The following is a 144,179-nucleotide window of genomic DNA, read 5'->3' as shown; positions in this document are numbered from 1 at the left end:
GATAAAGTAAGTTGACTATGAGCTGTAAGTATCCACGGCCATGTAAAATGATTGTGCATAATGACGGCTGCTCTGGCACTGTTGGAAAGCATTGCTGATAGAACACAGATAGCTGATGGAGTTTCATTTCTCCCGTGGTTTATCAACAGGTCTAAGACCACTGGAGCAGGCTGAAGTATTGATATGCAAACAGATGACTCGGGTATGTATTTATGACTAGCAGTGGGAGTGGAATTCAAACTTCAATTTGAGTTTTCTGAAACAGAATCGTGCTTTGTGCGGCTTTATAAATGTGATAAAAAGAGTGCGCATGCATATTTGTGTCTGCGTTTCTCCAGAGTTTTAGTTTCATCTGGCCCCTGGAGTTGTGGAACTCGTATTGAGCGCTGAACCAGTGGCTCAATCATACTGAATAACAACAACTTAAAAGAAATACAATTCTAAGAACTTTACAATGTTCTGCTTACTCTGCATGTTATTGGCTTGTTTATTTCACATAGAGAGAACGATCTTGTGTGTTTGAAACAGGAACAGAGAGAACTCAAACCCTTATTATTTATCCTCACTTCAACCAACGTTTGCTTGTTGATGCTAAGCCCGACATCATTGCTGTGGCTTTTTTTTTGTTTGCACTTCCCAAGGACAACATGATCTCACAGAAATACACACAATGACCACAGCCTTCTAACAGCCTGTGTTGCCTTTAAAGGCATTTTTTCTACTTTGTTCAGATAATTTGCTTATGCCCTTTACAAAATGAAAAGATAGTTATTGTAATGTTGTTTTTTGTTCACGTCATGTCACTTCCGGTGTGTCACTTCCGGTTTTGGTAGTTCTAGTCAAACAAAAGAGAGCCGCATGCTCAGAGGAGTGATCGGCTCGCATCCACCTCGAGGCATCCTAGGAGCAATGCTGTAAGTTCATTTACTTGACATTGGACATAGTGGGCATTTTATATCAGTAAATATTTGGTTTGATGGGTCACTTAAATAGGTTTGTATTATATGTAAGTTTGGAACAATGCCAGTGGTTTCTAGGAATGTTTGCTGATTTACAAATGATCTATGTATGTTTGTATTTATAATCAGACTGAATATTTTGTATTGTTTGTATTTTCAGTTTTCACCACACAACATGTTAACGGAACAGAGTGACAGTAAAAGGGTGAAAATGACTACGACTCTGTCTTCATTGACTGTGGTTTAGCTTGGTGTTTAAATCAGAGTTTCGACACACTGAACGAGAACACTACACAGCCTATTACGTGGTAGTGGCACGAAATGTATTACAATTATGTGTTGTCATCACAGAAACAATTTAACGTTGGGTTTAGACAAAACACTGCTTAGGTTGAGGAAATACTTCATGGTTGGGCAAGAACGTGAACTTAGTAGATTTCAGCAACAAAACCACTTAGTTAGCTTTGGGAAAAATGTATGTAATTTCACATTAAGTCAACAACACTTTGGGAGCACTGCTCTCATAAACTGGTCTCGTGGTTGAAAGTCCTGTGTCTGTTTGATCCATCCACCTCTACGTTACTAGCTCTGGGCGTTGCATGTTCACGTTGATGTGGTTAATTGGTGTGTCCACCACGACCAAGGATCCTAACTGACTTCCCATTGGCATTGTTTCCATGGTGGCGGCACCACGTAGTGCTTTCTTAACTGGTCTCGGTCATTTCACGTTTCTCTGTGAGATCAGGTTGCCCAAAAATCAATTATCCTTTAAACAGCTGAGTGTATTTCTGTGGGGGAACTCTGTGTGTTAATTCAAGTGTATATTCTTTTCAGAAAGTGTTTGACTAAATCACTTTCATGTGAGGTGAATTCACTCGTGGCTAACGACAAAGAAATATCACAATACAAGAACCTAAAGGCTGGAAGGAAACAAATTAACCTTTCACTATTAAAGAAGTTCCATGGAGCATATTCAAGTGCTGCATGTGCTCTACATGTATGTAAATCTCACGTGTGCTTAAAAGAAAAAAGTGTTCAGATGAACTAAGAGTAAGACTTAAGGTAGAGTCTTCAGGTTGGCTGCCGAATGTTCAGAGGCAGAGGTGGAAGGAAGGGTTCTCAGTGGAAACAGTAGGTTAGTCCCTTTTTGCCACAGGCTTGCTTTCAGTTCAGACCAGTCTGTCAGAGTGTGGCCGGTAATGAGGGGCACACAGCGACACAGCTCACACTTACTCTGTACAGTCTTAAGGTTAAATGATATGACAGTCGATAACTAAGTCTTTTTTTTGCCTTAAAGGTCAGCTGAATATTTTATTGCCAACCAGGCCTGGCAGTGTATTGAAATGGTAATGTAAATACCACTACAGGACAGCTTCAGTGAGGGAGGTCCCCTGAAAGGTCAGCCAGTCGCCCCCACTGCTCCTTCATATTCATACACAGAAAGCAGCACACTCTCACACACACACACACTGGGACAAAAAACACACTCTCACTACATTCACTACTTTTTAGAAGCAGCACAAAGACTTACCCAGACTGCATAAGGGTACACACACAAACACATGCTTTTGTGTCCGCATATACACTGTTATTATTTTCTCCCCTTTTCATTTATATATCAATCCACGTTGAACCTCAATGCACTGGTTCATTTTGGAAGATCATTAGAGCACGAGACAATTTCCTGCCCAGATTCCAGCCATGGACATGAATTGAAAAATGAAAAAGACTCTGATTGGCTGCTGTGAAAGATGCAAGCTTAAGGGCAATGTCTGAGGTTGAGTCTGGTAAGACACATTTCTCTTTTAATGCAGGTGTAAGGGAGGAGGCAGAAAGCAATCCCCAAAAAATACAACACATTTCATCAAAGTGGGGAGGTTTGGCAGAGCAAGCGTAAGGTAATGCAAATATAGACTCAAATTATGTGGTGGTAGGCTTTTTTGTACCATTATGTTACCTGTAATTGGTGGAGCGGTTTGAGCTCAATTAAATCTAAAAGGTGGGAATGATGACAGGTTCTTAATGTCGAAGGAGCGAGTTACAGTAGTATGGTCACAAAAAACTGAAATGAAAAGTCTTCAATATACAATATACATTTTCTAAAGGTGCTAACCATTCTCACAATGGCTATTTATACTTGTCAATGAAATGTAAAGCACGTACAATTCATATAGGACGCATTCCATTTATCTATGGGAATTTAAGGACCCTGCTTTTGCCCATGCTGGCTCAAGGGTGTGGCTTGACACACACATGTAAAAGACTCCACATGTGCTTTTCCCGTTATGACAGCTCAACATATCCTCTGTTCAGAAGGTCTATTGTGCTGCAGGTGCTGGAGGCCTCCCCACTTAAATGGTAAATGGTCTGAACTTGCACAGCGCATTTCTACCCTTCCGACCACTCAAAGTGCTTTAACACATGTCATTCACCCGTTAACACCCATTCATACACTAATGACAGGGGCTAGTATGCAAGATGCCAACTTGCGGCAGCAATTTGGATACATGTGAGAGCGGAGATGGAGCTTTTATATTAGGGTGGTAGACTAGCAAATGTATTTTTTGGTTTTACATTAGAACCATGTTTTTTGATTAAAGCCTCCAATATCAGTTCACATCATCTAAAAAAAAAATCCTTAATTAGAATTTTTTTTTTAGTATGAGTGGTCAACTTTGATTGTTGTGTCCATGTTAAATCCTACTCGTGCTTTTATTTCTTTGGATCATGTTTGAATTACTGCAGTAGCGTCTGATTGTATAGATTCATGATGAGACGGCCTTGACAGAGAAATGCAATGGTCACAATATCCCCCACGGATATCAATATTCTTCCAATAAGTTTTCAGTGCCTTTCTTCATTCACTCGCTTATATCATATTTACACACATATTTTTATATTTCCCCATAAAGCATTACAGGTTTATGTAGTTTTCTCTATAGCTGTGCTCCATAGGCAACTCTGAGAGTGTGTGATATGTGGAACGTGGGTAAGTGGTAGACAGTCGTGGTCGTTTTGTCAATAGCCAGAGAATCATTAGTTTTACAGCCACATTTTAATCCTTTGAAAATAGAAGCCTCCGCTCCCTCTACACACACACACACACACACACACACACACACACACACACACACCACAGCGCTCTCCTTTCTCCATCCCTCTCTTCATCCCTCACCTCCCTCCATTTGATTTTGTCTGGGGTCAGCAAAGCTTCCTTTGCTCTCTTCCTCATGGATGCATTCCAGGCTGAGTCTCCACATATGCTAGGTGGTGGGGAAAGTTGCTGACGCCGGTGTAACAATGTGGAGCCCTGTAGAGCACATCTGTGATTTCAGCCCTCACTGAAACCCTGCAGCGCAGCAGAAATGAACCTACCCGTGTACACACTGGTGGAAGGCAAGAATAAGAAGTCAATTTGTCACAAATACCACCGAGGTTTATTTTACTTTTATTGTAGACTTTTTAAATATGCACTTATGTTAAGCTGCACCCATTTAAACTAGGTCTGCAAAATTGAAAGACCCCCCCCCCTCGCTTCTAACACATTCTTTTTTTAACAATCATTCTTTGTCATAATGAATCTCTGGTGTCATTAAGCAACATATTTCACCTTAAAAAGATAATTAACTGAATATTACAAGTGAAACCGTTAGCAATTGTTTCATGAACACAAAGCTACTCCCTGGAATGTCTTTCTGTCTCTTCTGCAGCCTTTGGTGTGTGGCGTCGTACACAAGCTCAGAAGTTAAACATTAGCACGTATTGTGCTGACATTAGGTCAAGCATCTCTCCTCATTGAAGAGGCTGTCGAAACCAACATTTTGCATGGCCAAAGTCAGGTGTCATCAGTTCAGACAGTTCAGATTATAACTTAAACTACTGCCGCAATGTTTTCAGTAAAGCCCTGCTTCTTCATTGTTTATCAAGCGTGGCATGTTTGTACTAAACCCACTTCATAGCTGTGTATGAACCCGTGGACCTGAAGCAATATTCTTACATTTCTCTCGTATTTTTTCAGACCAAGCGTCCGAAGTTGGAAGTGAGGATGTGTTGATTTCTACATATGCGTTCAGACTGCAGCCCCGTCTCCTAAATGACATTCTCATACTGCATTGTGAATTATGGTTCGAGGAAAGCATATATGTATATGCAAATTCAATTGTTTGTGATGTATCACAAATACGTTTATAAGAATAGCCGGCGAACGTCTGCGTACGCAGGAGGTCTAGATGGATAGATGGGTCGAACAAACACAGGACTTTCACCCAGGAGACCGTTGTTTGTGTCCCATGTGAAATCAATGTTCACTTATGTAAATTGAGGTCGGTAGTTTAATTAAAAGACGCCAGAAACATCAATAAACATTTGCCTAAACGTAAAGAAGTAGTTTAGTTGTGTTTTTATAATGTATTTTGTTTTAATTCACAACATTAACCAAGTCTTTAAAACTGCGACAGTAATCTGGGAGAAATGGGAACATATTTAGTAGAGGACAAGGTTGGCTCAATGATAATATTGCAAAAGCAAATCCTGGACATTAAACTATCTCAGAAAGCTGGTGTGTCTTAATACAACACTTAACATTACCCTGTTTTTCAGTCAGTGGCAGCTGATGATAACCCTACAGTTATTAGCTCTTATTTCAAACAAAGAGTGCCGGGAATATTTGTTTAAAACTGGATGGAACACTTCATTCTGTTTGCTATAAAGCCCTCATTGGCGCCTTGGTGGCTTTTTAAAATGATGTTGATTTTGAATTGAATATATTGTTCCATAAGTCTAATGCAACTCTGCCAATATTTCTACCTTTACAAAGATATTCGTAATCAGTTTTGATTTGACACTGTCATAAAGACATTAATTAAACTACATATTTATCATAGAGGTTGTAGTTTTCAGTGGTGTGGAACCTGACTGTATTGTATTGAGGTGTTTCTAACGTTTTGCCCACCACATTGACAAACATGAGGGAGGAAGAATATTAAAAACACAGTTCAATATAATGCACTCCAGTACAACAACAACAGCATTAACTAGCACCTCAAGAATTAACATTTAGTTCACCGCTCTGAAATGCTCACAGAAACTGATCTTTCTAAATGTAGAATTCACTTGTGGCAGATCTGGTGCTTTGAATTGCATTCAATTGTATCAATGCACCAATAGAAAAATAGCAATAATCGCTACTTTGAAGATTAGATTCCTTACATGACTCTTACTGCAGTTTTTAGCTCGTCACTAAGTTCGTCTGCCTACAGTTTGTTGCTTTGCAGTTAGTGTACATTGATTTATCTGTGCCTTTTTGCTAAAACAACAGCTGCGTGCTGGTTTTTTAGCAAAAAATACAAAACAATGTACAAAAAGAAGCTAAAATACGTCAAAGAGCTGTAAAGTTGAGTTATAGTGCTTTGTGAATTTGTCACTATGAGCAACATCTCTCATTTTACACATAGTCATCAGTAATAGTACAAAACATTGACGTTAGGAGTTCAGGAACAAGTAAAAGAATTTGCTAAATTACATTGACAAAGCACCGTGTCTCCGAATCAGCATGGAAGTAAAAACGGCACAAAACTTTCTTTCCAGCTGTTTCTACAAACAGCTGCTCCGCGGCCACACATATTGAGATCAATAAGACTAATAGGGATGGTCTGAAAACAAAGTGTGCGCCGCCCAGAGCTCCATGAACCTATTTATAACTGCTTTGTCCATCGGAAAAATGATCCCACAGCCAGGCTGAGACATCTCCCCAGGCCAGGATCCATATCCCTGTTAAGGCTGCCACCGCTACAGCCGAACACATGCCACGAGCAAGAAAATAAACCCTGACAGTGGCCTCTGTCGTGTCTTACACATTATTCAAACATGCGCTGTGGGCCTCATCAATCTTTTGAGACATGGAGAGGTTGTTTGTTAACTTGAAACTCCCAAAACGTGTTGACTTTGGGTACAAAGAACACGTGGTCGACTGAAGATGGTGATTTGGTTATTGTGGAGATAAATTCTAAATATCTAATCCAGGCAGGCTAAGTAAAGTAAACGAAAAAATAAATACATTTGAGAGGAAAAGCTGCATGCAAATGTTTCATTTATGCAAAAAAAAAATAAAAAGGTAATGTGGTTTTCAGGGAAGACGAAGCACTTAAATATTAGTAAATCCAATAGATAGTCTCATCCACTGTGGTCCCCACGAGAAACCAAATGCAGGAAACTGAATTACATACTGTAGGTTTTTGTCTTTATTTCCTTAATGTAGACCTTTAATGGAATTACTTCACTAAGAGCAGGATTTTCATTCATCATTTGAAATTCAGATGGGTGCATTGTGGAGGAACTTGCTGACAAAATTGAAATATTAAAGTGAAACACACGGCTGTTTCACCCCATTTAATTAGAGGCAGCAGAAAGAGAGAGAGCATGAAGACATGAAGACTGCTTACAGTGGAATAGTAATAACTGCTGCTTTTTTTTCTTCTAACAATGCCGTGAAAAAATTAAAACTAAATACTCGGCTTGATCTCTATTATGTCACTATCATTTATGTAAGGGCGAACAGAGCTATTGGATTTATAATGCATCAGGCTAATATACTAGCACAGTCTAATCATTAAAGCCAAGGCCAAAGCTTTGACATATTGATCATTCAAGGATAACTCACGGTTAATGTGTCTGTTTCTCTCCCAAGCATTCTCTGTATGTATACATCATGTGAATTTATTTCTCTAACCGGTGCAGAACTTGCTGAGGGACTGTAGTCATTTTGCCGGAATAACTGTTTTATAGGATTTATATATATATATATATATATATATATATATATATACACAGTGTATATATATATATATATATATATATACATATTATGTTTGGAAAAGGGAAAACACTTTCAAAAAAATTCATGGTGTCATGATCGGCCCTCCTCCGATGTTATTCCTTGCCTTGTGTTATTCATTCATGCTTAGCGTTTCCTGTTTTATTTTGAAAATCATCTCTTTATTTGTAGACAACTTCACTTCCTGGCTTTGTGTGCTTTCTCACCTGTGTGAGGGGCTGAACATGAAACCGCCCACTACTTACTACTGACGAAAGGTAGATGCAGTATTCAATACATGCAGTGAGACTTCATTTTAAACTTCACAGTATAACTAGTACATTAACGTCAGTTTTAAGAAACAGTAGATGTGGATATTTATAGTTAATAGGGATCTCTTGAACAAGTTCCACTAATGTTTTCAACGATTGCCTTAAATTTTCTCGACGTTCAGTTATTATGTATCATAGAGATTTAGCCTATTACATAATGCATGTTCATCACACCCCTACCGTTGCCGCTAATGGGTAAAGTAAACATCACGACACTAAAGTCCCACCGTAATGACTGAGCTGTTGCCTGTGGCCCTCTAATAACCGTTCATTTAGTAGTTATTAGTATAAAAAATGGAAAGTGGCTGACATGCTGGTTAAACAAGATGCACAATATGTTAGGGTAAATGGACTTGTACTTGTATACTGCCTTTTTAGTCCAACGACCACTCAAACTGCTTCAACTATACATGTCATCATTCACCAATAAACACCATAAACTGTTCATAAGAAGTGGACGCAGTCATCGTGACGACACCCATTGGTTTGTGGACTACCGTTTGGAAGCTTCATGTTTGGTGACTTCGCCGTCGCCATCTAGGTTACGGCCGTTGCCAACTTGTTTTTTTTGCAACCAATGAACGGAAGTGACCATATTCGGAATGCGGAGGAGTGACGTAGAGACGCCATATACGGCTCAGGTAGCATCAGCAACCTGTCAATCACAGTAGCCCCGCCCTAAAGCATACTCTGCTTCATGCTCTATTTGACTCAAAATGAACCATCATTGACTAAATGAACATCATGCTGTATTGAAGAAGACTTGAAACTAGAGATTGAGACCATAAACTCAATGTTTACAATGCAGTGGCGGGCCGTGCATTTTATACCTGGGCCTTCACTGCTGAAATACCACCTTATAACCACATGATGGGTTATTATTCGTTTCTTGGGCTGTAACTATATAACGTTACGTATTCGTATTAAACCGTTCGGTACGAGGCTTACAAACCGAACAATACGTTTGAATAATACTAGTGCATTTGGAAAATACAGAAGCTTAAATTGTAGGAAATATAATGTTTTCTGCGCTCACGAGGAGACAGTGGTCTGTGTGACCTCTGAACCGTAACAAAAACAGCTGGGGCTCCGCAAGTGTTCCGGGAGGCTAGGCTAACTAGCTTAACGGAAAAACAACAACAGCAACATGCATTCTGCTACACACTCCATTCAGATATTAGATGTAAAAAAACGAACCAGTTGACTTACCGAATGCTGATCACATCCTCCTTTCTTTGTTGACAAAGAGTTTAATCCCACAATTAAATCCCAACTCACAAATCCGTTTCTCTCCTCCTTCAGCCATTGAGTGTTAAAAAAACAAAGCTAGGTAAAAAAATAAATAATCTACACCAAGCAAAATGCAACAAATATCATAATTTCTTCCATATCTTTCAATTTGAACTCTTAGTACTCCAACTAAGCCTCTGCTGTAAATTTCGTTTCACAATAGTCACGTGCTCGCCCACTGACCAATCGCAGGACACGCTGTATCTCACTACAGAGCTGCTCCTGCAAACTGAGCTGCACGTAATGCTGAGGTGCTTATAGGCCAGCTAGCAGCTCTGGCACGTCAAAGAATACACCCAACATGTCAAACTAAAGATCTGATTGGTTGAAGACTATGACAATCAACAATATCGTGCCCATTCACTTAAACTGCAAAGGGATTCACTTGTGAGTCTGCAGGCCTGGGCCTCTCTTCTTACCTAGAGACACAGAGGTGAAATCTGATTAGATAAAAGCTCTACTTAAAACAAGCTGCACTGGAAGCAGAGCAACTGAGGAAGACAGTAGCTGTGCAATGAGAAAATAAGATAATGGGAAAAATATTTTTGATGAGTTAGCACCTCCAAATCTGAGGCCATGGTGCTCTGCCGGAAACCGGTGGATTGCTCCCTCCAGGTGGGGACGGAGTGCCTACCTCAAGCGAAGGAGTTCAAGTATCTCGGGGTCTTGGTCTTGTGAGGGTAAGATGGAGCGGGAGATCGACAGGCGGATCGGTGCGGCTGCAACAGTAAAGCAGGCGCTGCACCGGACTGTCTTGGTGAAGAGATAGCTGAGCCGGAAGGCAAAGCTCTCAATTTACTTTTTAAAGGCCAAAATGAGTTTCCTTCGTAGGGTGGCCGGGCTCAGCCTTAGAGATAGGGTAAGGAGCTCGGACATCAGGAGGGAACTTGGAGTAGAGCCGCTACTCCTTCATGTCGAATGGAGTCAGCTGAGGTGATTCGGGCATCTAATTAGGATGCCTCCTGGACGCCTCCCACTGGAGGTTTTCCGGGCACATCCAACTGGGAGGAGACCCCGGGGAAGACCCAGAACACGCTGGAGGGATTATATCTCCCAGCTGGCCTGGGAACGCCTCGGGATCCCCCAGTATGAGCTGGAACATGTTGCGGGCGAGAGGGAAGTCTGGGTCAGCCTGCTTGGCCTGCTGCCACCGCGACCCGACCCCGGATAAGCAGAGGAAAATGGATGGATGGATGGATGGAAAAATATTTTTATATATGATGATACATGTAGTGTATTTAAGAAAAATTATTAAATGATAAAATAGCTCTAACTTTGGCTCTAACTTTGGTTTAGGCCAGCAGAGAAGGCTTTGCTGACCCTGACGGACCGCCACTGTTACAATGTTTACTGAGGTAATAAATCAAGAGAGAAGTAGTCATTTTCTCATAGACTTCTATACAACCAGACTTCTTTTTGCAACCAGGAGTTGCCCCCTGATGGCCAGTAGAGAGAATGGAACTTTTAAGACATTTCCGCATTGGCTTCACTCGGCATAACCAGAGGCTGATTCACACCCATACATACACTGATGGCAGGGCTGTCATTCAAATTGCCACCTGCCCATCAGACTAATTGATATTCATACCACACATACACCGGAGGCACAGCCTACGGGAGCAATTTGCGGTTATGTTTGCCATAATAATTTAAATTCCGTTCTTGTTTCATCAACATAGTAAGGTTGCTATCAGGGTTGAGCTATTAGGTGGAGTGTTGGATTGAAGTAAAGGCAAATATGATTAACCCTTAACCCCTTTAAACATACTTTTGAGCTACTCCTCCTCCCCATTCTAATAATTTCCTTAGTCTAAATATATTACAAAGAGAAGAAAGTGGGAACGATGCATATCTCAGCTCACCGGTGGTAATGACCACTCCAGGTGCAAGCTCATCAGAGACATTGCTGCAAATGACCACTCTATGGCTATTCTAATAATAGTGCTTAACATAAAATCACATAAGGTCTCTGGAATGTACACGCATACGCACACATTCAGATTGGAAACTGATCTTTCTGTTCTGAAAAGTAGTGCGCATGGAGAGCAGCACACCGCAGAAGCACTTCACACACTCAGCCAATCAGCCGACGCTTACTTCAGTTCTGCTCTGCCGCCCGGCGCACCGATTCAGGGCACATCTCAGTCATCTAAGTAATCAGTTGGTACTTCCACCATCCACGCACTCCCAGAGCTGTGTTCAGAGTGAGTGGGCCATTTAGACGTAGAGGAACAATTAAAATGTAAACGTGACGCTAGACTCTTTGCTTTCTTGTGTGTCACTTACCCTTGTGCAGTGATCACAGTGATGAACGTCTACAGTTTTTCTTTTGTTTTTCCCAGCTTCGGGGCAAATCATGGGATCCATCGAATTTCTGCTCAAAAGCAATCAAGCTGCAATTAGCACAGCTTCAAGTCATCTTATTGGTGCCAGGGGAGTGTAACACATTTCACATTCACTTACTGTTCAACCCCCATTGACTTCATTTTGGACTTTATAAATGCACTTTATGAATGTAAAGTCATGAGAGGGAGCTTCTGTAAAAACAGAGACGCAAACATGTGTCAATGTTTGACTTCTAAATTCTGTGCAAACTTTAAGCAAGTATCCAAAAGCTCCAGCTAAAACACTTCCATCAACGAGCTCCATGTGAATGTTCTTCAAATAATATAATGAGAGTGTATTAGGATAAACGTAGAGACTTGCTACCTGTGATGCATTGCTACATGGCATTTAACTGTATATTCTGTTAGATGGCATTTACTAATTCAAGCTGTCCACACACAACATGTGGTGTTTTTGTTGGCCGCCTACATGTTTGTCTGTGTTTCATTTCTGTTGGTGGTGTGAAGGAATGTAACTGTGGTGTGCAGCAGTAAATTGATGCTGTGTCTGCAGTAAAGGATCAAGCAGGTCAACAACAGCGTTTATCTGGTGTTGCTTTTCATTTGGTTCTTTCTGCAACATTCACACAATCCCGAACTAAACAAATGATTGAACAGTTAAAGTTTTTCTTCTCTCGACCCTGGTTGATTTAGCGACGATGGTGGTTACCGATGGTAACGGCAAGCAGATTCTAATACAAAGGCTCCCAAATGAACGTATCCTCACACAACGGTTCGTATGATATCTGACAAAAAAAGTTACTCCTCATGTCAATTTCCGCTTGTTACATGCATACAGTGATTTTAAAATAAACTTCCATCATCACAGGAACAACTTCGTTAGGTTTAGGCAACAAAACTACTAGGTTTCGGATAATATTGTGTTTCGGGTTAAAAGAACCCGAAACACAACAGGGCTTTACTTAGGTTTTTATATTGACGTATTACAGTGCATACATTTTCCTAGATAAACTTACGAATGCTCTACAAGAACAACCTGCCCAAATGACAGGAGCATCAACTGCAACGGGGCAGTAAAGGGTTAAATATAGAAAATTGAAAGTGTGGTTTGACACCAAACACAAAAATACCTAAATGAATATGAATGTAAAGACATATGTGGAAGTTGAGCTTCAGATACAAACCAGGCTGTTCTCATACACTGTCTGTAGCTATACCAGCAAAAAGTAATACAAAATCAATTCCTAATCCATAAAATCGTGAAGTAAAAATTGTGACAATATCCCAGTGTTTACTGGTATACAACCTGAGTTCCATTATATTTCCATATAAATAAGCTGCTTCTTCTAAACTCTTTCAACCCGACTTCAGCGAACTTGGATAAACTTTCAGAAACCATCTACAAAAGTAGGTAATGTGTTTCACAAGAACCTAGATTGTCACCCCAAAGGTGTTGCGCTTCTACTTGAAGATCATCACACGCTACTATTACTCATAACAGTATGCCAAATTGGCATCTGTTGAGTGGGAGCCCCACTTCTAGGAGTTTAGAGGACCCTGTGTGCCTTTATAGCAGCCTTGAACTGTAAAGCAGAGAGCATGTTTTATTCAGATTTTAGGTGGAATCGGGTTCCCTCCACTTCCATCTGCAGCTGAGCGATAGCCAGGGATTGATGCACAATCAAGAGAGGAGGGTTTCAGTGTAGTGGAAATCATTTCTCTCTCTGTCCCGTTTTTTTTTTTTTTCTTCATCTCTGTTGCTCCCAAAAAACAGCAATGTTCATGTCGCTTTCACCTGCTTGTCTGCCCATATTTATTTCTCTTTCTCGCTCGCTCCACTGTACATTAGATCGCTCAGGCTGACTCTGGCTACTTGGGGAAGAAAAGGGTCTGTGAATGCATGCTGGTCATGTTGAAAGAAAAGGGAATCTCGAGTGTCTATTACCTGAGAGAGAGAAGGAGAGGGCGGGGGGGTGGGAAGGGTAAGAGAAGGGGGAGGTAAGAGGAGAAAAGGGAAAAAAAGGTTTTGAGCAAAGACGAGGGGAGGAGGGCCGTTGTCCCCAGGGATGTAATTAGGTCTAAGAAGGCTAATCATTGGACATAAAATACAACCTCTCTTCCTGTATTAACACATAACCTCTTCCCTTCACTGCCAGTGGGGATGGAGGACCCCGCAATCATTTATCCGGTGTCACATCACTTCCAAGGAGCCTCAGTGGACGGCTGGGACGAGGCGCTTCGAGGCTAAAAGCCATCTGCATCAAAAGCTTCAAAGAATCAAACGTATTTCCAAGGGAATGCGTAACTGAAGTTCTCGTTCTATACTGTTTGGGGGGGGTGGGGGGGACCTGTACATCTGGCAAATACGTAAGCCTCATATGTTCAGTCTTCCTGAATGAGTTTAATATCTCCGGTGCCCCCCTGCTGTCCTGTTGTGAGGTAGGTGGGAGCCATTTGCCAGCTCACTGGGGGGGCTTTGGATCTGCCTCCCAGTGGCCGTACTGGGAAGAAAGAAAATCTTGGGGTGAGAACATATTTGTAATGATTAAAACATGCAGCGCTTATAAAAGATTGAAACAATTTGAACTTTCAGTCTGTTTCATCAATTCGAGGTTGTTTGAGGAAATTAATTGATTTTAATGATTCATGGATCGGAGATGAGTCAATAATGTGACATGCTGCTGTTGACCTGAATACTGAATACAGTCAGGGTCAACATCGGAAGGAGAGTGTAAACCTTTATAAAAATTCAGCTCAACCAGCTTTCAGTGTTTCTTGACAGCAACATTTGGCCCACAATAACCTCAGCCCTACTCCCTTCTCCCCCTCGCTATCTCTCAGCTCTGTGTCTGTCTCATTCACTCCTTCTTCAAATACTCCCCTTCCTGGAGATCCCTTCCCCATATCTCACCTCCCGCCGACTCCGTGTCCCTCGGCCCCGTCGCCTTTCTCTTTCCTTCCTCGTAAAATACAATATTTATCTCGGTGTGTTTGAGTTCACTCATCCTTATCATTGGGTGTGCTCCCCACGGCTCCGAGGTGGATTAGTCCAGGACTCATTGACATTACATTGGTCATGAAATATGCATATCACGATCAAAGGTGATGGCACAGAGAGACGGCATCTCGACAAGAGCTCACAACCTGCACATTAATGTGCTTGAAACATGAGGGTCTGAGAGATAATATTGTGCAAAGCAGCAATGTTACAAATACATTTATTTTGAGTAGAAGGATGTTTGACTTGATATTTAGATTGTGGGTACTTTGGGAACAAAGTCCCAGAAAGCTGCTGAGACCCTCGGCTCCTTTAAATCAAGATTGAAGACTTTCCTGTTTGCTGCTGCCTTGAATTGAACCAGATTCAAGGATATTAATCAATTCCTGCATTTTACTATACTACTGTATTTTATTTCTTACACAGCTTTTTAGTGTTTTAATGACTGTTGAATGTTCTCAATTGTTTTTAAATCTCCTTTTCTTTTGCCTTATGTTTTGATGCTTTTAATGGTTTTATGTGAAGCACTTTGAATTACCTTGTTGTTGAAATGTGCTATACAAATAAACGTGCCTTGTCTTGCCTTGCCTATACAGGCTTCTCATAGCTAGACCTGAAAAGAATGCGCTGAAATTCATAGATATCACACAAAATGAAATTGTGTGTCATCTACGTAATTATGAACCAGACCAGAAAAGTCCACACTGGTCGGGTTGGAGATGCGGTGGGTCAAACCAAAACCGGACTTTCACCCGGGAGCTGTTGGTTCCCTGTGTCCAACGAGAAGTCAACGTTGATTTATTTGTCAGGTAACTTGCATACTTCAGTAACAGGACTCCCGAAGTTATTTTAGCCCAAACAACGATCTTTTCCAAACTATAACTAAGTTGTTTTGTTCCCTCAACATAACTTTGAAAAACAATGTGTGCATGTGACGAGCGGAAATTGACATGTGTTGCTAGACTTTCTCAGGAAAATTAGGAGCAACTTTTCGTAAGTTATCAAAAAGAACCATTGTATGAGGATACATTGAACTACAGCCATGTTACAATGCTCACCATGACAATGGTGACATTCTGATGTTTAGCAGGTACAACGTTCACCATCTGCACCACGTGGCATGCTAACATGTGTGCAGCTGAGGCTGATGGGAATGTCATAAGTTTTGCAGGTATGTGGTCATGTGTCAAAGTAACAATCAAACTAAAATTGGAACTGATGGTGGTGCGAGATGAAAATGATGAGTCATTAGAACTCAAATCCTCTGGGCACCGTGGATGTCTGCACTCATGTCATAGCAATCTCACCAATAGTTGTCGTGATATTTCAATATGACATACAACAAAACGTCCAGGGATCACTCAATTCATTCATCCTCTGTGCAGAATGATATTAATAATCACTCCGATAGCTGTCGAGATATTTCAGTCCAGACCAGCCGACAGATCAGCATTTCCAACCCTTGAGCCATGCTGCTAGCACCAACAATAGAACCAATATGCTACTTTGTTGTGTGCTTCAATCTTGATTATGGACACCTTGTTGGATGAACACGTCCATGTAGACAGTCTTTGGTGGTTTTTATTGTTCTTTTACTCTTCTTTGAATTCAGATAGTTGCCATGCAGAAAAGGTCTTTCTGACTGGCTTTGCTTTGATTTATTGAACTTTCTTGCTGTGGAAATGTTGCCCCACATAGCAAGCTGCACCCATCTGTCACATAAGTAAGTTAAACTGAAAGCAAAAGGCAGATCTAAATAGCTCCCCGGCAAAGATCATTACACAAACAGACACTCCTAACACAGTAGATCACAGTTTGAAGTGACTGAATGTGGGTCTCAGTCACTTTGGCCTGAAGTGGCTCCAAGAACATATATTTTATAACTTCAGATGCTATATAACATCAACATATTGCTTATACAGGACGTTAGGAGGCATCCAATACTTTATTTAAATACATTAGTTCTAGGAATGTTACGTGAGTCCAAACTATAACATAGCGTTACAATGAACCAGAGTCTAATGATTAGGTCTGTGTATCTACATGCTGACCAATACCTGAATGAATCTATCCTGATGACCTCTGAATCTAGAGGCTAGCTGAGGCAGGTGACTAATGAACCATTGCTGCCTCACTATGTACAGATCAGTTACTTATTGTGTGCGTTCCCTCCAGTACAGTGATGTGTCACATGATGTGATGATCATTGCTTCATGATTGCCTTCCCATTACTTACTCTTTTTGTTTCCCCTCATTCGTGCCCCGTATTTTTGATACGTGTCTCCAGACTTTACTCTCTGGAGTTACTTAACAACAAACAAACGTACTTATTTGAACCTAAACCACAATCTTTTCTGAAGCCTAGCCAAAGTTGTTCTGTTCCGTTTGTAAACCTAAAAGCTATGTAAACCCACTTTAGAATTTAAATTTGAAAAGTGACTGTGTGCATGCAACATGCGGAAACTGTAGAGTTTTGGGCCAGAAAAAAAAACCACATCAAGCTGCAATGAGCTAAAAAAAAGTGGGGGAAAGTAGAGTCAGATGATCAGTTTCCGCTTGTTCATCACAATGATGTCACAGCCGTGGCCCTGCTCCTGCTTATTTATTTGTGTCTTCTTTTGTTTCTCTCTTCACTGTTTCCAGCCCCTTCCAATCCCTTTCATGGACATGGAGGTGATGAGGAGCGAGGAGGCTTTTAGAGTAGCTGAAAGCGAGAAAACACAGAAGTCCTTTCTTATCCTTTACAGAGGTCTTTTAGGCACCAGTGAAATACATGCATGAGGCATGACACACAGCTGGAAGAATATCCAACTGTAACAGCAATGGAACTGTTCCCTCTCTATTCATAGGTTGTAGTTATTTAAGATGATGAAACTTTCACCACCACCCTGTTCGTGTAGCGTCTCGTAAGGTGCTGTTTTTACTGCATTCCTTCATAACATTTTCACCTTCATATGTTTTATATTGAACATGGGCTGGAAACCAATTCAACCTCTAAAACCGTGACATGATGTTTACAAGTGCAAACAGCTGCAGTCACATTGTTGTATAAATCACAAAATGATCTTGCACTCAGCGCTAATTATCTGTATTTCATGTTGTCATATAAATAGAAAGGACTGTAGAACTATATGTGGTGCTTCACACAGTAAACTATATAAAGGCTGTGATGTTTGTGTGTTAAATAAATTCATGACATCCGCACATTCTTGTCAAATTACGCCAAGTTGCGAATTGGATAAATCATAAATATAGAAGTCGTTACACTGTCATAAACACCGGACAGCTGATGCAGCTGAGCAACACATCATATCTAATTGACATTACTTTGTGACAACGGCTCAGAGGCGACGGTGTCTCATTTGTTGAACGCCTGGCGTTGCCTTGTCTGGATAAGGTCCTGTCTCTCCGTGTAGGTGTCCGTGTGGGGGCGTGGCCCTCCAGGCTCTCCTTGCTCCTCTGCTCGTCTGCAGTATATCTAAGAATATCCGGCTGGTCAACTGCTCCACACCAGATCATTATCTCACCTACTGTGGGAGCTACACTACGGCCACATTTAGTAAGTAGCAAGTGGTATATAGTTGTCCATTTGTAGAGTTCTGGACATTTTTCGAGCACTCAATTGGGTTCAAATGAAAAGCGCATGATAAAATCACAATCTAGTATATAACCTCAGGGTGTTTTCTCTGAAAAGTAACCAGCTGTAATAACTTCCAACAGAGTACTTCTTGTCGAACAAAGATTATCCAGACACAAACTCTGCTCTTGAGACTGGTTTCCGTAGTCCAGCAGGGCCAAGCTTCCTGGAAGCAGCTGTGAGGGGGACCAGCCGGCTCAGGAACTCATTCAGGCCCCAGCAGTCATTTGGCCGAAGTTGATGGCAACGTAGAAGTTATGGGGCAATTCTGCTGGCTGTGCTATCCACCAACAGAGTTGCTAATTAATGCTAATTGCAAGAGGGGGTGAATTATACACTCCATGGTGCATGATTAGGACCACCGTGTTAGTCACCACTGAATCAAAACCACAGCTCTGGTCCCCTCCGCTGAAATCAGATAAACAAAAACATATTGGTGTTATATCAGAGGTGTAATAAGGGGGATTTTCTTCTTACGCTCTTTACAAAATGACTATAATATTGCTCCAGGGGAAGGATAGAGTTGTAACTGAAAACCAATATTTAAACAAATACGTTGGATTTGTGCACAGATTTCTTGCTTTCCAGCCTTTACTCTTTTGGTTTGGAACAATAACTCCACACCCACAACAGTGCCACAGCAAACCTCTATTGGCACCCACCCGCCTACATTTCCACCTTTTTTTTAAAAGCTGAAGTTGCTGGGAAAAAGATTCAGCATGCCGATACGTTGTCTTTTTTTTACAATACGCTTCTGTTGGAATCTGGCTTGATTTCCCCTCTACAATATGAAAACGTGACATCATTGTCCTTTTAATTAAAAGTTGCTGTAGGTCAATCAGGGAATGTGAGAGAGGAAAAGTTCTAACTTTAGTTTAACTGGATGTCAAAGTTTGCTAAATTAGCTCTGGCCACATAGTCCTTCATGTCAACAAAACTTTGAAAGCTGCTAGCAGAATGAATTAGACCAGCAGCTGCAACCATATGGTGTTTACGTGGCTCGGCGGTTCAGTGACCAATGGTGAGTACACAAGATTGGTTGGACCATCACTGTGATGTTTTCCAGTATAGAATATTAATGGTCCCCAAAATGTATCCTGGAAAAAACTCTGAGACAGCCCCTGCCTTTAATCTTTGATGATTTTCATTATCCTTTGTTTAGTCAAGTCCATTTATTCCACTACATATAGCTGCACCTGATCACACTGTTTACTTTGATTTTCTTTTGTAGTGATGTTGTGGAACATTTCCCGCAGCAACCTCGCAGAAGATCAAAGTGGACTAAATTAGACATGCAAACACTGTTTGATGGAACTTAATTAAAAAGTTATAGTTAAGGTTATTTTGCCTGAATAAGTTCAATCATAATGAGGGAATAAATTCATATAATAAATAAATGTGTTTATCTGTGAATTCTCTCAGGATTTTGTTTTTGAGAGGAAAGGTAAGACAACTGTTTGTCGAAGAGAAATCGCACTGGGATTATTTTTTAATTCAGTTGTATGTATGTGTTTGTCGAGGCTATGAACTAGTTTTAACTAATACAAAGCCTTTTTGAACAGCGCTATGAATTAGATTACAGACATATCAATAATTATAATCATTTCTGAATTCTACAACATCAGAATGGGACATGTTATACATTTACCTCAAAGCAAAAGTAGGGCCCGAGACCCTCAGGGGCCCCAGAATGATTGTGTTGCACATGATCAGTGTCAAAAACGAATGGTGGCCCACTCACCTCCAATGGTATCTCGTCATGAAGATAGTTGGAATTTCATTTGCTGAGGCTTTGACATTTTCATCATTGAAATATAGTATATCATATATTACATTATGATTACTTTGTAGACATAGTATCTCGTGTAAGCAGACTTTGTTGATCAGTTTTACTACAACCATTCAGCTTCTTTATGTAGGGCTAAAAATACAATTTCACTCTCCGGATATGCACAATTAATGCACTCTGAACAGATACAAAGAATACCTGAATCTGTGCAGTGATATTTGCCCGCCACCACCTCCCAGTCAAGCTCCCCAGACCTGTCTTCTGATTGACACAATGTACCACAAGAGTTACAGTGCTTTTTTTCTCAAGAGTCACAACTCAAGTCAAATCGGAACAAACCAACATCATGAATATGTATCTCCAGGGCTCGAGTGCAAGGGGCCTCATGAGACATGAGTTTAAAAAATGTTTAAATAAATTATAATATCATATATTTGCACCACCCTGTCATAGACAATATTGGGCTAGGGTACTCAGAAGTTTCCCCTGCATAGCTTTGATGATCAGAGCAATACGTCCTGGCCAGAGGAAAGTAACTTGTCACGCATTTGGTTTGGACTTTTTAATGTAACAATGGATTTATTTTGAATAGTTCAATATAACATAGGTTTATATGTTAAAAGACAACCATGAAATGATATGCTTATTTACTGTATATGTTAATGATGACACCCCAAATAAATTTTAGTGGATCGTGCAGCCTGTAATTTATAAGAATGGCAAAGTACGCTAAACTTTACAATTCATACAATTCAACAGTCAGAGGCCTAAGTCAGTTATTAGTGCAATACAAAAAAACCAAAACAGTGGCATTGTGACGGTTGCATGATCGGCACCATGGATAGCTCTGCACATCAAACAAGCATGACTACTGCAAGCAGCTCAGGGGACGCATATCTCTCTCGCATATCTATTACTCGATGTGGGTAATAATACACTGAAGAAAACCCAATATGTTCAACCACCTGGAAGATAATTGAGGAAAAGTACAAACAAAAAAGGATTTGGCCTACTTACTTACACTTACCAGGAAGGAGTACATTTGAAGGAAATTCATTGGTCAGTTTTACACTGGTTCTTTGCTTGTGGTATTAGCTGGTTCAGAGCCTTCTTGGCTGATAACCCTGCTTTGTCCGAAATTATTGTTATTGTATTGTCTTATATTGATGAGATTCATATTCTGTTTACTGATTGGGAGGGCACTCCGCTTAATATTTGTCACTGTCCACTAACCGGGGCTGCTGAGTTAATGTTAATGTGGAAGGGAAGAGCCTCGAACAAGTCCGTAGCCCCAGGGGCCTGAAGAAATATTAAGGCGTGCTTGTACACACCTCGCTACAACAGTGATGTCTGCGATAGCTAACTTACTTACTTACCATTAACTTGGGTTCTTGCTTGTAGAGGGCGCATCTACTTTTGCAACCATTATTATTTCTGATATTCAGAATCAGAATCAGAACCGTTTATTGCCAAGGAAGTTTGCACCTGCAAGGAATTTGTCATGGTGGGTGGTGCGTAACATTTAACAATAAAAAATAAAAAATAACAATAAATAATAACAATAAGCAATCAACAATAATCAACACAGCAAGAAATAGAAATATATTCAAATTTACAAAAGAATATAAAAGAATATAAAATAAAGTGCACAACAAACAGATAACAGGACAGTAAAAAAGGGAAATGTAAGGGAAATGTTTAAAGTGTTGAGTGTGTTTGAATAAAGAAACATAGGGATGTGCAGGGGAGTGACCAGTAGGACATTTTCCTGGGGATGACAGAGTTAGTGGGGGTCCTGGGCTTTGTTAATGAGCCCGACTACGGATGGGAAGAAACAGTTCATGTGGCGTGAGGTCTTGGTCCTGATGGACCGCAGCCTCCTGCCAGATGGAAGGGGCATGCACAGTTTGTGTCCAGGGTGAGAGGGGTCGGCTACAATCCTTCTTGCTCGCTTCAGGGTCCTTGAAGTGAACAAGTCCTGGAGGGACGGCAGATTGCAGCCAATCACCCTCTCGGCAGAGCAAATGATGCGCTGCACCCTGCCCTTGTCCTTGGCTGTGGCTGCAGCGTACCAGACGGTGATGGAGATATTGTGCTTACATGGAGCGTATTACTAATTTAACTCTCGTGCCCGAGCGAGCCCCATTCGGGGTTCGTTCCGTTCCGAGGTTCGGTTCCGAATGTTGTAGAATGGACTTTTCATTAAAAAATATTATTAATGCTCCATACATGCTATATACCAAATTAACAAAGAAATTCTGAGCAACTTAATCATGTAAACCACTTTACACACTGCAAACACAATTATACACCATTATACTAACTAACTAAGAAGATTGTACACAATATCACGTATTTTTGGCCATTAGTCGGCGTGCTTCGCACACCGGAGAAGGCTACACACAAGACGCTAACGACCATTGCCTCTAACTGCTACAGAATTCAACCACGAATCCAGAGATATATTCATCATTTCGCTCCGTGAAACCTTTCCAGAGATACAAGCCAACAAGCACCACAACACCCAGCCACTCAGCATCAGAACAACCGTGAAAGTTCCTTACTTTGAGACGAATCATGAAGAATAGAGTCCGGTAATCCATTCCAAGCTAACCTGCTATGTTGCTATGCATGTCCTCTGTCCTTCTCCTCTGTTTCCTGGAGAAAGGGGGGTCAACCTAACATTTGGGACCCGGGGAAGGGGGGGAGAGCTTTGGGCGATTAGAATTTTACGCACGGGGTTGGAAGGCATTTCTTTGATTTTGACGGGCTAAAGGCTCTGTCAATCAAAACCAGGCTTCTATCCCCGCACTACTGAGACTCTGAGGCGTCTAAAATGGTTTCATTCTTGAAAATGGACCAATCATAGGCTGTCTGAGCTCCCAACACACACATGAAGACTGGAGCTCAGATGAGAATCATCCATGGTTTACAGCCTTAGAGAGGATTCTGGCTCTCAAAATGATGCCAAACTGCTGGATTTGGATGTTTGAACAATATTATTGATAAAACAAGTGAAATATATAGTTATATAGTATATAAAAGTACAATGGAACAGCTGGAACACCTGGTTCCAAAATGATGACCTCGCCTAAATTCTCTGTACTGAATACTCTCTAAATATATTTATTCTTTACTCTATCAAAGCCACATTTTTTTAGAGACTCCTGACCTGTTTTGCTATGATTTGGGAGAGTTTTTGGGCTAGACAGGGCCTCATAAAAAAAAATATTAACAATAAAATAGGTTTTTTTTCAGGCGAGCCTGACAATTTTCAATTTGAGCTGTGTGCCATCTTCATTTACTATTAACCAGTAACATATACCCAATATTTACCCATCTGAACAGATCTCACAAGTGTTTCTGTTCAAAAAAGTTGTAGTTCGAGATTTACACTCTCTTGAGTATGGGTATGCAATTTTCGAGCAGAGGCCTAAAAATAGGCCTAGGGTTCAAGAGGTTTTAATTGGTGTTTAATCAAATTTCCACTAAGTCATTGCCACACAGCAAACCTGGGGCCAGGCAGATTTACAGCACCTTAGAACTGGTTGGTTTCTCCAGCTTTAGGCAAAAATATACTTCATCTGTCATGTGTCGTCTGCTCTGTGCTTGATGGGCGCTTAAAGTGGTCTGGGTATATGGGCAATGAAGAGAGTAGTATGAACAGAGGGGCAGTAGGGGTCCGCAGCTCATTGCCCTATAGAGCTCCCTAAAGGAGTTAATCCAGCCATGGAGACAGTCGGGTATATATGGGGGAAAAACACACATGTAGTGCGACAATGCAAGCCATGAAATCCATATCTCAAAAAGAAAAAGTGGAAAGTTAATTTGTACAGTATGCACCAAAGTTTGTTTTGCAATTGAGGGCATCTCTGCCAGGCAACAGCAATTACAGTTTTGACGCCACGCGAGCTGGCGCCACAGGCCTGCCTTACAAAAGCTGACATATATCAGCGGGGAACAACAAGTGCAAGGTTGTCACCCGAGGGAGACTTCCATTACGTGACAAAAGTGAGAAGATAATTTGATTTACTGTTTAGTCGGGCGACCTCTGTCAGACTTGCAGCCATACACAGCAGTGGGGCACATGAAGATTGACTACAAATGAGCCTGCTGACCTGCCGGGGGTCGCACATTCCAGAAAAACAATTTGTGCTATCATTTAGCAGGAGATATCAGTTGGTAAAATGTGTTCCATGGCTGATTTTTTTCTTATTTATATATTTATTTTCTTGACTAATGGATCAGGTGCATGAAGATAGCAGCGTCCAGGTTTAACATCACTTCCATTCCCAGAGGGCAAAAGCATCTGGAACACCAGAACCACTCAGGCAAGTTTGTAAAAGGTATGTCGCAATGTGGATTTAGATGATAAGACTTCTGATATTTCAGATTTTTGACATCAAATGTATTTCAATTTTTTAATAGTATCCATATTGTTTTCATTACAGGAAAATGATTAAGTAGAGCAATTCCCCGTGTTTGTGTGCGTGTGTGCGTGTGTGCGTGTGTTTGTGTGCGTGTGTGCGTGTGTGTGTGTGTGTGTGTGTGTAGGTGTGTGAGTGTGTGTGTGCCAGCTCTATATATAGGTGTTATGTGCAAGTGGATTTGTGTCATTGTGTGCCTTTGACTTCAGTGAGGCACAGCCAGTAATTGATACGATCAAAAGCTTTTGTCATTAATGAAAAAACCTCACTATCAGATAAAACTGAACAGAAGTCTAATCTTTCAACAAGATTAACAAAGAGGAGACAATGTTCAAAAATAAATAATCAAAAAAGGAAATAAGAATTTCAAAAAAAAAAGGCATGAAATGGGAAATTGCATCATGTGTAATCTCCGTTGCTCAAAAAAAAGAACCAGAGTATTACTGTAACACAACACCACAATTTACATTGCAGAGTAATTCAAATAATGAAGGCCTTTCTCATGAAAAAACTGCTCCCGGAGATGGGAATAACAAATCAGGATTCATACACAATGGCCTCTATGTCTTCATTTTTTCCTTTGATAAAACAGATAATGGAAGACAACAGATTAGGTTTCATTAATCTAATCATATCTTAACGGTTAGAATCATATACACTGTCTTGGATGATGACAAACTATGTCACAGGCATATACACCACATTTACAGTGCTTGTTCCCTCTGATTCATTGTGACCATATTGGAGCGGATATGCTATGTTCCTGCAGTGTGACAAGGCCACTCCGTGTTCAATACATGCATGTTATTCCAACAGCACTGTTGGCTGTATCCTTTAATTGTCACAACTGCATAATGTCAAACTGATAAAGCGTGCTCTTGAGACAGGACTTTTTCTACACAAGCATCAACTTTTAGGGATGAAGACTTCAGACGTCAACATCAGAGACATTTTATTAAAGCGATGGAAAAGGTGGTGGGGAAACGATAAGCATTTGACTTTTTTTCCCATCCCTGTTTGTGTTTTCCTATCTTGCTGCTGTCTTGGGGTGCAGGTTCAGTCTCAAGCTATAATAATAGAATGTTGAGTCAAGTGGGTTAAAAGTAAAGTTTTGCTTGGCACAGCGGCAGTAAACATAGGGAATACGGCTTTTTATAGCAGTCAAGGAGCACAGGGCCGGCATATGTGACGAAGTGAAGAACAGTCTGGGACATATGTTCCTGTTTTATTTTGTCTTCATGACACTATTTGATGACGCATAACCCTGCCAGAAATATTTTTAGAGATTCAGCACAGCTTTCCTGTTGTTTTGGCCATGGATGGATTACTGAACATGCCTACCGGACACAAGCCCAGGGGCCCAAAGTGTTAGGGGCGCCCCTGGTCTTCATATGTCACTTAAAGAGACATGTACAAACCTGGAAGAGACTTAATATGACTACTAGGAAAGGACAAAACAACCAAAGACAAAAATGCCCCCCAAAATAGCCCAAAGCAGTTACAAAGCGACACACAGTGACCGCCGCTGCATAATCTTGGTGCAAAGTCAGATAAAAGGGTAAAAAGGGGTTGCATTTAGTGTTTTGGGCACAACATCAGCAAATTGGAGAAGCGAGCGGTTTTCTGCAGTGAAAATGTTACTTTTGAAGGCTTAACACCAACAAATATGGATTGAACCCAAATATGTCGATAGATAAAAACGTGTTGCGGATTTTGGAAACAATCTCATCTATGTCTTTTTCAATACATTTTGACTTTTGGACTTTGCAACGCTCTGGAGCTAATGTTTGGATCACAAGAGTCAGAAACAATCCTTTGCATCTTATTCAACAAATAGTATCATACTAGTGATGTTAGCGTAGCCTGATCTTTATCTGCAACTGTGATAAAAAAACACTGACTTTAATCAGAATGAATAGACATACAAAAAAAGCTACGCAGCATTCAAATGTTGACGGTAACACTTTGTAATAACTACACACTATGATGCATTAGATAAGTATGAGACAGTTATATGTCTGTTTGTTTTACATGAATGAATGGCTGAGAGGTTTGTATATTGTTTGCATCTTCTAATAAATATTGATATGTTCTTGATAACTTTGGGTTTTGTCTATTTGACTTTTGTGTTGAGAAGATAACTGAGACTTTTGTGGGTTTTGAGGCACTGCTGGCCTTTCAATGTCATTTATAAATGCTTTGTAAGGCAAAGATAGTCCTCACTTTAGATGAGGTCACACAAAATACTTTACTAACAACTAGTAACTACATGAATTCATCATGAATTGCAGTATTAATACGTGTTTATAAAGCACATATTAACATAGTCCCTAACCATTAGTGCATATCTAAATCCTTATATATATATATATATATATAAATGCATGAATAATGTACATCTAAATAAGTTCCTAATCATTTACTTACACTTTATAAATTATGTTATTAATCATCTACAACTCCTTAATAATTGGTTTCTAATATATATAATACTTCATTTACAAATGAGGAATCTATCATTTATAAAGTATGAAAACACAATCACGAAACACATAGACGAACTTATTAATCAAGAATAAAACATTTATAACTGTTGTGAATTGTAATCAGTGTTAATGTGAGAACATTGCTTTACAAATGATGAATTAAGTGTTTACTCCTAACTAGTGCTTCATAGTGTGTAGTTATTATAAAGTGTCACCATATTGACTTAGAATTTAACTTAAACAATTTTAAATATCCAGAACAGCCCTGGAATTGTGAAGTTCTAAATTAATGGTGCGAATGAGCTTTTGTGCCCCCCCGCCCCCGAAAAACCCTCAAAGTTCACTACATTAGTATTAACATAAAGCATGATGAACATGTATTGATAAATCATAACACTGCATTGTTTATCAATGCAACTCACAGGGCACAGACCGATCCTCCAGAGTCTGTAACATGCACTGGCCTTTGGCGGGTACCACCACGTTTTGTGTGAGCATGAGACAGAAAGAGAGAGAGAGCTCACCCTTACAGGGCTTGTCATTGTTGGTATCTGGTTGTAGCTTGCTCGCTAATTGAGTAAGGCAATACTTGAAGGCAATGGATGGAACTTTTTAAAAAAGAAAAAGGATGAAGTTAACGGGGGCAGGGGAGGCTAAAGGAGGTGGAGGAAGAGTTATCTCCTGTTGCTCCAGCAGCAGATGAGTCACGACGGGAGAGAGCCACGGCTTCATCTAAAAGCTCAGGTTGTACGTAGAGGAAGAAGACTATGCAGCTAGCTGAGTCCAGCTCAGTGGTTCTCAAATGGCGAAAGAGAGAGAGAGACCTTGAAAAGAACAAGAGCACAACAGTGGAAGGGATGAGGCTGTGAAGAAAAAGGTTTTCAGATGGAGAGAGCACAGAATCCAATGACACTGCAATAAGTAATAAATAGCGATAGAATGCAGAATGACGGACATTTGTTGCTGCATTGAATATTACAAACGTGACTTCACCTATGCATCTCAATTCATCACATCTTAGATTTTCTACATTACTGCCCATGGGTACTTTTTCATCAATTAATACAAGCAGTCAGATAAATCTGAATTCCCTTTTTATTTAGAAAATGCTGTACAACAAAATAAAAACCTACAACAGTCTATATATAAAAAAGCATCTGTACGACCCACCTCAGTGTAGAATCATTACAAGAAAACAACATAAATCCTCCTGAAGTGCATTACAAGTGTGCTGTAATGTATGTTATCTACAAAATAACGTTTCCACATAGCAGCTCTGAGACAGGACGATTCCTGAAAGCCTATCGCATTTTACGCTGCATGAATTAGCCTAGCGGCTAGCAGACGTCTCCTTACTCAGAGCTCTTCTACTCGGTTTAAGTCACTGCATCTTCCGACAAAACACAGCAGTGGAATTTCGGCCCGTATGCATGTTTTCAGCGCAACATTGTCAAAACGCAGCGATGAGAGGAGAGCGGAGAACAAAGAGAGAAACTACCGCGATGGTGAACGACAGAAAATCACAGGAAAGACTCTCACTGAGCTGAAATGAAACTGAAATCACAATGTTGTTCTGTCACTGCAGCGATTCAGGATCGTCAACGTCCGCATCGCGATGCATCTTAGATTTGAGAAATTTCCACAACTCTATTAATCTGGCATCCAATGGTGCCGCTGTGTTGTGTGACTGCAGGTAATAATAATGAGCATAAATGACTATTCCACCCCGATGGCATGGAATAGTGCATTACCTGTCTGCTTTTGTAAGATCTGACATTGGTGTGTTTTTTAAATAGCTGGCTAAATGCATTGATTAATGTTGTTTTTGATCTAATCACCACATCAGAAAATGAGACTTGGTTAGAATGTGCTGCGATGAGGAGTGTGAAAGACAGTGGAGAGGTCAAGGAGAGGAGAGTATAGACACAGATTTAACTCAGTATCAGAATTCAAAAGGAGCCCTTTTCACACAATAGAAGCACAAGTTATGAGACCAGAGTGGGTCATCTTTTGATATTGAACTAAGAATTAGCAACATACAATCTAGCATAAACCTAATCAACTTCAAGGCCCTTATTTTTTTCTCAGGGTTTTACTCTTGCCACTGAAAATTAAAAAAAAAATCAAAGTATGAAAAAGTTGAATGAGGACTCAGATTGCACTCATTTTCTTTATTTTGACTTCATGTTGGAAAGAAGTCTACACACCTCACCAGACCCTTTTGGTAGAGCACAGTGTCTGATAATTCATTTTAATAACTTGAAAATGATGCAATGATTGGGTGAAGGTTTTTGGGCTGGGCTAAGCCCCCAATGATTCAAGATCCAAACAATGCCTCTTATCAAACAGACCCAGGAATTCATTGCAGAGTAAACTAGCGGCTCTTTAAAGGGTTACTCGGGTCATTCACAGTAGTAATGTACAAGACAAGACACAGATTAACAAAGGATGGTCTAAATCAAAGCGCTTGATGTTTGGTCCCGATGAGACAGGCTCCCAAATCACTGGATCCTAGATTTCCCATAATGCAACCAACAGCATCTTTTGTCAGTCCACCCTTCTGTCTGCGACTGTTGATTGTCTGCAACTTGTCAACTGCATAAGAAAACCACACCCATTCAGCAATATTTATAAAAATATATTTCACAAAGTAGGAAACAATACAGGGTATCTTAGATTACAGTACAGGGAGTAAATAATTGAACATACACATTTATAAGCATTAAAGCACAGTACAAAATATGATCTGCATGTAGGACTATTCCATATATATATTGTTTAGTCTACCGAGAACTGCCATAATACTGTATCAGTACAAACTGAGTATGCACGCAGCTGTAGTGCCATTGAAATTCTCATTATGTGCAAGAGCTAACGTGCAGACAAACCTACCACCTCATTGAAAGCTAATGACGTTAGCAGTAACTCTATGTACAGAACAAGTCTTTTTTTTTTTGTTGATATCATACAGTGTAAGCACAATATGCACATGGTCTGGATTTGTGTCTTCATTTTTCCTGGGCTGATGCAATCTGCGTTTCCTAAATGAGATTTAATGTTTGGAGAGAGTCACACACTCAGGTATCAATTGGACTATTGTGCTCAGACGCTCACTGGCTGTACCTCAGGTTATAATATTGTGAGATATATTTTACACAGAATTAGCATGTGTCAGAAAGGTCCCATTCCTGCAGTCCCAATTAATTAGATCGTCCGTATTGTTGCAGTTACTTCGAGCTCTATTCTGCTTGCTTATCTAGTCTATAGTATCAACCGCAATAGATGATATGGTCTGGCTGCTGTGAAATAGTGTTCAAGTGGTTGAAAAAACAGCTGAATGTGAAATAATCTAAACACATTCACTTCAAATTGTCAGCACAGAAAAAAACAAAAAACTCATAACTCATACAACGATAATGAAGAATCAACACATCTCTTGTCAAAAAAAAAAAACAGTAGATTACAATTGTATTTAATGTTGCTTCTGTAAAAAGAAGGCCTCAGAGTTTCTACATTTCTCTTTTTTGTCTTCACATCAGTCTTTTATAGGCTAGTAACACTTGCGACCCACACCTGTAGCATGTAAATACAAAGAGTTGTATAAAGCAAGCCTCTCTGGGCTTTAGATAGTTTATAAATGTGGCCACCAGAGAACATATCAAATGCTAACAAATTCACCTTAAAGCCAATACTGGTTTGTCTTTTTGCTTTTCTTTTTTTTCAAATCACACATACATTCATCATTGTAATGTAGACCATATATTGCTTTTTCATTGTCATTTCATCTCACAACACCGATCAGCTGGGCGGCTTTAGGGAGATGTGAAACAAGAGTCCCTCTGCAGCGCCTGAGATCCAGCGTTCTGTCCATGGAGCATGGAGTGTCCGCTCAAGCTTCAGAGAACCACACGTTATCCGTGAGTTCCCTTCATCGGACAACCACCAGCAATCCCAGGGTTTTTCTGCTACTGGCAGTCACAGCAAATGACTAACACCCAAAATACTGCTAGACACTCCACAACGGAATCTAAGATACACTCCACAAGAATCATAGATCTCCTAAGAAAGACATTGTTTGGCTCAACAATTACAATGCGCTTGACGTAGTGGATGACGTATGCTATACCTCACTCTAACAAGAATACAAAAAGGTGGCCTCCCTTGTTCTTAACTGTTTTTTTGTTTTTTTTACTTTTTTGAACACCTGTTTCTAAAAGCCAGCAAACCCCCCCTAGCGTTTAATACACAAGTATGTGGACGGAAAAGAAATCGGAAAGGTCTTTTTTGACTAACAAACCAAAGGTCAGGTTTCGCGGTCGCTCTCGCCCACAGAGTAGAGCTCCCCAAGTCTTCTGAAGCGCGGGCCCCATTCTCTGAGATAGTCATAGTTCTGGTCCGAGTCCGACGACGCCGTCTCCAGTGAGCTGAGGGAGCCGGCAATGGATCCCCGACCCTCGTAACCATAGATCTGGATGGAGTCGTAAGGCGGCGCGGTGGGATCATTGTCTGCCTCGTGGAGCCGCACATTGATGAATTCGTCCACGTCCACGCCGTTCGGGCCGGAGTGCTGGCCCGCCCGCGGCATGAACTGCAAGTCAGGCTTGATGTCTTTGCGCGGCAGGTAACCGTTGATGCCATCTGGATTCTGCAACGTGGCGATGTCGAAGGCCTCCGTGTCCTCCTCGCCACCTCCTTCGTCATCGTAGCGGATAATATTCTCCCTCACATCCTCATCATCCTTTATAATCAAAGGCTCATTCTTGTGTCTCCTCAGGGTCACAAAAAGTACGACTATTACTGTCAGAAAGACAGATGGAAAGAAAAAAGGGAGAAAGAAGAAGAAATCTAGGTCAAGCTTTTGACAAGAGGAATTTCTGTTCGTACAAGCAGATCATTCATCGAGGTCAGATTACGAAAGGCTTCATGTACATCTGTGAAACCAACTCACAGTTAAAATACCGCAATGCAAAAAAGAAATACCTCACCTAACAGCAGTATAATGCAGGCCAGGATGGCTATGAGAGCTCCCATGCTAAGGCCGATGGGTAAGACGTAGGCCTCCACGTTGCAGGACTGGACGATGCCGTCCTTACTGCACCCGCACACTCGGATGGTCAAGGTGTTGGTGCTGCTCATCGGTGGGTTCCCGTTGTCCGTCACAATGATTGGCAGGAAGTACATCTCCTGCTTCTGTCGACGGAAGGTATCGTGCTTGGCCAAAACACTGATTGAATTGTCTGTGAGAGAGAGAGAGAGGTAAAGCCAGAGATGAATTTGCATTGCAAGAATGTCTGAACATAGAAAACACCTTTATTATGCATGGTAGCAACAGACTGAACTTCTATTATTATATTGTGTGAAGACCAGTGCAGCATGAGGGTAAACTAATTCCACATCAATCGTCACTAGCCTCTCTAGCATTCTCACATTCCAGTGCCGTAGATGGATTTCAGCCACCCTCCCCTTTTTTTTCTCGACAGTCCAATTTGGGAATTCTGAGGGAAGGCGAGCCGGAGTCGGCTGCAACCCCCCCCCCCCCCCCTCGCGCCTCCCTTTGAAAACCCGAAGAACTGAAGGGACCGCGGCAGGCGACACTGACTTCGAAGACGGCACATGTCGACCCAGAAAGGTGCCAGCTGCTCTTTGATGGCACTTCTGTGAAGCTGTCAGCTCATTAGCTGGCTCTCCTTACCCTGCTCACATTATCAAACACTTGCATCCACATAAGAATCTACTCCCGCTGATCTCGTGGAAAACGTACAAGACTCCCGATGGTCTGACCTTTGCCTCTGCTTGAGGGTGCACCGAGGAGGGAGGGGGGGAAATAGATTTGGTGATAGAGAGAGACAGGCCGCGTTGACAGAGCAAACTTAATCAAAGGATGGGATGCTTCATGATGGAAGTATTTGCTTTGCACAATCTGTAATTTATGTGAGCATATGCTCAGATTTATTTTCTTACGAGTGCTGCCACAAAGTGGTACGCTCTGCCTTGTGAGCACCAACGTGTCCTGTTTCATTTGGATCATTCAGCAGTGCATAGCGAGTATGCAAGTATCTACGATACTGTAATGAACCATTAGAGCTTGTCCTTGTACACAGGTCATTTTCATTTTATTGGTGACTATTGATGTTAAAAATAGAATCAAACATATCCTGCCCGTCAATTTATCCACAGAAATAAAGTCTGCTACTCAAAGAGAACAGCAGCTGTACCGATAACCTCTTTCTTTATTGCTCGTTACGTATGAGCGACTGATGGATTCAGATGAAGAAGAAAAACTGTGTACATCTATAATATTAATCATCACCATAACAAAAGGAAAAGCTTGTTGGAATACATTTTTCGCTATAAATAACTTAATATGTGGGATGTTTCCAAATGACAGCAGTGACAGCAGAAGTGACACCAACAGTCTGAAAAACGTCCTGCACATCTGAAGTCTCTTAAGACGATGTGAGCAGCGACTAACAGCACACGCACGGATGCTAAATCAGTGGGACTGTTTTTGTATCAAAGGGTTGGAAGAAGCAATAATGTGTGTCCTCCTGATGAACAGACTTTCTCACCACTTACCACACTAAGTGTGTCTGATTGATTCACACCACACTATATTTGAATGGACTGTTGTGCAGAATGTGCAGTGTTATTGTGCATATTTGAATTAATATAGAAATGGAGCACTTAACACCGACATGAAATAATTGGTCGCTACTTACTTATTCATAATTCATTCAACCTACTAAATAGTGTACACGAATAAGATTCAGAGCAGTAAAAAATGATTCTTATATTGATTTTATTGGTTTTTGACTGAGGGGGGAAAAAAAGCTTTCAAGAGATACACCACGAATGCTCCTTTAGCCTCTGACTGTTTCTGCAGAGGCTTTGACACAATACAAGCACACCTGCACTTGAATATGTAGCACACATGCTAAGAACATTGTTGTCTTGGTCGTAGTATTAGAGGAAAAAGTAACTCACTCAGTAATGTACATTTTTGTAAAAATATTAACCAATAAGGTTTGCCAACATTAGCCACCGCAAGGTTCAGGTCACCAAACCAAGTTAGGCCACATCTGCGTTTTGTTGCTTAGGAAAAAAGAAGAATGTGTAATGTCTTCAAAAGAGCCTTGAAAAAGAGTTTCTATCAGCAGAATCTCATTCTTGGCAGCATGCTGAATGTCTGTTGTCTCAATTATTGAGTCTGGCCTGCTCTGCTCTGTTGCCGCCCCGCCTGCTGAACGTAGAGTTGTCGGAGTGCTCAATATCGTGTGTACAGCTGGTCAGAACCTCAGCCATCTTCCTCAGTGTGGGCAGCCCGTAACCTCTTCACTGTGCGATCCCTACTATTGGACCCATCATCACGAACAAAAGCAAGCCACGAGGCTCACAGGAGCCGGGCCCTTTACACTCGAGTGTCTCCCACAGCTGCCGATTCAGATAGAAATAGTCACTCAAGTGCTGGGGGATGCGGTACAAAGGAGATTATTTTCATTTACAAGTGGTCGGTGCTGTATGTATTATATAGAGAGCTGAACCATAACATATGTTTACTGTGGTTTCAGGCAAATGAGAACGAATGCTGGCTTTTTTTTGCTGTTGGTGGTGAAACATTTTCTAGTGGGGTTTTTATCTGTTTTATAATCTTAAGAAACTATTAAATCTCTTCTTAACAGAAGGGCAAGGTTCAGGAACCTGCAAGTTTAATACACTTTGAGGTTGATCCGCTGTTAATACTGAGTACTTTGCAGCAAGTCTGTGCCTGTTAAACAGCCCTTCATTTTTGACTTTACATTTTTTGACAGGGTTATTGTGCGTGGGTGACAGACAAAAAAATCTAATACATTTTCCTTTGGTTTCTGCTAAATGTGTCATTGCCTGTGAATATGACACTTCCTGCCTGCTAACCTACGCAAGGTTTTGGTATATTTTGTTAAAAGACTGGCTAGTCCATTTGATGACCTGCTTTTTATGGACTCTTGCAGTAAGTTAGCCTGCAGCCTCAGCGTCGAAAACAGAAGGCTAGTGCCATATGAAGATTATTTGCCCCAAGCTGAAAACATTACACAATGTCATCATGAACACAGCCTGTTCGGAGCCGGCTATGGAGGAGAGGCAGGAGAAGGGGAATGAAGACAAACGGGCAAATAAACCAATTTGAGTATTTAGCAAATAAATTCAGCACCATCTGCCGCGCTGCAACGCAGCTCCTAGGACGTCACCCTACATTGAGCTACAAGACTACCAGGGAAAAGCCATTTGGATCCCATTCATTTAGTTTCCTTCAAAACGCACTGGGGAGTAAAAAAGAAGCTGGTGTCCACACAATTTCACATCTGCTAATTGTGAGCTACACTGATCCACCAGATTTCATCTCGAGCACGGCTAACACGTCGCGGGTTGGAGATTAGTCCGGAAAGCCATTTGGAGAAATTTACAGAAAGCTCAGTCATTCTGCCAAAATACAAAGAAGAGTTACTCCTCTGCCATTTCTTTTGTTGCTCACCTTGGTTGTTCTTGATGGTGAAATTGGGGTTGTTCAGCATCTCCGGGACGAGACGATAGTCAAAGTAGTGGCCCTGGACTGGGTCGTCTTTGTCCACCGCGCTGACAGTCTGGATCACCTGCGTTGAGAGACAAGAAGATATACAGAGGAGGGCTCAAAGTCAATACAGGAGGCAGCCTATTCATTACTCTGTTTTTCCCGCCGCAGATTGCCTCAGTCTAATACTAGTTGGATCACGCCTGATGAAATATATGCCCTATTCATTCCTGGAGTTTGAGATTATTATCAATGAGGTCCTGTCTATTCTGGCACACTTTCAGGCTCCTGGCTCTATCTGTTAATCTGTCATCATAGGTCTTATCGTGCAGTACGTCTTTATGATTGATTGGAAATTAGAATTCTGGCCCTGCAGGACAGTTTCCCTTTTCTTTTTTTTGTTCCTTTCAATAGAGCTCCCTGTTGTACGTACACAGGTCCCCTGAATGAGGTCGATTGATGAGAAAGAGAATGCTAAATACATGTCCAGACATTTTGACTGGGGGAGGCATTGAGCCATCTGGAGGAGGACATGAAAGACAGTCTTGAATTATGATCCACTCTGATCAATCCTGACTGCTCTCAATTCCCCTTTGCTCCACGGACACACTGTGTCAAGGGAGGGCTGTTGCATGGGGGGGGGGGGGGGGGGGGGGGGGGGGGGACTGTACTCCCAGTGAAATAAATAAGCCATAATTCACTGTGGCCAATCATTACAGGGGAGGAGTGAGAGACAGGAAGAAAGGAGCAGGGAGAGAGAAAGATAGATCACTGGTTTGATAAATGAAATAGTCTTTCCTTACCTGTCCAGGTTTTCCATTTTCACACAGGAAGGCCTCGTATTCTGTGGCAAATTCAGGGGCATTGTCATTAATGTCCATCACTCTGATGGCCACAATTGCTCTCGATATCTGACTGTGGTTTCCTAGTGTGAAGTAGATAGATAGATGGAGGAGATAAAGAAAGAAAGAGAATAAGCTAAATATACACTACAAAAAAAAATAACAAGGTTACACATGAAATCCCAGGTACATTCTGTGACCTCGTTTTAATTTCCTTTATTTTCAATCTTTATTCCACCCTTCATTTCCTGAGCTGATGGGAGGACAGATGATAAGCCACATCAATCTACATTTCAGCTGGTATCAGCAATGCAAAACGGGATTCTAGGCAACAGAGGAGAAAAAAAAAAGAAATCCCATTCAAAGTGCTTTTGAAAATCCCCTGTACACTGTAATGTTTAAAACATGAGAGTTAAAACATGCATATTAATAAGTCATTGGTAACTGAAGTCTAAAAAGACAATGAAAGGCTGTTTAATTAGATTAGATTTTGATTGGAATTATTCATCTCTGGTAATTGACAGTCCCTTTCGAGTGTCCCCGTCAACGGTTGTATTTATTAATCAGTAGTGCAAATGCCAACTTTTAAGGCAATTATGTATTCATGTGGACCCAGTGTCAGCATGGCCAATGACACTGGTGTGTTTTTGTTTTCTATTCTATTCATTCATTTAATTGTTTGGCTTCATGAGGCTTGGTCGAACTGCAACCTTATAAGACAAATGAATTGTGAAGACAGAGTTTTGGTCATTTAATCAAAGGACTTTTTCAATCATAGTAACTGTTCAAATGTTTGGTTTGAAACTGGCTTTAAAGAGGAGCCGACACTGCAGTTACAAGATAACGGCAAACTGAATTTGCTTTCATTTCCCAAAACTCTCTTGGGCCAATTGCTTGAAAGACATCATCATGTTTATTAAAGAACTATCGATGCTAAAATGTAGTGTAACAGGAGCACAAGCGATGTAAAGAGAACCGTAAAGTCAGTAAATGTACTCACTAATGTCAGTAAGGAAGCGTACATCTATGGTTTGTTAAAAAAAATGCTGACATTGTATGTTTTTGCAAAAATCCTGAGTGTAATGAAATGAACTATGCTTATTGCCTATGAATTCAACGTCTCATCTGTAAGAGGATCTGTGGTCTTTCTTCTTTAAAACGTTATATATATATCACTTTTATCCTTATTTTATTCTTATTTCTCTGAAATGAAACCGACACACATAGCAGAGGGCAGAATGCCTGAAGAAAACCAAGGCCACCAGACGGGCTGGGAGATGAGTTGAAGAAGAGGTAAGCAGTGAGGAGAGGAAATTGACAGTCTGATAGACAGTGATAGATGGATTAGGGCAAAGGGAGAGAGGTAGACAGAACCCCCCCCCCTCCTTCAAAAGTGACTTCTCCCCAGCAGCAGACAGGGAATAGAGTCTGATTAGTCAGATGTCAACTGGTGCGAGGCGGCAGAACGCGCCTCTGTTTGGGTGGCAAATGGCATCAGGATAGCAGTGGGAACACATCTATTCCTCTTCACGCCAGAGCAGACACCGCCCCCCCCCCCCCCCCCCCCCATCTGTGAAGAGGAGCAAAACTGCCTTATTTATTTTGGCAAATTCCTATTAGGTGTTCTCCGAGATGCCACTATCTCGAGCCACAGTTACTTTGCCAGGAGGCATGAACACGCTTTAAATGTATGGGTGCAAGAATTGACAAGGCAACCGGCTTATCAAATGAGACACATTCAATTCCTCCACCGGGCTGCTACGATGGCGGGATTTGTCTGTGCTGCACGGCCAAAACATTATGACAGCGTTTGGGCTTTCATTTACTCCGACAATTAATGTGTGTTTCTTTTGATTAAGGGAAGAAAGGGACGGGTGGAAGATGAGACACGGAGGGAGAAGGAGAGCGGGATGGAGAGAGGAAGAGGTTGGGGGGGGGAATACAAGTTACAAGCTGTGTACATTTCTATTCCAACAGCTTTAAGGGGTACATTAGGCTTTATCACAACATACAGCCCCCCTGAAACAATCTGTATGCAAATAGAGCATTACATATGGTTTGAGCTCTTTGCAGCTCTGCCGGCAAGATTTTCGAAGTAGTCAGTGAGTTTTGCGGTTCGCAGATGTTCTTTAATCTGTAATGGATGCTGGCGTTGGAGCAATCCACTCTGGAGCATGTCTTTAAAACTGTTTATTTGATACGTCTTAATGTTCTCGCACTTCCACAAATTGACTACTGAGCTGTTTAATTCAATCAAAACTCAGCAAATTAACGTATTTAATGCCTCCGTGGATTCAAACGCTAATTGTTTGTGCCATACTCTGGGAGCGATTAAAAGCGCCGGTTTACAAAGCGCCATTCTATTGAACAGAGGATTGTGTGTAGCAGGTCAGTGACTCTTTTGACTGAGACAACCCGCAAAGTCGCTCAGAAGAAGGAGACGCTGTACGTGACTGGCAGCACTTCCCCCGTTTTTAAAAAACGTGCATGCCAATGAATGTCTAATAGTATGGTGATTTTCAAAAACCAGGACATTAGGATTCACGGGGAGCCGCGCTCACGGTGGGGGAGAGCGGAGTCAGGAGAGGTCACTTACTGACTTCGGTGGCGGTCACCGTGATGTTGTGCCACATGTCCGTCTCCCGGTCCAGCGGTTTAGCCAGTGTGATCTTCCCATCGTCCACGTTGATGTTGAACTGCCTCTCCAGGTCCGTGTGCCGATCGATGAAATACCTGCGAAGACAATCTATCGTCAGCCTCTTTCACGACCCACCAATGCAGCATTTTGTCTGGCGGTCTCACTTAGCCATGAAGAGATACCTGTAGATTAATGCACAGTAAAAAACTGTAGGAAATCAATAATCATCTAAGGAATAATTACAGCTTTCACACAAGCAGCAGGGGGGCATTAAAGCCTCATAAGGTCCAAGGAGATCACAGCTCTTGCGGAAAAAAAAGACCATTAGTACGTGTCGTGTCAGGGTAAGGGATGGGGTGTTGTTAACCCCGTTTGGGATCTGTCAACACTCAATGGCCCCCAAAGGCTTTGCATTAATGAGTTAGGACAGCACTGTGTCAGACAGGAGCTGGAACAACAGAGGGTGGGAGGGGATAATGGATGTGATGGAGATGAACCAATGACCGGCCTGTTATGTGTGACCTTGTCTGATCTTAGGCGAAATGATTTTGTTTTGCTTTTTCAAACCTCTAGCGACGTTTGGGTCCTTGTCAATAAAGCAGGACACGTTTAAAATGAATGAAGCGCGGTTGCAAAGGACGCATTTGTGAAGCGTTTCTTCTTTGCTGTTTCTCCCATGACCCCGCATGAGACACACTGACTGCTTGAAACTTGTACAGTGTTAAGTATACAGCGGCAAGACATTAAATTAATTTTAAAAAAAAACTCCAGCAGCGAGTTTGAAATTGGAATGCACATAAAAGAGAACATTCCGAAGCTGTGAAATTGCTCTTTCATGTTGCAGCAGGCGCAGCGCCAATTCTTGGGACGAGCCCACACAAGACTGACTAAAAAAAGAATTCTGTCATTACGGGTCATCTTTGCTTTCACGCGTTTAACTTGCCGTGATGCGTGACTGTCATAAACATCCCACTCACCTAAAACACTGGGCCGAAGTGAGCTCATTACATCGCGTACTGCAAGTGTTTCCATACCTCCAGGACAAACTCTTTCTGTTCCTTTTCTCTCTCTCTCTCTCTCTCTCTCTCTCTCTCTCTGACATCTTCCCCTCACAATCTCTTCCCTTTCTTACTCACCAACAGTCAGAAAGTTTTTCTCTTTTTCTTTTCCATCCAGCTGGGTCTCTTTCTAATCCAATCCCTTGCAGTCCCCTTCCCCACACCGCCACCAGACGCCCTGCTCACCCTGCTCTCCCTTCCTTTCTAACCCTGGGTCCTGCACCATCTCGCTGTGGAACTGCTCAAGCCTATCGGTGCAGACCTGTTGGCAGGAACCCTACGGTGTTTCTATGGGAGACATAGAGAGGAGAGGGGGAGGGAGGGATCCAGAGGGATGGAAAGAGAAAAAGAGAAGAGCGCACCAGAGAAAGACAAAGTCACAATAACAACAATTTTAAAGGAAGGAGAGTGCTGCTTATACAAGAACGATAGGAAATGAAATAAATAAACCACTGGCCCAGATTCCAATTGTTGGGGAGATGTACCGAGCCGTGACATTTCCATTTTTGAGATGAAATGGTGTAAAATCCTCTAGACGCCGGGCTGGGAGAGGTCCATGAGGACCCACACCTCCCCCCACCACCACCATTCTCTCTCTTTCTCTCTCTTTGCCCTGCAGATGCACAGCACTTTCAAGACAGGCAGACAGCAGCAAACCACCTGGGAGCAGCCTCTCTCCTGCAGACTGAGTGGATCCCAGTCAAACTCTGACAGCCTCACGTGGAAGCGGGGAGACAGACCCTGAAATGTTCTGCCACCTGTCAATCAAACTGACAACGTGATGTGAAAAGAATTAAAAGCAAATAAAAAAATAATAAAAAAAACGATATCCAGCGTTATACGTGCGTGGTTTTCCTGAGTGTGATGCGAGCATGTGTGCAAATGTGTGCTCGCTCGCTCGCGCGTCCCTGTGTGTGTGTGTGTGTGTGTGTGTGTGTGTGTGTGTGTGTGTGTGCGCGCGCGCGCGTCGTCTGGTTTCAGCGTCGCGTCGCTCTCCACAGGCTTAACGCCACCGGGCTCACCTCAGTCCAACGGTTATTAAACATCTAGGCTGTTTGTGCCAAATATTAGAAAGCAGCGAAGCGTCCTCACAACTGACGCAACAGACGTTGGAATATATTCCACCTCAATAATGCGCTAATCAAAATGCATCAGTGAGACGGAGGACGTTCTGTGCATAATCATGAGCTGTAATCTGTGAGATCATTATTCATTTTTCCACTCGTTTGCGGTCCTTCGGTGCGTCGATGCGGCGTCGCAGCGCTGCATCTCTCACAGATCACCCGTCAATCAAACGGTGCGGCGGGAGGACTCTCTGTTTGACTTTCCGTGGGTGGCGATCTATTGTCTCTTTAGCCCCGGTGGCTATCATTGCTCATGCTAACTATCCGTGATTTGTCTTCTTCATCACTAAATGCAAGGATTTCCTCTTGGACAGATGTGGCAGACTCTGTAAGGGTGAAAGCTCTCATCGACCACATGTTTCTGCAACAACAGTAACATACGCAAACGTTTATTATGAAGTAATCTTTCATCTTCAATGAAATGTTATAATTAAGATAGGATTTAGCTTTTCCCTGTAAAAAAAAGAGACTATTTTGAAAAGACAGTGTATGCATGTTACGAGCAGACATTGTGATATAGAATTAGGAAATAGAACGTCATAATTTGAAGCATTATTGGAAGAGTTGTGAGAACATTTTGGGATTCATGTCAATATGAAACACTCTCACTGTCTGATAATTAGTCACAAGTGCAGATTGCTAGTGCATTTAGCATCAAACGGAACTACAAGTACATACAGTATAGATAGATAGATATATACTTTATTCATCCCCAGGGGGAAATTTGTATGTAATGTAAATGAAAAGACTTTAAACAAAAGGATCTTATTTTAATTACACAAAGTGCAGTTAATTATTCATGAGGAACTCTATGGTATAATGCCGGATGTTGCTGTGGAGGGAGTCTGAGGGAATAACTATCATGACATCATCAGGGTTATCACTTCTAATGAAAATAAATTATATCAAGAAGCATTTTGGGAAATGCAGGATCCAGTGCGTTTCACGAATCTTGACCTTAAGGGATTAAAAGTTGTAAACTTTAGGATTAATAATAAATCACTGTCTTTCACAGTACCATTAGCCACACACTGGTCCTCTACCAGCGTTCTCTGCACAATAAATTGGTCGTCATACTGTGAAATATTTAATTCATACCAGACCAAGCGAGGCAGTGTTCCCAAAACTCCTGAGTTAATTGATTAATGTTGTCTTTTATCGCTTGTGGATTAAAAACTTTATTTGTAGGAGGGTGAATGCATTTTTTTTTTCTTACAATGTAGATCTTTTTTTTAAAGCATATTACAGTGAACAAAAAAACTGAACCCAAAATATTTTATTTTTCATTGCCATACTCCAGCACTTATGAGCCAACATGTACTCTGATGTACAACGGTTGGGCTCTAGTTAGCACACAAGGAATGCATCATCACCAAATTAGAGGCCTAAAGGTTAGGCAGCCAGGGAAAGGTTTCCACATGTGTCTTTGCGCTTATTCACCTGTGTGTGTGTGTGTGTGTGTGTGTGTGCACAGTGGGTGCTGCGTTTTATCTCCATGTCCGTGTGAACGTGTGTGTGAGTGACTGAGTGCCTGTTCAAGCTGAAGGGAGAAGAGGTGAAAAGATGGAGAACAGACCTTTTAGGGGTTTTTTTCTGCAGAGAATAAAAAGCTCTGTGACATTCTTGCTTGTTATTAGGTCAGTAATACCACTGGGACGACCACAGACCTACAACTAATTTCTGCAGTCCCCTGAATGCTGACCAGTCGTGTTTTAACATTGCATTTTGTTAAGGTTAGCCTTTTTACGAGGAAGGTGATTTTCCTTGAGAGTCAAAAATAACAAAACAACAAACGTCCTGCAGAATAGGACTACTCGACATTCACTTTCACTCATTTCAGAACGACTTCCTCTACATGACAGTTTGTATAACCATAAGCAGTGTGTTAGCTGACAGCTGTGCTTAGACAACATAAGGGAGCCTGCAGTAAGAAGCAAACTTTAAAGAATTCCTTTTCAATTTCCCTCAACAAGAAAAGACGAAAGAAGAAAAGCAGGGTGAAAATAAACTTAGATCGTGGCACTGCTTGTCACAGTATCAATATTTTGAACTAAAACACACTCGCTGTATTCTACTCTATGAAATAGCGGTTTGTGTCAGACAGCCATAGTGACTGCCAGATGTCACATTGCTTTTTATTTGTGATCAGTCAGGTAGAAAACGACAGAGCACAGGCTCCAGAGAGAGGCAATACTGAGGGAGCATTTCATGGAGTGCACCTGAAATGTTGTTGGTTGGATGCATTAAGTACAGCTGAGGGGCTGTTTGTCTCCTGAGTGCAGAGGACATGGCAGCACACCAGAGCACTCGCCCCGAGTGCTTTCGACTCAGACTGGTTCTGTCTGGTCCAGCTGGAGGGGGGATTGAGACGGAGAGCGATTCTAATCAGAGGGGGGTCGACTGGAGAGCTCGTTCAGATGGTGGTCAGGAGAAAGTCCACACACACGCTGCTATCACTGCTGCCACTCCTCCACTATAGATCCACCTTCACTGACTACAGATGTCTTTTTTTTAGGGAGCTCTGTCTCTTTTCCGATCTTTGAAACAGAAAGTTAGAGTATAAGAGACAGAGAGGGAGAGAAAAAGAGACAGGAGGGAGGAGGAGAGTCGTAGGGCAATGAGAATATTTACGAGGAATTCAAGTGTAAAGATCAACAAGCTGCATATGTTGACTGACACATTCGCTCAAGTTTTCAAGAATACTTTCCTTCTCACCAGTTTTTTTGGACTAATCTTTAAGTTGTATATAAAAGGGTTACAATGATATAGTTATTCGTTAAATACTCGTGAATTTTAAATCAGTTTCACAGCAGAAGAAGTTTTTTTATCTCATGTCTTTTTCCTTGACCTTTATTTATTACTTCACCTAATACAAGATGAAAAAAGACTATAAATCGATGAGTCGTTCAGCAGAAATATTTTGAAAACGGTTTAATCACAACAAAATCAAAAAGCTTCTCCAGTTCGATGATGTAATGATTGTCTCTGTCTCATGTCACTGCAGACTAAACATCTTAGCGCTTAGTACTTTTGGTTACAAAACAACAAACATTTGAAGAAGGTTTTCTGATGTTTTAAAGACCAAATGATCAAACGATTAATCACGAACAAACATAATAATGAAGATAATTGCAGCCCTGTGTGCTCTGCGAACAAGAAAGTCTAATTATTTGGCTTATCGTCTGGTGAGGCTTTTGTCCAGACTTTGCATTATTTAGAAGATCCTTCTGGCCATGTAAGAGGCATTACTGAGGCTACAGCCTTCTGTTAGCCCGTCTATCGAGAAGGATTAAAATCTCCCACACTGTAATCATTTCATCAGCCCAAAGCTCGGCGTTACAGGCGAGTACAAAATGCTACGTGGAATCAAATGGTCTTTGGTGATGCATCATAATACAGTAAGCCCTCCATAACAATAGTTTGCTTCATCTCACCCGCCACAAAGAAAACACTTGACATCTGTGATAGATCACGCTCATCTTGAAGATTAACGGGGGGGCATTTGGACTTCAAAGAAAATCACATGTTGAGGCAAAGCAAAGTGTCGTGACAAAATGCCTAACTGGCAAGAACATGTATGGCTTGAGTGTGTAATCCTTGAGCAGTTACTTCACCACGCTGTTCAGTTTGCAGATGATTACCGCAGCATTCTACGGGCCACTGACAACTTCTGTCTCTCTGAAAAATAGAATTGAAAGTTTGAGAATGAATGGATTAATCTAACAGTTCTTGAGCACTTCATCAAAAGGCTCTATTCTTATTTGGAGCCCTGACAGTCACACAAAGCCCTTGAGCAACAATCCATTGTCCTGACTTCTCCGCAGAATTGTAAAATTGCTGATTAAAAGCATAATGAACACTGTGAGTGTAAGCGAATGACCTCACGACAAATGAGGAAGAAAGAGAGAGAGAAATGGACCTATGCATAAAGATAAGCTGCCTATGAGTTAGTCCTTAGTCTGCACTGCATCACGTTTAACGTGTGTGACATCTGATTGCCAAAGCGGGACGTTAATATCTGGACAGTGTCATAGCAACAAATGTGTGAAGAGATCATGCCAGCAGGGTGCTGCCATCTGCGAGCGCACTCATTCATAATTTAGTGACATTTTCTTTCAATAATGATGCACTGAAGGAGGCGAAGAACTAGAATGTCGGCAGACGTAACCAGCTATTAATACGGCACATTGTGAGATTATTAAATACAATGATACACAGGACTTTTATACACTTTTTGTTTCACAAAAAAATCTAATTTGCAAATGAACAATAACAGCCCGGTCCGTGTCTGTGTCGCCAGGAGAAGGTGTTGGCCTTGTACAACTCTGCAGACCACAGACACATTGAATGTGGACGTTGTGTTGCCTTTTGTTTAATGTGGAGGTTTTTTGGCATTCAGGCAGAGCAGGTGACGTAGCATGTGGAGCAGCCTTTATTGAATGTTATGTGGTATAATTAGGAGTATGAAGAGCGAGACAGTCCACTAATGGGGGGACATTGGGATGGTGGGGGGGGGATGAGTCAAATAAACACAGGACTTTCACCTAGGAGACCGCTGTTTATGTCTCCAAAAGTGAAACCAAAAAGTGAACGTTGAGTTTACCCTTGTTACATAACATTGTCACGCTTGTGAGGTGACAGTACTTCAGAATGCCTGCGAAGGGTAGTTGTGATTTATTGACGCTAATTGTGTTGTTACAGTTGATAAGCTCTTATTTGAACACAAACCATTATCTTTTTTTTTTAGTAGTTTTGCGAAGAGCTAACAAATGATTTCACATCATTAACCCTGTGGCAATTGTGTGTTTCTGCAAGATTAATAGGAGAATGATATGAAACGCATTCAAGAAATGTATTATTGGTTGAGGAACGTCGACATTCAACGTCTCCGTGGTGTACAAAAACTCAAATGTCAACATTTTGTCTCGTGACTGGGTTTCTGTTTCCTTCATAGTTTTTGTGTTAATTCCCCTCAAGAAAGACCAAAAGACTACATTTGGAGCTGCAACGATCAGTTGGTTAGTCAATGGGTTAATCAACTGGTTTCTCTTTAAGTTGTTTTTCAATCACAAACTAGAATAATTCTCTGGTTCCAGCTTTTGCATTGTGAGGATTTATTGCCTTTAACGGAATATCTTTGGGCTTTGGACTGCTGGTTGGACAAAACAAGAAAACCTGAAGAAGCCACACGTAAATCAGACGAGTGCTTATTGAGATATTTCTGGACTTTCATACATGTAGGATGTTTCCTTCATCATTATTGTTACGTCACCTAAATAGAATAGAACTTAGTTGATTAATCAAATAGTTGATCAGCAGCTATCTAATGAATTCATTCATCATTTAGCCTACTTTTTACTTTAACATTTACTAATTTACAGAACTGGTCTCTGTATCTCCCTCTAACAAACACTGATTTGGTCAACAAACACAGAAACCCTGTGACACGAAGTAAGGACAGAGAGAGGCAAAATATGTCATTACACGTGAAATGTATTTCTCTTTTTACCAGGGGAGCGACATCATGCAACCTCAAAGCTCAAGTCCTCCTGGCGATCTCATCAGTAAACATGAGGGATGCGACCAAAAAAGGAGGAGGAAAAAAAAGAAAAAGGAAAAAGTAGAATGAAACAGCCATGTTCTACAGCCTCAGCCAATCTACGAAACCCAGCCTGCTCCCTGTTCGCCATGCAATTACACACAACCTGTTGAGTGTTGTCGCCGGAATGCGGTCAGCAAGTCGCTGGAGAATTAATGAAATGCCAAGATGGAGGGAGAGAAATTGCCTGTATAACCTATCCTCAAGGTGCCCTTGTAGTACTTCCAAGAATAAGTCAAACAACAGAAGAATATAGCAGGATTGGTCATACATTGAAAGCCAAAAGTTGTGCTGCCTTATAATCTCCTTTCTCTCTTGTTTTACTATTTTAGTGCATCTGTGGAAATGAGAGCAATCATTGGGTAGCTTCCTCGCTGCGGAAGACACCACCATATTCTCCAGAGGTCATGGGCATGAAGAGATTTAATTGCATGGCTCAGCGTCAACCCTTTTACTGAAACAACTCATTACAGTCTGAAAGCACCCATTGTTAACCTATACTCTTCATCCCTTTTTCTTGCTCTCAAGTTTTCTTTTCACCCTGTATATCAGTCAATACCAGGTGCATCCACCCTCCTACCTGACAAGGCTCCCAGAAGAGTCCGGATCCCTGGCTGTGACCGTCCCTATGACCGTGTTGACGGGGGCGTTCTCGTTCACTTCCAGCTGGTACACAGGTTTGAAGAAAACCGGAGGTTCGTCGGAGTCCTCCACCACGATCTTTACTGTAGCTGTGTCCTTGAAGGGCCCACCACTGTTGGGCTCGGAGCGGACGTTGGTGGCTTCCACTTTCAGGGTGTAGGCTCTCTTGCTCTCATAGTCTATAGGCTGCGGGGGGGGGGGGGGACAAGGACAGAAAAGCAGAAGTATTATATTGTCTCTCGACGGGTCTAAATCACACACCAGTGGTGAAAAGTACTTTTACTGGTGTACTTCAGTAAAAGTGCTTTTAGTAAGTACACATTCTAGGTTCTTGCAGCCTACTTTACAGAGTATTTTCACGTTTTGCTACTTTACACTTCTACTCCAATACAATTCAAAGGAAAATAATGTTCATATACAGCTCACCATTAGTCTGACAGCTATACTTTTTTCCCCCAAACAAAATATACTGTACGAGCAGCTTCTAAAATAATATGCATTGTTATAAAAAACGTGGAAAAGGAAAAATGTGTGATTTCATGTTTTTGGAGCTTGTCTACAATAACTGCGGTAGGGACCAAGCACTGACCCTGTTTTCTGTTTTTAATCTGTGTCTGTAGATTCTTCTTATTTTATGAAAATGCAAAACTTATCATGTCAAACCAAAAGTCAACATTGACTTATTTTAATAAAATCCCATAACTTAAATAACATAAAAATACTTATTTTAAGCCAAACCGTGATGTCTACTAAACCTAACTAAGATGTTTTGTTGCATTGTTTTTCGCTGAATTTCCAACTATTATTAAAACTGCAACCGTAATGTAGGAGAAAATATGTTTTGAAATGTAATTGAAAATGAAGTTTAGTTGTATCGGAACATTATCGAGTTGCAACCAGCGTACATTACTGAAAATACTGCAATCTAAAATGGCCATTTTGTATAATGAGTACATTTACTTTACATACTTTGGTATATGTTGTTAAAATATAGCTTTTTCTAAATTGAGTTTATATTTCACCGCTACAAAAAATATATTTATTTTTTCTTAATTTAAACATCACGAGTAACGATGCTGCTCTGAGACATTAGCATTAGCTTCAATGAGGATTGATTGTGTGATTTCCTCAAACTTGAGAAAAAAGACACTGTGGTCGGCAACAATCCATTCCACTACCCTGTCCCTGAGCACATGAGTGAGCACGACTTTCTCAGTTTTCTACAAAAAAGTAATTGTGCCATCATAATTGTTTTAAGGAAGCTGTAACAACATCAACATTAAGCACACAGGGCTTTAATCTGAAGAGAGGGAGTTTAAAAGTGACTGGAATAACATCCATGGTATCAGTCTATTGCAGCACACAGAATTTATTTGATCATCATTTTGATTTAAATGGAACAGGCTCAATAAATGTAAATTACAAAGTTGCACAACCTGAAAGTATTTCCCAACCTTTATCGCCCCGTAAGAACACAAATCTCCCTGCAAATGCTCTCAGTGGCAGCAGATTATGAGCGCTTTCATATAGCTATCACAACCAGCTCGCGTGAAATAAACGAGAACAGATGCTTAATCAGGACTATCAACAACAGATGTGTTTTTCCAAAGAGAAATCTGAACATTTTGTACAGGACATGCTATTCTGTGATTGACATATCTGTTTAATCGCTGTTTTTCAATTGCTCTGCGGTATTTCCTTTACAAATGGCTCATCATTAATATTTAAAAGAAAGAGGAGTCACAATTTGAGTCTCTTGGCATCTCCGAGGACATTCCGGACTGTTACAATTTCATTGAGAATCACCTCCGGTCGTTCTCATGCTACGAGAATAATGGGATTAAGTCACTTCCACGCTCCATAACCGGGATTTATAGGGAAATCAAAAGTGGGCCTTGCCGCTTGAGGGGATAGGAGCTGGCTTGGGGAGATAGAAGAGGACTAAGAGGAGGGCGATGAAGAAAACGGGAAATGTATTCATTTTAAGAAAGAGGGGGAGAGTAAGAGGACCTGTCCCTGAGGTCAAAGGGAGAGGGGGGCTGGTGGGTGGAGGGGTGTCTGGGGGTCCAGCTGTGAGACGGTAGCAGCAACGAGGGGGGGTGGGAGGCAACTCGGGGCTTTGACTTCCACGCTACACTCCTGGCATCAGGGCGCTAGCAGTCAGACCAAGCCCCTGAAGCCTCTCCAAGCCCCACTCCTCCACGGTCGGAGAAGCTATTCGGAACACTTTTATACTCTTATTATTAACCTCTCCTTCTTCTCCTCCTCGTTCCTGACAGCCCCCCCATTCCTTTTTTCTCTCTGATCCTGCCATCTGTGCTGAGAGAGTACATAGTGTTGCTGGACCTCGAGCCAATGGATTACACTTGAATTCAGAGGGTAGCGGAGAGTAGGAGTCTGTATGAGAGTGTGGCTGGATGGTCAATATGATTATATGGAAATGGAGAGATAATGCAGAATAATATGAAGTATTGTTTGGTGTCCAGCAGAGGTGAAGCTAACTGTTTTTTGCTTTTTACATGCGTACATTACTAATTTTATTTTCATGCAACTGCCGTATGCCAAAGCAACGCTCGGCATTGGATACCGGAAATTGTACAAAATCGACAAAAAAGTGATCTGTTCATAAAATTACAGCTGCATCATCTCAGGAAGCTTTTCTTTTTTCCCACTCAGGGGCAGCGGCATAATCACTGAAACACTGAATGTGTTGGCAAACAGTTGCCTATAGATCCAGCAGAACAACATGAGAATATAGTTGTGTTGTGGCCAACTGATGATTGTGAGTCAAACATTTACTCTCCTGTAAGCTCCCTCAACAAGAAAAAAAATAAATGAAAGCCTGTGGAGCATAAATAACGATACACCAGAGGGGAAATTTAGAGTCGGATGCTAAATTCCATGTGGGTTTGTCACTATAAGTGACTACTTTCACATTACACACAGGCAGCATATCTCTGGTTACGAAAAGTGAAACTAATGCATAAGTGCCTTAAACTTGCATTCTCCCTAATGACCATCAGGGGGCGACTCCTCTGATTCTATAGAAGTCTATGAGGAAATGACTCTACTTCTCTCTTGATTTATTACCTCAGTAAACATTGTAAACATGAGTTTATGGTCTCTATCGTTTGATTCAACTCTTCTTCTATAAATTATGATGTTCATTTAGTAAATGATGGTCCATTTACAGTCAAATAGACTATAAAGCAGGGTATGCTTGTGATTGACAGGTCGCTACTATGGCGTTGTCCGGCCTGTATTTTTGTTTTAGGAGTTTAACCCTTTCACAGTGTGTTTCCAATTCATGAAAGTTAATTGTAACATTTATGGTCACCTAAAAATGTCTTATTCAGCTTTCAGTTGTACTTAGGTCCACCCTCTTGTGTCATTTCTGGTTGCAAAAAAATGAAGATGCCGACGACCAAAGACCAAGATGGTGACAGCCGTCAGTCCACAAACCAACGGGTGACATCACGGTGACTAAGCCCACTTCTTATATACAGTCTATGGTTACAGATAGTAATTTGATCAATTGTATATATAACAATATGCAGTTTTAAGAGGCTATTTTTTGTTAGCTGCTTTTTTACATTTACATAATTCATTTAGCAAAAATTCCACATTCAATTACAGGAAAATTGGCTTCTCCCTGTTTCCCTATTTATTCCCACTTGACAGCATGTAGAAGCAACTCATTATAATTGTTTCCAGTGTCCTAACAGCGACGGGAGAGGGTAGAGTCACACTGTTGCCGGCATATTTAATTACACCAAATCCACTTGCATGGTCTAAAGAAAACACAGTGGTAAACAGTTTCTCTGATTAGCTTAGTTAAGTTTGATTAATTCTTTTTCAACATCAATTACGAAATGAAAAAAGACTGCTCTTTTAAATATTGTATGATATCCATCCATGGAATCAGAACGCAACTCATATTTTGACCCTTTCAAATTATTAATTCAATAAACACCCAGCGCTTTGAATGAGTAATCCTGGGGAGCCTGATTTGTATTAGTATGCATCGCGCCACTGTTGTCTATTCAGAGATTCATGAGTGCAAAAGGAAGACAGTTGAGCTACGTACCAGACATTTTAGCTTCAAGGTTGCACGGCCGGTTTAAATTCTTACGTGGTCCCCGTAACAAACACGGCTTAACTGAATGAGGCTACATTTATAGATGGGGGACAGCAGACATACACTCAGCAACAAAGCAACATCCTACTTTCTCCGTGTTAACAACCCCTGACTGCCATGTCCCCCCCCCCCCCCCCCCCCCCCCCCCACACACACACACACACACACACACACACACCCCTGCTGGGTCATTTTTGAGCATCAAATCAGTGTGTACACACAGGCCATTTAGAGACTTCAAAGTTCCGCGTTGGCAGCAGGGGTGAAAGCTCAGCATCCCACTAACATCCCCCGACAGGCCTGGGGGCTGGCAGATAAAAAGCTTAAAACCCCAAACAGCAGAAGAATCTCTCGCCTGGTTCGGGCCTCTCCAACTCCGGTTCGATCGATATGTTTTAACCTTGCCGCGAAGGATCATTAATAATTTGAATTCCACGCTCCGTCTATAGACCGGAAATCTTTTCTCCTGTCACCCTGGTCGGAGAAAAAAACCCACCGGTGAGGAGACAGAAGAAAAGCTGCTTCTTTGAGCTCATTTCAACTTGAGACGCTGCAAAAACAGTAAGTGTGCAAATGCCTTGCTACACATCACTAAAGAGCGGGGCCTCGCTCCGCCTTAAAGACTAACACATTTGACATTTGCTTTGTCAACAGTTGGAGATTTTATGACTTTGTGTCCAGTTTGTTCTCCCGCGTTGATGTTTTCTTTAGCAGCGGTGAATTGCTGTCCCTGAGCTCCTCTACATTCTTCTTACCACACAGTTCAGTGTTCACGATCTGACAAAGTCACACCACATGTCCTTGGGGTATTGTCATTTTACATCACAACAATTCCACATTTTGAGTGATAGCATAGCTTTTTCCTCCACACACTGAACCAAGCAAGACTTAAGAACGCCCATCCATCAATCACCTTTGATTCAATATGCAAACATCCTCTAGCGAGCGGAGCACCTATAGGCTTAGAATACAGAATGCATAAATATATGAACGGCGCTGGTTTCTTTTGATACCATGCGTTCAATACTCCGTTTGATATTCCACAGATGTCCTTGAAATACAGCTGTGTCTAAACTTGCTGGCGGGTCACAGTGTTATTAAAATGTCTTGCCGTTTTCAAATGTAAATTCCACACACTTCCTTTGGTATCGAGCGAAAATATAGGATTGGGTGCTCTAAATGTCTTCAGGCAAGCAGTGATATCCAGAATCAAACCTCTACGGCTCTTATCCTGGAGGAAACATGCATCCTGCTGCACATCTAGAAACGTGTTACACGGTGGAATTATGTGAAAACCACTAAGATCCTCGGATTCGTATTCCTTCAGCAGCACAGCATGTGCCACGGCCACACTTTGAATTAGCTAATGAATACAACGTTATTGATGCGAGCACTTCAACAACATCACGTTGCATTATGCCATTAAACGCTAATGTGCTTGCCTCAAGGTTAGAGATTCGGGTTTTGTGACGGGGATGTTGCTAGCTTGTTTTCCTCAGGACCATAGGCACAGGGGAATGTCCTCAACACATTTAATGAGCACTGTATTTTCTTTTAGGGACCGCTAGTACTAATGCTCCCGTAAGCAAGGCAATTAACCGGCAACTGTTGCTTTAGGGGCCAGCGGTGGAAGTGGAAGCTCTCACATGTGGATGTGTTAGCATCACAAAAAAAACAACAAGATGCAACTTCAGGTGTAGTCCATCTGCTCCTTCTGGTGATATTAATGTGGGGGTCGGCGAAAGTGAATTTAACCAATGTCAGAACGACTTGGAGCAATTTGCCTTCAGCTGAGACAGCTACAGCTAAACGGGCGAGACTGTCATGTGAAAATGAGATTATCTTGTCCACACACACAAAAAGTCCAGCTAGAAACCTAGAATACTTTAGCTGAAGCAAAAATCATGTGAAAGTGATTTTTTTTTTATGGATAAAAAGAAAAAAAAGCTAAATGGTCCTTCAGCCTTCAAGGTACTCAATGCACCGACACTGATGTCTAAATATGTAATGTTTTACTTTTTAGAAAAGCCATCTCTCACAAACTAAAGTACAGAATTTCCCCTGAAGTGGTACAGAAGAAGAAGAAGAGCAATCTGGCCTCATCAGTTAGAATTAGAAACACATATTTTTTTACAGCCTTTGCTTATGTCTTTAAGCAATTAGCTGTAGCAGCAGGGGCTAAGCCCTGGAATCTATGAATTAATCTGGGGTCATGCATCGATAATTATTGCAATATAAATCACTGCTCTATCAATAAATGATGACTATTTTGTCATTGATATTATTGTTATTATTCATTCCTTTTTTTTAATAGGCCTACTTTAAACACTCCCTGGTCACTTTTTTTTGGTACAGCTATACAATTAAATGCAATCCACAGCCTGGTCTCAGAAATGACATTCCTAGTTTATGATGCTGCATTGCCAATTACATTTCGAAGGGAATGCGGTTTCTCCCAGGTTAGGTTTGTTTTTGACTTTTTAAATAAACAAGTTTTGCTGTCGAAACGTGATTGAGAATGCCGTTTTGAAACAGCAAAGGCACCATGCACAGTCCAAACAATATAAAACTGATTTACATGTAGGTAGAAATGTTGAAACATATTATTGGTTCACAGACGTGGATATACACTGTATATCTATATATATATATATTATACAGTGTATCCAATGTTTGTAGAAAGGTCATAATGGTATCGTTTGTTGATATTTCAGGGAGGTGTTCATTCAACTCTATGTTTAGTAATGAGGTTGTAGTTACTGGTGGTGTTGTACTGGACCGCATTATATTAAAATGTGTTTCTAACATTCTTCCCCACTCCTGTTTATCAATGGGGTGGAAAATATATTAGAAACCCCAAACTAAATAACTAAATGCTGCATCCAGTTTGAAACAAATATTCCAGGTACTCCGTGTTTGAAATAAACAAACGTTTGTTTAATAAAAAACTGGGTTCCATCTAGGGCTGCAACTAACGATTATTTTAATAATCGATTAATCTGTCGATTATTTCTTCGATTAATCGATGAATCGGATAAAAAAACAAAGCATTCATTTCCAACCGAAAAAAATGGCGTGACGCTGTGGCGCGATAGCCTATCAGCGTTGAGATGTTTCTCCTGTCATCACTGACGTCCTGCCGTTGTTGAATCAAGAAATTAATACTGTAGCCGTCTGTGTTCACCCAGAGCTCTACGATCCCTCATATCAATAGAGACCAAACTATGTGTATACATACGTGTGTAAACCATATGGTACAAATAATGAATAGACGCTGCCGTATTTACGTCTAGATGACGTTATTGTGAGTGTTGATGGAGCTGCTATAATGTTAGCATAGCCTAGCACCGATCGATCCGAGCTTCATTGAGAAAACAAGTACAAATCGGCATCATTACGTAGTTATTTCGGAGTCCCTTTTTGTCGGTTTATTGCCGTTAAATCACAGCCAAGTCAGTTTATTTTGTGTTCATACAGCTGTAGTAAACAGCCGACGTGTGGCTTGCTAGACACAGTGAGCACGATGAAATCCACGGAGCTCCTCCGGACTATGTTATGAACCAGACATGACGGCGTTTAGTTTCCCGTGATATCTGGGACTTCCACAACACGTACTAGGCAGAAATAGAGGTTATTTTTCCACGGTTGATGTCGGACAGTTGAACGGCTTTCAGGCCGATAAGCCACGCCCCCTCTCCGGCGCGTCCAACGCGATTCACGCGAATGAACACAAATAGTCCCCGGCGAGACCGGCGCCTCATCACGTTTGGTGTGAACACGGCATTATTGAGTGGCGTAATAATCGCGCGACACAACGAATCGATAATGAAATTCGTTGCCAACTCTTTTAATAATCGATTATTATCGATTCGTTGTTGCAGCCCTAGTTCCATCTTTATTGTTCATGTCCAGGACTTGCTTTGTCATTACAACTGGTCTGCAGATTGAAATCGCAAATTTGAGTGAGCGCTTTTTCAACATAGTTCTGCATTAACGTAGCTGTCACGTGTTGCGTAAACTGTCATCGCTTCACCGTAGTGATCTAGCTGTGCAACTGTGAACCCACCTCCCAATATCAGGGGCTGAGCAAACATGTCTGGAGGGTCGGGGGTCTGTCTTCCATTCCCGCCGCACTCTGCTCCAGCCAGTCCATTTAAAACACATTGTTCCCACAACTGGGTGTAGTACCGAAAATACCACAAGTGATGAGAGAGATGCTGAAAACATCAAGGCCTGCTGCTGCCCATGTCTCAAACTAACTACTTTTCAGGCTAACATTAGCGAGTGTTACAGTTTGCTCACAACTGCTGTGTTTAATGTCTTACCTTCTTCAGTCGAACAATCCCCTCTTGTGTCTGCGTGTCCGTGACAATCTCAAACATGCCTTGGTCATCTCCCTCGATGATGTTATACGTTGACTTGGAATTCTCGCCGATGTCTCTATCATTCGCTTTCACTTTGCCGCCCATTTTCCCGATCGGTAGATCTTCGGGGATCACAAACTCATACAAACCTGGGGAGGAACAGACATAGCTCTTTGGTTTCAAGAAGTGCTGATCGAATTAAACAAAATCACGGAAGCATATTACAGCATTGCATCATCATTAGACTTTACGGCAGTTAGAATAAGTTTCTGAGGAGCCTGTTTAATGAAATTCACAAAATAGCATTAATTTCCCCCAATTATGACCTAACAGAGAAATACTAAAGCAGCAGCAATTTGTTTCTCCTCCCGATTCGATTTGGGACGTTCAAGGTCGTGAAGTTACGTACTTTTAGAGAACTTTGGTGGATTGTCGTTGACGTCCGTCAGCGTGACGGTGACAGTCGTGGTCCCAGACAAGCCACCCATGTGTCCTCCCATGTCCTTAGCCTGAATGACCACCAGGTACTCCTCTCTCATCTCCCGATCCATCCCATGGAGAGCAATTTTTATGGTCGCTGGAGGTGGGAACACATAAATGCAATTATAAACATGACTGATATACTCTGCACATCATTTTAATGATGCTCATGCTCTTGCGAGTGTGCAAAAGCATGCATGGGGAAAAAAGCGAGGTACGCCGCGACCTTCACGTTCACTTTACTCCTCGGTTTGTTGCATTTCTTCAGACCATGACTTTACAAAACAAGGACTCCACATGAGGCAGAGGTAAAGAAAAAGTTAAAATCCCTGCAGGTTTAATCACAGTCTGTGTGAGCACGGCAAGGTGGTCATGACTGAGCCATTCGCAGCACTGAGAATCAGCTGTTTGTCTTTGAATGTGTTGTTCTGCCGTCTGCAGTCATTTGTATTCTGATCGAGTGTGAATTATGCTGTCTGTCTTGTATAATCTTGAATATTGTATGCAGAATGGACCTTATTGACTCTGCCACGGCACTGAATATAAAAAGGGCTCAGCGCCGGCGAATACGGATAATCCACTCAGGAAACAGAGGCCCGCAGGATCATCAAATGAATATAAAACCCCTCATAAAAGCCAGGCTTTGGCATGACACCCTGCCTTGGTCCTGAACTGCCTCAGACAATGAGAATATGCTTAGCTGTGATGAAAAACGTGGGAGGGGGTAAGGATGTTGTCTGGGCACGCATTTTTTATTCTTGTGATAGATTTTTTCCTACAGGATGTAGCACAGTTTCAGGGTCGGGTTGACTTTTGGAGGTCACACAGAGCACTGATGATCTGAACAAGGGTTGGCTATTTTAAACTAAATATCTACCTTGTATTTCAGAGACCTAAGTCAATAGGTGTCTTTTAAAATACAATACAGCAAGCCTCTTTTTCAGAGCTGTGCTGAGATGCAATTGGCAAACAAAATTTGAGCTCACTTCGGAAATGTCTCCAAAAAGAAATGACTTTAAACTACAGCGATGTTTCGTCAGAAGTCGGCGCTTTAAACTAGGAATGGCTGTAATATAGGGGTTGCAAACTGGAAACAAACACATCCAGGATCATAAAATTGAGAGGTTTGAGGTCCATAGACAAGAAGAATATCCGGGAAGACGCCGACAGCAGGAACAACGTCAGAACTAATTCTGCAAAGGCGTTTCCACATCCCATTCAGCGAATCAACGCTGAAAAGCTTTTTTGTGCAACTGAGGAAGTTTTATCGCATTCTGCTGTTTCCATACAGTTTTTCTAATGCGAAATTTCAAAATGCAAATAACAATGTGTGAATTGTATCACTTTTATCTCCACCTCAAGCATTATATGTTGCCATTATCATCATTTCAATACCTCTATAAATTATTAACATCATCACAGTAATGACCAAACTAGTAACTTCTAGCACATTTGGTGACCGCGGGTTCAGCACAGCAATCGATTTGGACCAGTTGGACACGTTAGTTCCATAGACCACGACTCCCAGAGCCCAGACCCCAGACTATTAGTTTACTTCTACATGTTGTCTCAACCTTGTAATTTATAGACCTTCTGCAACCACCAAGTCTTGATTTTGACCCTTGTTTTTTGTCGACACTGGCTTTAGTTCGTCATTGCTCGGGTCCCACAGGCCCATAAAAATAACATTTTAAAATGTTTAAATATATATTTATTTGCTTATCCTCTGATTGAAATGATACATATATATGTATATATATACTGTATATATATCAATACATATATATGTTACTCACTGTATGTTGAGTCACTCTTATAATTTGACTGCACTAAATACCAGCTATATTAAACCCTATATGATTGTAGATATATAATATATTTAATTATTTATAGATAAATGAGTCAACAACACTGACCCATTTAATTCAAAAGAATGACGAAATAAATGTCCTCACATTTACACCAGGACAGTTTGTATCATATCTATTTTACTGCTACTACTCCTACTACCCATAATATAACTAAAATAATAATAATAATCAAAATAATATTATTTAGTAGAACACTGCACTGAGGGCCAAGAGCTCAGTTGTATGCAGTAAACCCAGAGAACCTTGAGGTGTGCTTACTTTTTACAGTACGTATACTGTATCATATTGCTCGTCCTTGTAAATGTGCACAGGACGCACAAAAAGGCATCAGAAGGACGCCGTGAGTGAATATAAATTTGACCTCAAAAGAGGACCATTAACATTGTTAACCATTAAAATGGCCTATTTTTTCTCCCACCTTGTTCTAGCATTGTTATTATTCTACTCTTTGTATAGAAACAGTCAAACCTATATGGGAGCATGCTTGCTGTGGAAATACCTAAACTCCACCTGCTGCATCTTGTCACTGGTCTAAGCAGTGACAGTGAGCTTGGACTGGCATCAACAAGGTAGGCCCACCTCTCTACTAGTCGGGAAAACAAAACGCACCCGTAAATGAAAAGAGCAACACAAACAAGTCACTCAAATTCCCTTCTCCACGCACACACACACACACACACACACACACACACACACACACACACACACACACACACACACACACACACACACACACACGTTAGTCATCATGCTAGAAGCAACACTCTCATCTCTGTTGATCATCGTTAATTATTCAAATTCATTCCTAATCACTGAAAAGGGAGGATAGACAAACACTCATTTCCATAGATATTTGCCTCAACTTTTTTTTTCTTTCTTCACCGACCATTAACCAAGTGATGAATTGGGGCATGGTGTTTATTTATTTATTGAATGCTATTCATTTCCAATGTGGCGTTGTAAGTGTCAAACGCATTCTAATGGGTGTTTTCCCCTTACCTTTTATTTTTCATCAACATTCATTCAAACATCTGGCTCACTTGAATGAGCCATCTGCATGTGCTGCGCAATCACACAGAGCGCGAATGCTAATCCTTAAATTGTCCGTGCAGTGCGTCTTCCACAGCCGCGTCCCGGCTGCAGACGCGTTCTGGATTGCGGCGCCCGACAGCGGCGAGGACGAGCCCGGTCTCTACGCGAGTGTTCGCCCTGATTATGCACATCAATTTGGAGAGTCCCTTTCTTGGAGCTTGTTTATTGTGCGCCGTTTCCCCAAAATTGTGAGCAGTCGATTTCCATCTCATTTCTTATTAATGTCATTTCACCATTATTTAATCATATTGCTTACAGACACATGTTAAAAAGTCAGCTGGAAAAGCAATTAAAGATCCAATCTGGAGACTGTTCTGAGATAACTTTATGCATGATGACGCTGCTGAGGAGTTTGCCTTGTGAAAGGAAGAAGTCATTATTATCATTATTATTTTGAATTCATTTACGCAATGATGTTGCAGCATATGAGTACTGGCCCATTTAGCATTTAGGGCGACCAATCAGCTAATGGAATCACGCAACTCAGTGATGCCCATATGAATCTTATAATTTAGCGGTTTTAATAATCCGTTGTTGAACCATGCAGCTGATGATCAGTTGACCCGGCCAAACCTGGAACGCATAATGGAGGAGCCATTGTATGTGTCTGGATGTGTCCCTCTGATAAAGGCTCACTATTGTCCTCACCCGCCTTCACGCGGGGCCTTTGCTTCCTGTGAGCGGCTGCACGTGTATCAGTCGTATTCAGCAGGCCCAGGGTGCTTTTATCGTCCAGATCGCAATGGCGTGTGAGTAACAATGTGTTCCATCAGTGATGTCAGTAACCGCTGTCTGAGAAGCCTGACGAAGATCTCCGCGAGATCGGAACATTACTTTATGAAACGTATTGCGAGATGGGGATTCTGTTTCACATCAGCTGTGTGTGTGCTGTCTACTTATTCCCCCACATTAACACTCTTTCCCTGCGTTATATCATGCTCCTCGTTCTAGTAATAGTGGACCCCCACTGATCCACATTTCACCCCCCCAGCATATCTTCATGTTTGGAAACAATAAGTGTGCAGCTATAGAGGGACGGCTGCAGAGAAAGGGGATGCAGGGCCCGGGGAGCCTGAGTTAACAGCAGCCTCGTGCGGCCGTAATCCACAAGCGTTTCACAAAAGACAGATGGGCTGCGTTACCTGCGGTCCTGCTGTTGTTGTTACACAACTTTTTTAAGCCTTAATAAACATGATCAGCTCCCTTTTAGCGTCAATGTTCTGTCCCCGAGGGCTTGAAAGACAAGAGGTGATGTAAACATATACATGGTGAGCTGCGTAGTTGCCATGTGGTGTTCTTGTTCATTATTATTTTAATTTAATTAGTTTTAACTGTAATTCCCATAATTGTCCTGTCAGAAAATGTGTGCATTTTAGATCGATGCACAGCGGCAGAGTGAGGTCACCTCTGTAGGGCCAGGCGGTTGCATCTCCGCGTGCTGGAACCTTTACAACCTGTTGCACCTGCGGGCAGCTCACATGTACAATAAAATCACCCTCTCACAATCACATCGGTCTTTCTTCTTCATTTAGATCTGCACAGAACAGGCAGCATCGCAAATGCACATACATTGATTTGTAATAGAAGCAGAAATATTACAGCAGAAATGTGCATGGATGTGCATGTGATGCAGATGTGCTGTTGCTGTTTCACAGTAACATCCACACACCAGTCTATCTCTGTCATATGTTTTTTTTTAAAACATTTCTTGCCTGCGATGAAGCTCAGGAGGTTATTATTTAGTGTTATATTTAAAGTGATACAGACGCTTTCAATGTCCGTCTCTCGCCGCCCAAACAAAGCCACAAAGTTTTTCAATGTAAGAATGTAAGGCTCCACTTCCACATCCCAACTCCGAGGCGAAAGCAGTTTGTGTGGCTTGAGTTGGCGGAGGTGCTCACACAAACCGTACACAAGACCTTTCCCTATGAACCAATAAATATAAGTTTAGTCTCTTTATTTTTGCTCTACGATTTCACAGTCTGTAAAGCTCTGGATGATCTGTTCATCAGCCATCACACAGCAACAGGAACCTAACCTCCTGCACATTAACGATGGGCATTTTCACGCAGCAGAGGTAACTTTGTTAATTAAGATAGTTAATTATCCTCTCATGGATTGGTCACAATCGAAGGGTAATGACGTTCTGTACTTTTCAGGGAAAAAAAAACTAAAAAAAGGACAGTCAGCCCACCACTTGACCTGAGGTGACTTTGTAAGCTCATTTATTGAAGTCGAAGCAGGTAATGAAAAAGGACAATGTTTAAATACTGAGAGGTTCTGGCCTGGTGTGCCGGGCCCTGCCGAGAAGAAAGACACCACCGGAATAATCCTTAGATGTAATCACTTCTTCTCCTTTTGGTCCCATTGTGGGCGTGGCGTTCATTCATTACATTCTGTAATACATTATGCTCTCCATTGGTTGGAAACAGACAAAGGATGTGTGCGCGCTGTATTAATAGCTCCCATTAAATTTAATGGAGCAACGTTTGGATCACGCGGAGATCTTCGTCAGGCTTTGTCGGGCAAACAATGAGGAACAGCACAAAGAGCTTCGCCTGTCCCAAAGAGGTGTCCTCCTTTTGTGTCCCCCTTTTTGTTGAAGTGGTAGCGATCACACTGGACCTCTGTATTATCTGCTGTAATATTCAGCATGCTATTCATAGAGTCAAACTTAAAGTAAGCAAGTTATGCGGCCATCCTGCACAGGTGACTATTGGATCCAATTTGCTCCTAAATGTGTGTGCTGCTTGGTATTCGAATTCAATTTGAAGCAGAGCAGATTCATCCCATAATTCTGAAACACAAACAAGCACAATCAAGCACACAGCACTGCACTCACCAGAGTTGGGGTCTACAGAGAAATACGGTTGTCCCTCCAGTATGCTGTAGACCAGTCTAGCGCTGTTCCCGTACACCGGATCATCGGCATCTGTTGCTGTTACCCGGGTAACCGGGGTACCTGTGGGGCAGAAAGACAGAGTCAGGAACTATAACTCTATAGGCAATCATCTCTACATAGCTGTGCCAATCAAGAAGAGACCATTCAACCCTCTGTGGGGTTGATTTGTTAGGGGAAAAAAACCCGGTCCCATCTGTATCAGACATGCTTCACATTGTACAACGCAATGGCAATTGTGTTGCTCTGAAATATCAGCAGTGTGTATGAAATCTGAGCATCTCTATCTTTACATTTTGTTATTACAGTGTGTGAGGGACAGTATGATAACTGTTGGGATGGAGAGGGCAGCTGAACATTGTGGTTCATTAAATCAAAAAATGTTGTCATTCTACATTTCTGCAAACCACAGATACTTGAATGTGGAAGTTTAACTTTTATTTTTGTATGTGGTTGTTTTTGCATTCTGGCCGACTAAGTGACATAATACAACAAGCGACATGTAAAGCAAGTGACATCGTACATTGAGCAACTGCTGTGACTGAAGGTTTAATTGGTATAATCGCGAGTATAAAGAGCTCCGAAGTCCAAAAAGAGCGGGGAGGAGAAAACAAACACAAGACTTTCACCCAGGAGATCGCTTCTCATGTCCCGTGTGACAAAAGTAAATGCTGAGTTTACGATGTAACTTTACGTTGTGAAATGATCAATTTGAAGGTACAGTGTGTGAGATTTAGTGGCATAGAGTGGACAGGTTGCACATTGCAAGCAACAACACTTGCTTTCCAAGCGTGTCAGAGAACTCCGTTGGCATTCAGGTGGGGAGAGGTATCTTTAGGGTTTTACCACTAGGAGCTACTCTTAGCAACACTTGGTTCTTTTTCACGGCTAAATTATTGCTTTTAAAAACATAATGTAGAATTTTAAATTCAGAGCAGGATGAGACATTATTTATATTCTAAAAATAACTAAATATTGTGTCTAAAGCAGCAACAGTAATGTTCATTACAACAAGGTTGCTGTATAAAGTCATTGATATCTCACTGTAAACAAATCTAAAATGTCAATTTCAATGAATTAATTAATTCAAATAAAAAGTGAAAGAAGAATGAAGACATCATTCAGTATCAGTTATTCTTCTGCAACACAGCAGGAAAAGTCAAGTGAATCAACTGACGGTCATGTTGTACTTGCAGTGTAGAGCCTACACACTGAAATGTTTTAGTGTGGTTGAAGGTCATGAGATAAGTAAACGGAGCTATTTGCGCCTCCTCACTTAGAGCAAACTTTAAGCCGTTACGCACAAAGAAAGCACTTCTGAAAAGAGTTTTCCCCAATTAAAAGTTTGGCTACGTTAATGTAATGAATATAAAATGTTGACACGTGTATCGTTAAAATGCTTATCGGGCATCACTATCAACACTGGAGCAATTAGCCGTCACCTTCACACCAACAATGCTCAATGTAGCAGAAGTGGTGTCCTTTATCCGACCGGCTCTGAGCTTTGCAGGAAATGTTGCGCAAGGACCTTCATCAATACACCGGCTCTGCCGAACGCTCAAGGCGAATCACAAAAACAGATTAGTGACAGTTCAATCCACCATCCACGGCTCCATTATAAGGTATCAGGGAAAAAATGCATTGAAAAACGGAATATAAAGAGACTATTAACGCAATTAAACTCGTTCATTTTAATTCACAGTGACCTAGCTCCTCATCAGTCTCAGTGTGATGGAGTGTGTGTGTGTGTGTGTGTGTGTGTGTGTTTGAAGGGAAGAGAGAAAGAAGGAGAGGAAAGAAGCTGACATGCTGACAGCGAGCAACACGCTGGCAGGAAGCTACAGATGGTATGCTAATTGTTTCTGTGAGAGATGTTTAAAGGTGTTCTGACAACAAAGGGAGGCGTCCCTCGTCGCAGACGGCACAGGTCCTGCCACAGGCGCCGACGTCTGTCCGCTGCAGATGAAAAGGCTTGTAGTGAAGACCTTCCGCCCGAGTTTTGGCTCCGACGTAGTGATTCGGGGGTTTCAGTCATGAATTAACAACATGAAAATAAAAAAATGCCAGATGTGTTGGAAACACAATCCCTACACAGCTGAATGGCGAACTGTCTTTAGCTGCCTCTACAAGCTCTGAGACAACCTCCATCTGACCTGCTGACCAATGTGCAGCACAGTGATATGCTTAGAGGGATACTTTGCAGATTTTCAAGCAGCTTTGTATCATTGCATATTGGGTAGTATATGCAAATTAACAATGTTGACCTTAAGTCCATGTTGCCAGCACCCAAGGGCCCCTCGCTCATTTACCAGCAAAAGTTTGTCGGCTCTAGGGCACTTGGTACGAACTACAGATTCTACTTCAAACCGCTCCGAAATCGAATCTGACATTCAGGGCCGCTTAGGCTACGTGAGCCTGAGTACAGTGTGGAGGAATTTACGGCGTATGGAGGAGGGAAGAAGCTGCAACAGCCGAGAGTCACGCAAAACACCAGCCGGTGAATGTGGGGCTCCGATGGAAACTGAAGAGGAGTCGCAGTGCTGAGGCTAGTTTCTTTGGATGAAGTTACTGCATCCAACGTTACAGAGGAAGGAGCACAAGCATGTGTAACATTACACCCAAGCATGTGGGCCACGTGTGAACAGGGGAGTGCTGGAGACGTATTTCTGGACAAAACGGACATCTGACAGTAGAGTAAGTGCAATAACAACAGTGTGTTCTTTTCTGAAATGTCACCATAAAACAGTCAGTGTAAGTTTCCGGTTTTATGACTGAAAATAGTTTTGTATTTTGTCTACTCAGCGGCAGCAACAAGTCCAGTGCATTATGGTTGTTGTAGTTTTTCGACCCTTTGAGCCAAAGGGAATACACAGCCCCTTTTTCCTGTTTGCTCTGGTCGTGTAGCACCAATTTCAGATACATTTGCACCTTTCTAGAGCATAGACAGCCTACATTTATGACAAGTATCCATGTATCCAGTGAAATACTTCTGTATGATACATTTAATCGACAGAAAGTTCAAAACAAACTCATGGGAATTCATACTTTGTTTTATCTCCAAATCTAACCATTCTAGTACAAGGGCCTTTCACGAACAGCACTACAGTACACCCAAGATGTTTCTCAGATACGTGCAGTTTTCTCCCCATTTATGACGTCAGCTTCACGGGCCAGCCATTGATTAATAGTCACTGCCGCCGTCTGTGGTCTTGTAACAGCAAAACAAAGCAAAAGCCACCTTTGCACTCCAACTGGAGAAGCCGTTTCACTGTTGCAACCCAATTATTTCACAGTGAGCGAGCCTCAAGTGTTCCTCCGAGACCGAGGAGTTCTAGTAATTCATAGTCTTATGATGACCTATGCTGTTGTGTTGCCAAAGCTTACCTTGTAAATTCCATACCACTTGTTACACCCCATGTCTTTTACAGCATCAAGATCACAGCAGATCAATGAGTTCTCTTTCTTCCCTGTGATTCTGCTTGCTGCAATAGCGCGAACAGAAAAAAAACCCCAGCATGGTATAACTTGATGTCAGCTGCTGATAGACTTGGAATTTTCTCTCCATGCATCTACGAACCCGCTACTCACTCTGAATTGACTTTAAAAATGGACGCCTCAGTACGAGGTTATCCTTTTCTGCCATCTACAGATATTATACAAACTGCCGTTATGTTGGAGTTTCCACAAACGCGTTAGATAAGTCAATGAAATTTGAAATAAATGGGTTGACAGAATTTGAGGAGACATCACAATTGCATCCCCAAAATGTGTGCAGTAACAAGACCAAATTGGTGTGCTCAGGCAGAAGCAAATTATATTCTGTGTGCCATAGGTGCGCCAATTGTCAAACGAACAAAATTGAGAGACAGCTAAAGAAATTGCTCCTCCTTTTTTTTTCTAGCGGTACAGAGCCTTATCTGCCTTAAAGTTAAATTACTACTACTACAGAGGGAGAAGGCCGACATCTACACACTGCTAATTATGAAAAGTACCTTCGTACTTCTCAAAGGTGTGTGACTATTGCAAACAGGCTTTATAAATCCAGTTACACTGCGTATTGAAGTGGGGGAAGTAAAGGGTAGGGAAAAAAAATCTTCATAAAAACAGTGGAACCGGTGAAGCATGAAATAGCTCCCTCTTTCTTTCCCTCCCACAGGGGTAAAATGCTCCTCACCAGCCCCGATAAAAAAAATGAGGGATTAGGAAAGCCAGTGTTTTGGTCCCGTTTCAAATCAGTGCAGATTAGCTCGTCCTTCCCCTTGATAATGCTCAGAAATTTCAGGGACACTGCAGAAATGGATGCAGCTGTAGGGCCAGGCAACGGGCGCAGAAACTCAATTGTAGGAGGGGTATTGTCTCTGGCTTTTATTAGAAGCCTGTAGCATTGTAGCGATTACAAAAATAGCAACACAACGCATTTAAACTTCCAGGGATGAAAACAAAAAAAGAATGGCTAATGCTAAAAAAAATAAAACTGTGCAGGCAGGAATTAGGTACGTTTAAAAACCTCCGATTGAAAATGTTCACTCAGAATGCAACCGACGTCCTGTAGGCGCTGCTGCTCTCGCGGCTTCCTTTTATTCTTGCACCTGAAATGTGTTCCTTACACACCGTTCTTGGTCAAATCTGTTCATGGAAAAAGGTGCACACGCGCTACTTCCTGTCTCAATGGATTTGTCTCACTTTTCACCCCGCTGTCGAGCAAACGCCGGACACTGGGAGATTACATATGAATGTCCCTGAGGAAAACAAATCTCCCTCTGTTGGTTGGGGCAGTGGCCCGCGGAGTGACACGCTTTCCAGCCTGAAGTTACGCTTGACCCCCCCACACTAAGTGTAATCTTATTAATCACGTCCCGAAATTCCTAGGATTCCATGCCACACCATTAGTTCAAACACATATCATGCTCAAAGGATGCCATCACCGTATATGAGGCGTTCACATCAAATTTACAGCTGTTGTTGGTTTGCTTTGATTGAAGGGCCAGCGGTTTGTAAAGCGGCCCCGGAATAAAGACATGTGTGTGGGGGGGGGGGTCTAGCCTCCTGTTTTATCAGCAGACAGAAATAATAGGGCACACACTTCCTATTTACTCTGTGCACTGGCTCGGTGATAGGAAATCAATAGGAATCTCCCTTGAACCAGAGAGGGGATAAATTGGGGGATGCAGCCCGATGTGACACACAATGGCTGTGGAAGGACGTTGCAGCTTACTCCTGTAACACATTATCCCACAGCACAGCTTCATCTGTATAGCCTGCTTATTTCCTTTAGAAGTATCGCAAGCATAATCAAACAGTGGAAGGTCGTAAAGATGTAGCTCTGAGCCTTCATGGCTTTTTCATTTGCCGGCGCTCACTGTACTCTGTGAAGCTGCTGGAAATCAAGCACTGCACGTCATCTACAGCATCTACAGCTTTTCCCACATATTTGAAGAAGCACAATTAAAGCTTTGTTTATACTATATAGCCTCCACAGATGGCACGCAAGCTATGAGCACGCAAAAAGCTCAACGAGCTGTTCGTCGCATTGTTCTCTAAAACCAGAGGGAATATAAACAAAACACACTGAAGAAGCAGGAAGTCGACTGGTTTTACCGTCAAAACGCCGTAAACCAACCTCCTCCATGCCGAGGAAGAAATGTAATTACCTGTAAACTCATCAAATATCCATTGACATACTTTATTGCCTTTATACAAGTATTGAACATATATAATGACACCAAGGTTAAATATATTCTGTAAACAATTTCATTGGGCTGGCAAAATATATACTTAAATGTAAATTTTGAAGACCTCCAAGCTTTTGAAAATGTCTGTCTTTGTCAGATATGTTAATGTTCTTTTATCAGAAAACTATTTGTGTCAGTCACATCTGCGTATTTGCTCCAGCTTCTAAATAAAAAATAAACCTGCTGGATGACGCAAGGAATACAAGGACTATTGTATTTTTCTTTTCTTTCTTTTTCTTTATTCTGTCAAATTAATGCCGCTGTTTGGTTCATTTGCTTTAGTGTTTTGTGGTGTCGCAAATTGGAACTGTAATCTGCATTTTGTTGTGCATACCACAGTGTGTGTACAAGGACAAAAACTTTATAACCCTTTTTGTTACCTTTGTTACCTAAAACCGATAGATAATTGAGAATTATTACATTTTGACGGAGCGCTTCTATTCTAACCGGCGCAGCTTTTCCAGTATTTACGGCACTTGTTCAGCGGTGCAAATCACATCATGTGATGCAGCTCAGCCAATCAAATATGAGTATTCTGACAAGTTTCCTGATTCGAGTGAGATGGAAACACACAGGGAGAGACGACGAGAGAGAACGAAGAGCAGGAGAATAATTACGTGAGTCAGAGAAGTTATTTCACGTGACGTTCTCCAAAGAGAGAAACGTGGTCAGAGAGACCAGAGAGCCCAGAGTCTTTAACCATTAATGAACAGACTCTTATAGGTTCATTCTTCACACGGGCAGTTTAAAACCAGTTAGTCTCACATGTTTAGACACCGTGACGATTAATAAAGTCAATAATATGAAGCACCACTACGAGACAAAAGCACAACTCTTTTGAGCGTCTGAAATGAATTCACAGAAAATAAACCTGAGAGCCCGATATGATCAGAATCCTAACACATCAATTCACTTCACAGCAATGATGTTAACAGAGAGGAATAGAGCTGAAACAAGTGGTTTAATAACCACAGATAAAGTCCCTGCACACTAGTTTATCTTATTAGAAGATGAGAAAAATATAATATTGTTGCTTTTTCGAGTGAAATTAATTTTTCTAAAATGAATTACTTTATTTTAAGATGCACATTTTTCAAAAGCTTTCCGTTATGTCAGTTATTCTTTAATTCAGCCCTATTCACTTGAAATGAGAAGAACATTTATTTATGTATTTCTATGTATTATTTATAATCCATCCAGTTAAATTTGAAAACTGAGAATAATAATTGATAAAATATAATTGATGTGTACTTTATTTGATTTGACAGTTGTTGACTACACAGAGATGTTGGTACTACTACTAGGCTTGTTGAATATATATATATATATATATATATATATATATATATATTTGAATATACAACTAAATAGCGCAAGTCAGATATTATTATAATATTCTGGACCTTTGCCCGAGGAGATTTTCTCAATCTGGACCTTTTGGAATTTTAGTTGAATACTCCTGCACTTAACTATCACAACGTCTTCATCACAATGCTTGTATGCACAGAGGTTGTATTTTCCAGGTGATCTGACACAAGATGCTTTTCCGACCCATCGCCCAAAATTCACCCTCAGCATGCACAAACACAACTCAGCAAACCGCACCACAGGGAAGCACTTTCAGCTCAAGTACCATCATACCTATAATCACTCAAAAGAATGTCTCATTACAGTTCATTTACTATTGCTGGAATGCTAGACTTCTCCGTATCCCTCCGTCCAACAAGCATGGCAGCCGTGTAGCATCTCGGCTCTCTGCTCAGCTTGGACCAGCTCAGAAGCGTGAAGGGTAGAAGACAGGGGGCATTCATATGTATGTGGGCACTGAGCCATAGCGCAGAGATATCACTGAGGCATGGGGAGAGCTGTGGGCTGCGTGAGGCGTTGGGCTAACAGTGCCCTGCTGTGAGCCCTACCCGGGTAAAACAATACTGTTTATGTCTGACTGGCTTTACACTGCGGGGGACGACAGAGAGAGGGAGAAACACAGAGGGAAATGGAGAGAGGGTCCAGTGGCATGGCGGCACAGAATTCTTGGCGGTTTATTGGTTATGTATAAGGTATGCACAAAGAAAATATTAGATATTAAAATATATCTAAAACCCTTTTAGTCAACACAATCTCACTCCCAACTTGTCAAATAATACCTCTTGGTCAGATGCCCCACGGCATCAGAGAGGCCAGACAATGAATTAGGTTCCCCTCTATCATTTGATTGAAGGTGACAGCTTGTCAATCTGCGGTCATCACGTGCATAGATTCCTTTCAAAATAAACTACCGTCTTCACAGGAAATGTGGCTTAGGCAGCAGAATCATTGAGGTTTAGTTAAAGAGCGTGGGTGATGTTAAGATGATTGACATACGACTCACGTCACAATGACTCACGTTACTATAGCATACACTGTATACAAGAACCACTTCTTACACCAGGGGTCTCAAACTCAAGGCCCGCGGGCCAAATCGGCCCGCCACGTCATTCTATGTGGCCCGCGAATCCGCCAGCAAAAAAAAAGTAAAAAGTAAATTAAAAGTTAGTCTTGATGCAATTTACAATTATCCTCTGCTCTTTGTATTACGCACGGCGCGCACACTCCCACCAGCGGATGTGGTGGAGATGCAACAGTCGCTCTCCTGTGAGCAGCAGCCGTTGCCATCTTGGCTTTTTTGCAACCAGTGAAGGGAAGTGACCATTTTTGGATGGCATAGAAGCGACGTGAAGACGGCGTATACTACTCTAGTAGGGTAGTGACCTGTCAATCACAAGGTAGCCCCGCCCTAAAGCAAACTCCGCTTTATGGTCTATTTGACCCTATATGGACCATGATTTATGAAATGAACATCATGCTGTATTGAAGAAGACTTGAAACTAGAGATTGAGACCATAAACTCATGTTTACAATGTTTACTGAGGTAATAAATCAAGTAAGAAGTAAAGTAATTTTATCATAGACTTCTATACAACCAGACTTCTTTTTGCAAACAGAGGAGTCGCCCCCTGCTGGCCAGTAGAAATAATTAAAGTTTAAGGTCCTTCTATATTGGCTTCACCTGTCAGAACTGAAGGTGACCACCTGTGAGTGACAAACAACTCACATTAGTCACGATACTCAAGACGCACTAACACTAACAACTGAACGTTTACTCTCAGTTACGTCACTGCTCGATACAAGAGGTGAGTCCATGGATGAGCCAATAATAGCAGGACAAAGAGGACATGTTCTACACAGCAGAGATCGCAGCTAAAATAAATGATAAATGGACTGTAATTGTACGGCGCTTTTCTAGTCTTTCCGACCACTCAAAGTGCTTTAACACTACATGTCACCATTCACCCATTCACATCCATTCATACACTGATGACAGGGCCTACCATGAAAGGTGCCACCTTCCCATCAGGACTTTCTAACATTCACACACATTCACACACCGTAGGCACAGCTACGGGAGCAATTTGGGGTTAAGTGTCTTGCTCACTCTTGTGTTTGTTTTTTCATGGGAGCTGTAGTTTTTTTTTGTGCTCACAAAGTAATCATTGTTACTAAAGCAACAAAACGGCCAAGTGTGGCCAGCTACTTATTTGCAGAGTTTCCATTGAAGTGTTGCTCTGGTGCTCATCAACAGTGTTAAGTAGCACTGGGAACTAGCCGACGGCAAGTTTTTCTGCCATTTGTTTGGACTTAACACAGCAGGAATTGTGGGGCAGAGAGAAGCGAACCGCGTCATTGGAAAGTCGAGGCCAGCTCAACACAGGCCCATCACGCAGCGACAAGTGTACGTCAGTTTGTACCTTCACGTCACTGTCTACCATTGAAAATGTAGCCTGTTACACTGTCGCTCATATTATTATTTCTGTTTTCTCAGCAGACCCGTGAAAGACATGCTGAATGAGAGATTGCACTGAGAAATAGAAACTAATGAAACAGATGCGTCACAGGAAGTGACGTGATGGCTTTATGTTAACATTGTCTGCTTTGCTAAATTACCTGGAAGGCTACATGAATAGCAAAGCTAGCTTTTCTCAACCTAGTCTGATGCGCTCAATGCCATATCGACTATATCGTGTGAGGATATGTCAATGTAGTATTCGGAGTGCAAGTACAAGTCCATTTAACATTTACATGACGATAGACAAACTACGAATACCTTGATGCTAAAGAACACAATCACAACACAATCCGGTGTTCAACGTAAGGTTAATGGTGCAGCATTACTGTACACATATCTTTTTCCGTACATCCTCTCACACGTTTGTTTTCAAAATGTTCTGTTTTATTCCACACATTTCTGTGATGCTGTCTTGGCCCCGAACCCAACATTCCAAAATGTGGCTAATGTAAGCAGTCATTAAGACTGCTGATGCTCTAAGCGTCATTATAGTGTTCCATGCACTCAGGTGCATGAATGTGACATTGTATTGGATCCTCACAGTCGATTCCCTTTTTTTTTCTCACTAATAATCCATTTCACTATAATTTGATTACTATCGGTAAAAACTGATTTCTTGACTGTGAAGTCATATGATCATATGGGAAAAAATCCGTCTATTATTCACAAATTGCAAACCTGTATGCATTTGCAAGTTAGACATATGTCTGACAGCGCCTTGTAATGAACGGGGTTAACTGCGTGCTTAATGTAGCTGCTCCCTTGTCATAGAGTCAGTCTGTCTGTTGTCAGTAAATATTTCGCTGCGCTCATAACAGTCACTTCCCTCACAGCGGCATTGCAGACTAATGTAATGAACCCAAGCATAGTGGAAATGTAATAATGCATCCCATGGCAATGACTGTTTAAATGAGTCCAGCCTTCACTTAGCGACTGCCCCCCCCCCCCCCCTCCCCAGTTCGCCCAGGATTTCTAGGTCAAAATCACGGCGTGCCAAACCCTATTTTCTAAAATGGCTGGTGTGGGGCTGGTCCGTCCCCTGACGGTGCCATTGCGGTGACAGGAAAGTGATTATGTATTGATCACAATCACATAGACACCGGTGTTCCTCTCTCTGCTGTCTGTGGGCAGAGAGGATAATAGCTCATGATCAGACTGAGAGACTGACAGCCCATCTCTCCAGGCCGTGCCGCCAGCACTATTTTTGGACAGTACCAACCTATTCGACTGGAATGCGTGCGCACGTGGGGGTGGGGGTGTGTGTGTGGGGGGGGGGGGGGGGGGGGGGGGGGGGGGCAACGCAAGAATTAAGAGGCGATTAGCTCTGCGAGGCAGAGTGTTATCAAATACAAAAGTGCGCGGCGCCGAGCTGTATTGTGGCGGGCCAAAGCTCTTGATAACACAGAAACGGTTGCAATGAGGTGGAGAAAACAAGCGTGTCAAGGCGTCCTTTCATCCATCCATCCAACCCCGACCGTCTACTATCTCTCAGAGGAGAAGATGACATACTTGGAGCACCGCCAGTCGATTTTTCCTACAGTAGTCAGACACAGTTTTGGATTTTCCTGGGCTGCAGATGGACATTTACGGCAACACCGCAGATGGGCATTGAGGGAAACCCTTAAACAAATAAACACGCTCATAAACAACTGGCACTTTTTTTCTCGTTTTCCACCGCAGCCAACCCCCCCCCCCCACACACACACACACACACACACACACACGTCTTCATGTCACCATTTTCCACCAACGCTCACATGATCTACAGCCTGACTAAAAGAGCCCACTCTCCTCTGCCATGATGTTTTATATTTATACCCGAAATACATAAGCATTTCGGATTACAGGGAAGCACAGTAAATAATTGCAAGGCAGGAAAAAACATGGCCTCTCTCAGCCCATTAGTCTTCATAACGGGACTAATGCATACTCATGCTAAAGTGCGTGTTTCAGCAGCTGAGGAACCAGGCCAAATGAATGAGGGAACACCCTGCGGATGCTGCAAAGGATCGGTATCAGGATATATGTGCTTCTATCAGGCTGGAACACACTTTTCAAAATTAGACCCGACCAAATACAACTTGGGCCGGAGAGGAAGGCTTCTTACAACAGGAACAAAAAAAAACATATCTCGAAGATAAGATATGGTTGTCAGCATCCAAGACGCTGGTCCCAAGAGCCGGTGACGGATAAGGGACGCTGCACTTTTGAAGAGTAAGGGGATCATCACACTTAAGCACTTACATTGTCATTGTTGTATACAATTACTAGTCTTCTATAAGACAGAGAGGGAGCCGTCACAGAGGAACTGGGCACAGCGTGTGTGTCATTGTCTATGCGTGCGTGTGTGTGCGTGCGTGCGTGCGTGTGTGTGCGTACATGACACGAAGCAGCCGGCTACAGAGTCTGCTGCCTTGACAAGCCGTTTACGGGAGCGGCAGGAACAAAATAATTAAGAGGGTCCTTTGTTCCTCACCGATGGCCATGACATACGCCGCCATTTTAAAAGGTTGTGTCATTGATTCACTTTAATTAGTCCACGGGAAATGTGTGCAACACACAGATAGAGTTCGGGACTGGAAGAGGAGGACGGAAAATTGGCCACTTCACATGTTTAATTGCTCCCAAGGCATTTACAATGGCGAGGTAATAACAAAGAATAAGGCAAAGTATATTTTCTAATGAACAACTTTATCACTGGTAAATGAACAAAATGTTGCTTAATTTGAGAACTCTGCCACGGGGGCGAGAGTGTTTAATGTGAATTATGCTTCCTCAATGAAAAAAGGAAAAAAAATTAAAAAAAATAATAAGTTTCAGCATAATGCAAAAACCATGGTGGGAAATGAACTTGCGGTTTAATATATTTTTGCCACACTACGTCAGCACCAGCCCCTGAGAGCGCTAAACCAGAGATCAAAGTTATTACTTAAAACCAGAAATGAATTACTTATGTATACACTGTTACCAAAATGCCCTTAACGAGGTGTGTAGCCCAACACCGTTCCAGCCGAGCTGCTCGTTAGCCAACACCAGTGTGTGTGTGTGTGCGCTCGCTTGTGTATTTCTGTGTGAACGGAGAGCAACTGATGACACAACTAGTAATAAGTAATGAAATAACACTTTTTGACAGATGTATATACAAGGAGAAGATCAGGAGTGATAGTCCTGTCCTGCCCACTTAAACTGGCTATCGGAGTATTCTTGTTGGACTCCAAACTGTGGAGCGTGCCTGCTGCTCTATTGAGATTCTCAGAGCAAGTTAGCAGCAAATGTCATCAGTATCCAATGCTCCAGCAAACCATTAGGCCACATCAGTATGGAGAAAAAGAACAAGAGATATGTCAGTGAACTTCACTTGACAGACAGCACTGTGCAGACAGGGAAGAGGCCTTTTCCATCCATGATGAGGGGAGCGCGAGTAAAACCGAATTATATGTTATTGTTGTTGCTGGCTAGTGATTCATTTTAAAAGAACATTTTCTCAACATTTTATTTCACACCAGGGTGTTTTCTTTTCTTTTGGTGTGATTCATTTGCACATCATATATATAAATATACATATATATATAAATATACATATATATATAAATACACATACTCTATATATATATATGTTGTTTTTTTCATGCGTTTCATTTTTTTGTTTCAAAACACCATAATGCTCATAGGATTATAAAACACAACATCTCCAGAACATCTGGGGGGGAATTTAATCAAATTTACCACAAACGTCCACTTGGACTCAAGTATGAACTGATTAGAATTTGGTGGTCAAGGGTCAAGGTCGCTGGGACCTCACATGACACATTTTGGGCCATATCTCATACTCATACTCATTAAAGCGCTGACTAAAAATGTCTATTAGGATAAAAATGGTGACGTGATGAGATTTTGAACAGACATGGCAATGCATGATTGGCTGACGGAGGAATACGCGCATGTGTTTGAATAGTTAGGATGTGGAATATTCCCAGGCGAGTATTTCACCTTCTTTCGCTGTTTGTGTGTGATGTCCCGAGTGTGTAAAGGCCTTTATGATTGAAAAAGAATAGAGATTTTTTTATCTAGTTTTGATGATTTTTTTGTCAATCAAATCTGATCAAACCACCTGTTAATGAATAACAACTAAATATGTGTTTTTTTCTAAAAACTAACTCATGTTGCTCATTTAGACAAGAATATACAATGCTAGTGAGGACTATAAGGATCCACAGTTCCTTCTAAATACACTGTTGAGTAGAATACTGCAGGTGTGTTTTTTCATCTGAAACAGGAAGAGTGCATTTTATTTAGGTGCTATAGCTCCAACATTCACATTCTCTCAGAATGTGCTATTTTCATATTCTGGGGGCAGCAGCAGCAGCGCTGAGGATGACGTTGCATTAAAAACAAAGGAGGGGGAGCATTCTCAGCAACGACTCCCCCAAGCTGCTGCAGTGCAAGTTGTGCTCCGTCTATTACATATTGTCTATTCTGACATCCTGCAGAGGTGAAATAATAATTAAAAAAATCACTGCGGTGACACACAGTCTGCAGCCCATATAACCCCAGCAATTGGCCCATCTGAAAGAAACGCGTGACAGAGGTCCTCCACCTCCCACACAGCTGCATTAAGCCGCTGAACTTCACTGAATCCAGTCGTACTGCGGGTGTGAGCGCCGAGCACCTTCTAAGTAACACACTCTGTCATCTGACAGCCGTCCTGGAGCCAGAAGGGGTTAAAGCGTTTTCCCAGAGGAATGTTGAAACGCAACCACGTCTACGTGACCGGCGACTTAATGTCTTCGTCAGCCGGTGAGAGCGGCGGTACGCTGCCGTCTGACAAGCAATCCATCACAGGGAACACACAGACAGAGAGCTGCACGCCGCCACGTAAAGTGTCCGCGCAACAGACATGCTAAAATACACGCACGCCATGGAGACAGACACACTTGCACTTGTTAACATGCCGACAGCCATCAAACACAGGGAGACAGACGGATCCACAAACACACTCCAAATACTGAGCAAACATCTAACCTGCCCCCCTAAACTCTCAAAGTGGGTGGCAGATGGACCAAAAAAAAGGGGGGGGGGGGGGGGGGGAGGGCGACAGAAATGGTGGAATGTGGATTTACAACCCTAGTAATCCCAAGGTTTGTTTACACTCCCAGAAGTGAAGTGAAATTTTAAAGGGCTATCTCTGTAGCGTGCTGGAGAGCAGATTCACCCAATTACACAGCAGCCCCCAGTGTGACATAGTAAACCTGCTGTAAGATTGACTGTGCGCGTGTGTGTGTGTGTGTGTGTGTGTGTGTGTGTGTGTGTGTACACCAGACTGTGACCGTGGTAAAACCACAAACTGACTAAATCCATACACTGTGGCGTTGAGAGCAATGCAGCTGCCAATGCACCGACACACAAACAGCCGGAGCAGAGGAAGGCTGCGTGATGCCACAAATCAGCCGGACGCATGACGGACGGGACGGGGAGGGTAAAACAAACCGCAACCGCGCCTGAATTTGGTTGCTCTGCTGTAAAACATGAACATTTAAAGTAATACCTGGGCAAGAAATGAAAAGGGAAAGGTTAAAAAAACTCAATTACAAGCAGGATCCATGAATTTTGATGGCAAAATAAAAAGTCTTTTATTTTATATTCTACTTTCCCCTTCATTGTATCAGACAGCTGAGGCGTGGCAGTGGCTGTGCGGAGGGCTCTAGTTAATGGGGACAGACATCAAGAGGAGGGCCTCGCCCGTGCTGGAGATTTGATCCCTTCGTCTTATCGGCCTCTTTTTCAAATGACCTTGCTGCACGGACTTTTATGCCTCTTCCCTTTTATTCTCCGCCGGTGATTGGATGGGCCTCTTCAGTCTCGTCTCAAATCTCTGCCACCTTGATGAATGTGTTCCAGCCCCATTTATGTTGCATTGACCAATCCCCCCCCTCCACTACCAGCTACAGCATGAATCTTGGCTGTCACGACTTGAAGAGGTGCACACACACACACACACACACACACACACACACATGATCACATGCAAAAAAACCCAGCTAATAAAGATAGTTTGGTTTTCTTTATGTAATTGTGTTTCTGTTTTTTTGTCCTTTTTTTGTCCACTGTCCTTTTGTGGGAGCGAAATGCAGCTTTAAAGAGTGCAAATATGTCTTTCAATGGGATGCAATCGCTGCTTTTAATTTTAGGCACTGAGTGCTGGGTGCCTTCAGGGTCCAAATAGCTAGTTGGTACCTCAGACAATTAATAATGCATACATGGAGGGGACGAGAGTACAGGGGATCCTGTTCTCGCAGTTCAACACTGTAAAATCACCTGAAGCATGAAAAGGGAGCACAGCCTCCATCTCTCCCCCCCTCCACACACACACACACACACACACACGCATTCATGTTGACTTTTGGCTGCAGAGCCACAGAGTAAAAGCTCTTTTTTTGTTGAAATAAAAAGTGGGGATGACGCACCACACAACACAAGATGCAGCAGGAGGGAGCAAAGAGGGATGAATGCAGAGCAGAGAAGTGCACAGACAAAAAAAAAGATAAGTTCCTACAACACAACATTAAATATATACAAGCCTCCTTCCTCAATAATGAATATGGTGGGCCACGGCTGTGTGCGGAACAATGCGTGCGAGAAAGCATTCCAGCTTCTTAGCAGATATGAGTAAGCATTTGCCAACTCGGAGGTGCGAGATGGAGAACCTCCTCTATTTTGCCTGTTATAGCAACGACCGCCGGCGTGACTTCACGCGCCCCCTCGTCACTTGAGGCGGATAAGGACACCACAAACAACCCACACACGGGGAGGTAAGTTCACCTCCACTATCCTGTGAAATGGAGCTTTTGTGTCACATATACAGGAAATTGTCAAAAATCAATTCAATATTTTCCGTCTCAATCATCAGAAACGAATTCCTCTAGAAGATAACAACTAAAGATAAAAAAAATGACGTCTGTGTTGTGTACACATACATAAATGAAACAAAAAATAATAAAAACATGAAGATAAGTCCTCAATCTAACATCAGAAACACGAACACGGTGCACAGTTCAGCGGTACAGCAGAGAGGGAATGCTGTGAATGATCCCAGCTCAGTGTGTCATCTGTAGAATATTATATCGAGCGATATCGTAGTCTTGGTGTAAATGCTGTAAACTGTGTGGTAATGGTGTGCTAGGGATCAGAGGTTAAAGGCCAGCTTATGTAAATCAGTGCTGGTATAGCACATCTGTGGTCGCTGCTGAGAGGCTGCGAATAAAAGGTGTACAGGAGCACAACAACTCCTTCTGCTCTGTTTCTATTTACATTCACAGTCACACCCACTCTTGCCTGGGATGCAGCATCAGAGGGGCTCTGAATAGAGTACAGTACGAGCTGTGGTCAGTGCACACAAAGGATGTGCTTCTTCTGACAGCCGGCTCCCTGTAGGCGACTCAAATCACTAACCCTTACACACTAAAGCAGCCTGCAGATCATTACTTTAGCTCGGAATTTGATGAGTTTCCCTAGGGTGGCACAAAGAGAACAAACATAAATATATTTCTAAAATGTATTCTTCTGTAGAGGTGCTACAACTGTTTGTACATCGAGGCTTTTCCAGACAGTTAAAGAGCATAGGCGTGGAACATGAGGACCAGAGGTCACAGTGTGCCTTGACACTGTCGGCAAATCGGTTAAATGTTAGTCTGTGTTGAATTAAAAGTTAATAGTTATAATTAGTAATAATGAGAGTTAATTTAATGATGAAGCAGAGGGGACAGAGCTGTTTGTAATGTTATAAACTGAACCTCACTGGTCCAGAATGTTCTGGCCATTTTCAGGTTGGATTAAATATACTGAAATGATCATGACTGTTGTGTTTTTATGTTCTAGGTAAAATAGGAAATGTGTAGACAAGTGGTGTCGAATACACACTCCCTGCTCTCTGAAACATCAATTAGGCTCTTAGCCCATTTATTAATGTCTGATAGTCTATTAATGAATTCTAAATAGTGTTATGGACACTTGTTATGAGGGGATTACGAATATGAACAGTAGTATACATTGAATTGCACTTCAATATCTTTAGGGCTGAAGATAAATTTGACTGAAAGCAGGACAATTTACAGTAACGTTAATTACGTCAAAGTTAATTTACAAGTCATGGTGAGAACTACAAAACTGGGAAATGTGTCAAGCCTAGGCTTGAGGACTACATGTTTTGTTGAACAGAAAGCATGATGGGGAGCGTGAGGTGAAAACGGTGGAACTGGGGTGAACAGAATATAATCAGTTGCATTATGGGACTTGTTTTCAGGCTTCAGAGGGTCACTTTAAAAATATATTCTGATGCAATTACTAATCACCTTTCAAAAAAATGAAGTCAATAACCTTGTCCAAGTATAACAATATGTTACTAACTTAGCTTGATTACTTTCCATTACTTTTGGTTTACATCGATACAGAATATGCAAATACATTTTCACCATTCATTCATCTGTAAAGCTAAAAAAGAGAACTCATCAGAGTGCTGCGCAAGTTCTACCTTCCAGTTGTGAAAACGCTGCCATCATCCAAGGATTCATCAAACTATTTGGCACATTAGTCTGACCGGATTTGAACTGGGAGCAGCAGCAGTACTCATGTAAATGAAAACAGATTCAAATGTCCTTTATTCTTTCGGAAATTTGAAGCAGTGCGCTCATTTCATACAAACCGTCTTTTCATGCTGGAATGATTCTTGGCAAAAACAGGAAAGTTCAAACCATGCTGCTTTGTGATAACTTGCATCGTACTGTCATGTTGTTCACCTTTTCTGCTATATGTAAATTATATGTAAATAATAGCTAAACTCCTCCACAGTGTAAGCCTGTTTCTTGTTCTGACATTAGAGGCCACTGTGTGAGACTCGTGTCCTGAAGTGATGCAATGAAGTGTGCCATTCCATGTCTTGTATTACCTCAAGGCTGATTGCAGGATCCAGGTTTTGTTTTGGAGCTAACCAAATTAGGGTAAAATAAATTGGAATATCTCCGTCTCCACTGAATTTATTTTCATGATTCTTTCTCTTATTTTGTATCTTTCTTTGCAAGTCCCCAACCTCATGGAGGTTCAATGCTACAATACTGAAGTCGTCCTTTAATGAGAGCTACTCATCGTGGTACAATGTTCCTTTCACAACTTGAAGTTATTCCTTCATTGTGCACAAGCTGTCTCTGTTACGACTCAATGGCTGTTCAGGAACACACAGATTCAAATCAGAGCCAACCGACAGCAAAAGCAGAACCCAGCAGACAGCCAAGGTTGGATACAATATTTACATTATTGATTAATCTGTTGTTCATTCTCAGAAATAATCCATTCATCAATCAATCATTTTGTCAATAATTGGTCGGAAAATAGCGAAAGATGCCCGTTTTAATTTCCTTAAAACCAAAAAATGTGTTTTCATCTGTTGGTTGAACAAATCAAGCTAATAAAAGCAGCACATCGCCACAACTGAAGCTGGAACTAAGAAATACAAATGACAAAAGCTGCTGCTATTCATTTCCTGTCGATCAACTAATCAATTGATTGAAAAAATACCTCAAACTCTGACGGGATCTGCCCACCGGTGGCCATTAGAAGGCATCGCAGTGTCCTCCGCTGGCACACCGAACCAGGATCAGTCCCCCTGCTGCCCTGCGGTGCTGCTGATAGGGAGGGTGCTGTGTCCTTGTTTTCACTCTCAGATTGATTAACTGACCTTGATACAATGATCAGCAGCGTGTGACAGTATGACAGCGAAAGATGAGTCTTACATGCATTTCAAGGCTGCAAAAAACTTTCATTACAAACACTTTCATTAAACGGGTACAGTGACCTGGGACGTGCCAGGTTTGTGGTTTTTGAAAGAAAGAAATGACCTTATGGGCTGTTAATTCTAACACTGCATCCTTTTTTTAAATGCATTCAGCCAAAATAATTTAATTCTTATCCTTTGCTTCCCTCATGTTCCACATTGTACCACTGTTGACCCTGTTGCATGAAATCCATTTATAATCACATCCACGGCGACAACACAGATGGTGGCGTTTTTGTCGGCCCCGGCTCTTCGCATCCTTCGTCTCATCATTACAAAGAAAAGCAGACACAGGGCAGCTTGAATACGCGCTCCGACACACGACACACTCCCTCATTTACCTTCCCTTTCATGAGCTTTGTTTGTTATTTACCTCCTTCCTTTTTGCATTTTTCTTCTCTTGCTACTTCATCTGCACAGCTTCAAAAAAAAAAAAAGAGGTGGAGGAGAAAGCTGCTTTTTGTCCTTAGTCTAAATGAGAGTCTTTTGCTATTCATCGGGGCAAGGCGGCCAGGGAGGGAGGCAATCTCATGCAGATCACATTGTAGGGCTTCATTACCTAGAAGCCAGCTACTTTTGTGTTCCCCACAAGGGAAGACCGAGAGGGAGCATTAGCCGGAGCAAAAGAGAGAGTGAACGGCGAGCGAAAGGGAAGATGAGAGAGGGAGGCAGAAGTACAGAGAGAGAGACAAAAAAAAAAGCATGAGAGTGAGTTACCAAGAGAGTGCGTCTCCGCAGGCTCGGGGGAGCAGGGACAAATTACACCTGCACAACAGCGTCTTTAAGACTGCACAGCGTTATGCTAACACAGACGAGGTATTTGCACTTGTGTGCACTTGTGATTTGCGCGTGTGCACGAGACACACGCCGTTCATGTCTGCATGCTCTAGAAAGAAAATAAAGCCCCAGGAGGCTATAAAGAGCTTATATTACTGTATCTGGACCGGTGACTGATGATGTTACATACATAATTCAGAGGGACATTGGATAATAAATAACATTTGATGAATTAGTAATACATTTGTATGTGATATTGAACAGCTGTGACTGCGTGCGTACGCTTTGTGGTGTTGCTGTATGTTAGCTTATGTACAGTAGGCTGTGTTATGGCTCAGTCTGAAACACAGGGATACTGAATTAGCAATGCTGCTGAGTGTAGCAGCCATGAAGAAGAATGGATGTGCACAGGAACAAAAAAAAAAAGGAGTCACTGGGTTATTGACAGGTGACATTAACAGATGTGAATAGAAAAACAAGCCTGCAAAGAAACCCAGTTGCAGGTGGACATGCATGTACACACAGAGGCACAAAGTGCAGATGCTGTTGCCAAACGAGGTGAGATAGATAGGAGTAGCAGGTTATTTACAGAGAAACTCCAGCATGTCAGTTAAATCTTCTCTGCCTCCGAGGCCTGCCCTATCCCCATTTAGCACGTCCACAGTAAAGGGCAGGCTGGCACGCACGCCGCCTGGCAGTTAGAGGGGTCTGGGAGAGACTCGCAGCCTTGGCCGGGGTTCACCGCTCTGACCCCCTCTCACCCCAGCTCAGCCTGTGAGCCGCCCACCACCACCACCACCACCACAGCAGCCTCCCCCTCCACCCCCCCACCCCCGGTCTGCCATGTCCCTGCCCAGCCCCGGAGCCCGCTCGTCAGATGTGCCCCGGGCCCAGCACTGGCCCAGCTCTGGCCCAGCTGCCCACTATTAAAGGGCCAGGGGCCCCCTGCCACTCAGTCCATCTGCCAAGCTGCAGAGCGGAGTCTAGGATCAGAGAGGAGAGAGACCCAAACACCAGACACACACGCTCTTAACTCTCTGCTCAGAGCTCAACAGAGAAATGCCGGATAAAAGATGCACTATAAATGTGCTTCTTTTTACTTATGTGGGTTGCTGTGACCCTGAAATACTGCTCGGGTTTATTCAAGTTAAACGGCATTTAATGCATTCAGACACAGACTTTCCAGGACTAAGATTTGTGCAAGATTTACTGCGAGATCAGCATAGCCCAATACTATTTTTAGGTGTATCAAGGAAGGGGATTTTTATAAAACATCTGGCCCAAGTGGAGCATGAAATGCTCTTAAAATAGCTCAGCTTTCCCTGTATTGATCTGAAAATAACAAGTGAAGAGCAATACAAATCAGTCGTAGATGAGAGATAGATAGAGACAGATAGATATAGACAGACAGACAGACAGACAGACAGATAGATAGATAGATAGATAGATAGATAGATAGATAGATAGATAGATAGATAGATAGATAGATAGATAGATAGATAGATAGATGGAAGTATTTAACAACGTTATCCTTCATGCAGAATTATGTATCAGTGTATCACTTCCATAACCGTGCGGGTATTAAATCATCTGTGATCACGGTCGCTCTTCTGCTGTACGTTGGAAGCGCGAGACAATCAGCTCTGATAAAGGTCTGCATCGCGCTCATTTCCATACGTCTCCCCTTGATCAAGTCTGCTCATTTATCGTCCAAATCTGCGATGACAAGCCTTTACTTATTTTCCCAGCTGCCGGCGGTGACGACAGCGTAATCAGAAACATCATTAAGGCCCCACATAGTCGGCTGTGCCTGTTAGTCCTGTTACCCCGCACCCATAATAACTCTGAAAATGCAAATCAACCCCAGGTAATCTATTAATGTCACTTCAATTTTATGTCCGCGATCCAATTTAGCGGATCTTGACACATTTGGCGGGGATCCGTGCTTCCGTGCAGGTACTCATTTTGCCGGGGTTTCAGGGAGCACGGCCCGCGCGGAGAGGAGACGGGCCATCTGTCCACGCGTCCGTTCATTAATCGCCTTGATAATGAAGCACACTCGCAGCCTAACACTCCCGGGGCCTCTCTCGCACGAGTTCCATCCGGCGAAACAACTTTCAGCAAGTTTGTTTGGCAGTGTAGCAATTATTGTCATTCACACCCCCTCCCCCCACGCCCCCTTAGCGCAGGGAGGCTGGTCTTGCGACCTCCTCCTAATTACCTGAAGCGTCACTTCAAGCAGACTTTGTAATTTCCAACTACATCACAACCCCCTTGTTAGCTGCAGAAGGGTAGCAGAGCCTCGTAATTCCAGCATATGGTCGACAGACATACGGGGGGAATGTGTCAGCTTGTACTGGCCTTCAAGTCGAAGACCCCCGAAAACGGGGTCTATTAATCCTGAGAGATCCGTGCAAATGAATTAGAATTGTACTCACGGCCAGGCTTTCCCAAACAAGCTACAAACTCACTTTTAATTGAAGTCGCGGTGAAGCATAATTATCTAATGAATGATTATACTTATGCAACTGAGAATATAGGAGGGACATGTAGAGTAAATATTAATTTTATTTGATTTTTTATCTTTCAATTAAAAGAAAAGACCACATCATTTACTTGCCTGATGAGTAGAAGCACAGGAAATTAAATATCCATGGATTTGTAAAGCGCATAAAACAAAATGAGTTTGATAATCCCCCCAAAAAAGTGGTTAAAGCTGCACTAATTAATATCTTTATATTAACAATGGATTAATGAGTATGTGTATTGTGGAAAGGGTTGTAATAGTGATGAACATACAGAGATCCAACTCTGCAGTTCCCCTCAATAATACACAACCGTCTCCCATGATATACATTGATATCCTACTAATTAGCAGCAGGAAATGTGTTTTGGAGGGAATGAAAAGCCAGCATAATAATGTTTTTTTATAAATGCAATGATTTCAATATTTAGCCAGTGTTGATACTCAGTGTATTAGTAAAATGTTCACTGATAATATAATTGATTTGGTTGTGAATATGAGATCTGTGAATACGTCTGCTTGTAACTAAACCCTTATGAGTCTGTTTTATAGTAATGTTTAGGCCATCGGTCGAGGTAAGGGAGAGATTGTGGTCTTGGTTTAATACACAAAATGTCTGCAGTGACTTGAAGCAAGAGACACTATGTGTTTATTCACATTTGACTGAAACCACAATCTTTTCCCAACCTCAACCAAAGAGCTTTTTTTTTTTTGTACCTAATCCTACCCACACATTCTCTCAAAGAAAAACATTCTCTGTTATTTGGCGGTGGTTACGTTTCTCATCAGAACACAATTGGGACTCCTTATTATAGGAGAAGGGGTTGCACTACAGTACAGGGTCTTAACTACCGTGGCCAAAGAGAGCTAAACACAATTAGATCAAACACAAGCAAAGAGATAAAACACAAGCAAATGGAGACATCTCAACAGAAACATACGTCACATTAAGAAAGAAATGCTCTGAATAATTACAACACAACAAACTAACTTGCTAGTACATAGCTGACTTTTATGCTAAAATAACAAAGTTAGCATATTTTTTTAACAATAGTGAGTAAGTGTATTTATCAGTTTGTAGTTGGAATGGGTATTGGTATTCAATACCTTCCAGGCGTTCACTGAAATAAGCCGGTACCAGGTAGTATTAAAACTTCTCCAGTCAAACTGTCTAATATTTTCAGCAGATTCCCTTTCCCTCTCTGAGCTGATCCTTGGAGAGAGAAGCTCATGAATCAAGAAAAAGACTCCAGACTGCTAAACTCTTCCATTGTTTTAACTCAAATCGAAATTCTAAACCAACTAGAACTGAAATCTTAAGGTTTGCCGCTTCATTCTGATGTAAAATGAAAGTGGAACAAAAACTGTTGTCAGAAGTTTGTAAAGACATGTTTTGATTGTATCACATCTTGTGCATGCATGCTCTTAAAAAAAGCAGTATATTGAGAGTAAAAATAACCACTCATGGACAGATTAACTGGTTTGGGGGCCCCAGGGCAAAAATCTGCAGTTGGGCCCCTGATACCTCTAAACTGCCATTATACCATACTCGTGTACTAGAACACTATCTGACCCCAGCTGTTCTGTTTGACAGTTAGTTTGTGCTTATTGTATTGAGGAAAATGCACCATGTGAGCAAAATATAATCTAAGATGTTCTGAAGATGTCAGTGACAGAAATATATAATAATACAGGATCCAGTTTATATTGTACTTCAGTGGTGCTAAACAAATTTGCGAGTACTCAAATAACTTTACTTCACTTTTACAATGTAATAAAACTGTTGCCCTTTGACAATGTTCCACCTAGTGCTCCCGCTGGAGGCCTGTAGAACGTCGGATGTGTTGACTGGATGTGCAGTGTGTTTCTGTTGGAAATGTTTTCGGGGGTTTGTGTGTTTTGGACTTTGCATAATTTCTGTCTTTGCAACAGGTTTAATGTTAATGTTAATGTTGAATTAACATTAATTCAAATACATTTAAATTTTATTTAATGTTAATTTGTTATGGCTTTCACAGCACATTTCCATTGTTGTATTTGTGTTATATTTTCTCATGTGTTTTAAATTGTCATTGTTTCTAAAGCTGCAACACGTTTCTCTCCATGGAAATATTTTGGGCCTCCTCAGCCACCATAGATTCAAACCATCAGATCCCTCTCTCCATCATTTCTACACTGTCAACTGTCAAATAAAGACCAATCCGAAAAAAACAATAATTAAGCTTTAAACAAGTGTTTTTAGGTACCTAAACTTTGTGTTCGTTATGCTTTCGTTGCCTGGAGTGGATACTGTAGGGAACATAGAAACTATACATCAGTGAATGTTTTGCATCTATATTCAAGATAACATTTTGTGACTTATTTTAAAAAAAACTGGGTACTTGAAGGCAGCAGCAGAACTACATCATTTAACTCTCACTATCGTTGTTGTAGTCAAAGCTGCAGACCAGTAGAGCCCGAGCGTAGGAGAGCAGAGAGTGAATATTTCAGCATGGTTGGAGGCATTAGTGGTGTCAGTGTGAGTGGTGGGATGAGGGTTCCTGCGTGTGTGTGTGTGTGTGTGTGTGTTTGGGGGGTTTGGCCTTGCAGCTAAAGGTGCTAATAATGGCGAGAGTGCTGTGCTAACGGTTTTAACCGGGGAGGAGAACCAAAGGTGGGTATTATGCTTCCACTACAACGAGGTCCCTTCACCGCGGTTCGAGAGATGGTGGACCGTTATCATCGGGTACGGCTGTATGAGCGCTGTGCAGTGCGGCGGCGCTTAGCTAGCCATTTGCGCACAAACACACAGCTTTCATTCACATGATGGGTGTCAAATGAAGTACTTGATATCGGTATCACTTTAATGGTGCTGGTATTGTTACTGGCATTGTCAATTTTTTAAACAGTACCCAGCCCACATATCCACCGTGTTGTGTTGGACTTGTTTCCGTATTCATTTATCTGTTTATTCACTGTCTATGTTTCTCTAAACCACAACCTTATTTCCAGCCATTGCAGGTAGCTATTCCCAAAATGGCATGGCCTACAACAGTAGCTATTAGCTAGCAAACATAAATGGTGCATAGAGAAAACAGATCTAAAAGCGCAGTGAACATTGGGCTTCTATTTGTCAGGAGACCAGTAACAAGACTCCAAATGTTATACAAATGTTGTCAGCTTGTTCCACTGCCCCCATGAAAGTGCACTAAAGAATCAATGAATGGAGCTTTGAAAAACATGGCTGTTTTCCCTTGTTACAAAAAATGTGACATTTTGGAAATGCAAGTTTCCCCCCCCTTGTCAAACAGCACCACATAGCCACATAGCCACAACAGCCAGTCAAGCACATCGGTCACATAATCTCTACTGACATCAGACTTCTCCTGGCTGCTTACACTAATCAGATCAAACTTGGCTTCTTACTGGCCGTCTCTCCTCTAGCACATCCACCACCTCTGCTCTCCACTTCCTCTCGTTGTTGCGCCGCACTCGGAGAGACGATCCTCCGAACAATTAGAACGTTAGTCACCTCCATTCTCAGCCAATCAGGAAAAATGAAAGTCACAGAAAAGTCACAGAAAGCCACACGTCTTATCCGACTGGCCCTTTTAAAAGGAAGAACAAAAGGTCTTTCTCCTTCATTTCCCATTAACCTCTATGCTCCTCCGCACACAGGAAACACGGCGACCCCGGCAGCCCATGTCACATATCTCATCCGGCTGTGGGGACCGCTTCCTATGGGGGATGGTGACATTCAATGAGGGGGGTTTTCTATCTAGCTGTAGTCCTTGGCAGATAAAAGGTGGGTGTTGATATTTGTCCCCGGTCTCACTGATACTCCGAGGACACACTCCTGATAAGCCAGGAGCTGGGAAGACATTGATGAAGTCTGGAGTGGAACTGACAAGCCCTGTAAGTGGATAACATCGTCACGAGAACCAGACCGTTATGGTCTGGATTAGATTTTTGATTATTGGACGCAGGTGTGTTCTCGCGCAACAGAAGAACATCAGCACACTCAGCAAAACTCAACACCAGACGAAATGCAGCATCTCTTAGCACGTGCCATAATTACATGGTGGTGCTTCCTAGTTTCTCGGTTGGGGGGGATTTGCTTGTACGCAGCAGACTTCACCAACACCCGTTTATTTTCTACTCCCTTTCCTGTGGACTTTGTTAGCTATCCACTCCACAGCACACTTCCAGTAATCCAGTGGGGACCGCACAAATCCTCCTTTCGACGCGATAAGAGATGAAACACCACTGTAAAGAAACCGGTTTATTTATGAATATGAGGCGAGAGAGACGACGGGCTTATTGTTTGTCTGTCCGAAGCATCACGTTCTTCCCACAATGCCGCGCCACATGAAAACTTAACAAGAGGAAAACAAGTCGCAGGAAGAAAAAGAAAGCCTTTCAAGCGAACAACTGAGCTTTTTTCGTGAATGTTTAATTAATCAGTAGTGACAAAAGGGAACAACAATCAACAAAGAGACGCCGATTTCCATTTCTTATGCATTATTCCCACCGCCGAATCACAGAGGGCTGTCAACTACCACTTCCCTCTCTACCCCGTCACCACGGCTCTCCCTGCACTGCACCGGCGAAACCCTTGGAGAGCTACAACAGCCGAGATCCAAAACAATAAGCGGCGTGGATCAAGGAACAGAGATCAGACAACAACAGTTCACTGTTATTCTGTGTTTACACGGATCCCTTTGCACTGTGTTTTGTTCCTTTTTGCTGCCACCGCAGCAGCAACAGCAGCTAATAAACGTCATGATCATGGAGAGCTGAGAGCTAACTCGCCGTTTCCTCGAAGAACTAGCGCAAAGGCTGCAACCCACAGATGGGATTTACCAAAGAGATGTTGCTACATACCTAGCACCATCTGCCCAAGCGTGTTATGTCAGCTTTGTGACAGGTAACAAGAGGATCCTCGATGAGAAAAAAAAACACAATAACAAGCGCATGCCGCCCAACAACGGACCTCGGCACCCCTGCACTCAACCCCTCCAATGTCAAAAACGGCATAAAGACACACTCTGATCTCCTTCCTGCTACTGATGGAAACATTTTCTACAAGACTCCTGCTGCTCTGGGGTCAGTGGCGAGACTCCCCTGACGGAAAAGAAAAACCACAGTGTACTGATCCACTTACAAGCCTCTGCCAATCCTAGATGAGCTATACATCTGAATTATGTGATCATCATGCAGTGGTCATTTAAATGCATGGATGGAATAAGAATGTGAATATATGAATATATTTGCATACAGCAAAATGGAAAGTGTTTGCAGCCGGTTGTGTGCCAGTTTGTGGGGGGACTGAGGGAAGGTAGCTCGTGGCAATTAGCATCAGTCGGTGTTGACAAGCTAAGAGACAGTGTAAATGCAAAGCCTTCATGCTTTTATTGGCTTCTTCCGCTTCATCTGTGATATTACTAAAACGCTTGAATGCTGAATTAAAAAGCATCCGTGCACGGTCTTTTCTATGGCAAAGTTTGTTAAGCCTTTCTGCTTTACTATGTCAAGAGGGGGGGGGGGGGGGGGGTTTGATACAAAATAAAGTGGTCTACTGCAGTGCTTTCTGCTCCCAGTTCCTCTCCAACTGTTTTTTCAACATATTACATTCTGAACTTTCGAAGCTTTCCATAAATATATAAATCCAAAGTGGAGAATAGCTTCTTTTTTAAAAGCCTGCCATAAATGCAAGAGCTGTGTCTACATATGCTGATGTATCCGTAGCATGCCTGAAATGTGCTTTTTCAGCATCTGTAGAATTCAAGAATTCAATTTTCTTTTTGCATTTTGCTGGTCAGACTTGTCTGTGAGTGGGCTGTTTTGTACAGGATGTAACATTAGCATCGGGCAGCCTAGCGCTGAGCTATGGGAGAAGTTCTAGTGATTGATCATATTTCCATTTGCCAAGATACTCATAGCAAGCAGGCATGTAAATAGGCATACTCATTTCCCTCTTGTTCCCATCCACTCATTATTTTTATGCAATAGCCCATTAGAGATCAGCCGTCTCGGAAATCTCACACAGTGATTAGGCTGCTGTGTGCAGCGCACACCGGAAACGATGCCTGTCTATTGTTGACTCACCAACAGCAGACATTTCTGGAACAGAGGCTCGGTAAGGGCCTTCGTTGAACTGCGGCGGATTGTCGTTAATGTCCTGGACTTTGATGATGAACTCGGACGGCGGCTCCAAGGGCTCGTCCGTGTCGGCGTTGACGACCTGGGCCGTCAGCGTGTACTCGGCCTTCTCCTCGCGGTCCAGCCTCTTCATGGCGTGGATGTCGCCCGTCAGCTCATTGATGGCGAAGATGGTGCCGGCGCCCTCACCCGCCAGGACGTACTTGATGTTCTTGCCGCCCACATCCAAGTCTGTGTGTAGCTGAAATTAAGAGGAAAAATAAAATGTAAAAGGTGGAGCATAGTTCCGAGTTTTGGTCCCCACCGTATTAACAGAGACGGGGGGGGGGGGGGGGCTTAATGAATGCAAGTTGATAAGCTCAGCAGATTCGAGAAGTTCTCACCGTGTAAATGCAGATAAGTGTAGAGTGTGGCTGTAATGTGTCTTTTCTGCTGCGCTTTTGCGGCAACTAGTGTAGCAGGGATACTAAACGTGGCTCAACATAGCCTACACTTTGCTAAATGAGGCCCGCTGGGGGCCATAACTTTATAAGTAGCACAGGAAATGGACCTTAGCCTACATTGTTCCTCATTATACATCGCAAATACATCATACAAACACACATTGTGGGGGGATATTGCTCCCTGCAGTCTGAAATCCAGAGAACGAAGAAGCAAGAAGTGCTTTGAATGTGCATTCCATAACACAGCAAGAGCAGAAAAGCATCAGAATCCATAAAAGATTAAAGAGGGAAACTGCACACGATGATTCATGCTCACCAATAGCTAGCGCCGAAGTTACTGGACAACACTGCCTGTTCCCCATTACTTTTGTAATTACAGTTTCATTAGTTCACTAAAGCTGCATTACGTGCTAGGCTGAGTGGTTGGCTCCCACTCGCCGTATGGGCTGAGTATAACTAATGAGTCTGACAATGCTACATAAGGCGGTTGAAACATCTGTGGATGGAAGAAAAGGTGAAAAATGACTGTAGGCTAAGAAGGTAAATGTGAAGTGCAGGAGATACAATGGTGCAGGTCAGAGAAAAAAAGAGCACCACGCGGGGCTTCGACATGAGAGAAGCGAGTAACTCTGCTTCAATTCACATTAACAAAAAGAGCACTTCTTTTACCGTAAGTCACCTTTCAAATAAGCCTCTTGATCCCCAAGGTGAGTGACTTTCAGAGGGTAGGAGAGAGGCAGCGAGTAGAGCATTCACAAATACAGCAATGTTGCAGTGTTATTGGGACACGGCTGGCAGCCTTCTTCTTTTCAGTTTGTAGTTTTTCGTTAATATGCATGCCGCTCAAAAAACACACACACAGCCGCCGCGCACACACACAACTGAGCACACAGGCACGCAGCAAAACATCTGTATTCAGCAGCTTTAATTTCATTTCCTGCCACAGCGTTTCAACAGTGGATCCTGTGGGAGCGTGGCTAGGGTGCACAATAGCGAGGTAAAAATCTGCTGGTGAAAACCCCGACCTCTAAACCCCCCCCACCCCCCGCAATGTTTTGATAAGCCGGCTTTTATGCATATACTGTCTCGGAGGTGTTGTTTGCAGACACTGACAAAGCACATTCACTTAAATTGTCACACCTTGCACTTTTGTTTTCCTAATTGTGCCATCATTTCACATGAATGATGTAGCTCATTAACACAAATGCCTCGCAACATCCTGCACACTGAGAAACACTTTAAATGAGCTCAAATTAATGATGGTCTGTCATCGTTTTTTTTTTAAATCCTATGTCTGACTTTGTGCAGCGTATATGGCTGCACATTTTGTTTTGTGATTTCATAATCAAGAATACGCTTTCTGTTAAAGTGGCAAACTATGCACACGTAATCATTTGTGAGATGAATTCCTAAAGTTTCCAAACTTTGAATTGATCATTGAACAGTTCTATATATATATATTTAGTATGAATTAACATGTTCATTTGGTTGCATCATAACCAGGTAAAGGCCTTCAAACACTGGGGCAAATAGACGACACGGGCATTCACAATACTGACTGTGAATATTTTGGATGAAAACTATTCATACCGGCAGTGATGCAAATTTGTGACAGTTGCAACACTTTTTTAATAAACAATTTGGATAGATTTGAACAGGACCAACCACCATGAGCGTCTGTCTGCCTGTCTGTCTGAGGTCAGTTGTTCTGTAGTCTTAGCTAGTGTAAGATATTTGATTGAGTTTCCTTTGAGCAAAATGCTTTGAATGAATTTGAGTTTCCTCTGGTTAACAGTTATGCCGTGCACATGTCAACGTCTTGTTGTGTATGGAGCGGATCTGGTATGAGCTGCTTTTGTCAAGGTTGAACGGAGGAATTAAGTTTATATGGAATATAAAATATTTCCGTTCTGAGTGAAAGTACTTCTGACAAAAACAACAGTTAAGAAAAATACATTGATGCAAATGAATCGCATAAAAAAACACACGCCAAGTTTAAAGGCTTTAAGTTAGACTAGTTTGCCTTTTAAAGATAAAAAATAGAATAAAAATGAGAAAAGCAAAGTAATATAACCAATAAAACAGACTATAAGAAATAAAAATGAAAGTATCAAAAGCCAGGCTAACAAAGAAAGTTATGTATTTAGATATCAACTGTTTCAGTTGCTCTCAGATCCACCGGCAGACCGTTCTCACAAAAACATTTCCTGCAATTTGGAACGACTACAAGATGTGCCAGATGAACCGAATGCTCCACACACCATGGTTTGGGTCATTGGGTCAGTGACATGTTCAACTATAACACCAAGGGGGAGGGTAATCTGCAGGGACGTATAGGACTGAAATTCAGCCTGGGACATCGAGATGATGAGGCCTTTCATGTGAGTGCTGGCAGTCATTTTAACATTAATACCGTTTTTTTTGGTATGATGAGAATCTCATGATTCTCAATACCTTCAAGACACTTTATGGCGTCTTGCTGACATCTTCCTTCTTAGTTCGTGTAAGCATGTTACCACTGCACTGAATCAAAACAAGGCCAGATTTCAACTAAAACAAAGATCAGACCAATTGGAAGGGACCACACGTATCCCCCTTCAATATTAAAGGTATTAGATTGGCCCAGTGTGACATGTAGCGTTCCACTCTGTTCTATTGCTGAGGGCCGGGACCAGAAACTGAAAAATGAAAACTCTATGAACATCAGCCGGTTCGGCCGGGAATGAATCGACCTTTCAGGAGTCTTCCCCCAACTCCCCAATGGCCAGTCGCCCCTGGCCATGTACCAGCCAAGCACTGTGGCTACAAGATTGAAAACAACACCAATACATCTCTACCACACAACAGGCTTACTGCCTTCATTTTTCCATTTTAGAGGACCAACATTTCATTTATTTTAATTCTAATTGAGTTACAACTTTGTATAGCTGTCTAGGTAGCACAAGCCAAGTTAACACTAATCACGGCTGGAGGACTAAGTCCACTACTCTACAAAAATGGCCCACTGTGTGCTTTCTTTTGAGAAGAATAAGAAAAAGTCATAAAATCAATCATTGCTTTGCCAACAACTGCCACTTTAACACTGCATTCCCTGAAAGTTGAGCCGAGCCGGCTGGAACCAGCTGCAGTTCTCAACGCTGATGTCTCCTTTAAATGCCTCGGTCGCCCACTTCGTAGACAGCCTTCGCACTGAAGTGCACAAACGGTCATCAAACAGTACAATTACTGATGGGGGTTGGGGGTCTGTCACAGGTCCCTGTCATTAACTGAGTTGCCAGGGTGACTAAAAACAGCACCAAGAATCAGTGACATTGACTGTGGCATTCAGGATACAAGCAGCAAACTGATGAGTGTGTGTGCCACAATGCAATCTGTAGCCACGAAACACCAACACAGTATACCGAGCTCAGGTTCTTTGGACACATACAGTAGATCATGTCCGTGTCTACTCTGCATGCATTTGAGTAGTAACAGTGGAAATAGAGCTGTTAGCAGGCTGGTTGTAAAGTCTATAAGAAACCGTAGGATTCTTTAAAAAATACTGCAATGTACTCCAGCTGTCATGTGTCTAGTTTCTTTCTGCTTGTAACCAAAGGACACAGTGTGATTGCTTTATTGTATGAATGTAAACTGAATCTATCATGAAGGGGAAATATGCCATTAGTGAGTGCAGCGTGTGTACAAACTGGGGAAGTTATTATTGTCCTTTCCATTAGCCGCTGTACTCTGATGAAAAGACAGAAATCCATATATATTTTGAAGCTGCAACTCGGAGTGATGAAGAAATCCTTGGTTGGCTGAAGAAATGATCTAGTGGCCGTACTTTAAAGTAATCTCTGATTCGTACACACACACGCACACCTCCATTTGCCAACCACAGCTCCCAAACAGGAACTGCATGGGAATGCTGATCCTGTCAGCGGCCAGTCCCCGCTGAAGATGAGCTTTTTACGGCAATCACTTGAACAATCACTGTGTCCTAATGAGGATGAGCCTACAACCCCCCGCCCCGGCCTCAGGCCTGGGTTTTACATACTTTAGTGTAGACCTACAGAGAGAACTAATGATTTTGCTCCTTGTCAAGGCAAATCGTAGATAGGACAAGTGTTCCCTCCTATGTATGTAGTAGTGGGACTGCAGGAGGCGAGGGAGACTGAATCGGGGAGTGAGGGGGAGGAGATGCTGTCACTTTTGATGCTGCTTGTCAGCTACTGTCTGCTGGAACAGACTGCACTCGCTACGTAGGACTGCCTTACCCAAATTCTACTTCTGTTAGTCCTCCTCGGTGAGGGTCAGTTACTATTTTTGCTGAATTTAATCGGAGAAAACACAGTTACACACGTACAAAAAATAGTATTTAGCAGTGGTGGAACTCAGATCTTTTACATGAGTAAACAATGTAAAAAAGATGTTCCACAAGAACAGAAGTGTTATCAGCATAATCAAAAGTAAAAGTACAAGAAACAAGTAGGCTACTTGCGCCTTCTTGCCCCTGTAACTAAATGTTGTATATGGTATTATTAAGATTACGAATTCAGATGCAACAATGCGCAAGTAGCAAGTAGTATTGTACTGTCAGCTGGTTAAGTTGTAGCTTTGTAGTTTTATAGATACAGTTAGGTAGTTCAGTCCAGAGGAGTCCTCCAAAGGGACTCGAGATATTCTAAGGGATCATGAGATCATGTTAGGGGTTGGAAATGAAGAAAAAAACAAAGTTCAGCTTTTAAAATGTGCATTCATTGTCTGGACTTGTGGACTCTCAACTTTGGAAATGTTGGATCATTTTAGAGTAGTTTGAGCTCCAAACCGTTAAATGAAACAGTCTGAGAAGTTTGAAGGGGAAATAAAAACTAATACACATCTGAAACATGTGACAAGAGGGCCCCACCTACACACTGCTTCTGTGTAAGCCGTCACAAGCCAAAAAGGACAGGGAATCTTTCATCTTTAAGAAAACATTATATTTAACATTTTGTAAGTGATTCCTCATTTTTTGTGCACTCTCCTACGAGTTTCTAAGAACACGTCTTTGAAAAAATGTTGGTTGGTTAGGTTTAATTAAGCAACAAAACTAACTGCTTGGCTAGGTTTGGTAAATGCACAAGTGGCTTTCTCATGTGCAGAAGTTACGTGACAAATAAGACAACATTTAGATTAAAATAACTACGGAAATGATGTCACATAATTACAGAACAGCGGTCTCCTGGGTGAAAGTCTGGTGTTTTTGGACCCACCCATCTACCCCAACCTCCCCACACAGGTTGTCACTCTTTATACTTATTACGTTGTAATACATACACATTGATTTTAGGTATTATATGAATTCAAGTGCATTACATTTCGTACAGCTACGAACAGTGTATGAAAACAGCTTGAAGTAGTAGCTGTCAGAAAAATGTGTTGTAGTAAAATGTACAATATTTCCCTCTAAATCGTCGTGGAGTTGTGACGTAAAATAACATAAAATGGAAATACTTAAGTATTGTACAAGTACATCAAATTTGTAGTTAAGTGCAGTACTTGAATCACATTCCACCACTATTTAGTAGCACGAGATGTGATTTAATGTAGCAAAAGATGCAAACTGACAAAGGCGTGGAGCAGCATGAACATGTGCTGTATAATGCAGCGCTGTGTTGACTCTGAATGTCATGTTTGGTGAAACCCAAACGCCGTAAAGACGACAGACTTGCTTAACCGAGGTTGCATGACCAGACCTGGCAATCGCATTGGATAATGTCATGTAACCCATTAACTATGTAGTAGATTGCCTGTTGTTATGTAAAATGTATGGGAACCCCAAGGCTGCGTGGACTAGTTTACATAGCACCTTTTGTAACAGCCAGATGTTGACCTTTTTTCTATTCAGTTCAGTCTCTTACTATGACCCAGTTCTCCTCATCTGGTCCATGTGACCCAGCCTCACAGAACGAATCCGAAGAATCCATTCAAGAGGGCCTAGTATTGCAGTGAGGGATCAACAGGGAGTATTTCATTGCCAAAAGTGGTAAAATTATAGCTACCTTTTTTTTTCCATCTGTATGCCCTCAGGCAACTGTAGCCTAATAGTTACTCCGGATAGATTCTGCTCAAACATGTCTGGAAATTAATTGTGGCTTCCTCCCATTTGTTGGATTTTCGACTTGTGTTAATTACACCTACATGAATAATCTGTAATTCTAAATATTGCAATAACATTTTGAATGTAGCGAACAGATGGCCCAATGCATGATATATGATACACTTAGCTATTCTTGGGAACATTTTCCCTCCAGTCTGTCTTGTGGCACGTAGCGTTTTATCAAATTGGACAGAAAAGTTCCCTTCTGGTGAGAAACGCAGCAGACTTCATATAGGGAACGTATGTGGCGCTGGAACATTGGAAATGAAGAGTTTCGTTGGGAATTAGACGAACATAAAATACTGTAGACTCCTCAATTCTTCATAACAAATCATGCCAAATTACATAAATGCAGAAATATATATAAGATTCATATATTTCTGCTTCTGTTGAACAAATACAGATTTTTCTCATAATTCAGTGAGTGACGATACTAAAATGCTGGTTCTCTATTGTTCCATTGTTGGTCCATGGGGATTCAAATAGAACAATAATCAATATTGCTCTTCTGAGAGGTCAAACCCGGTACGGGATTCATGGAGGCCAAAGAGTGGAAGGAGTACCTTGCCTGTTTTCCTGTTCATTTATTATCACTGACGACAGGCTTTCTTCTTTCTTTATTGAGACAATGGGAAAGAGATGGTGTCATGACTCACATACAAGCAAAGGTGACGGTTTGTAATTGAAGCCAGCGCCACTCAGAAGAGGTACAGTAATTACAATCAAAGATAGACTCCCAGTGTTATACCTCCTCCACACAGCACTAGTGTTTCCTATTATTGAACAGAGGACTGAATCCAAAGCAAGCTTTCGCCTTCCACTTTCATTCTCTTTTATTTTCCTCCCGGACAATCATGAATTAATGAGATTAACAAAAACATGTGACAATTTGTGCCCGATTTGTGCACAATCTGTACCAAGGTCAATCAGGGCTAATGATGTTGTGTTCCGTGTCCATCCCTGCACTTTGAGCAATGGCACATGTGTTGCGTTCACTGCCGGAGGCACATTATTGCTTCTGGAGAATAAGTCAAAGTCAAAGCGGCTACCTTTAGTACACGGGGGCAACACAATTAGATTTAGCCACCCATGAAAAGCCTTTTGTTTGTGAGTATGGATGCATGGGAGGATGCATTTTAATCATAGCAGGGTACAGTGTCACCACAGAGAGAGGGAATGGGAAAGAGGAAAATAAAGACAACTCTGCATAATACAGCCAGGCTCTCGGCTAGAGCAGCTCTCACTTCCAGAATGACCTATTGCATATGAAAGCAATCTTCAGTATAGATTTTTACCGCCTGCTCATTACAGCCTGTTGTTAAAATAAGAGCGCATTAGATAATCAGTCTGTTCATCGGTGTGTGCCCGATGCGACCCTCAACACCAGAACACGAAGGTAAACTAAGAAACACGACTTCTGGTAAAGCATTTTCCCTGTTCACGGCAGCGCCGCACGTGTCCTGCAAAAAAGCTCTGCAGACAGAATAAAGCCCGTGATTTGAGCGAAAAAATAAGAGAAAGAAATGTTCCAAACAATAAAGAGACAGAAGCGTGAAAAAGTGTAAATGAGCTTGACGGCAGAGGCTGCGGCGCACATGCTGAGTGTTAAATAGAGGGAGATTTTTTAGCATTAACCTCGACTACTGTCATTACCCTACCTGTGGGCCCAAGGCTCATCGGTATACACAGCATGCTGGAGGCGGGTGGGTGTGGAGGGGCGCAAAGCAAAACAAGCTTAATCAAGGAGCACAACAGTTTTCTCTTTCTTCGGCGTGGCTGACCTAATCAAATCAAGGAGTGAGATTGATTTCACGAGGTGCAGATGGATCCCGTAGCAAGTCTAATTCAATGTGCCAGCTCTCCACTATGATGTGTGTTTTCTCGGTCCAGATGGTGCCGCTCGGGTTTGTAATTCATATTTCAACGTTTTACTCACCCCCCTTCTCCCACTCCCCTCCCTCCTTCCCTTCCTCCCGCCCTCTTAATTTCACTCATTTTTTTTAATTTATTTTTTCTCCCTTTTGCTGTTCATAGTGTAAATGAGGGTGGATGTAGATTTGAAAGTATCACACTATCATCTGTCAAACATGCGATCCTGTGATCTTGTTAAATGTCACAAACAACACATGCAGACTGGTGAGTTTCATGGTGGAAAGTGTTGCAGCTCATGTTTAGGGAATAAAGCAGAAAAGGAGTCCGAGCAAGTAGGATCAGGGAGGTTAAAAAAGGATTAGGTGGCAGAGGAGGTCAGAACACGGGGAGGAATTGTCATTTTTCAATTGACTGAAGATCTAAGAAAACTTTTTAGGCTTTTGCGGTAAACTTAATAGTTACATAAATACATCAATGAGACACATTTCACCTGTGCCGTGGTTCATGAAGTTGCAATTTGCAGAGGACAACAGGCACACATTTACAGCTGCATTAAGATTTCAAGGTTTAGTTTGAGGCACACGATTAAAGAAATTGTACTAATACATCATAGAATCAGCTAACAATCCCCTCTCCTGACCTCGGTCATGTCGGTGCACTCCTTATTTAAAAGCAGCAACTCCTCTATATAAAAATGCTCCATTACAAGTAAAAGTCCTGCACTTCACATTGTGTTTGAACAAAAGCAGGGAGCTATTATCAACAATATGTGTCAATAGTAAATGTACTCAAAAATGTTTTAAATATATATTTGAACTACTTTCTACATTGCTACGGTGGTTTCATTTATTGGAATCACATGTTATGAGCCGATCAGTGGTTTTATATATAACATGTGTGTTACCATCTCTTGTGTTACTTTACACCTTTGATAACTGGCCTTACCAAAATGTTAGGGCACATTGAACTACGTACTCTGCCATACGTGAGATTGCATGAATCTAAATTAAACTTTAACTAGTTCATAATGAGAAGAAATTATAATACAAATAGTGAAGATTCTTGCAGGGAACAAGAGTCTTAATTCTGATTCTCTGTTGCAATTCGCATGTTTCAAGAGGGGTTTCGTATAGTATATATAGACTTGCACATATCTCCATAATTGGAAGACATGAAGTGCCGGAGCCCTTCTTTGGGGCTTATTCCTGTGGAAAAATGCAGATGTGCTCCACAGTGCCTGTTCGAGCTGTCAAAGTCATTGTTCTCAACCTGAGAAGCCTTGCAAATTATAGCCAGTTTCAATTCCAACTGCCACTGCTGGAAAAAACATGCATTGCTGGCGTCCAAAAAAATCCCAGTAAGTTTCCTGTATGGTGGACTTGAATAATGGGTTCTGACAGCTTTTGCTAAGCACTTTTGTTTGTCTTATGGCATGCCTCCACTGTGGGCCCTTTCCTTAGAACAGCACTGCAGGCTAGAGCTGTATTACATCAATTGTTAATGGGCACTAAACTGCTTGTGATCACTCAAACAAAAAAGCTGCTCCATCATGTAAGGACGGCTATCAGATCCACAAGCAAATTATGGGGCAAGACCAATCGCTGCCAAAAAAAGCAGGGATCACGACCTGTTTGTGTAAAACATCTAAGAGCAGGAGTTCTGATCTCATCTCCAGTAGGATCAATATACCAGCTGCATTATTTTGACGGATCTTTTTTTTACATCAGTAGCTCACTCCTTTATCCAAACTGATGCACAGAGGACGCCACATTCAAAATAAATCTCTCTACGGGGTACAGCTTTTGATATAGGCAGGTGTTGGAAAGAAGTGTTTGCTCGGGCCTATGAGAACAAAAGGCAGAGTAAATGAGAGCTTCATTGGCTATATTAATAATCATCTGTGCGTTCCTCCTTCGAGAGGCCCTGTGATATCGAGTATCATTAGACATGCAAATAACAGCTCCATTTGTTTTCCCCTCGTCCCTGGGATTAGGAAGGAAAGAGAGAAAAATGAAGAAAAGGCATGGCTGTGGCAGAAACAATTAAGCCGTCCTCTTCGCGGAAGCACTTGGCAGCCGGCTTCAGACTGGTAAGGGGGGGGGGGGGGGGGGGCAGGAGGGGTCCTTTGGCTAGGCAGCGACGTCAACACGCTTGTCTGAGTGAATGTGCAATTGCGCAGGGCACCGCTATAAGATGTCAGATCACCTCGGAGTGGACGGCGGCCACAAGCACAAGCACTCCCCCTCTGCGTGTCATGATGCCACTATAAGCGTCTCGCTGTCTGGAACGCGCAGTGGGAGGCGGAGGGAGAACAAAGGAGCGGGGCAGACGTTAGACGAGAGCGAGATGAGGAGACGGAGTCATCTCTTGTAGTTTTGACGCGGTGGACACGATGGACATGTTCCTTTTAGTCCCTTCCCTCGCCCCACGCGGAGCGATCGTTGAGTGCTTTACGCAGCTAAGAGACAAAAACCTGCCAGTGCCGTTCCTCCGCCACATTAGACCAACCAAGGCCTCTTTCTCTTACATAATCATATCCTGTGGCTAAACGGTCAGCTTTTACACCCCGCTGCACCACTTACAAAAGCACAAAACCAAGACGCAGCAAGCAGAGTCATAGCAAAGTCCTCGTGGAATGCCACACTTGACATGGAGTACGTCTAAATATTTTCATCCACCAAAGTAAAAGTCATTTAGTCCTTCCTTCCCTGCTTGGGAAAAAAGGGGGAGTGGGCATAGAAATTGTCTCGCACAAGCCATTTCCCTTTGATTCCCTCGTTACCTTCACTTCATTTCCAAGTTATCTTCATCTTTCCACTTCTTGCTATCGCTTAACAAAGCTACCAGAGCTAGGGAGCAAAAGAAAATAAATCAATCTTTGTCTGTTAAAAGGTTACCTAAAGAAAAAAGTGAGAAAGCAGGTTAGGCCTAGAGGGTATTAAAGCTGAAAGATCCATCGGCGGAATTAAAAGTGCTTTTGTAAGACCAGTAAAAACAGGTAGTTTCTCTGTCAGAGAAAAGAGAGAGAGAAAAAAACCCGAAACATGCCAAATCTCAGTCAGAGACTGGGGATGAAGGCGTCCCACTGAGCTCAGTCCGCCGTCCTGGAGACGAAGACGAGACAGCAGGTAAAAGAAAGGAAAAAAGAGTCAAAAGTGACTCCCTGAACTGCTCACGTCTCCTCACATCTCCCTCCCTCTCGCTCCCGTTCCCTCTTCATCACTCTCTTCCCCCTCTCCCGCTCTGAGTCTTTTTCTGGAATCGCCCGTCGGTAATGTCAACAGAGATTTCACGGCACAGTGCCGGTGCATCACCCGGGCTCACATTTCCCTTACCTGTGATTTACATCAGAGAAGAGGCTCATGGGGGATTTTCCGTGCCAGCGGAGGGAGGGGAGCGGTCTTGGCGATGGTGGGGGGGTGGAGGTGGTACCCTGGGGCTTGACGCAGTAAGGCACTCTAACAATGGTGGCATAGACCACCCAGCTGAGAGATGCTTTTACTGCAAAGAGAAACCTGCATGACTGCATTCAGGCCGGCTCCTTAAATGTCACCGTCCTCTTTTTACAGCACACACGACTGTGACTGAGTTATTTCCAGCATGTTTCTTTGGAACAGCAGCACATGCCTCGTACGTTTGTCGGCGTGTGTAATATGTATTTAAGTTGCAATATTGGATGTTTTTGAAGGCTTGAATTGTTATCATTTTATATTGTATTCATATTTCAGACAACCTTCTGAAACACCATCAAGACCAACATGGAAGATCAAAAGTCAACAATATACAGTATATATATGTATATATATATATATACACACACACACACACACACACACAGGTATATATAAATGTATGTAGATGTATACATCTACATTTAAAGAAGTGTTATCATTCTTATCCTCTGGATGTTGGTCACAGGTTCTTTACCAAACTTACCAAAATGAATAATATCAATTTAAGCCTTCAAAAACATCCAATATTGCAATTTAAATACGTGGTACACAGGTAGGCCAACATACTCGGCTGACATGTTACGCGATGGTGTTTCAGAGGGTTTATATTTATTTAGGTATATACACATAAATAAATATAAACCCTCTGAGATATATATATAAAGACAGATAGATAATATGAATGGGAACATACATTAACAGAGAAGCAACTTAAAATGGAAATTAACACTTTTTTGAGCAAGTAAATAAAATCACTTTATTGCACCTATTAATTAGCTAAAGTGTTCATTTCAACAAAAGTCATTTTTCTTGTTTCAGAGAAGATCCGAGAACCTCGTCCACTTGAATCCCCAAACAAATTCATATAGAAATAGAACATTTGGAACGGGTCAAGCTGAAATACAGTGTTGATCGAGTTGATCTTTAACAATACTACACTGCATCATGAGCTGTTGTAAGGGCAGGCTGGGCTTGAATTAAGCTCCATGCGCTGACTTATAGACACTGTGTGTGTGTTCTACACCTGCTGTGTTTTGTGTGTGTTAGGTGCTTCCGTGTCTATGTCGGACTGGATTGATGAATTCTGATTGGAAGCAAATGAGATTTTTCAAAAGTCTCCTTGAATAATCCGCAGTATTGAGATGGTGTTCTGTGCATTATTACTAACCAGAGAAAGAAATCTGTATGGAGATGTTGCTCTTGTTTAATGTCATTTCTCAACGCTGTGAAAAAACAAAACACAAATGAAAGTCAATTCATCTTCATTACACTCAGAGAATCTTAGGCACATCAATTCAAATCTGCACAATACCATTAGCGCTGGTTGAAAATCTGTGTTGTTTTGTTTGATTGTTTGTTTGTTCTGTTATTTGGAGGAACACGAACTTTAAAAGAGGGTGTCTAGACTTTACACGCTGAGCCTATTTGCTCCACTCCCTATATAGTATATATATATATATATTACACCCTTGAGTGGTATGTATGCAGAGAGGAAGCTGCACATTCCTCCCGCTCCTCTGGTCTACTTTGATATGAGCCGTGAACTGGTGATGTTTGAGAAATGCTTCTTGTGTTCAGTCTTTCTGCTCACTCAGGCTTTCTGTCGGGGGACTTTATTCCCTGACATGCCTGACCCTTTAAGAAGGAGTGTGTCTCTGTGGGTACGCTTTCCTTCTGTAATGTTAGTCAGTTCCAAAGAAGGGAATATTTACTTCTTTCTCTACTTTGCTAACAATATGTTTTACATTTCATTAATATCTTTGTCAAAGTGTATTTGACTCACAGTTGGCTCCATATGAGGGGAGACTGATGCCACCCAGGTTAAAGTGGCACCAATCAAGGAGATCCTTCCTGATTGGCCAGACAGCAGGTGACAGGGTATAAAAGATCTTAAAAACACTGGGCTTCCTCCATTTTACTAAAGGGTGTTATTTTTCATTAATAGTCTGCAGAGGACCCTAAATGATAAACCTCATGAAATAGTTCATGTTTCTCCTTTTGGTTGCTGGTTTCAATCTTTTTTTTGGGGGGGGGGCAGATGGACCACCTGCATGCTGGTCCATTCTTCCCACTCACACTACCAAAACCCCAAATCACCCTGCATATATATGGACAACAACACGCGTGGCATTTGTCACATGTTCAGCATACAGATAAGGATACAGTTATTAAGTGAAACATGTCCCGACGGTTGTCATGTCCGGAGCTAACTAGCGGGGGGGGGGGGGGGGGGGGGACGCGGCGTCTGCGCGACATGTCTTTTGTCTCCCATAATAAGACGTGAGAGCTCGCAGACATTTGAATCATGTCAGCGTCGCAAAAACGTCTCCTTCCTGGAAAGACACACAGTGCAGCTTGCCAGGAAGAATTTTTTTTTTTTCTCCTGAGTCAGTGTGTACGCGTGTGCACATCCATACTTCACTTACAGCCGTTTGTGTGTGTGTGTGTGTGTGTATGTGTGACAGATATGTGTGTGCATCCTTGCTTGCAAAAATATGTAGAAAACACAGGCTTTAGCGTGTGTGTGTGTGTGTGTGTTTGTGTGTCTGTACAAATGCCCCCTCCCTGTTACAGCTGACTAGTAGATGGATGCTGGCTGTCACACCTGCCTGACTTTGTTCCTGCCAGATGCGGCGGGGTCACAGGGAAAGCGCCCAAACACTCATCAATCTCAACCATTGTCCAACATTCTCTCGGCTCCGGCAACAGCTTCCAATATCCATTTAGTCGCTCCAGATGCTGGCAAAAATGCTTACACACACAGAAACGGGGTGGCCAAACCTATTGACCCACACAGTGGGCACGGGTGGATGAAAAAAAACAAAAAAAGGTCACAGAATGGGGAATAATCTCTTAAGAGCTGGTGGAAAAACAAAAGTTTAACTTGGCGTCTCCCTCTGCGGGGTCGTCATTGTCATTAGGCAGTGAAAGAAATCGAATTGTTGTGTGTTTACCAAGTGTGATGCTGTGAGCATGTGCCAGTATACTCCAGGTCTTTTCATTTAATCACCACAAAGCCAGACGGAGGAGCTTGGGAGTCACATTGAGCTGAAGTGCGCGGGGACGACGACAGGAAGGTCTAAAGGACGCAGGTACAAAACAAAACCAATCCCATAACATTAACAAACAGTTCCGGGGGGGGGGAGTTTGGCCTCGCACATCGTTCTGGTCGCAAACGCACCTTTTGGCCCTTTTGTGAACGCACCAAACTCAATTACATTTGAAATACACTCCTGGCCTCCACAGTGGCACCACACACGGAAGCCAGAGAAGGCTTTTCCATCATTCTGGCTCGTTGAGTTTTCCGGCACCTGAGTAGCCAATCGGCTAATGGGAGGGAGGGAGTATAAACCTGCACATACACGTTCTCATCCTGGAGGGTGTTTTTGCTTCTTACCTCTGAGAAAAAAGAAAATAGAGTCTGTAGTTTTTTAAATATTTATGGCAAAATATGTAAAAGTGGAAAGACAGAAAAACTAATGCCTCTGAGCAAACGCGAGCCGCTGTGATGTCTTCAAGCGTGGAAAATCATTCAAGTTGTGTTTAGAGCTTGTCGGGCAGCTGCTATTGCTGTGGGTCCCGCCATCGTATTCCAGAAAGATGTTTTCGGGCAGCAGCACAACACTCTTATTTTTTGGGAACATGACGTAGTTTCTCAGGGTGCTTAAATGCTCCACCAACAGTAATGGTGTGAAAATACAGCCCTCGCACACTGTGCCGCCCTCCCTCTCTGCAGCGTTTCTCTCACTGTTGTTTTCTTTTTTTCTACATTTTCACTCCTCAGCTCTTTCTCTCTCTTTTTAACCCCCCCCCCCCCCCCCCCCCCCCGTCCTATGAGGCCTCCTGAGCGTTGGGAGAATAATGTACACAAACATTACAGGCGAACGGGATAAGCGCTCATGTTGTTTACGGGAGGAACGAGGAGCGAGACAAAAAAAAAAAGGAGGAGGAGGAAATCATCGCAGCGTGCGTTTCCATTCCCCGCACCCACTTTAATTGCGAAGAAATGAGAAAGTTGGGGCGCATTCCCCGCAGTATGCAGATGCACTTTGATGCTGTCACTCACACGGTGTGGGGCTTTTGATTAAGGCCTCGTCGGTGCAACGGAGGCTCGTGACCGCACTTGGCAAGATGGAGCCATTAAAATCCCAACAACTCTGGCTCCCCCCCCCCCGTCACCAGTCTCTCTGTCTCTCTTTGTCTTTCTCCCTCTCCCAACTGGGTCACCCACTGGGAGGGTCTTCATTCCAAAAGGTAACAGCATTACTTAATAACTAGTGCTTGTAAAGCGGCATAGAAGGGTGAGGGGATGGGGACGTCATGACATGTTATGGAATCAGGGAGAATTCTCCGGAGAGAACAAATGATTTTGCCTTTGAACCCAGTTGATCATTAATACACATCTACTATTGGAATTAGCCTGACTGCTGGGGTGGAAAGTGCTACTAACTAAGTACATTTACTCTACACTGAAGTATATTTTTAAGATATGTGCACTTTACTTGAATATTTCCAATTGTATTTCACAACAATTCACATGGAAATATTACATTTCTTTATAACTCTGCTATATATTTGGCAGCAGTTACTTACTTTACAGATTAAAATTCCACATTTAAAACACATTTAAGAGTTCACAACATATGTTACTCCCCAACAATTAATAATAAAAATAATAAATCCATTAAAATAAGACATCGACATGCTACATATTGAAGGGTTGTTAATCTTCTTCCAAACCATATTTTTTCATTATATATCTTGAAATTAGCCATGTGGGTTGTTTAGGTTCCTGATGATAATTGTGGGGGGGGCCTAACGGGACAGTGTGACTCTCTCACTAGTTAGTGATTGTTGGGGCTCGTGCTTCGAGCTATTTTCATTGTAAAATAGTTGGCAGCATTGAGCTGGGTATTTAGGTTAGAAAATGTTTAATATCTAGCACACTCTTTCTAGTTAACCCAAATAAACACCCGAGTTTTAGTGGAATCCAATAATAATATATATATATATATATATATAACAATATAATACTTTGAAAGGGACAATTCTGCATCGACTGATACATTAAGTACATGTTGCTGCCAGTACTTCTGTACATACAAGTATGTAGAATTGTGAATAATAGGTTGTTGTTATTTTGTACTGCTCTTAATACATTTCAAGATGTGGGTAGAGATATTTATGATTGTGTTTTTTCTTTCAGCATGGTCACTCTGCCCTATCCATTCATACACTGTACTAAAACATATTTGTTCTGTGCTTAAAACCTTCGGATATAGAGGCAAAAAAACTGTTTTCCAACTGTGACTTCTCACTAGTCTATTAAATGAGACGCCACATAACCACAGCGTCTCCAGTTGTATTCCTTTGTTGGATGATTCGACCTTTGTTGCACGTCGTCCCACTCTTTCTCTGTCTGTGTCTCCTGCCAATGAATGAATATACTAAAAAAATCATTAGCAAAAGTGTTTTCCCCTTGGATAGATGTGATGGCCTTCATGGAATTGTTTTGTTGGATTGCTTTCTGTCTCCCAGGGACTCACAACTACTCACATCACTCCTCTTCTACTCCGTTACATCACAAGTACTGTTACTTTAGCTACAAATGTGGAACAATCAGACACCTTTTGTGGCAGAGAAAAGGCTAATTTGGGCTCAAAACCTTTTACTTGTCTTAATGTGAAGTGATACAGTGCAGCGTGTCACAATGACAGCTTCAGATAAGAAAGACAAGCATGTGTTTTGCACACTGAGGGGCTGATTCACAAAATGATTGTGTGGCTTTTTGCCGCGGCTAAACCTGCGCCAACAAGACCAGAATGACAGCGTGTGATTCTCAAAGCTACAGAAAAGTGAAAATGTGAAATGTATACCCCCTAACTGCGCTGCCAAACTAAAAGCATCACAGACACACGCAGTAACAGTGATTGTTATTAGCTTCTCCAGAGAGTTGGTAGTAGCTGAAGCACATTCATGAAGGGGTGTCCGCTCAAACTCTTTTGGGACGCAGAGAACGTTTGTGCCATAAAAGTTAAATAAATGAAGCTCCCCTTCATGTCGTTTTTGAAAATACATGAGCAAAAAAAAAGAGATTTAAATAATCAATGAAGTAGCTCTGCTGTGTGTTGTGTGTGAATCCGTAAACGCCAACCTCTTGATGAGGAGACGCACGTCTGGTTTCTGCTGCGGTGGGATCACTGCAGGTAGCTAATAAACTGAAAAAAATGTCTCAAGAAACTCTAAAAATAAGTGACCGTAGTTAATATTTTTCTTATTAATTATGTATTCTTTCACCCCCTCTCATGTGTGTTCTGAGGCTCAGATGTGTATATGAGCCTTGTTGAACCCGGTCTACATGGAGCGAGCACAGCCTGAACAGACTCAGCATGTCTGGCTGTCAAACCACACATGGGCCTCAAGCGCAGTTATGTCTTTGCCACATGGATCTCCTCAATCAGGTGCAAAACTTTGTGGGCGAGTTTGTGCTGTGATGTCATCAGCGCAATATCTTTGTGAATCAGACCTTGAGACGTGGCAGGTAGCAGTTCGCAAATGATCCCTCAGTTTGCTTTCAGGGTTGTGCTATCCAGTCTTTAATGATGTCATCCCTCAATTCATCGTCTTTTCAGCACAGAGATATCGCAGTGGCTGTGGTGTCTTTACCTGCACATGCACATCCATACAAGACACAATCTCGTATGGAAAAATACCCTTTTTATGATGACGAAAACAACTTTCTCGCCACGCACAAGCTTTTATTTACAGTAGGCCTTCAACCGCGCAAAACTGACCAAGGCCGGATTGAAGTGAAATCCAAATGTTTCCATTTAACCTTGTTGCTATAAGAGTAGCGTAATGCGTGCGCAGCGAGTGATATAAGGCGAAAGTTGTCACAAACCTGTAGAAAAAGATTCTCAAAGCAGCCCAGGGTGCGACGGGTTCGAAAATAAATAACTAAATATGTTTGTGCATTTGCGAGGTCAAACATTTGGAAAAGCGTCCGCGAGCGAGCGGCGTCCGCGAGCGAGCGGCGTCCGTGTGCGGCAGGGACAGACAGGGAACCAGAGACAGAGTGACACTTACAGAGTATGATGACACTTCCACTCCGCCGCCCACTCCTCTGCACGACCACACTTCCTCTCCGCCTTTGCCGAGTCCCGGGGACATCTTCCATGCACGCTGGGTGTCACAGCAGACGGATGACTGGCTTCAGCAGCACCATGCCATTTCCCCCTCTCACACTAAACTGTCAGACACACACCCTCCTCCGTGCTTTCCTGGGCCTGCCGGGCCTTGCTGCTTCTTGGCCCGGACTGCGATTCTCTCTCACACAATCACACGCACACACAGCAAGGATGAGGCACACACACACACACATTCATCCACAAGTCCATGCCTCAATCTTTCTTGCTGTGATTTACACTCGGTGGGAAACAGCGCGGCCGTGTCACATACATCCCACTAACCGGCTCCGGGAGCCTCTTCTTCTCTCCAGGCTAAGTGAGTACCAGATTGCGTTCGCACTGCATTGTTAAAGGTCACTCTAAAATATCTCACCACACAGCCCGCACGGCTCAAAAACCACGGCAGACGTCGGCCGTCATCGCCGGATTGCTAAACAATAACAGAATACTTTACATGAAACGGCATAAAATCCATCAGCGCTGTTTTACAAACGACATCCTTGACCTTATATAACTGTTACAACTCTCTCTGTAGTATGAATGATAGATGATTTGAAGAGCGATGTCTGCTGTGACTGAGTGCAACATTCCGGCCTGCCCGCATATGCGCACACACACACACACACACACACACACACACACACACACACACACACCCCTAAGCTGTGTGCCCAAGCAGCTCCCACCACCAGTAATCATTATTAGGACAGTTGCAACCGCTGCCAGGAAATTATCATAAGCAGCCTACTGCTGTTTTCCTCTGCCTTCCAATGACTGCAGAATAAACTCTGAGAAAAAAATAATAAAACAGAATTGGGCATGAAACAAATGCTAACCCCCAAGACAGCACACAACAAACAGAATATTCAAGAGAGGAGAAAAACTATGGAGAAAAAAAAAAAGGGATGTCTCGCCCGGAGAATTCAAGATTTGCCAATGTGGAAGCAGCACGCTCTTACAAATCAAAAAAATTGCCACCAATTTGCTCCCGTTCATATTTCTGGAGGGGTCAGCGGCTTGTTTGTGTCCCCCACCAGATTCTCCTGAAATGAAGCCTGAGACAAAACACGGGCAGCTACTGTATGCTGGAAAGAGGGGCTCCACCAGCACTGCGGACCGCCATTAATTCTTATCAATACTCGTGCATTACAGTTCATTTGCAAAACCGCATTAAGGCCTCTGGTCCAACCCACCCCTCCTCAGTCGCCCCTCTAAATCTCTCATAAATCTTAGAGCCTCCTTTCTTCCACCAGTGTCATCGCAGAGAGCCACACTTTTCAATTTCTGGAGTGAGGAAGGGACAGGGGGTAAAAAGCCTCTTCCAGTATTACATCTTTTCTACTTTATTACCAGTCTTCTGGGAAAATGGGGGCAGCTTTGCAGGCCGGCTATCTGTTTACATTTTCTTTACAAGACTATATTGGAATTATAATTGTGTTCTATGGCGCCTTCTTTCGGTGCCTTGCTCTGTTTAAAGGTCCTGTGGACCTGGGGAGATGAAGAAAAATGGACCCCCTTTTGAGGGATTCGATTACTGAGGAAGAAAATGCAGCTGCACACCGGCTCGTTCTTTTTTTCCTGTTCCCTTTTTCTGGTTTCCTCCAGGTGCCATTCTCTGGAAATGCTCAATATCAGAGCTGGAGCGGCTCCGTATAGCAAACACAAACAACGTTGGGAAATCATTTATTTTTGCAAACAAACAAAAGGAAATATAACTTGACAATAGTTTGATATGGGTCATTATGAATTACATCATTGTAAATGAGTCGAATATTTCCCCGACCGACCACTGGCCCTGCTGGAGTGACATTAATAATGCGTTTCTTTCCTCCAGGTTAGCAGAGATCAGAGTTGAAGTGCTGCATGTTTTTGGTTGCTTTGATGTTGCTTTAGCACTGTGTTGAAAACTGGCCTTAAAGAAATATTTATATATATATATATATATTTCTTTTTCTTTTTATAAAACATCATAGAATGCTTTTACACAGGTTTTAAATCCAGCCTTTGATTTATAATTCAACATAGTGAATATTGTGTCAAAACAAAGTTAACACAGGACATGAAACGTAATGTCCATTTAAATAGAAAGATGTTGAAGAGTCTAGTTTACAGACAGTTAACATATTGCTTTGGTAATTGTATCAACTACTGTAAATTTGAAAAAACTTTTCAGTTTCACCATGTTGAGAACAGAAAAAAGGAAAAGCGTTATCTCTGAACAACACAATGTGACATGCAGGTTACACAAACAGCATGAATTCTCCATCACGGTATGGATAATTGCTGATATTCCTGCAGCTCAACTACATTGCGTGGTGCAGTCGAGTGAGACAGTGAATTTGTTTCCTTAATAATGTTTGGAATTAATTAAAATGCAAAGCCGCGAGCCCAGAGTGCAACCACAGGTGTCTGTGAAGAGGAGCGCCGTGAGAGCAACTGTGATGAGTGCGAGCCTCCAGAACTCCATTGTCCATTTAACTGATGATTTCTAATTTCATTATTGCTGCTCTTCTTATTATTTTTGCTGCCATTTGAATGAGATGGGTTTGCCATTTTACACAACAATTTCCTGTGTAATATCATTCTATCAATAAGTAATTACTTGCTTGGCAAATTGCTGTTGCAAAATGTTCATCGGAGGGGAGAAGATCCATATCAATTGTTCATTTGCATAATGCAAATGAATCCACGGAGGGGAGAAAAAAAAACAACAACAAAAAACAACAACTTTGCTGCCATGGCTGACAGTTGGATGCCAGCGCTGATGCTGGAGAGGCATAAGAGCAGCACAAAGGTCTGCAGCATGTTGCAGTTAGGAGAAGGAAAAGTAAACTGAGTCCAAGCCCCGAACTAATGGAACCATTTTGTTGTTGTTTCTGTTTATTTTAATAGATACAATTTCAACTGCAAAAAAAAAAGCAAACCAATATTTGACGAGTGGAGCAGGGGGTTTTGTGAGCAGTTGTCCATTTGTTAGAACTCGGGCATTAGCAGAGGATGAGCTCCCCGCCACTCCATTAGGCTTTTCCCCCTGATAGAGCAACACCATTTTAGCCCCCTGTTTACTTAATATGCAGGATCCGGCCGCGTCTATTTGCTTCTAATCAACTGATAAGACGAAAGGCCTTTTCTACGGCCCCTGGAGGATGAAAGCCAAACTCCTAATGGTCATTAGTAGCAATTAAGTTCCGTAACTGGCACCCCCCCACCCGCCTGCTTTGGCTGCTTAGGCGCATGTGGATCTGACGGAGGCCCTGTGTGGAGGCCCTGAATGCAGCTCCGGAGCGTTTCAGGATACTCTTCTCATATGTTCTGAGGCTGACCACGCCTGCTATTAGACAACGGACACATTTCCTGTATGATCGCCTGTTGCGATTGTAATAACTTGATATTTGGCGTACGCGCTATGCAGTGCGTGTGTGTGTGTGTTGTGCGCTCAGTTTGAAAGCACGCTCACAGTGTGTCAATTGCTGTGTGACTCAAAACAGCCCTCTACTCTCCTCCACTCTGAAAGCGTCATTAACAACACAGCATTCTGACTTCACTGTAATTGCGGCGTTGTCAAAGGCATCTTGAGGACACTACACGGGGCTACAGTGTGTCCATCCCAGCATGCACCTCCCAATTAGCCAACTCAGCTCCTTTTTGCTCGTAGGATTCCGGAGTCTTGTGATTTTTATGCAAAACCGCCCGAGATCAAACGGCCTCTGCCCTAATCCCCCCGGAGTTAAACCTGGGGAGTGTGATCCTTATCGACGAACGCAGAGAAGAATCTCATTACGTATGCACGGAGACCTTCCTGACATCCAGTTTCCCTCCATGCCGGTGATGCAACAAAGGCAGGAATCCCGCCCCTACGTTTGACTCGTAAATGTTTACGCACATGTTTTGTGCATGCAAAGATCCTGATCTGAATATAACCGCCTTGATCTGGTGGCGGTGTTTGCTGAAGTTACACAGCGCACTGCTCAGTTAAACCCTCTGCCATATTTCCATCTGCGCGTTACCTGCATGTGATCCATTCATGAATCCCCTGAGATGAAAAGCTCCTGCAGATGAATAACTGGATAATAAATGGGATATTATGACTGTTGTTGAGCTAAACTGACTCATAAATAGCGGCGACATCAAACACATGTTCCATTGTCTTAACGGGCGTGCGTGAGCAGCAGCATGTACTGCACGATGAGGACAAGCGTACTGTAGGATTCAACTGTGCAAATACGACAAAAGGAGAGCCTCACACACGTTCAAACACACACACACACGCACACACAAACAGCACAGCCGTGGTCAGAAAACTAATAAAGAGGCATCGCGTTGCTGCGGTGTGGTAATTTCACTTCCCAGGATATCAGCAAGGTATTTATATAAAACACCAAAGAAGAAAAGGTCATCAAGGCAGATATGACATTAGCATTTTGACTGCACACACATGGCGCGGGCACACGGGGTGCACAGGTACAACAGACACACCAAAAGGATAATGTCATGTTTTCTTATCTGGCCACTCAGTGAGACGCATAGACAATGTGTGTTTGCACGTGCATCTGTGTTTATGTGCCCGCGCGCTACTGCGGGCATGGAGGGACGCTGATAAACATGCCACATCTTGGCAAGTGGTGATTCAAGCGGGCGCCGGCTTCTGTAAACACTGGGAGTGCTTCACAGACTGAAGATGGGGGAGGGGGGGGGGACCTGTGTGACTGCTCCCATCCAGATGGAAGGCTACAATGGTTTTGGGGTTGGCCCAGGTCATTTTCCCCCGATGACAAACCATTCAAAGATCTGTGGAGCCATTAAAATATTGCCGCCTCACCACAGCTGCTCCCCGTCTTCATCAGCTAACGGCGGCAGCGCGCGGCGTTGTGACGCAGACGAAGCACAGGACGTAACATGAAAGGGCAGCGTGCCATTTGGCAGAGTGTTCCTCCTCTTCGAGGCGAGGAGTCATCTCATGAGACTCGGAGGGAGGGGGGAGGGTTTCCCTCCAACACACAGCTCCTCGTTTTTTTTGAAATTTCAAAGTATTTTTTACGCTTTTTGTGTTCACTGCTTGCTACTTAAAGAGAATTTCCTCAAAGGATAATATTGTTGACAATGTTGTATTTTTGGATATTCAGTTCAATGCATGACTCAAATGGCATAATCGCACAAGTGGATTACAAATGGAGCTTTTATTTTTGTTTCAGCACTATTTTATAAGTATATTGGCAAAAGCGAACCCCCAAAAAACCCCCGTTCATTATTAATGGCAGCACAGTGAGGATACACACAGGTTAACTGGTGAACCGGACATTCTGAATTGCCTGTACGTGTGAATGTGAGTGTGAATGTGTCAATGTGTGTTGAGCCCTGTGATAGATTGGCAGCCTTTGAGGGTATACCCCTGCCTCATGCCCAGTGCATGCTGGGATTGGTGCCAGCCCCCTGTGACCCAGAGCAGGATAAGCTTAGGAGATGGAAAGCTCTGTTATATTAACAAAGTCATTCATGCATTTACATATAATTATTGAAATACTTCACTAATAATACTTCTTCAATAACAGCATGATGTTTATTTATGAAATTATGGTCCCATTTAGAGGCACAGACCATTGGGCGACGTCAACTATGTTCACTTCTTATACACAGTCTATGTTTACACTATTACAAATAAAAGTGAAAAGAATTTTTGCTGGGAAGTCAGTACAATGGTCGGTCATTTATTGGGCAAAACTATAACTTCCAAAGGGAGGAAACTTTGGTTTAATCTGCTGCTGTGACAGCAGCCATCACAATAGTATTTTAGGATAGTATTGTTGGTATGAAACTTTGAAATTGACTGACAATGTCAGTGTTGTAATTTGATTGGTGCAATTTCTGTGTGGGCCAGCAGCAGCAGGACGTATTTGTTGTATTACTTCTTTTCAAATAGCTACACAGAGAGTTAAACAGTAAGAGGACGCAAATGGTTAGCCATAGCACAACCATACAATAAAACCTCTCAAGCTGCACTCAACCAGGCTGTTCGCACATTTTAGTGGTAGCTATACATACAAAAAGCAATGCAATATAAATATAGCAGGTAATTGTGAGCCAGGACAAGTGACTTGGTAACAAGTGACAAGTGGGTGGTTGGTTGGGGCTCAAAACCACGGACTCTCACCCAGGAGATCGCTGTCCTTGTCTCGTGTGAAACCAGAAGTCAAAGTCACTGTAGTTATTTTAACCCAACTATAATTTTCTCCTAACCAGGTAGTTGTGTTGCCTAAACACAGCAGGGACTTGGGCAGATGCACCGATCGCTCATGTTCCACTATGTGGAAAAAATATAACTTCTTCTGTTGTATGAGGATGTTACTGTATGTGTGCTTGTTGAAAACAAGGAGAAAATGCATCAACATTTGTAATGAGTGTGACATTCTCCAGTCAAGTAACAGTCAAATATCAGTTTACTGCTGCCATGGGAGCTTGAGGCTGAGGTTTTCACAAATATGTACAAAAAACTATTTCATCCTCTTTTTTTATTTCATCCAAACACAACAAAAATACACAAAGTAATTGCAGTACCAACATAGTTTATACACAAAAAGTCAAATTCATAATTTGAACTCCAGTTCAACTTCCTTGTTGGTAATTCTTAATAAAAAGCGCTCTACGAGGTTTAATCTCGTATGATGCCGTCACCGAGTCAGACGCAATCAGCCTACACAGCCTCGCCACATTCAAACACTGTGATAACTTAACTAAATGCTCGCACTCCTCCAACATTACACCAGTCTGGTCTTTCATCAAATTCATCTGCGATGATGTTACACTAATTGGATGTTCTATTATTCATAATAGCAGACGTTTTTCTTGGAACTCTGCCTTTCATTAAAACACAATAGAAGAAGACCGGGTGTTAGCAAAGATTTTGTTAATATTTCATCAGATAGACGATCGGTGCATGTCCGATGCACAAGCACAACAACGGGCAGTTGCAGCCAGGATGAAGGCAATTAGCCAGACTTCCATAACAGAAGGCCTCTATTCCCTAAAAGCTTTTCACATATTTCTGGCATTCTCTATTCACTGTCCCTCAACACCTCATTTCATTGCCATCGAGAGAGACGGAGCAGCTGAGAGGGCCGACGTAACACGCCGTGTCCCTCTCTGTGTACGCGGCCGCTGGCAGACAAACGCACAAACACCAGGATTCTTTGAGAACAATCCTAACATCCTGCACGCACGGCCATGATTCCCATTAAGCATTCATGATTCATCTGGATTTTATATTATAACGTTCTGAATTTTTCATGCGTCTGCCCCTCTCCTCCTCCACTTCCCACCCACCCCTTTTCTGATCTGGAGAAAAAAGGAGAATTAATCAAACATACGAGGAAAAAACGAAAAAAAAAATCAAAAAGTGTCACTTTCACACACACACGGGAAATGTGTGTTTCCATCACAACCCTGCTTGTTACATCCAGGGTGTATTTTTTTGAAGTCAGTTCATTTTTAAGGCTCAGGCTAGATGTGTCACATGCACCTTGGAGACACAAACACAAGGAAGAGGCATTGTTAGAGGGATACAGGTGTCTTCACAGGTAGAGTGTAAGTCGGGTTGGAGAATAAAGTATGGGGGGGGGGCTGCCCTTTTACGTTCCGTCCTCCCCTCCCGTGGCTGTTATTTCCGCTCATTTTTTTGTTCTTTCTACAGAAGGGATCATTAAACCGAAATAATTCATTTGTGAGAAAGGTCAAAGCCACAGTCTGGTGGCACCCAGATACCAGAATCAGGAGTGGTTGCATTGAAGGGGAGAAAAGAGCAAAGGATGAGCATTGATTTCTGTGTGTGTGTGTTTTTTTATTGTCAACTCCATGATTGAGGTGAGCAACCTTCTGCCATCCACTCAGCAGGGATGATAATCATCATCTTTAATACCTGTTATAGGTGAAGACACCGATCTCCAAGTAAATGTCACATCCACTGTTTACCGCGGCCGCTTTGTTGTTATTATTACGTCGCATGAGGCGGGTGAGCGAGCTGGGGAAGGAACTAGGGAAGGAGTGAGGAGGGGGAGAAGTAAGGAGGCAGAGGTTTGAGGACTGTCATTTTTTATGTGCCAGAAATAGGCACTCACTCCCCCCTGCTGATCCAACCCCCCCCCCCCCCATTGTCTCCCCGGCCTCCAGCCCACGTGCTCCCAGCAAACCGTGAAGCCAAAATGCACATCCAGTCGCACAATAACAACATCCATTCTTAACAAGATTACTCCCGCAGTCCCAGTTTGGCTGATGGGACGTGTATGAGAGCAGAGGCGCAGGGATAAGCCGCCTGCAGCATTTCACATGCACTGGGCTCCATCCATAGGAGAGGAGCCGCCTGGGGAGCGCAGCCAAACACTGAGCCCACAAGAGTACGCTGGCACAAGGAGCGGGGTCTTTAGCCGCCGCCGCCGCCGCCGTGCCCACAACTACCATGTCAGAGGCAAGGGCCAATTAGCAGGTTTCAGATAATCATAATCTTTTGATTTGAATAATCAGATTTGAATAATTGTAACCTCATTTACTGCTACCGACGCTTGGCCGGTGTTTTGACTGGGAAACACAGCGCAGCTTCATAAGTAAGCAGAATGTCCAACATCAGGCTCTTTAATGCCGCCTTAATTTAGTCGCCTCTCGCTGCCTGTTTAGAATATGATCATATGCGAGTTGGTGTTCTGTCTAACAAATCAACAACTGCTTAAATGTCAGCACGAGACGAAGGCCGAAGTGGCTTAAGCCCATCCGATTGCAAATGCGTCTCTTGATGCTTTGAGAACGATGTAATCCAAACATGGAGACGTTTTGAAAGTGAACAAGGCCCAATTTAGACAAAGCAGCGCACGAGCCGAGCTTTGAGGTGACGTGCTTTAATTCCTATAAATTAGTTAGAGCAAAGTTCAAGGCAGAGTGCCAGACAATTTAGCCTGCTAAGCGCTCCACCTCCGCACAGGCCAGGCCCAGTGAGCCGGGGAGTGTGAGGGAGGAAAAGTGAGGAGAGAGGGAGGGAAGGCAGTTAAAAGGGGGGCTGGGCTGGGGTTGGGTGGGGGTTGTTGGACTTAATGAGAGGAGGAGGCTTTTTTTTCGGACTTCCACAGGAAGAGTTTGACGCCGTTGACTGATAAAACACTGACTTGGGAGAGGGTTAATTGTGGTGGCGTCGTCCAAGGTGAAACCATAAAGGGTCCATTTGCCTGGAATTAGCACACTGACGCAGTGGCTTGGGGAAGTGCCCCCCCCCCAAGTGAGCTCCTCACTGTACAACATGGATTTAATCACGCTGAGCCACAGATGCGAGTGATAGCGGCGAGCTTGTTATTTTGCTCAGGGACTACGAAAGCCGCGAGAATGGATGTGCTTTCCTGTTAAATTATAATTGCAGCTGATGCATGTACACAGGAGAGCTTCCAGGGATCACGCACGAGACGCGTCGTGTGCCTCCTTACGATACACTCAGCTGAAACATGATTTCAGCTCCCTTATGAACATAGGCGGGGAGCAAAATGCAGTACAGTGTGCGATTTGGCGGTCGCTAGGTGCATGCATGTGAGAGGAGAGGCGGGAGCCGCGTGTTTGTGCATACGGGTGTGTTTAGAAAGACATAAAGACAAATAATGACAAGTCTGCCAGATTTGAACGTACTCTACAGTGCTTCTATTAAATGATCACTGACATGCTGATAATATGACTTGGCAATAACATTTAAGATACAAAACACATTAACGCCAGTGACGATGAGGTCACCAGTAAAGTGGAAATACCACAGAATTCACACTGCAATTTCTGCTCAAAACACATATCGAGCAGTTTAGAGAGGAATCTTTTATGGATATGACTCCGCTGACACTCCAGCAAATGTTTGCAAAGACACACCGGCTACAAAGCTTCACGGACACGCTGTGTTTACTGGTACACACATAACACCTCATGTCTAAATATACTCCATCCAAGCCGATCTCATTTTTGTCCATAACACCAATAAATGAACGGACTACAGTATGACACAAACACACATGCGCGCGCACGCACGTACGCAGCTTGTTAATGGGAACCAGGACGACAACACAGAGCCATAGACAACCTGTCAAGCTCTTGGAGGGCAGCACTAATGTGATCCCACAGCTCTATCAGAGCCACCGCTGGGCCCAGTGTTTTATTACAGACCGGGAGGGACAGACAGAGGGAGAGATTGGAAAGCAAGAGGGAGACTGTGACCATGGACCCATTGATATAATGGCCCTGCCGGCATTAGTGATATACTGTACAGGTGAGCCTCGGGGAGAGAGAGGGGGGAGCCCAGTAACAGAGAGGGAAAGGAGGTAGAAGCTGAGGGCAGAGGGATGTAAGCATGCTTTTTTTTTTGCCTTTCGTAAATTACACAAGAGGAGGGGATGGAGATCTAAGAGCTGAGAGACAGAGGAGCTGCTGCTACACTGCAGCTCAATACGGATCTTTGTGGTGTTGCCTGAAGAGAGATTACAGAGCTGTATTCCAGGAGCTGTTGTGGGTGTGAGAAACCGAATGGCATGAAACGAAGTCCAACATGGAGCTTTCCATTCCTGGATTTAATGACAGCTTTTTTAATTTTTTTATTCAACCCGCTCCCACTGTGGCACTGGAACCTGTGTCTAATTTGGGCTATATTTCAGAATGTATTATACCCGAGCCAATGCTTGTAATTTATGTGTCATAATGGCTATCAATCACTTGCGATAATTCGGCTAATATTCTCGTTAACTCCCACTCCTCATCCATCAATCAAAGGCAGAGACAGATATCCGCTCAACTGTTGGAGCCGGAGTGAATGCAGATTAAGGTTGGGGATCTTCGCTGATCTGGGGGGGGCCACATCGGCGGGACTCAGTCGAGAAGGGGGATCAACCTTTGCTCTGTTGGAAACCAGCATCAGCGGGGCACCGGGGAGTCTCCGGCAGCTGCATTTAGGACTCAATCCCGCCTTAGCTTTGACTCGCTGCCCCCGCATTTCCGAAGCCAGACACTTGGAGAAGATTTTAACAATATCATTGTACCGCACCCTATTGGCACTGGAGGCGAGCTTACTCGGGCTCAAGAGTCACTCTCTCCATAATCACCCCGTCACACAGAGAGAGGGAAAGAGGTGGAGGTGGGGGACAGACACAGAGACCGAGAGAGGCAATCCAGCCGAGCAGAAGTAGCTTGCATCAGTATTTATAGACTTATGTCCCACATCGTGTACTAGCAGTCCAAAGTGCAGAAAGCAACAAAAGGAACAAAAAGTTCTGAATTGAATTCGGTCTTAGTCGATGTGCTAAACATAGAATAGCAGTGAGCCATGGAAATTCCATTTTATCAGATACACCATTCAGTAAATGAATAAATACATATTAAGGGCACCAGCTTTTTTCAAGGAACACTCTGAGCCAACGTCTCTAAGCTGTGGTCTCTTTTCACCTGAATGTACCTCTAAAGGTTACAATATTGTAACCCTAGTTCTATACGCACAAGTTGAGCCCTGAGCATGTTCTCCTGCAATCACAGGCACTTATTCGCCCACAGAAATGTTCCTTAAATGTAACGGGCCAATCAGAATGTACCTACACGAATATGGTTGGAAGCCACAGTACAAAGGGCAGCACCACCAGCTGCCTGTTATTCTACATCCTCTTCAGCTACAGCGTAGAAGCTGCAGAGCCCCCTCGGTAGAGCGCTCCACCTGTGCTTATAAAACTAGGTTTACAATATCTTCACCTTGGTTCTCCGCCCTCTACTGGACTCTATTGAGCGGAGCCTGACGAAAAAACACGCTCTGCCGCTACGTAACATTGCCCCAACCACACTGATTGTGACCGGCTTCGAGGTTAGTCGCCACAGCCAGCCTACTTCTTATGCTACACTGATGCACATTGTCAGTGGGCGAATGCGTGCACTTGATAGGAGGAGAGTATTACCCATCCTTTAGAGGGTACAGCCTGTGTGAGTTTGAACAACGAAGAAACCATTTCAGACTAGTCACTACTGGAAAAGGATCTTCATTTTTGAGGAGGGAGCACAGCAAACATCACTTACATTACAGAACATCACCTCTGCCTCTAGAAAAACACCTTTTAGACTTCCTTTACCCCACCAATCTGATACTACTCTGGCCCTTCTTGTTGGGAATCCTGTCGAACAGCTTGTTTGGAAGAATGAAGCCTGTTTCTTTCCCCCAGCACACAAAGACAAAGCCATTTCCTTTCTTCCGAACATATCCATTTCCTTTGCTGAATCAATAATCAAAGTCTTTTTTTCCCCTTTCTGTATCACTGTCAGTCTTGCAGTTCAGCCTGAATTGATGAATATTAATGGTTGATTATCAATTCTCTTTGAGCAAAAAACACATACAATGCTGTGGTGGATAACGGCGTTGGACAATGGGATGAGGGATCAGTCAATTTACCACATCTGCGCTACAATTAGGCAGACTTGAATCCATCATTATCAATCCTCACACGCCATACGCTAAATGATCGCCGGCAAGTAAAGGATCCCTGAAAAGTTACGTCTGAGGCTGTTAGATATGGCGACGCTAACTGCCATCAATCTGCCTCACACTACAATCAAAGTATTCAGATTTTGCTTTGGTGCAAACACAGCAACTTATTCATGCTTGTCTTTTTTGTTCAGAGGCAATGTTTTGCCTTTAATGGCCTGGTGTAAATGAGCTGCTTATTTGTAGGTTTGAATAATTGAAACGGCTTTGATTGAAGAGGCAAAAATGGTGCGAAAACATGCCTGACGTTAAACATTGAGTTTGAATAGGCCTCATGCCAAAAATCAAAGAAAGTTCTCGAACAAGACTATAAAAACGTTATCTACTAAAGAACGCTGATTCTATTTCAAAACCCGGGCTACACTTTTCCATCATGGCTGTGCAATTGTAAATCGAGAGCTGCTTTCCCTTAAAGTACCCTCTGCTAGCCTTCCAATGGCCTACATGAGAGTCTTTACTCGCTGAAGTGGCATCTCCCACTCGTCGTCAACAATGGGCCAACGCACGTCGCCTCACTCAGTCCGCGCCCGCGATATGTTCAATCCTATCTGCCTTCAACACTCCATTTGCCTATTTCTACCCTTAATGACGGGTTATTTCTGAACCGTCCCCTGGCTCACGATGAGTAATCCTAAAATCCCTTCCAACGCCGTGTTCGTGTTAAGCAACAGCCGAGCAACAAGCTTTTCCACAGCTGTCTCCGCTGCTTCACTTTAACAGGTATTGCATGTCTGCTCCCTCGATGCCAACGGGACTGATGGGGGCTGACGAACACACCGCTCAGAGAATCACAATGTCAAGAGAAACGACGCGCCGAAGAAGAACAGCGAAAGGGAAGGGTGCTGTCACGCCTTGTGGCCATCCTCCTCGCTCTTCCACAGCCTCCGCCTCCTTTAAATCCTCCTGCCCCCCCCCCCCCCCCCCCCCCCCCTGCTTTCCTGCATTTACGCTAAAAGCCTCCGCTGAGAGAGAACACCGAGAATGACACACCGTTAAAAATCGATCGCGCAATCTCTCTCTGTCCCTCTTGCAAACACTATCTCTCACTCCCCGGAGCCGGGTGTAGTCGAGGGGAGCCACAGTCGCAGGCAGAAGATCGGGGACGCGCGCGCTGTATAATTAAACCTCAGAGTGCACCGGCCATAAAAAACTATGGGATGGAAAGAGTCCAATCGTGGCCTGGACTTCCTTGATAATAGGCCCACAACCACACATGCAGCGGAAGGGGGGGAAACTCTGCAAAATACACAGGGAGCTGTATGACCACTTTGAATCACACCTTCCCACCCATTTCATTCATTTTTTAATTAAGCGTGAGAAAAGGGGAAGAAAAGGGACTGGGAGGGAGAGAGATTTATAGTCTTAAACCAATACAGTGCCATATTGGTTTAACATAGGACTTATCTCAGCTCTGCCAGGCATAGTCATGAGCACTTAACCTTGCAGTGAACGCAACCTATCATCATCATCATCATCATCGCCTCGCAAAAGGCAATGCCGAGTTCTTCTTCATCCCCGAGCCTCCCCTCCCCCGTTACCCTGCCTGTGCCTGATCCTTGAATGTCCTTCGACAGGAAAGATACTCATACCTGTGACTAACCTGTCCTACAGTCAAGTTTGTTGCGAAGCATTAGCCGAGGCCTTGAGAGGAAGCATCCTTCATGCACACTTGATTTTTGTGCCACCAATCCTCTGCTGACAATCCGAGGAGCATTTCACACTCAGGCCACAGGCACACGGCGTGATATTCAGAGTGTGTGAGCTCGGATTTATGACTCACAACTCCTTCATCCATCTTTTTCTTCTGTGGCTTTTTCTTTTTCTTTCTCAAGAAACGTTTTCAGGTAATATATCCATCAATAAATAACCTGGTTGACATGTCAAATCTTTGATGCCGAATATCTGGCAGCTGAGGTCTAACCTTTAAATTCCAAGCTCTCGTACGTACGGTCACCGCGGCCCCGGTGAGTGCTTGTTTGTTCCAGCGTTCTGATGAGCAGCCCTCGTCGAATCCAGCAGAGGCTGCCTAATTGACTCGCTTGAAAAATTAATGCATCACTTAACAGCATTTTTGTGTTCGTATGGTATTTAGAGAACGCAGGTGCAAATCCCACATGGTGGCAAATGTTTAATTGATGCAGCCATATGACAATGCTGGGGATAGAAGAAACAAGAACAAAAAACAACAAGAGGGAGTGAAATTACAAAAGTATTTAAATCGGGTGACTTATTTTTCAAGTGAAACAGCAGCTTTTTGCGTCGGTGCTTTGAGGCGCCATGTCTGAGGGGGTTGGAAAAAAAGATATAGTACAAAGCACTACAATGGCAATAGGTCATAAACAAGAAAGGCCTACCAATTAGGCACCACAACACTGTTTGCAAAAGCTATTACTGAACGAGATCAAATATGCTTGATGGCCTGCGTTCCTGCCCATGCCAGAGAGGCTGGGTGATATATACAGTATATTCTGGGGGAGGGAAGCGAGCGTGGCAGCCAGGCTGACTCTCCCCAGGTGAGTCCCAGCAATGAGCTGTGAACAAGCTGCTTTGGCCACGCTGGCCAGCAGCTTTCCCCTCCTCTGAAAACCTGCCTGACACTTCCACACAGGCCAGGGAGCAGGTGGCCCTTAGCCGCAGGATTACCCCGCAGTTCTGTTCATTATAGAGCCGTGATGGTAAAAACCGACCATAGCTAAAATAAACCTCCTTTATGTTATGCACAACTGAAATGAAACCATGCCCTTACGCAGGAAAGAAAAAATGATCTGGCAGAAAATTGTGGATCGAAGGTAAAGAAAAGAGCCTTCCTCATGCGTCTGTATTTTGTGTGGAAGATAGAAATCGAGGTAAAAAAAAAAGAAATGGTTACATTCTGTGTGACTGCTACATCGTTTCTTGCATTTGAAGGACATCCAACACAGCCGTAAATGTTGCCACCATTATTTGATGAGAGTTTAATTATTTCCAAAAGCATTTCGAGAGCCCCCCCCCCCCCCCCTCGGATACGTCCCACTCTCTTGTCCCCCATATCTCTGCTTCCCCTTGACAACCAAAGCCCTCACACTGCCCATGGGAAGTAAAAAAAAAAAAACAGAGAGCATTCAAATGGCCGAATTAATGTTTCCACATGATAAGCGAGCTTAATATAACGCTGACAATCACAGCACTCACCCTGCCAACCAGAATTGGATCGGGTCCAGAAAATTCCTCCAGCACAAACATTTGATTCCAAACCCATCCTCTCTTGGCACGGCTCAGTAATCTTTGTCCTTCGCCAGGACCGCTCGCCTCTGCTGCGGACCCACCAGTTTGTGTGCTTTTGGACTGGCCTATGATGGGAGTCATAGACACACAAGGAACACAAGTAATCCACACCAGCAGCAAGGACATCCACAGATCCACCAGCATCTCCTCGGACCGCTTTGGCATCCTGTCGTTGTGTGTTTTGTTTGTTTGTTTGTTTGTTTGTTCGACGAGACAATTCTCTCTCTCTCTCTCTCGGCCTCTGGTTTCCAGCCCCTCTCTTCAGATCAACAGCTCCTTCTTAGATAACAAGGAAAAGGTTACTTGTGTCCTCTTTGAACGGCGGAGCTTGCATTCATGGTGTGATAAAGGTCACTCGCATGGCTTGGCATGCCTCCATAGCAGTTGGTGAGGGGTTGAGGAGCACGGCGCAGCATCCCTTTGGCGTTATTCCGAGGGGGAGACCTATAAGGGAGCAATCACAGTCGATTGTTAGCCGTCTTTCAGTCGTGTGAGGAGTTGTCGGGAGGAGGTGGGGGAGAAAAGGGGAGGTATGAATAAGAGAGTAGAAATATTTGAACAAATCAGACGAGACAGAGAGAATGAGCGAGAGAGAAAATGTTGTATTTTCGTATAAGAAGTCAAGATGTCACTTCATCATTACAAATGATCTTTTGTAGCAGACATGACCCTTTATTCCAATCTTGTTGTCATATTGTGCCGCTACAGGCGAACAACAAATGGGTATGCCTGTGCTCTGAGGCTATCCAGCCCACAACATCAGATTGCCTTGCTTTAATCTGTTGTTCTGGGGATTATCCGAGAAAAAGATTTTCAGCAATTACATGTTCCTTATGATTAATGCTTTCACAACACATTTAGTTTGAAATGGTGTTATGGGCTGCAATCATATTCCTCAAACACCAGCATATGCACGCAATAGTGTAAACTCTAGATACAGCGGGTGGCTGCAGGTGAGCGCTACAATGTCAACAGCGCTGCAGCTCGCTGATACCATAGTAATCCAGATGAGATCAGTGTGAGGGTATTTAGACGAGGTGTTTAATCGTTGAATCAAATATGTGATATTACAGTGGAACTGACCACATTAAATACAACAAAGTGACCCAACCATGCAATGATGTAAACTTTGACCTTTAATCAAAAACAGTTTTAACTTTATTAACGTCCGTAAGCCGCTCAGTCGCGTCAGTTTAAAACACACTGGTGCGCATTGTTCACCAGAATGCAAAACCAGAGGAGGAAAAAAAGAAGCACAAGGTTGGCTTTGAGCTGTCCTCGGCTATAACTGGTGCAGGTGGACATGCTATGCTGTGTCAGCCGTGCCGGTGTTAGTTCTGGTAACTTTTACTACACGCAGTACGTCGCTGTGGTCACAATGCTTTGTGGTTCCACGGATGCGTTTTCAAGGACAATAAGGTGTAACGTATTCCACCTGAAACCAACTGATATCACAAAGTGTGGAGTGATCCGAGTTACTGTGATAATTCTCCAACTAACCTGGAGACCAAAAGATGCAGGAACGGATTATTTTATGTATTTAAAAAAGGGAGAATAGGGGGAGACATAAAGAAAACATCAAGCTGTTAAAATACAAAATTATAAGTCATATGAATTTAACCATTCATAGTGATTTTTCCCTCTCTTTTTTTGTGCATTTTAAGCCACTGTGGTGCGTGACTAAGCAGACGGTTTCAGCACGACGGGGTGAGGACAGCTCCCCGCCAGAAAGCAGCCGCTCCAGGCGGCTCGGCTGCGAACCGAGCGCCTTGCAGCGGAGGAGCTGTCCAAGGTGCTCCATTAGAGGAGCAATGCATTTTTGTTTTCCAACGTCTCATTACCCGGCTGAGAATTAAAACCGCAAAGTTTGAACTACTTGACTTAGCCGCCTCTGCGTTAATCTGCGGTACGTACCCCGATCACCCGAATTAGCCCTCTCTCTGAAGTTTTACCCTTTGAGGAGACATCGCTTCCAATCAGCCCGCCTCTCAGTGCCTCAAATGTGGCACGAGAGCGCACAGGCAGTCCCATTAACGGAACATTAACCACATACAGGCGGAGTATGTGCGACTTCTAAACGCGGCCGACGCGAGGGAAATGTGAATAAAGAAGGAAACCCAAGTTGCAGACCTTCCTGTATACTTGCTCTGTCGCTCCGTACCGGGGGAAAAAATGCACTGCATCCCCGCTACGAAGAAGTCCCGTTAAACCCCTCCGACGCAAATCGGTAATACCTGTTAGGTTTATATAGCCCATTACGGTGGCGGGTGTACATACCGGTGAGACTTGCATCCTACCCCGCTGCTGCATTGTTTCACTGTTCCTTCAAAAATACGCAAAAAAAAGAAAAAAGAAAGTCCAATGCGTTTCATTCGAGGCGGAGGGAAAATGAGTAACAAAAAACAAAAGGAACCCGCGGAGAGGCTAGAAATCCTTCCTGCAGTTTGTCACGGCGGAGTGACAGTGTTGGGGTTGTGTAGTTGAGAGCTCCGACAGGCTCGCTGGCCGACTGGAAAAGTGAGGAGGAGATGGAGGAGAGACACGCGGAGGCGAAGAGAGCCTCCCCTCCACGGCGCTCATTGGGTTGATGAGGAGCCGGGTCAACAGGCGCACAAATGAATGCATGCCGCTCTGCACAGCCACCGACGCGCAAAAAGGTTACCGTCTCAAATTGCCAGCTATGCTGCAGCTGTAGATGTTACATAGGTGTGTGCAGGTAAAGCCCTCTCATTACTGCGTTATTCCTCTCTATATTCTTCAAACTCGTCTCTTTGATGAGGCGGTGACGCATTAGTTGGCCATCAATTCTCTCGGTTATTAGCGGAACGGCACAGGCCATGGCGATTAGTGAAACGAAACCTAGGCTTCTCATTTACACTGTCACTCGATAGGGTTAAGCAATGAACAGATGGACGCGCGCATTGTATCCCCGTTGGCACAACTATAAGTCCTCTGGGGTCCCTGCATTCCGCCAGCACCTTAAAGTGACACTTCTACGGTTTTAGTTTATTTGTATTCTTGACACATGAACGTGTCTGTGGGTGAAAAACTAAATCCCACATCATTAAAAGACAAGGGAGCAGGGAGAGTGTGACACGGGTCTTATTAAGACGGTTAGTGAAAAGGTCATGCTCGTCATTGCGTGGCTGGATGTGTGCGTGAGTGTGTGATTGACAGCATGAGGGGGGCCCCCCCACGCTGCCGTCCACGGGAGAGAGCCCTCTAGTGTTTGTCCGGCTACTTGGCAGAAGCCAAGCAGGCCTGGGCGGGGTGGGGGGGGGGGGGGGGGGGGGGTACTCTGACCAGAGAGGACTGTCAGAGTGCTGTCTGACACACACTGTTTACCCCCCCCCCCCCCCGCTATGATACTCTCTTCATGAAACGCATTTCAGCCCCACCGAGTATTAAACACTGCCTCTGCGTGCCTTCGTTCCGATGACGGCGTCGCATTCCCACCAACGCTTCAGCGCCTGCATATTCAGTGAGTCGAAAGAGTGAAATGTCCGCGAGCGCAACACGTTATTTGTATGAGGTGCCGTGTAGCACCTTTAACACAACAGAGCAGCTCCTCTTAGGCTTCGCCTGGCGGAAGCCCTTTTTGACCCGAGTGCCAGAGAAGCCAATTAGCAAAGACATCAAGTCTACCATTATTTATTTCTGTACCGTTTAATTTTCTTCCCACTCATACTTTGATGTTGCAGCTGCGTTTCAGATGGGAATTCTCCAATCATCTCTTTTTAAAAGCTCCTGCTGCATAATGCATTAGGCTGTAAGTGTTGAGCCATGTTTCTTTTGCTCGATATGAGTGAAGATTTCTTTGACGGGACACATATGGTGTGTGTGTGTGTGTGTGTGTGTGAGTTAAATGTATAAAAAAGGACTGCTGCAGGGGGCTGGTCATTTAAAATCATGTTTGAGTGAATAAAAAGCACAAGAAAACACACATGGGGTAGCTTAACCTGTGAAGTATTTACCTTTATGATGCATCTAATCTCGCCCTCTGTCTCTGTCTCACACACACATATGCAGAACCTAACAACACAGTAAACAAAAAGCACAAGCCCTAATGTATGCTTAATACAGCAATGCAAAACAGAATTCATGTAACTGATGGCATGCTCTTTAAAACGTATAGGTTGAAAGCTCTTTATTTACTTGGTAATTACTTTCCCTAATTTTAATCAATTCGTTTTGGTGGCCTACATTTAACCAATCCATAAGACAAAAATCACTCACATGAATATTTATATATAGCAATAATGGCTTGGCAAGAGACACATTTAGTTCTGACACATTTGCGATATTTTTGGTCCAGTTATTGAGAGCATTACCAGGTATCCTCACACAGAGGTTCATAGGATAGCTTAGAAAAAGTGATTCCTTGTTTTTTCATGCTTTGTTCTCCTACAAATGTACATTTCTGCTTGTTACATGTATACAAACCTTTTTTAAATAAACTTCCTTTTTCCCAGGAAACTACTTGGTAAGTTTAGGAAAAGATTGTGCTTAAGGTTAAAATAAGTACGGAATTACTTTGGTGATACAATTACGTGACAAATAAGTTAATGTTAACCTCTAATTTCTCGGGGGGACACTCACTTGCGCTTAATACTTCATCATAAACAATAACATGAATTACATACGTATTGGTATCGTGGGAGGGATTGGTCAAATGCAAAGGTCAAATTTTATGTATGTGTATATGTATATGACAATAAAAAGACATTATCATTATCATATATATACGAGTTACAGAGCGTGACATGCCATAGGTATAGCTTCGAACAGTGCTTGAGAACCGCCTGGGCATTGAAACACAGTAGTGAAGCTGTCATACATCCAACTCATCTGGTACCATTTTATCGTTAGATAAAATCTTACTCTAAAAGAAGTAGGCCCACTGGGACCGATGCTCATTCACTTCCTCCTCCCAGTATTTCCCTTAAGATCATTTAGAAGCTCCAGTGGCATCAGGTGAATCTGAAACTATCATTCAAAATCCTGCAAAATGAGACGGTTCCAGCTTCAAATTAGTGATTAATTCCTCCGACATGGCCCCTGCCAGTGATCAAAATATCAGATGGCTGTGAAAAAAGGCAAAGTAAGTGGAGGGGAAATGGTCTTTAGAATCCAAGCATCCTCTATCGATCATTAGTCACTGCTTTGTCAGCGGTATTAATCACAGAACTGTTGCAGTGTGCGCCGCTGACTTCCACATCTGAAACCGTGCACAACGAGTCAGCACCACAGTGGCCGTTACCATATGGAGACGTTGTTTGATTTAAATGTTCTTCTCTGTTATTTGTTCTGTGACCAACTACTTAGAGCACAAGCTTGCCCACTTGTATGCTGAGTCACACCAAGGTATTCTCAGTTGTAAAGTCTGTTGAAGTATGTGTAAATGTCGTCAAAGACACATTTTTGTGAATAACCCCACCACGGCTGACTCAACACCCATCACTCAGTTTGATGAGTCTTCATTGAAACAGCGTCCAGCCGAAGGTTGAGATTACCAGCAATGGCAAACTATGCTTGTAGCTTGATGTTCCTTCTTTACTTTGCTTTACTTTTCCTTTAAGGCTCTCTTTAAAAGGACACCCCACCCCCCTGCTGTGTCACCACTACCCTCATCTCGACAGCTTCGGCTGGCCAAGCTCATCCATGACAACTGCCGCCGAAGATTTTTCTCTTTGGAAAGGTGCCTTCAAGCGACAACTGTCATAACGACAAAAACAATTACATTTATACTTTTATTCTGACCAGTGACCTCTTGTGTTCATGCAAATAATGACTATTCTCAAATACCCAGAGGCCATTTTAGGTTCCCAAAAAAAAAGTACCTTGGTTATTCAGCCCTGGTATTTTTAATTTCAGAATATTCCAAAGCAAATCTTTCTTACTCCCCATTTGTCAAATACCCATGCTTGATCAGTGCCCCTTGGGATCTGATACTGACTCACAGACCGTCTGTGTGAAACACACCGGGCTTTCACCAATTCCAATGCAAACACATCTAGGTCATCACTAGACCGTCAACTGATGTAGTATGAAGAGCAAGAAAGTCTATACAGGATGGCTGGTTGGATGGATCAAACAAACACAAGACTTTCACCCAGGAGGCTGCTGTTTCTGCCTGGCAACAACATTGTAAACATGAGTTTATGGTCTAAACTTCTAGTTTCAAGTCTTCTTTGAAAAAAAGAATGATGTTCATTTTGTAAATGATGGTCCCATTTGAAGTAATATAGACGATAAAGCAGGGAATGCTTCAGTGCTTGGCTACCTTGTGATTGACAGGTCTCTCTACCTGTCCGGTCTGGCAGTTGTCCATGTTTTTGTTTTAGAACTTTAACCCTTTCACAGTGTGTTTTCAGTTCATATAAGGTAATTGCAACATTTTGGTCGCCGACAAATGTCTTTTTTCAGCATTGGGTTGTACTTGGCTCCTCCCTCTCGAGTGCATGGTGCTCTCTGTTTTGGCTTGGTAGCTGCTAGGCTAATCCAGGGAGCATTTTAAGAGCAGAACACCGGCGCAAAGTATAACTGTATTTCCATTTGTTTCAATAAATGAATAAAAACATACGACGAGTGTTCCTGACTGAACCAATTGTTAACGCCATGATGAATAAAATCACTCCTTATATACAGTCTATTTTTATAACGTTGATTTATTTTATTGTAGTTTTGTTGCTTAACTAATGCCAGTTATGTTCTTAAACATACTTATTTCTGTCACAAATTCCCCTTCATATTAGTTTGTTTTCATCCTGTCTGCTTGTTTTATTAACTCTCCTGTCATTTCAGATCCCACCATTCACCTCTGATTCCCCTCACCTGGTCCTCCACACCCATCTCACCTGCAGCCCATTCCCTCATTAGCCCTCTCTATTTAGGTCCCCTCACTTGCACTTGTTCCCTACCAGATTGTCTTGTGTGTTAGTGCCAAGTTCTCCAGCGTATCTTTATATTGTTCTTGTTCTGCTTGTTCCGACCCTGTCTGCCTGTTTTTGACCTTGGATTTTTGCCTGCCACTTATTGGATTTGTTTGCCTGTTCGGACTGACCTCCGGGTTTTGACCCTGCCTGAAAAAACCCCCTAAAAAACAAAAAAAACCTAACTTGCAGTTCTTGTCTCCGAGTTGTGCTTTTGGGTTCAAGTATCTGTAATCCTTACATTACAGTCTGGCCCACATGAACCCAGCCGACTGCACGTTCCGAGACGGAACCTCTGACTCTGACCAACATGTTGCAAGGAGCTTAGGAGCAGCAGCTTACCTTCTTAGCAGAAGCTATGCAGGCTATGAGCGTCCGTCACGAGCGCAGCATGGAATCTCTCCGGGATGATGTCTCCGCTGCAACCCGAGGTCCAGATGACGCCAGTGCTCCCAGTCCTCTTCGCACTTCTCCCGTGTTGGATGCACGCTTGCCCCCTCCAGAGCGTTATTCTGGTGCCCCTGGTTCCTGCCGGCCATTCCTAATTCAGTGCTCCCTCGCCTTTGAGCTTCAGCCTTCCGCCTTCCCCTCCGAGAGGTCCCGAGTAGCGTATATCGTATCTCTCCTCACGGACAGAGCCAAGCACTGGGGAACCACAGAGTGGGAGCGACAGTCGGCAATCTGCTCTTCAGTCCAGCTGTTTTCCGAGGAACTGCTGAAGGTCTTCAATCATGCCACACCTGGAAGAGAGGTTGCTCGAGGTTTGTTTGGTCTGAAGCAGAGAGGGAGATCCGTGGCTGATTACTTCATCGAGTTCCGCAGCCGAGAGCAACTGGAACGCCCCCTCGCTCCTCGATGCCTTCCATAACGGTCTCTCGGACCGCCTCAAGAACGAGTTGGCGGCTCGAGATCTACCTGCTGGCTTGGACGAGTTGGTCGCTCTCTCCATCCGTATCGACGGCCGTCTGCGGGAACGGAGAAGAGAGAGGGACTTGTCGGCTGCTCCACAAAGGCCACATCGCAGGTCAGACGATCCTAGGGGGTCTCCTTCGGAACGGGTCTCTGACGGTCCAGCCGACTCTCCTGAGCCTATGCAGCTGGGGCGGACCCTGCTCTCCACAGCAGAACGACAGCGCCGCCTGCAGGAGGATCGATGCTTGTACTGCTGCCAGAGCGGCCATTTTGTAACCTCTTGTCCGGTAAAAGAGATGGCTCACCAGTCATCCGGAGGGCGCTGGTGAGTCGAAATGTGAACTTAAAAATGCCCTCTCGCCCTTTGATTCATGCTCAGCTGTTTTGTTCAGGGAATAATCGCACTGTCTAAGTCCTCATTGACTCTGGAGCCGATGCTAATCTTATGGACAGAACGCTGGCCTCTCAGCTGGGGATCGGGCAGGTGGCCCTGGAAGAACCCATCCACGCCACAGCTTTAGATGGTCGTCTCCTCTGCAGGGTTACCCATCAATCCACTCCTCTGCCAATGACAATGTCAGGTAATCACAATGAAATGCTCACCTTCCATCTCATCCATGCACCACAGCAACCGGTCATTTTGGGCTATCCATGGCTTAGGAGACACAACCCGCACATCGACTGGGCATCAGGAACTGTATTACAGTGGAGTGTTCATTGTCATGCTGTCTGTCTAAAATCTGCCTCATCATCTGCCCCTAGTCTGCCCGTCTCTTCTGAGTTTCCAGATCTCTCCAGGGTTCCAAAGGAGTATCTTGACCTTAAGGAGGTGTTTAACAAATCCCGGGCCACCTCGTTGCCGCCTCATCGCCCGTATGACTGTGCCATTGACCTCCTCCCGGGTACATCTCCTCCCAGAGGTAGACTTTTTTTCACTATCTGCTCCTGAGACAAAGACTATGGAGAGATATATTAACGACTCATTGGCTACAGGAATCATTCGACCTTCTTCATCTCCAGCGGGAGCGGGGTTTTTCTTTGTCGGAAAGAAGGACAAATCCCTGTGCCCTTGCATTGACTACAGAGGACTCAATAACATTACGGTAAAGAATAGGTACCCTCTTCCACTTATTGCCTCTGCCTTTGAGCTGCTACAAGGTGCGACCATTTTTTCCAAGCTCGATCTCCGCAATGCTTACCATTTGGTGAGAATCCGAGAGGGGGACGAGTGGAAGACTGCCTTTAATACACCTAGTGGACATTATGAGTATTTAGTTATGCCATTTGGTCTCACCAATGCCCCTGCAGTCTTTCAGGGGTTGGTCAATGATGTTCTCCGGGATATGCTCAATGTTTGTGTTTTCGTGTATTTGGATGACATTCTTATCTTCTCGAAGTCTCAACAGGAACATGTGGTCCATGTACGCCAAGTCCTCCAAAGGCTTTTGGAGAATCTCCTCTTCGTAAAGGCGGAGAAGTGCGAGTTCCACACCACAGAGGTATCGTTCCTGGGGTTTGTTCTCAATGCTGGTAATATCCAGATGGACTCTGCCAAGACCAAAGCAGTTGCTGACTGGCCCTCCCCGTCCACACGCAAGGAACTTCAACGCTTTTTGGGCTTTGCAAACTTCTATCGGCGGTTCATCCGGAACTACATTTCCGTGGCTGCTCCCCTCACCGCTCTCACCTCCCAGCATGTGCCCTTCCTGTGGTCCTCTGCGGCAGCAGGGGCTTTTGGTGAGTTAAGGTCACGTTTTACCTCTGCTCCCATCCTCATATTCCCAGATCCTGCCCGGCAGTTTATTGTGGAGGTGGACGCCTCGGACACTGGTGTAGGAGCGGTCCTTTCTCAGCGGTCGGCTGAGGACCAAAAGGTTCACCCATGTGCCTTCTTCTCCCGGAAGCTGTCCCCCGCGGAGAGGAATTATGACATTGGCAACCGGGAGCTGTTGGCGGTCAAACTGGCATTGGAGGAGTGGAGACACTGGTTAGAGGGGGCGGAGCAGCCGTTTGTGGTCTGGACAGATCACAAAAATCTAGAGTACATCCGTTCGGCCAAGCGACTGAACTCTCGTCAAGCTAGGTGGGCTCTTTTTTTTTAACCGTTTTGAGTTTTCACTCTCATACAGTCCAGGTTCAAAGAATGTCAAGCCCGACGCCTTGTCTCGGCAGTTCCAGCGAGAGTGCTCTCCTTCCCATCCTGAAAGTATCCTCCGTCCTGAGTGCGTTATTGGTGTGGTAACCTGGGAGGTGGAGGACAGGGTAAAGCGCTCCCATGCCGAACACCCTGCCCCCAGTGCTTGTCCTGATAACCGGTTGTTTGTTCCTGTCAATCTCCGTCCTCCAGTGGGGCCACTCTTCCCACCTAGCTTGCCATCTTGGGATCAGACGCACACTAGCACTGCTCAGACAGCGTTTCTGGTGGTCTTCCATGGAGGAAGACACCAAGGAGTTCATTGGTGCATGCTAGGTTTGTTCTCAGCATAAGAGCACTCGCCAACCTCCCTCTGGGCTTCTTCATCCTCTGCCAGTTCCTAGTCGTCCCTGGTCCCACATCGCTTTGGACTTTGTAACCGGCCTACCCCCTTCTGACGGTAACAGTTATTCTCACGGTCATTGATCGATTTTCCAAATCTGCTCTGCTCATTCCACTACCAAAGTTACCTACTGCCAAAGAAACTGCTAAAATATTGCTGCAGAATATTTTCCGGCTGCATGGCCTTCCCATGGACGTGATCTCCGACCGGGGACCACAATTCACCTCTCGCTTCTGGACAGAGTTTTGCAGGCTGCTGGGAGCCACGGTCAGTCTTTCGTCAGGTTTCCATCCACAGTCTAATGGGCAGGCTGAGCGGATGAATCAGGAGATGGAGACATCCTTACGCTGTCTATGCTCCCGCAACCCCTCCTCCTGGTCTGAGCAGCTCTTGTGGGTCGAGTATGCCCACAACACCCTTCCCAGTTCAGCCACCGGGTTCTCACCGTTCCAGTGTGCCCGTGAATATCAGCCACCACTCTTCCCGGAGCAGGAACAAGAGGCCAGCGTCCCCTCAGTCCTCGTCCAGCGGTGCCGATGCACTTGGAGGCAGGCCCGCACCGCACTCTTGCGCTCGTCCGACTGCTACCAAAGGTCGGCCAACAGACTCCGCGTTCCTGCACCCCGTTATGCCCCAGGACAACGTGTCTGGCTGTCTACGCGGGACCTTCCACTCAGAGTGGAATCCAAGAAATTGGCTCCTCGCTTCGTGGGTCCTTTCCCTGTTTCTCGGATCATCAATCCTGCTGCTGTCCGTCTTCGCCTGCCATCATCCATGAGGATTCATCCCACCTTCCATGTCTCCAGGATTACACCCGTCAAGGAGAGCCCCCTTCAGCCCTCCGCCCCCCCGGCTCATTGATGGGGCACCTGCCTATACGGTCCGTTGCCTTCTCAAGTCTCGGCGATGGGGTAGGGGATTGCAATACCTGGTGGACTGGGAGGGTTATGGTCCCGAAGAGCGTGAATGGGTCCCCGCTCGCAGAATATTTGATCCCTCCCTGATCACGGACTTCCACCAGGCTCATCCTGACCAGCCCGGTGGGACGTCGAGAGCCGTCCCTAGAGGGGGAGGTTCTGTCACGAATTCCCCTTCATATTAGTTTGTTTTCATCCTGTCTGCTTGTTTTATTAACTCTCCTATCATTTCAGATCCTACCATTCACCTCTGATTCCCCTCACCTGGTCCTCCACACCCATCTCACCTGCAGCCCATTCCCTCATTAGCCCTCTCTATTTAGGTCCCCTCACTTGCACTTGTTCCCTGCCAGATTGTCTTGTGTGTTAGTGCCAAGTTCTCCAGCGTATCTTTATATTGTTCTTGTTCTGCCTGTTCTGACCCTGTCTGCCTGTTTTTGACCTTGGATTTTTCCCTGCCGCTTATTGGATTTGTTTGCCTGTTCGGACTGACCTCCTGGTTTTGACCCTGCCTGAAAACAAGTAAAAAAACCAACTTGTATTTCTTGTCTCAGAGTTGTGCTTTTGGGTTCAAGTATCTGTAATCCTTACATATTTCAACTCAAACCAAGAATTTCTTTTAAACCAAACCAATTACTTTTTTGTAGAAACCTAATCAAGTGCTGTAGTTTGTACTCACATCTTCGTAAACCTATGTCGGAAGCTCATTTTGAAATGACACTATGCATGTCTATCGAGTGTAAACTGACATGCCGTCCCTGACATGTCAAAAAGTGACAGTACAGGGATACCTAGAGCGTCATCGTTTGAAGGTTAGGGCCACCTGCCAGTATTAAACTATTTGAGAATGTGTTGTCCAAATCTACACCCCTTCTCATCCAGCTCAGACGAACCATTGTTTTGCCTCTTCACATCTTGACTATTGTAATGCAGTGTGCTTTTATTTAAGTCAAGAAGCTATAGCACATCTACAAGTAGTTCAGCTACAAGTCCACAGTTTTCCCACATCACCCTGCAGCTGGTTTCATTAGGCTGGCTTCCTGTCTTTAATATAAGATTAAAGTCAAAAGAGTCCAGCTGATCACATATACCTTATTCAAGTATCTATTCATATGCTTTTTAACTGTGAAGGACTTTGTTACCATTGTTTTTATAAGCACTTATTTGCATTATGGATTAATCTGCTAGTTATATTTTCAATTAATCAATCAGTCTTAAAATTGTTTAAAAATAGTGACAAATGCAAATTAGGATTTCCCAGAGTGCAAGGTGAAAAATTCAGGTGTCGTGCTGTGTTTGACCAACAGTCTGAAACCCAAATTGGAATGTTTCTGCTAGAAATTATGACTGAAATTAATAATCATTCACCACATTTGTTGCTGATTAGTTTTGACTTAACGAGGATCAATGATTCTGACCATGACCACAATTTCTGCCTAACCCAATTCCTTTTTGTTGCCTGAACTTAACAACCGTAAGCCATAAAACGCAATCTTTTTTTATAACAACCATAGCTTGTTTGGAGGGCAAAAGACCCATTTTGTTGCTCAGGTTGGAAATATTTTTGGTTCAGTTATTGAGGCAGTATCACTCAAGATTTGAAACATTCACACTAAAGCTGTTATTTTATATCTAACTCGTCTGGTACCACTTTATTGTAAAAAAATATGTCACAATGCAGCTTTAAAGAAAGTCGGAGCATTGGGACCAATGCTCATTCACTTCCTCCTCAGGATTTCCCAGGTGATCAAGAGATTAAAACTACTGTAGTTTCCCCTTTTGGTCGCAAACTTGTCTCGCTAATGTTTCTGGGCTTCTGCCACAATCATTGGGGCAAAAGCAAGGTTACAATGATATCAGTGAGTTAGAATGCAGTTCACGTCTTAGTGTGGTTCGGGAGATGGAGGTTCGGGGGAATGGCTCTGTGTCTAAACTGACCAAATTATCGTCTTCTTCTTCCTACTCTTCACCTTGTCTCTCTCTATTTGGTCATTAAAACATTACAATATAACATCAGTAAAAGTGCTCAACTCAATAGGCATGTTGCTGGTGGACATGAAAGGCTTGGAAATACTCATTGTTCTTATTTGTCAAGTGCTGCCCTCTCCATTTGACAGTATAATATTAACAGCACAATTAAGGGGCCCAGACTGGTTCCTTCCATTTGCCTCCTTCAAAACCGCCAAAGCTGATTTCAGGCAGCTTTTTAAAATACTATCTTTGGAGCTGTGAATTGTTTAAAATGTCAAAATATGCAGATTAATCCGAACCTCTTTTGAATCATAAAACGCGGCATTAAATCAAACTTTTATTCCAGTCGAGTAAGAGGATAATATGAAGAAATATCCCACCTGCTTTAACTTAATCCCACCAACTGGGAAAAGCAGAGGGATACTTTTTGTCAAATGTCCAGGTGTTTTATTGTCAATTTTTCATGACTTCATCAAACTATTTGTTCCTAATGACTTAATATTATTGTTGTCTGTTTTCTAAACAATACCTTTAAATACTAATGTATTGGGGTCAAAAGTCAAAAGCACCCAATTGATCCTTCACTAAGTCCCACTCCTCAAATGCAGACTGGCCAATCATAGCGTAGCATCAGCCAGCTCCCACCAGGGACTAACAACTATACGTCTCTGCTTCATAAACTCTCGGGCAGTGGTTTCACATTCTCAGGTTGGTTTTGTGGATTTGGAGCACGTTGTGTCTTAGTGATGTTCGTTACATGGAGAAGTTGGTAGTAAAATGTTACATGGAGCTAGCATCAGCAAAGTACGTTAGCACATAAATAGCGAGCGTTGGCACTTCTATGCTACGCCATCTACTGAAGGTATACTGACTATAAACACATGCTGTTTTTGCTTTTTATTGATTCTAACAGTCATACCTGGTTTACAAGAACAGTGTTTAATTAAATTCATTCTTTTCTTTCTCGATCGCCAGACTGCTAAATCAGAAATTCTGGATGTATCCTTCTAATGCATATTCAGTCAGGAACACTCTTGTCATAGATTTTAACCGTTTATTGCAACAAATGGAAATACAGTTAAACTTGGCAATGATGACTCCGCTCTTTGAATGCTCCCCGGATTAGCCAGCAGCTACCAAGCCAAAACGGGGAGCACCGAGCAACAACCACCAAGGGTTTACAGGAATGAGACAGAAGTACATTTTTAAATACAACCATTTGCCATGAAAGATGAACTCTGAACTAAAAAAGGGTGGAGGCTGGGGTGGAGGAGGCAAAGCTTTGCCAGCGTATGGTCTGTAACAGCGTAGGTGTAGAATGAATCAGTGATGAGGGAGTCATATTTAAATAAACCTCTATGAAGTGAGAGTGGGCTGTGATTGGTGTGTGGCCGATTGGAAGCTATGATTCAATCGGCTGGCTGTCAGCTGGTTACAGCTGTGGTGTATGACTTCCGTGTCCTGCATGAACTAACGCTATGCTTCATTTGTAGACCCTACTGTCTGCTTAAGTTAATAAGATAATCCCTTGTTAGTCCCGCAGTGGGGAAACTCTTCTCTCAGAAATCAATTTTTCGTTTTTCAGAGAAACTTTATATCATAACATTTAAAATTACATATATTCAGGGTGTGCAGTTAGACGGAGTTGCAGCTGGGGGCGGAGCTTAGCAAAGTTCAAATGCAGCCCATGCAGTTTTAATAGATAGTTGTAATTTAAAGTAACATACATTATCAAGGCATTTATTACACTACTTCCATAACTAATCATGTTTTGAGAAGAAATAAGTCAGCAGTCCTTGCATGTTAAATATGTTGGTAGAATGAGGGTTAAACACGGCGTATTCCTGCTCAGAGGTTTCGGGTGACGTCTGTGTTTGAGCTGGCCGAGATAAAAGTACAGCATGTGGTACATTAGCATTCCTAAAAGTCACACTTTAATTGGTTGCAGATTAAAGTTAATTGATTTAGCTGATAGTTTTAAAGCTCCTGAAGATAATTAAGTGCAGTGTTGAGAATTCTGATATGTTGACATTTTGAGAATGAACAACCTGTAACGTGAGGGTACAACATAACATTAACTAACATCTTAATCATGCAAATTAAAAAACACGGCAGATTTAATTATCATCGGTCGAATCATTGGTCCTCATTAATTACATTTGGCTTATTTATTCACTTTCACATATCTATTCCACTTACTTCCCAATTACGCAGGACAGTCCTCAGACCCCCGCTGATATAACAAACAGTGGTTCCATTCCTGCTTCATTAGGGGATGCATGTAATAAGACGCTCAGGGGATGGAGGGACAAATGAGTATCCAAGGTTGTAGTGCTGCTGCAACACCAATCCAGTGCATCAAAAATGAGCATTAGACTTTCCTAATACAAATACATTTATAAACATGTATATATACAGAGTGTGTAATGTATGCCGAGTGGCCTCAACTGAAATTGGTGAATGCACTCAGATTACACACAACCCACCCACAATGTTCATCAGCTGTTTGAAGGTAGATTCAACAAGTGAATGACTCCTTGCTCACACACTGAGTGAACTTGATAGAACCCGGTTGATGAGAGGATTTTGAATCCTAAGCATTAAAAAGAGAAAACCTGTAAACCCAAGGTTTTCTAAATGAGCATGAAGTGTTTTAGGATGTTGCTTGAATTGGAATTTTACTCTGAGCATCGCTGTAAGATGTAGTTTGATCAGATGATTCACCTAAGATGTCTATACAAAACCATGCCTTCATAACATCCTAAATTATTGAATCGATGAAAAAATGTAAATAATGAATCCACTGTGTAACTTATTTAAAGGGACAGGGTGTAGGACTTGGTGGCATCTAGCGTAGTGGTTGGAGATTGAAACCAACTGAATATCCCTCCGCTCACTTCCACTTCCACTTGCAACAGAAGTCAGACGGTGGCTGGCGGTTCCACGGTTTTGCACTCAGTGGCTCACATCGGAGAACAGCATTGGCCTTCAGGTAACGTAAAAAACACAAAAGTCTTTGCTAGAACCATTGTTTTGTTTGCCTGTTCTTGGCTACTGTAGAAACCTGGTGGTGCAACACGTTGGTCTCCGTGAAGAGAACACACTTCACATGCCGCTATAACCCGTTCTCATTCCCCGGTTGTCAAATACCAACGCTTTGTCAGCGCCCCTTGGCACCTGATTCAGACACGCATCTGTATGACACGCACCAGGCTTTCAATTAACTTCAATCTAAACCCATCCCGTCAGTATAAGGCGGTCAGTAGAAAGGACGAGATAGTCTGCTCAGGGAGGAGGCCTGGGTGGATGGTTGGGTCAAACAAACACAGACTTTCACCCGGAAGACCACTGTCCAAGTCCTGTTGTAAACCAAGTTAACGTTGACTTATTGAACCTTTCTTTTGAAACGTATGTACTTAACTGTGCATATAAGTTACATTGCAAGCCTAGTTATTTTGACCCAAATCACAGCCTTTTCCAAAGCCCAACAAAGTATTTGGCTACCTACACCTCAACAACTAGTTTTGTTAAAAGATTATTTTGAAAGGACATTATGCATGAAACAAGCGTAACCTGACACAACATTCCTGACATGTCCAAAACCAAAGCTAGAGGGATACTTCGAGCATCATAGTTTTAAGTATAGGGCTAATGACCAAGCTTCGGTATCTGACGAGTTGGGAGTGAGAACGTGTTGCAACACATCTTGATGCAACATAACATTACGTAAGCCAAAGAAAAATGGCAGATACACAAAGTACAGATCAAATTTGTCATTAGTTTGTAAGTATTGGAAATCTTCTTAGCTCTCCATTGGTAGTTGAGATATTTGAGTGTAGACCAACTACAACATTGCCATCCCTAGATCTATCAGGGGTTTTTAATTTAGTTTTTTGAAGTCTATCTGCTAATGAAAGGGATGTGTTATACTGGTTGCAACAGCCTCAGTTTGAAAGTCAGTGTGCACTTGTTAGAGGCAATTAGCTGATACCAGAGTGGTCATAACCTACATAAGACTGTCATGACACACCAAGACAATTAAATACAGTAATGGAAACAGTTTGGCTCACAGTTAAAGTTTTCAAACCTCTATATATCTTCATTGGACGATAGCCTTTTTTTCTGATATGGTCAGCCCATAGTACGATTTCCCCCATGGGAGCTCACAATTGCCCAGAATCTGCACCTATGACGGTGAATGTTTGGTTATATTGTTCGTTCATTCAACATCAGAATTACAAATCTCAAGTAGATTACAATTCTCTCCATCTATGTCAGCCTCTCTGATGGTAGTCATGCTGTTTGAGCATTGGGATACAAAACTGAATGTGGCAAAAAAGAAGTAATTAGACATTAATCGAGTGTAATGCGAGTGGGAGGTTATAGATGAAGACAAGTGCTGGTGCAAGAGTTCTATGATAAGATGAAGACAGACATCAATAGACATTGATGGTTGTAATGAATAGAGAGAGAGAGTGCTGCCATAATGACACTTTACCTTTAATAGTGCTCATTAAGAAGACTAGCCACGAGGATGAGAGATGAGCTGTCGTCAGGACATAGACGAAAGAAGCACCTTATGAATTATAAAACCCTAGAAGGGCCCAGACAAGTGCAAACCAAGAGCAGGTCCACACACTGAAAGAAGGGGGGGGGGGGGAGCAAACAAAGCCCTGCCTGGGTGAGTATGTGTTGAAATACACTAGATCGGTCTAAACATGTGCAGAAGTTACAGTAGCATCGCAGGTTTAAGCATAATTGATATATATATATGTATATGTATATATAGTATGACATTATAG

At 42.9% G+C, this 144,179-nt stretch overlaps 1 protein-coding gene across 1 annotated transcript; it reads right to left on the bottom strand.

Moving 5' to 3' along the window:
• Positions 1-29,873: 29,873 nt before the first annotated feature.
• Positions 29,874-126,273, bottom strand: cdh8 (cadherin 8; the record flags this gene model as incomplete). Its single annotated transcript, XM_079162228.1, has 11 exons — positions 29,874-31,871; positions 32,060-32,311; positions 35,584-35,701; positions 36,423-36,544; positions 39,058-39,194; positions 47,461-47,708; positions 55,986-56,173; positions 56,434-56,601; positions 62,310-62,429; positions 91,196-91,490; positions 126,016-126,273. The coding sequence occupies 11 exons, from the start codon at positions 126,271-126,273 to the stop codon at positions 31,378-31,380; spliced, it is 2,400 nt and encodes a 799-aa protein (XP_079018354.1). The 3' UTR covers positions 29,874-31,377.
• Between the last annotated feature and the right edge of the window lie 17,906 nt (positions 126,274-144,179).

This window comes from Pholis gunnellus (assembly GCF_910591455.1).
Source record: "Pholis gunnellus genome assembly, chromosome: 1".
NCBI lineage: Eukaryota > Metazoa > Chordata > Actinopteri > Perciformes > Pholidae > Pholis > Pholis gunnellus.
Note: the sequence above shows the minus strand (reverse complement) of the source record. Positions and strands in the feature narration are given on the sequence as shown.